This window comes from Carassius carassius, chromosome 22 (assembly GCF_963082965.1).
Source record: "Carassius carassius chromosome 22, fCarCar2.1, whole genome shotgun sequence".
Classification (NCBI taxonomy): domain Eukaryota; kingdom Metazoa; phylum Chordata; class Actinopteri; order Cypriniformes; family Cyprinidae; genus Carassius; species Carassius carassius.
The window spans coordinates 9,036,971-9,152,074 of NC_081776.1; the positions used below are offsets into that span (position 1 = coordinate 9,036,971).

Below are 115,104 nucleotides of genomic sequence, written 5' to 3' on the forward strand. Positions count from 1 at the left end.
TAAGAAGGATTTTTAGGATTCAGACAGCCAAATTGAGGCCAAAGTTATACAATGTGCACCCAGCTTACTATACTTATATATATATATATATATTTTTTTTTAACAGATCCTCAAATGATGATGTCATCAAACATGTGCATAGCTAATGTGATTGGCTACACCTGCACCTCACCTTGTGTGAATTTGAGGAGCGCTGACTTTATATATGTTATTGGTTAAAAGAAATTGTAATAATGGCTACAAAAGTTAACTTAATTCTGAGAAAACTGTAGCATCATTTGAAAAAAAAAAAAAATGAAAAGGAAGCATTTGGGGCACACAAAGAATCAGGTGTGTTGCTGCACCTAAATGCCACTTGCTCCTTTGGGAATGGGAATGGAGTAAAAATGAATTGAGGGAATGCAGATCTTCCATCAAACATACAGCTCATATATAGGTAAGTTCTGTGGAAAAACTGTTTTTTTAGTGGATCATGCTACAATCCCCCTTCTGTGTGGCTATCTGTATTTTTACTCAATTAGTTACACCTACTCAAATCCTAAACGGTCCCTCTCTTATCTAGTAAAGTGACTGTGTTTCTATGTGCCAAATTGTTGGTTCAAAAAACTGTCAAGCTATTAAATGCACCATGTAAACGATACCTGCAGCTTGGTCTAACTACATGCTAGTTCATTATTGGCCTGAGGCAAGATGAGTCCATTCATATGCTCATTTTATTATTAAATAATGTATTAAAAGCGTGTAAGTAGAGATTGTTAAATATCATTCTTATGTTTCATGACCTCAGGCTGTCATAAACCGAGGTGTCTTGTAAACTCTAAATGAGTTGTTATTGCTGTATTGAGCATTTTGATTGCCACACCACTTTCTGCTCAGTTTATTGGAGTAAATTAATTAATTAAGAAGGTTTTTTCGACCACTTTTAATGGCTACAATGACAGCCTGTAATGCACTGCAATATTACGAGGATGTGCCGTTTATTAGTGTAAACTATCATTTGAAAACAACTATTCACTCAAAACAAAACCAGAACTTCTGATGTATGAAAAGTACTTGGTTGTTTTCCAGTTCTTAAAATTTGTGTCTCATTACAGCTATTATAAATGCATAATGTAATAATGTATCTGCATGGATGTAATCTCCAGGCTTCCTCTGACCTCGATACACTGAATGTTTCTTTCTAAGAACCAGTGCGTTTGCTGGGAGTATTGCTCATAACTCGAAAGGGAGTAATTATTCAGAAAAAGTGCTGCGGAAAGCAAAACTGGTCAAATATAGCAAGACCTAGATACAGAGATTGAGAACAAGCTTAGGTGTGTGCGTTTGCATGAATGTACACTATAGCAAAGAGGCTGATCTGTGCATTAGTTTATTTTAAACCTTTTAAACCGAAACTATTCCTTAATTTTCCTTATTCCGAATGTGATGATACACTGCGACAAAACAGGGTTCAGTCTCTGCCATGTAAAAATTATTCTATCAGCATTTTGAACAAATAGACTGAATGAATGACTCACTCATAAAACATCAGAATATAATACTAGCATATTACTATTTCTGTCACATAAAGACATGTCATAAATTATAAGAGTAGTTTACTATTCTGAATTCTTTTCAGGACCTAAATATCATATAATGCCAAATATCAACCCTAATGTCAACCATGATAATTCCAATTTAGTTTAATGTGATTGCATTGAATATTTAATTAACTTCATGAATTAAAAACATGTTAGAATGCTGTTACTAATGTGCATTTCTGTGTCTGTGCAAATGTATGAAATGCCAGAATTGCACCCTACAAACAAATGTTTATCAAATCCCAAAGGAAAGCAGAACTCTTTCAACAACTTGCAAGTTGAACGGCATACTTGATTTTCCTCGTTCTATTGTCCCTAGTGTCATCTGTCATGGTTCTTTTGAAGCACTGGAGACAGAAGTGTCTAGAAATGGATCCTGAAGATGCAATCTGCACTGGTTTGAGAACTTGTTTACAGAATGTAATATGATAATGCTCTTGGCCAGTTTCCCTAGTGGTATCTTAGATGATAGGGGCTTTGATTTCAATTGACATTCTCAACCAAACATCAATCATCTAGAATGTACAAAGAAATGTTTGTGGCTGTGTAAGAAATGTAATATTATGTAAATGTACCCAATGCTAAAGGCACATTTTTTTACCTCAGCCTGGGTGTCTCATTCTTCATACACTATCATGATTGATTAATCTTGCTAGGTGTCTCGATATTCTCTAGACGGTGCATAGCATCCCCCCGAGCGTCGGGACTGTCTTGTGTTCAGCATCTGTCAGGATCTGTATTCCCCTGCCTGTACTGGTACATTCTGTGAAGGACAAATTAATTAGCTGGTGCAAATGCTAGCAGATGGCATTGAAGGACACTCGCTCTACCTCAGGTGAAAACATTTGCCCAGAATTCATGTAGATTTCCCTAAATACATTTCTCAAGATGCTGCCATGTGTCCACCCAGGAGAAGCCCCTGAAGTATGTACTCAGGAAAAACCATCTGTTGCCATTTCACAGTTAAATTTTTCAAAAAAAATCCTGTTTTGCAATAATTTTAACCCGGCGAGGAGGATAAGAGAGATTAATTCATTGCCATTACAAAGCTCACAATTTCAATTGGTTGGAACAGAAATGAGTGCTATCCGGTATAGCCCGCTTTCACTTCCAATCGCAATTACAAATAATCAGTCCAATCAGTATGCTAATCTCTCACGTTCAAACCGACGATTCATCAAAGTCGCTAATTTGTCGGCTGTCTCTGCCCTTTTTTCTGCAAATGCGATAACTGGTTAACATTATCGGTGCCTTATCAGGCCCGGGACAGAACAATGGTACCAGAAGGTACTAAAAACATGGCGGAGAACACAGCCATTGTGATTTTTGTCACTATGTGGCTGATAAAGAGAGTCTGTGAGGACAACGAACAGAGAGGCCTATCAATTATAGCTCAGTTGTTTTCTATTCATTTCTAATTTAATGAGGGGGGAGATGGTAGCATAGTAGCGCACAGTATCGAAACAAAGGCCTACACAAGCATTTCAGGCTTCGTATCCCTGCACAAACAAACACAGAAATCTCCTCAAGTCTCATGTTATTGTTTGTGTGCTTGAGTCAATGGCAATGCGAAACAAAGAATCTGAATACAAAGCTAAGCTAACGCTAGCTGCTAACTCAAGTGTTTTGCCATTTTTTATGATTCAGATTGCAGTTTTATCTGTTTTTAATCTGCCTTGTCTTAAATTTGATGAAGCCAAGGCTCCCAGTGCCAAATTATGATGAGTTTATCAGCATAAACGCATAGGAGGAGTAATTATTCTCATACAGTGATTAAGAGTTAGATTTCCCACAAGGTATGACGAATTGTCTCATGCACATTTGCACAGATTGCAACAATGAATGTAAACAAAGTCATCAAATGAATGATTGCTTGTGTCTAATTGGAGATGTTCATTTTGAGACAACATCAGCAGTGATGTGGAGGAGCATGAGAGGAGGGGGTGCTTTATTGACATGGGTCTTCGCACAACTCAAAGGTTCATAAAAGGAAATGAACCATTCAGAAGCCATCACAAGTGACAGATATTCCTTGACATTAGGGGAATGTGGTGACTGCTGCGTTTTTGAAGCACAAAAGTGACAGTTTAATTACCTTTGCCTAACGTGAAGATGGAAAGGGTCCGAGTCCCTATGAGAGCACGTGTACATTTACAGTGGGTTTTTTTCTTTTAAATGATCATATGAATCACACAAATGCCCGCAGTTTTGGCAAGCACAGCACTTTTTGAACCTTCACATGGATCCACAGCTGAAATCAAACATGATTATGCTTTGTATTCATAACACCATTCGCTTTACTGAGTTTAAATGATGGTGCTTTCACCAAAGTGCATTTAAGGTTTATTGGTTTGAAAAGCAGCTGGGTAGATGATGTTTGGGAAGGTGAGTGGGCTGCGATGCGATATGCCTTACTCACAGAAAAATGAAACAACAGCCATCACTAATATGTACTAATATGTACCATTTAGGGGTAAATAGGATACAAAAATTTACTTTTGAAAGGTTACTGCCCTAACCCTAACCCACCTTGTGTACTATTTAAATAAAAATAAAAACAGCATTTAATTAAAAGAAAATTAATAATAATTATTTTTTTTTAAATCGCTAATAATAATGGAGTGATTTTATGGAATATTTATGCATAATAAAACATTATATATCATACCAGGACACACACACACACAAAATAAAATGTCTGTTTAATTTACCAATGCTAGAATCGTGGAGTGTTTAGAAAACTGGTTTGATAACAATCAATATTTTTCCAGTTTCACATGGTGATAATTTTAAATGATTAAATGAAATTTATATTATTGTAAAGGGGCTGACAAGACGTGAGACGTGTGGATCCATGTGCAAGCTTTTATTGGACAGAGACGTGGTCATAACAGGCATGGGTCAAACATTGGCAAACAGGTATATAGAGGGCAAGACACAAGAATAATCCTAGGGCAAGCATGGGTAAAAACACGAGAAGGAGGGCAGGGCAAGGAAAAGACTAGACTATGAAAACTATAAACTGTAACAAGACTATGAAAACAAGAAAATGAAAACAAGAAACTAAAACAAGACTATAAAAACAAACACGGAATGCGTTGGTATTGCAAGGAGAGGAATATATGCAGAACAATACTCTGCATTGTGTGATGGGAAGTCCAATGCTTATAAAGCGTGTCTGATGATTGTGCTGTGTGTGATTGGAAACTTAAATTATGACCATTTATGTACCAACATATGCACTTTCCATTTTGATTTCATTCAAGGATGTAAACATTACATTTTTATTCATTATCCATTAGCATTCAGTTTCAATTTCATTTTGGATTTTTAATCATGCTGATTAGGTCAGTTTTTTTCTTTCTTTCCTCTTCCTTCCTCTCAGTCTCAACACATTGTCAGTCACGAACTATGTCACAAAAGCGAAAGTTATATAACCTGTCAGACCTAGTGCCTCTCAGCTTTAACTCAGATCAAAGTGTGTCTGTCTCCCTGAAGATGTCCTTGGTATTTTCTTCTGCTCAGGTACCGTACCAGCCACAGTACCAATGTTTACTCTTAGTATCTTGAAAGAATCGTCTTCTCCTTTTTCAACAAAAAATAATTTCAACTAGTGTAATACAACAAATGTAAAATTTGGTTTGTTTCAGACTTTTAATCTTATACCATCTCTTCATTGACTTACACTTAAATAATGATTTGAATCGCCCTATGGGCAAGGGCAGTTGACTGACATGTTTTATAACTTTGAAGCCCACAGGTTTTGCTCTCATTTCCTGAATAAGATTTCCCTGCCATTTTAACCCACAGACATCTGCATCCAGCACTGGGCCTCTTTATCAAGGAAAAGAGTTCAAATTGAATCGATACTGCACACAAAGAAGTGGACTCGAGAGTAAATTGGCTCACTTGGGAGACAGAAGGTGTCTCTTGCTCCACATACAATAAGAGAGAAGAGATGTCTATTCAGGTTACCATAAGCACATACATTCAGTAGCAAAATGATGAATACTGACATTCGTGAGATGTATTGCAGGAAATGGCTTCATTGCTAATGTATTTATTTTGGTTTCAGGGTGTTTTCTACAGTAAGTGATGCAGGGGGATTTGTCTTGTCTTATTTTGAAGTTTGCTTGTCTCCTGCTCGTTGGTTGTTTCTTGTTCCCCAATGTTGATTGTCGGCTCTCGTTTAGTCTAATTTACCAGTGTTTATGATCTTCTGTGTGTTGGCATGCAATGTTTGGTGAGTCTTTGTTCTTTGTTTTTGTTTTGAATTCTGCTAGTTTCTGGTTACAAGAAAAGTAATCTGATAATTTTTTTGAAGTAAGAAGTGAAGTTTCAGTGGTCCCACGATAATGATTTTTCAATGAAAAATCCAGATACTGTTGTCAGACCCTAACTATTTATAACTCTAGATAAAACCACTGCAAAAAAAAAAAAGAAAATACAAAATAAAAATAAATTGCTTTCTGCGGAGCCCAGCACATGACATTAAAAAATAAAAAATAAATAAATTGTGAGCACGATTTACTAATTCGTTCCCTCAATGTACTAAAACGTGCACACGATTACTGTTGCGTAAGCTCGATTTGCACGAAAATCTTTCAGGGCATCTTAAATTTTTTAATTACTTATTAACGCTTCAAAATATACTCAGCAAATAATTTTATTTAAAAAAAAATGCTAAATCCATCTTCAGTTGGTTTGCTGGTCTTCCAACCTGATCTGGGCTACATTTCACCAAAGTAAATCAATCTTTGGTGACAATGATTCTTATGATCTACGTAGGCTTATGCCACTTTTGGGAAACGCTGCCAGTGAATTTCTTCTCAGTGTTATTGTTTAATTAATATTCATGACAAGTAAGCATAATGATGGCATAATGATGTATGATTCGTATACTTTTTTTTCCTGTTTGCATTAAAAAAATTCTTAAAGGGTTAGTTCACCCCAAAATGAAAATTATCCCATAACTTACTCGCCCTCAAGTCATCCTAGGTGTATATGACTTTCTTCTCTCAGTCGAATCCAGTCACAGTTATATTAAAAAAAGGTCTTTGTTCTTTTAAGCTGTTAAATAAAACTCAGCGGGTGTTGCATGCATCCGTCCAAAAAAAAGTGTCTCATACAGCTCCGGCAAGTGAACAAAGGCCTTCTGTAGTGAATCGATGTGTTTTTGTAAAGAAAAATATCTATATTCAAAACGTAATAATCACTTTAATGTAGCTTGTGCAGTTGTACACAGAAGCAGTTCCGGGAGCATGACGCATGAGGTCAGCGTTGGGCATTGGCTCACGTAATATTTTGAAGATTGCTGGTAATCAAACAGATGGTGGTTGCCAGTGATTTCCATAGTAGGAAATATAGTAGCTTTTGAATATAGTTGCTCGCAATCAGGATCATTAGATTCAAAGGAGTTCAAAATCACTAATTTATTATCAATATTTTTGACATCGAACTAACTAAAACTTACGCCACAATGCAGTGTGTTTCTAAGCTTCACGCTGTGTTTGTGCCTTCAAATCTGAATACAAATGCATAAATAGGTGAGAAAAGCATCCCGCACATTTATTTTTCTTCCTGTGTACCTGTTTCACAGCCACCGCTCGCCCATTCATTAGAAGCCACGTTGGCTGGGTTCGCACTTCCTATAGACTTGGAACCGTCCGAGCTCCCACACAATGGGGATGGTTCACGTGCCAGTTAATTAGCGTCTGAGGGGGACAGGTGCTCCAACAATGCAGTGGGGCTTTCTGCCGAGTCTTCTTTCACATGACTGTAATTACCTAATTGAAAAGCTCACTGGGGGGAAATGGGAATGAGAGATAAGGTCTCTTTCACCACACCGCAGGTTGCTTTTCCATTGAGCAGAAAAAAACATCTATTTGTTGCCACTTGAGGTAAATATTGTCCAAGGGAGAAATGATGGAAAGGAAAGGAAAGAAAGAGGATCCATTGTAAACGAGGGGCTGAATCAGACAGGCAGTGTTTGATGGAGGACACACACATGAGGACATGGACAACAGACTCCATATTTATCGCCAGTCCATGAACTGGAGTGATAAAGAATGAACATGGATGTAAAGAGTTTAATCACACACTAATATATCATAATATATAATATCATAATCCCTTCTTACAACCTGATTTGTGTATTTTTTTGCCATGTCCCTTGCTTTCGTTGACTAATTTTCTCATTATTCTAATACTTGTTCATTTATTTTCTCTGCAATCAAAATATTGTTAAAATGTATATAATAATAATTTCATTTACACTCACACACTCTCTCTCTCTCTCTCTCTCCCTCTCTCTCTCTCTATATATATATATATATATATGTATAAGAAAAAGAGATTACTTAAATCGTCTGTCTCTTGTAATATGCGATCCTCTCTGCGAAATCCAGGCTAAAGTCTCAAAATCTAATTATGAGATAACAAGCATTAAAGTTTGATTTCAACCATTAATTTCACTATTATTTAAATCTTTGTCATGATCCTACTCAGACAATATGATGAAATCATCCTTGTTTCATCTTAAAAAAAATAAAAAAATAAAGTTAATTTAAATAAAAAAATTAAATGATAGAAAACAGTATCATATTATCAGAAGATGAGTAAATATAAAAATTCACAGACTGATATTCAAGTCAAATGCTTTCCTTTTTATTTATGTGTTTATTTATGTATTTATAGAAACACTATCTTCCATTGTGACCTGTAATATATTTTCATGAAAGAGGTTAATCGATCAAACTTTTTTAAAATTTTTCTCTTTAAATGTTGGAATATAGATTCCTAGTGTCATCATCCTGGTTGTCAGATACAAGAGGAAGACCACCTACAGGCCTTCATTGTTGTTCTGTCAAGTGTAGCCTTTGACCTGCACATCCTTGTAAATCAGCTTTTGTGCCTCAGGTGGTCCACACATGGATTATTTGCTGCTACATCGATCCATGAGATGTAACTATGAAACATGACATCAGTCCTCTCATTGTGTGTGAAGTCATCTCCACATCTCGACCAAATGGACCAAATGCAGGTCAGCTTCTATAATATAAAAGAATCAGGTCTTCTTTGTATCATTAACATCTATGGCTTTAAGGGTTGCCAAGTAATGATATTTTAATCGTTGATCTCATTATAGAATTTCCCAGGGCCATTTACTATTTTGTGAGCTGTAAGAGTTTTAACTGAATAGTGTTTTAAATTACCTCAGATTTTTACTTTGCAAAAAGTCTGTCTCTGCCTGTTATGAGATGAAAAAAAATATTGTTGGGATGTGGTTCATGATTTACTGTTGTATTATGTGATAACGAACAAAGCCATGGTCACTCTAAGACACTGCCTGTATTCATAAAGACCTGAATCAATGCTGCAACCTGGTGGAGGAAAGTTGTAACTTTTTGGTTTGGTTTGCTATAAATAAATAAATCCAGTTAATTGCCGAAACGTCACATTACATAATGCAAAATGTTCTATAAACTTTATCTAATTTTCCAAATATAACCTAAAATGTTAAAACTCCACATTTTTCGTTTTTTTTGTTTGTAGCTAAATCATTACCGTGGTTATTTGCTTCTAAAATTATTTGTTTTAACGGAATAGTTCACCCAATAAAAAACTGCTTAAAATGTACTTACCCTTCAGGCCATCCAAGATGCAAACGAAATTTGATGAGGTTTTTTTTTTCACCGGTGGGAGCGTGGTTATGGATTATGGAGTCATATTTTGGCTCGAAGCAACGGTTTGAAGTTAAAAACATAATGATGAAATGGTTTCTTGCACGCAGCTTTTTACTTCAACCACAACCACGACCACAAAAAAAAAAACAAAAAAAAATTATATATATATATATATATATATATATATATATATATATATATATATATATATATATATATATATATATATATATATATATATATATATATATATATATATATATATATATATATAGTAACCCCCACCCCCCATCTTTAAGGCATGGTCACTGCCTTGATATACATATATTATTATTATTATTATTATTGTAATGTTATTATCAGCTGTTTGGATTCTCATTCTGAAGGCATAATTTCACTGCAGTGGATCTATCAGAGAGCAAAGGAAAAAAAATTAAACAACTCATCTACATCTGCTGTAACCAGAGAATGAGTATATTTTCAGCAAATTTTAATTTTTAGGTGAACCATTCTTTTAATATTTCTCCTTATCACTCCAGTAATTCTTTCAGTGGAGAATGAAAGTGATAGTCACAAACTCCAATTAGTGCTATATATTTTTTATTTTATTTCAAATAAGCATTATGTAAAACAAATACATTATTTACATTTTCAAGTATTTACCCAAATCTTGCAGTACATTCAGTATCAGTCTTAAAGTAACAGTACATCCAAAGCATTATGAAAAGGGCTATAAATTCACAATCCATACAATTTGTGCACAAAAGTCTTTGTCTTAAGTCAACTTAAGTCATACAATAGCTATGTTTGTGTAACAAGAGTTTGACTTATTTGTTCATACAGATTTGGAATGACATTTAGGTGAATATTTGTTTTGACTGTCCTTTTAAAAAATGAACTGAAAATGGCACCTTGAGGCGTATCAGTTTAAATTTATATTTGATCATTCAACCCATTCTATATCTCTGAGGGTTCGAACATTGCACAGACTCGACTGGAAGAGCAGCGAAGTGACTATCCAGTCTCAGAGAATACATTTCTGTCATTATCAGCGACAACATCACAACTCAGCCACTTTCATAGTCCTCTGGTAAAGAAAAGAAACTTTCCCACAGTGTGTGTGTGTGTGTGGTTCCATTCAGTGCCTCCTCCAGAGCTAACAAGAATGTTTTTATGAGATCCTCTCCAAATGTGTACGGCCAGATAAAAGTAAAAACTGATTTATTAGCTTTGGATGGACATAAACTGGTTGGAAAAAAAACAAAAGGATTGTTATAAAAGTTAGGCTAATAGTAACTAACAAAACTCCCCTAATAAAAATCACATGTTTGAAAGCATCATACACAGTCATGAAAGCAGGCTGTTTGTCACTGTGAAACACTCCTCTGTTGCCATGTAGCATGAAAAATCATTCTCTTTCTCTGCCGGGATGCAGTTGCTGCTGTAGATGCAGTGACCAAGACAGGAGTTTCAGTGGCTTGAAAGAAATTAAAACTATAAGGAATGACTGACACCCAGAAAGGCTTACCTGGATTGTAAATGGAAGATCTTATACAGAAGCCAATAAATATAGAGACCTTTACCACCCTCTTCTGGACTGAAATATAATTGCAACATGTAGAAAAAATATATAATAATTAAGATGGAGTAATAAATAGATGTTTTAGTAGTGCATTATTATTTTTTTATTTGTATTTATTTAGCTAATTACTAAGTACGGTTTTCATCATTAAAAAATAGTGTGAAATCTTTCTTGAATATCAAATCAGCATATTAGAATGAGTTCTGAAGGATGATGTAACACTTAAGATTGGAGTAATGGCTGCTGAAAATGCAGCTTTTCCATCAAAGGTTATAATTAAGATTATAAAATATATTAAAATAGGAAACTATAATAATAATATAATAATATTTCACAGTAATACTGTTTTTATTGAATTTTTGATTAAAAATGTAGCCTGGATGAGCACAAGAGTCTTCTTTCAAAAATATTTTTAAAACTCCAAAAGCCCAAACTTAGAATGTATATCTTTATAATACTTAAAATAAATATTATTATTATGAATAAACAATTTTTTAATTAATTTTGATATTTTATTTGTTTTATATTTTTATATTCATTATTATATATTTTAATAATATTTTATTTTCTCTCTGTTTTTTGCTAGGTGTTTTAATATAGTAATATAGAATGTCACATGACATTTACAGCTCACATGATTGGCCAAATCATGTTTGACTATGAAACAAGAAGGTGGCATCCAGATTAAGCGCTTCTGCATCATGGGTCTACAATTGAGATGAATAGTACAAAATACATTTTCTGCTTTCAGAAAAATGATATTGCCATTTCAGAAAAGAGTTATATGACATATTTTTGGCATCTTACAAAAAGAAAACAGCACAGTATTTTCCAGTGCAATCACTAATCTTTTCAGACATTTTAAATGCCATAATCAAGGCAGCTTTTGCTTAAAATAGTTGTAGATATTTTAGATATAAATTAAACATGCTGGTTAAACTGCACCAATACTCAACGGTAAGAAGAGTCTCTCTGATGCACATGGCTTGAAAAGCTGACTCCACTCTTTATGGTTCTCATGGGGGAATGAAATGGGCTGAATAACATAGCTGTATTTCGCCTGGATGAAAGCCGGCCAGGAATCTAGCTGTACAAGTGGAAAATGGATTTGAAAAGTGTAAATCTTTCATCTCTTTAGTTTCTCAATGGTTTAGTAGCAGATTAAAGGAATAGTTCACCCCAAAATGAAAACTCGCTGAAAATGTATCTTCGGGCCATACAAGATGTAGATGAGTTTGTTTCTTCATCAAAACAAATTTGGAGAAATGTGCATTACATCAGTTGCTCAGCAATGGATCCTCTGCAGTGAATGGGTGCCATCAGAATGAGAGTCCAAACAGCTGTTAAAAACACCATTATAATCCACACGACGGTCCATCAATTAACATCTCGTTGAATCAAAAAGCAGTGTGTCGGGAAAAATAAGTGATATAATGCTAAATTTCACCAAATTTTTTTTATTTTGGATGTTGTCAGGGTGGGTAAACTTTAAGTAAATTTTCAGTTTTGGGTGTACTAATGTTTTAATGTGCAGAGAGTTTGCCGCCTTGGGGAAAATATTTGACCATTTAAAATGACATGCATCCCCTTTAACGTTGGGAAAACATGTTCATTCTTTGCAACATATATTTGCATGCATATATGTCAGAAATGACAATTGGCTAATACTGACTGCTGTTTTTATGTTGGTGTGTAACTGCTCCTCTGCAAAGATGTGAAATCTCAAGGCTCGGGTGCTGAGCACTGCTGTGGTCTTGAACATGTTGACATCTTTCCTGTGTCTCTCTCCACAGGCCATCACAGCCAGCTGCATCAACGCCTCTCGCTGTCCATGTGAATTCAGCTTGTGCGCAACATCTCTGTAAATAAACTAGTTTTAGTTTTACTGAACACCATGAGTATATAAACTAGATTACAACTTCTTTTCCAACAGACAGTCAGTGAAAGAAGGTGCTTATCCTTTAGAAAATGTAGAATTTTAAATGAGCTATTTTATTTTCTAACAATTTGCAGTCATGTTTGCAATATCAAACTATCTTATAGGTTTCACAACAAAGGAAAAAATAAAACAACATTGACGAGCTGATAAAATGGATTAGTAAATAAACAGTACCACAACTACTCCAACAAAATGAGCTGTTTCTATTCCCTAGTTATTTGCATTTATTTTCTAGTTTAACATTTTTGCAATATACTTTAAATAAACCAAATTAATGTAGATGTGATCGTTCTAAAATATATTTCATGTTGTTGTTGTTTGATTAAACATATAACAAGTCTTAAAAAATTTTAATTAAAAAAAATCAAATAATAATGTATTCATTGTGTGCTAAAAATCAACAGCCTTGAATAATTAGTTACATGCAGTGTTCTGTATGCGTATATATATATATATATATATATATATATATATATATATATATATATATATATATATATATATATAATTACCCAAGACTAAACCACCTATTTGCCTGTAATCGGAGCCTACCATCTGAAACACAGGTGTGCGTGAGAGGCGTGATTTGGCAGTTTGTGGTCTGTTGCATCACTGTTGAAAATTTCATTCTCAACCATGTTGTCAACATGCCAAGCGCTCTCCTTTGAAAATGAATCAGCACAGGTAGGTGTGAATACGTTCGTCCATAAACAGTTCTCGAGTCAGATTGGAAGGCAGGCTGTTGTCATGTGCATCATTTTCCGTTCATGTGGATTTCAAGAGTGTTGGGCGTTTCCTGTGCTTCTGACCTCTTATGTGAATAATATATTTCGCTGCAGCATAAAAATACACGGAATGATACACTGTGAGAGAAATACTATGCAAACTCAAACACCATTTTGAAACAAACTAAATTATAAAAAAATTATTTGCGTGAATTCCGCCGAACAAACATCCGCAGGTCTTAAAGGGGTAGCTGATTTCACTTTTTAAACAAGCTTCATGTTTACTGAACAAAAATACTAAAGACAGAAGACCGATGGCTAAGCACAGACTAAATGTAAAAACATATATACACGCTGATTCTACAGGACACGGACATTATTTCACTTGAAAAGTAACGTTACTCGCCCACTAATGACCAGCGATGTCCGGTTCATGAACGAATCGTTTAGCCAAATAAAGGAAATGTTATAACGAAGGCGTTAAAATTTTTTTAGAACTGTGATTTTACTACAGATTTTACAAATCTGAGGTTTTTTTATACATAAAATAATAATAATAATTATATATATATATATATATATATAATTTTTTTTTTTTTTACTGTATGAGTTGAATCTTGGCTGCTACAAACTGAAATTGATTACATTAAATTATAATTAACCCCCTTAAATAAAACGTAATATAAAGAAATATGCGCCTATGTATATTAGCATGCAAACACTATGCCAAGCCACATAATGACGTAATTATCTAAATAACTGCTGTGTCGGTTGTTTAAAATGATCTGTTCATAGGAACCGATTCGCAAATTTGAGTCAGGCTACTTATTATAGCAGAAAGACCCCTGCTATGACAAACCCTTTAAAGATTAATTCCTCAAAACTTACTAGGAACTATCAAGATATTACTAGATATTTTAGTTACAGTTACTAACTTATATTTATATTATTATTGATGATTTGATTTCTTATTAAATGCATTATTATTAACAAATAACTACTTTTCGTAGTTGGATTTTACAGAAGTATGTGACACCAAATTTAAATGATTTAATAACAAATCACAATTGTTACATGTATTTTAGATACAAGTAAGATTTTAAACTGAATTATTTAAATTAATTATTAGTATCATACCTACTGGTAAAAAAAATGAAAGCTTAATTTGTGTAATAATAGTACCTAAATTGGTAGTAGTGTCTTTAAAATAGTTACTAATGTTTAGAGGGATGCATATTAAACGAAATAGTCACACATGTAGATTTATGATTTATAATTTAAGAGTGCCTGTGTGAAGCATAGAGGAACTGGACTTGGTGTTCTTTTCTACCAAGAAAACAGGCTTTTATAAAAAAAAAATTAATCAGAGGCAATAGGAATTAAATGTTTTCTGCTGTATTAGGCAATGTCTATTGTGAAATGAGTTGTCATGTCGTGTTAAGACACTGCTGGTAGTTGTCAAGTGAGGAACAATACTCTTCCTTGTCTCTGATTCAACCCGTATGCCAAATATTTTATCACTCCTCATGGTGAGTTAAAACCACAACACTTTGAAGACCCACAGCAAATATCATCGTCATGCATTTCACAGAGAACTGAACAGACAGCTCACCACACAAACAACCCAAATTCGATAATCACTCCCTTAAGGTCTTCGTTTGCCCTGAAAATATGTTTTAGTTGACAACCAATGTTTGAGTCTAAGTCTTACATTTTATTAAGAGATATTTCCTATACTGCAATATATTTATATACCACCGTTCATCATAAAGGAGGGGATGAATTCTTACAAATACATCTGTCATTTTTAGTCATAAATGTTATGTTTCTTTTGGAATTAACAGAATTATATCAAGAGAATCTAACACAAAACAGCGCTGGTAGAGCAACTAGCCGCACAAGTGATGCAATCTATGACAAGTTTCAAATAAAACATGAACAAGAACAAATTAAACAATGAATTTCTGAGGCTTTTCTCATATAATTATACAAAAAGTACCAGCAGGTGCAACAAACAATGGAGAAAGGAAGTCCTGTTTGGGTCAGTTATTTATAGATGGCTTAACGCTCATCCTGTAATGCATTTAAGTATTTTAAAGTAACAATTTGCAACTGACATGTCATTAATGTAGAAGCAAATACTTTCACAACAATGGTCCAGTTGAAAGATTTTAAGCCCCAGGGCTAATTACCGAGATGTAATGGGTGCTGTTACAGATTACAGATTGTTATTTAAAAAAATAATGGTCTATGAGAAATGGTCACAATAGTGAAGAGAACGAGAATGGGTGTCAATGTCCAAATCCAAACAGACAACAAGACTTAACTAATTCATAATACTACCACATGCTATAGAAATTAAATTTGTCAAAATAGCAAAACTCAATCATCAAAATTGCTCACAAAGTCTACAGTTTATCTCAAGGTGACATTTCTGGGCACTGTAACAAACCAGGACGAGTGTATTGTGGTCAAAACCTATGTTTCTGAACTTATAACTGTGGTAGTAGTCAGAGATGGCTTCTATTGCTGGGTTAAGCCTGTGTCTTGGTAAGTCTTGGCATATATAAGCACGCTCCTGTGTCTGTTCGTTTAAAATGGATATATTAGGTGCGGGAGGCTGGAAGTAACATTCATAATCCAGGGGTTCCTAGTGAGATTCCCCGTTAAGTGAGGAACCCTCCCCTCGTGGGGACGAGGATCTGGAGATCCCCTTCTCTGTGTTGTCTGAGTTGGATCCGCTCTGGCTGTGGTGGTCTCCAGATGCTGCGCTGGAGGACGAACTGGAGGAGGGCTTACTTTTCTCCTTAAAGTCTGTTATGATAACCGTCAGATCTCCCACTGTCACTTCCAGATGTTGTGCACTGCTGCGGTCCACATTTTTTAATCTGGGCCTGCAGGATAGGGAGCAGAGAACAGATCAGACATGCTAGCCTTGTCTTCACTTGAGCTGAATAATGACACTATTGTCTTCTGTAGAGCTTCTCTTATAGCATTTCATAATTGATGAACTTGACTACATAGACACCATCATTGAACTAAACTAAGCTGCACTGAGATACTATTGTCTTCCGTAGATCTGCTTAACAGATGAAATTTAGTTTGATAATTGATGCATTTAGCAACATTAATACCGTAATTTACCTGTTTATTACTGAGAAGCTGCTTTGAAACATTGAATCTCTATTAAATAAAGTAAAATGGCTTGTTATATAAATACAATTGACTTGAATTGCTAGTATAATAGAGCATAAAAGTGAAAACGGCAGCCTTGGTTTTCCAAGTATTTTCTCAATTTTTCATAGGCAATTTAAATTAAATCAAGGAGGCAATGAACCAAACCAATGATCTAAAAGATGAATCAGAACATGAGAAAATTTGATTCAAAGAGTTTTGACACACGTAATCATAAATTTGAACAAATTTGTTTTCAAAATCCATAAGAAATCATTCTAATATGCTTAATCGGTGCTCAAGAAACATTTTAGAATAGTGCTGTCAAAATGAACACATTAAAGCAGGCCATAATTTTTATTTTATTTAACATGTTAAAAATATTTAATGCAATTAACACAGGTGCAGAGCTAGGGTTGGCCACACCACTCACAACTACTGCTGTTTCTATCTTTTTTTTCCTTGACTGGAATTGCGTTTATTTAGATGCTGAATGTCTTTATGACCACATCAAATGGGAAACTTCAGAAGCGCACTTCAACTTCATTTGAACTTCAGTTGACTATATGCATGGTAGGGCTGCACGATGTGTCATTTAAGCATCGATATCGCGATGTACGAATCCACGATAGTCACATCGCAGGATGTGCGATGTAGGCTGTCGTAATTGATCCGTTATTCATTAACTGTACGGGCCAGCTGCTCCCCGGCCCTTGACGAATGTGATTCGCGGATTAATTGCACAGCTTAACCATCATTAGTGTTGTCAAAAGACCCGGTACTTCGGTACCAAGTCGGTACTAAAAAAATTTAAATGTGACGGTACCAGGTTTCTTTAAGTACCGGTAGTACCGAGGTCCCGTTCAAACCCGGTTCAGTGCTATGATTTCCGCGAAGCAGAAAACGAGGACAGAATCTCAAAATCCAGTCATGAAAATTAAACTTACATTGAAATATGGACAGTCATGGAATTTGTCAAAGTTAGCATAAATTAATCAAATCAAATCTCCATATGGACCAGTATCTGTAAATGTTAAGCCGCAAAAGTTGTTTGAAATATGAATCCGTGTTCTGCACCTCTCTGTGTGAATTATTGAATGACAGAGACGTGCGGGTTTGTTTACTACTGTGGCGATTGGGGCGGGGCCGAGGGATGTGGGAACAAGGAGTGAGGCCGGCAATGATTGGGCAAATCAGTGGCACCTGCGGCCCACCGCCGGTCTCGAGTCCCACGTAGGAGATGGAAGGATATAAAACTGGTGCGACGACAGTGAAGGACGAGAGAGGACCAGGCCTGGGCTTTTAGTTGTGTTGTGGTTTTTATTTGAGCACACCAGTCGTCCGTGAGGGGCTGGTGCGCTGTTTTGTGTTTATTTTTTGAATTATTAAAATGTCCTTTGATTGTCCGCCAGTTCCCGCCTCCTTCTTCTGGATGAATAGGAAGTTTTAATTCATTACAACTACATAGACTGAAGCGCATGACGCTTGCATTAATTTCAACATCTGAGCTTCAGAGTTCTCTCTCCATCAAGCGATCTGAACTTTTCAGTTCATCTCAATGGACGCACAGCGCACCTGTAATTGATGCTCTCTAAACTCTTTGTGAAGGAGCACGACTCACCGTCGCTTTACTGATAGCGCTGTTTCTCACACATGCAAAGAGAGAGAGAGCGAGAGAGTCTTACCACGCTGAATCGACACGCTATATGTAAACTATTCTTTGTTGTCTTCTCCTGTCAAAATAATGGAGTTCATTTAGTATTATTCATATTCATTCTAGTACCGATCTAGTACCGTCCCTGTTTTGATTTCAGCAAATCAGTTTGACCGAACGCAGACAACGTGATTAATATTCATGAACCCAGCAGCTCATCAATCCATAGTGCCTTGTATATACATTAGTATGATAGTAGAATTAGTAGTAGTATTATCTTTTAATAATAATTAATATGATCTATTACTATTTTTTTACAGACACCCTCAATGACCAAAAATATCTTAAGCATCACCACCAGTTTTAAGTTCAGTTAAAATGACAAATATGCATTCATTAGGCCTAAAAGTAAATTTTTACATAAAGGCATTGTGCTAGAAATATTACTATTATTTAGTAAAATGTATGTGATACTGCTACTACTGTTTTATAAAATTTATAAAACTTTATTTTTTAAAGAAATAAAGAGTAAAGAGTTGTGAGAAAATACAAGTCAGATCCACATCATGTTCAGCAGCCGCAGCTCTTAAAGGGGTGGCTGATTATGATTTCACCTTTTGAACTCTGCTAGTGTGTAATGTTGCTGTTAGAGCACAAACAACATCTGTAAAGTTTTGACGCTCAGAGATCAATGCAAAGGGACATATAAGGGACTAGCTACAAAAAACGACTGGTAGGGACTACAACTAGAGATTAATCGATATATCGATTTACCGATATTTTACCAGATATTTAAGCATTTTATCATAATTGGATATTAGTTTTGTAATATCGGATTCACCGATAAACGCCACCATCTTGTGGGCATTTTGAAATTTGCAGAATCACCATTGCAGTGCGTCTGAGGGGAGACGAGACAACAACAACGGCGTGCAGTAGGGATGGGACGGTATGAAAATTTAATATCACGATTATAGTGACTAAAATTATCACGATTATCAATATTATCACGATTTTGTTGAAACGAGATGAAAGTGTTCAAAAATAGTTGATGCTCACACTGAAAACATTTCAGCAAGTTTTATATTTAATAATCAACAAACAACTAATAAAACAAGCAACTCTATGCACTTAATTTAAAGAAAGATTAAATTCTGTGGCATTTCCTTCCTTACAATGAAAAGTGTAGAAGCATAGAAAAGCATAGAAAAGTCACTGACTTTCGCCATTCCTTCTCGAAAAAAAAACAAAAAAAACATTGTGCGCTGCGCTTGCGTCAGACTGTTGCTGGCTGGACATGATTTAATATTGAGTTATTAAAACCGCGATAATCAAACACTGTTTTAATGATAATTCATTTTTAAACGATATTACTAACCTTCAGCACATTTTATCACGGTTATCAATAAAACCGGTTATCGTCCCATCCCTAGCGTGCAGGTACTTGATTTGCTGTAGAAACTTTATTTAACATAACAGCCAGTTATGCACAAATTAGCTGCATTTCATCAGCGGTTCTCAATTCCAGACCTTGCGCCCCCTGCTCTGCACATTTTGCACGTTTCTCTTATCGCTTCAGACATTTGTTCTATTGAACGTAAGTGCCCTGCGAAGTGGACATCACAGGATTTTCCACCATGACTCATGAAGTGAATGTATATGTTCCATTCAAAGTGCACTGAAGTGTGCGAGACGTGAATTTAAATTGAATTATTTACAGAGGTATATGATGTCACACTTGTCCTTGTGTGAAGACGTTGTGCAGCGCAAATCCGTGAATGAATGTTCCGAAGTGAGGAAAACTTCAAAAGATTTCCCCTGCTCAGGGAGTAGGTAGCATGTCAATGGGAACTCAGTTCATGCATGGAGCTCACTTCTAACGAGCTGGTTATCTGTATCAGGTGTATTAACAAAGAGAGATGTGCAAAATATGCAGAGCTGGGAGGCGTGAGGGCTGGAATTGAGAACTGCTGCATTACATAAATGCCTGATATGGAGGCTAGTTTATGCATCTTGGCTTTAAGAAATAGAGACCAACTCCAAGAGTCATGTTAAATAATCCATCAAGACGTAACTTTGCCTGAATTAATATGTAGTCATGAATGAGCGCATGTTGGAAATAAAAGCGCTGAATTTAATTCTCTCTCTGTTGTCTATGCTCATCGTTAGCCTTGTGAAGTTAGTCACGCAGATAATCCGTCAATATCCTCTCCCAATAAAGACGTAACTTTGCATGAGTTAAATAATACAGCCATGAATGAGCACATGTTGGAAAAAAAGCACTGAATTTAATTCTCTCTCTCTTGTGAAGCCACTTCCATATTGCTGTTCAATTAGCTGGTTGATGTGGTTGATGCTCAGGAATTGCTCCAGCACGGCCACTTAACGATATTCACTTGTTTAAAATACCCTAAATTGTATTAACATTTAATATATAGCCATTATTTTGCTAATAAACATCTAAATAAATACAACCCTATGGAAATTATTTATTATCGCCTTGAGCGATCACAGTTTGAGTATAGTTCTGTGTAACTGAATAGATAAACCGCACTGTCAGCAGGCATTTCATAATCTAGAAGGACAAAAGATTATTAATAATTTTGATATAAAATTCCAGTTGAGAAATGCAATAAAATACGATGTTTTGTTTGTTATATTCCAATATTCCAGAGAATATTATTCAGTGAATTAACATTATCCAGTGAATTATTCTTGACTCTGTAGCATTAAACAGCTTATAAACCTACTATAACGGTAGTTTAAAATCAAGTTGATACGACTCCTGTCCTTTATTTTCTCCATTTGAAAACATTATACATTCTAATTTTTTTTGCTTATTGTTAATATTAGTGTTGTTGCTGTTGATGTCTTTTATAAATACAATTTTTATTGTAATATACAGATTAAATTTAACATGAAAGACAAATTTTCAACACTTAAAAAAAAAAATGACTAAAAAGAGGAAAACCCAAAGTGATGTATGTTCTTTTTTCACTCAATCATTTATTTACTTTATAACGGTTAATAAATATCGGTTCTGCATATCGGTTATCGGGCACATAAACATGCAAATAATTGGTATCAGTTTTATATATATATATATATATAAATAAATAAAAAAAACATTTTCGGTCGATCACTAACTACAACAAGCTTCTTATTGGGTTTGTGGCATCACTAACCCCAAATGTTTACATTAACTTTGCCCATGGGAACACGCAATGAAGATTGATTTAAGTTTACTTAAATCAAAAGTTTTTTTTTAAAGTCTAATGTTAAAATGTATAGCTCTCAGTTATACTGTAATGTTGAATGGCTATAGTCATTGGTTAAATACTAAGAAAAAATCTATTCAGAGACATCAGTAGTATTAGTACCAGCAGAAAAAAAGATTGCCATTAAACAAATATAAAAAATATACTGTATGTTGTTTCTACATTAATTTGAAGATTGAATGTGAAATTATTGCCATATAAAATTATATTAAAAAAACTTTAAGTGGGATTAATTGCGATTAATGATACTGGCCTTAAACTCTGTAACAATAGTGTAATATATAACAGTTTGTGAGTGTATTTCACATTGCTTCATGGAAACATCAATCCCTGTTTCTCACTGGTGGAGATCTCATTAGGATGCATGTGTAGTGTAAGTATACAATTTGTTACAAATATTTGTATGAGCTTTGTCACCAAAGGGGGACAACAGGTGTTGTATGATTCTCAGTGCACTGCAGTAGGTGAAATATATTTTATTTTCACTATTTCATAATAGTTTTCAAAAGGACTGCAACAATACATGACATTTTTCAGAGTGAGCTACCTGCTATATAAAATGCAAAAGACAGCCGCTTAATTTGTTTAGGGAGTAGGAACTATGCAGTAAATGTATGAACACAGAGACTGTATCGCAACATTTCACCTCATTTTCTTGTGGCTGTTCTTTTTCAGTGTCGGTTCTTTCTCGTTCTTGTCCTTCTCAGTCTTCTCCTTTTTCTCTTTCTTGGGCTGTGTGGGTGAAGCAAACTGCTGTGTGACTTGCTGTGCTACCAGCTGGGAAACAGGACGAGGTTTCCTGTGGAGGAAAAAAGGGAAGACTGAGAGGCGAGAAAGCAAGATATTTAAATCAGGATGACATGATTCAATCTCACCAGGGCCTGATAAAAAGGCTTACGTGGGAAAGAGCAAGTTAAAACAGGCTTGAACAAACAAGTGTTGAAGCCAGTTGAGAAATCTTTCCTACAAAGAGTAATCTGAGAAAAATGTGTTTTCTCAACTGTTGAGAAACAGCCGCAATTACACTCATCTGTTTTCCTTTCTACAGCAGGAAGACAAAAACCGGTAATTTAACTTCCTAATATAAGCTAATATCCCCTAATATACTAGTTCTCCCTGTCTAACCATAACATTGCAATAGCTTAACTATTATACTAATTAACACATTGACTTTGGCAGCCCTAAAAAGATATATATATAATAAACCATTTAAAACACCAGATCCAGATTGAACCTATTGATGTAAATGGTCAGAAATTGCTAGAACAGCCCTTCTTGTTCTACTAACCTTGTCCTACTATTGTTTATTGGTAGGATACTGTTTTGCTGTTGTCATTGCAACACATCAGATGTTGCACCCCTAATTAACAACCTGACAGCTGCGGCAATTACAGATTATATCTAGCCCTATGAGTTAACCATACGGATCTCAGATCAGAGCTCAGGGTGAAGTCCCATCAGTAGCATGGCGATTCGAACGACAAGGATGCACTGTGACCGTTGCTCTAATGTCAAGAACAACAGCTGTTACACCAAAACCAGTCAACAACAGGGCAGTATGAAGGCCAGCATCGCCGCCTTCTGCTTTGCCAACACACACACATAGTGATTTTAAAAACAGCTTCTTAGTATCTGCACACTGGTGCAATGTTTACGCTTTCATCTATAACCCCCGGGTGCTTTAGGAATAGCTAACGAAGTTACACATTGTGAAATTAGGACATCTAGACCCTTAAAGCATAGCAGCCAAGAATCGGTCATTAGCATTGATCTCAAGCCCAAGGCAAGTGAAAACAGCCATTATTAGTTGTTGTTAGCTGTCTGCCTGCCTCACTCTCTGCTGCATGTCAAGACCTGGCTGCTTGCTGTGGACTCTTATCACCCTTCACACTCAGCCCTGTTAGAAGCACCATTCAAAGTAAATCAATCAATTACTTTGTGATGTATTTCCTCAGTGCCAGTCAGATTAAATTGGCATTAATGTTGCTGATCCTGCTTATTTTTGTACATTTGTCATGATGTTGAGAGAGATTTTTTGTGGAATTACTCATTTATTAGTCAGTCATTATTCACTCTCCTTCTCACGTGTGTGTTGCAACTATGCTTTTATCTGTGCTATTAGTTTACATTTATCCCAACAATAATACAAAAAGACAATGAAAGCCAGTTAATATTAGAATTGTGCAACAATGACTCGCTGACTGTATATTATCCTAGTTATTACATAAATACTATCAAATAAAAAAATTCAATGTAAAAAATGGAATAAGTTCATATTTGTGATTAAAGAAGAGACAATGCAGTGAAATGAGAGACATAAACAGCTGTCACAAATCAGTCAAAAAAAAAATCTTTGACTGTTCAATGCCACCAATCGAGAGATTTTTCTTTAAAGGGGTGTACAATGGTGTTTTGTGTATTCAGAGTTGTTCACAATGTTAAAGAGATGGATTCTCATGCTAAACATGGCCAAAGTTTTAAAAAATAATTTAGAAGAATGACTGAGAATTTCTGTGCCGAAAATCTTACTTCTGGGTTGGTACACATTTCGGATGTTTTTTTTTTCAATCATGGATCTAATGACGTAGACGAGAAAGGAAGTCCTTATATGAACATTTCTCTCGGAAAAGCGCACCTGCGCACACACATTGACCAGAGGAGAGCGAGACCGTGCACATCAACGCGCTTCAAAATCGCCAGCAGCGCTGCATAGGATTTGTTTGAGAATGTCTCCAAGTAAGTGCTTTTTTGGATGCGAGGAAAAGTTTACCATGTTCAGCTTCCCCAAGAACCCAGCGATACATGAACAGTGGATGCAGTTTGTTTTTCCAGGGCAGCAACGGAGTGTATCAAGTGCGTTTGTGTGTTCTCTTCATTTGAGTGACGAATGTTTTATAAACAAGGCCCAAGTCGACACTGGATTTGCACATCGTTTGCTATTAAAACACGGAGCCGTCCCAGTGATAAAAGACCCCATTCATGTAAGTACAAATGCACCAGATTTCTGTCTTTTGTTGGGAATCAGCACATAAGTGAATATATGTTAATGGAAACAACACGAAACATCAGTATTATAGCTCCGCTCACGGCACGCCTCCAGGAGCTCTGCTTTTTCCGGAAATAATCAGAATAATATATATTCTGTAAAACAAAAACAATTTAAATCATTTAAATGCTTAAAGTAAATTAGGCAGCACGACATAATGTGAATTATGAAAAAAAATGTATATTCATTTTCAGATTTGCAAAAGATTACAGTGATATTAAATTAGTGTTTAATGTAAAAAAATAAATTAGTATGTATTATTTAATATCCAATATTGGCAATATATGTTCAATATTTAAATAAAAATTCTATCATATCAACCAATTATGAATGTGGTACCAATATATATAACATATTCTTAACAAAAAGTCACTGAAAGCTCTCACAATATAACTTGGCCTCTCTTACCTAATTTTTTTGTCAGTTTCCTTGTTAAATAAAGCAGATGTATTGAATTTCTTCATATAATCAGATCAATGCCAGCTATTACATCAAAACAAATTTTTCCCACATTACTGTGTTATATCAGAAGGACACGAGGGCTGCTCTCCTCTGAGCCAAGAGTCTCTCAGATGTGTTCATATCTGCATGTTTATGTAATAGCGTAATAATTGTACCAGGAAGGCTTGTGTACTCATGGGCTTGAATGATGGGAGGGGACACCATGATTAATGCGCTACACTGTGTGAACATGCAGTCTCCATACTGCTCCTCCTTTCGCTCCACTGCCAAGCCCCCAGTTTGACAGATGGCACTCTGCTTCCCACCGTCCCACCTCTCCACACTCTGTTTTTTGGTTCTTTCCAATCGTCTGCATTTCCTTTTAACTGCTTTTCAAAATCCCACACTGCAGTTCCACACTGCTTATCCCTCGCTTCAGTATCCAGCTTTCTCTCCTTTCATCAAAGGCCCATAACTGTCTGAATCAAAATGAGGCCAACTCATTTGAGACAGAACGGGCATGCGCCTTTCGCAAGCTTTTGCAAACTATACGCAAAATGTATCTAATAAATGACAACAGGCGCTTGTAATTACTGAAAAATATGAATGTTTTATGTGGCTTTTTGTTTATTTGGCAGAGGCATGCTGGGAACGTTTCCTCAGACTGCATTAGTTTCGCCTTTTTGGGCAAGAGAATTCGCAGAGCAGCACTCTGGGTTTCTGCACACACGCAATTAGAGAGGATTTCACATGCTGCTCAACTCTTTCAAATGCCACACTGTAGCAATTGACTAGTCATCTAACAACTAACACCATATAGCATGTTAAAGCCTTTGTATAATTTAAATCTAATAATACATTGTACAATAACAATAATAATAATTACAATATGCATGGAGTCAGGTGAACCCAGAACCAGCCTAATTATTCAAGACTTCCTTTAGACCCACTGACTTAACGCATTCATTTAGCAACAAGAAAATATCACTGTGACAGCAGAATATGATGGTTAGATTTATGCTTTGCTCAGGAATCATTTGCAATTAGGGATGCACCAAAATGTAATTTCTAGGCCAAAACCTTAAATTCGGGATGCAGTTGGCTGAAAACTGAAACGGCTTTAAATAATTATTTATTATTTTATTAAATAATGTAAAGTAGTTTTGAAAGACTTAATATTTTTAATTATACTGAATTAAAAAAATTAAATAACCACACTTTTATTGAAATTATAAAACTGGACAGAAAATATTAATATTAAATATCAATATATTATTTTTATTCAGTTCTATCAGAATCAGATATAATTCTTTTTTTAATTATCAAAATAATATACAGCTGCATCTCAAAAAATTAGAATATCATGGAAAAGTTCTTTATTTTTTGTAATTTAATAAAAAAAAGCAAACTTATATTCTAGATTCATTGCACACAAACTGAAATGTTTCAAGAGTTTTTTGTTTTAATTCTGGATGGTTATGACTTACAGCTTAAAAAATTCAGTATCTAAAAAATGTGAATTTTTCTCAAAGATCTTAAAAAAAAAAAGATTTACAAAACAGATGTTCAAGATCTCCAAAGCAGGTTTAATTATGCACTAAATACTTGGTTGGGGCTCCTTTTGCACTAATTATTGCTTCAGTGCGGCGTGGCATGGAGGTGATCAGCCTGTGGCACTGCTGAGGTGTTATTGAAGCCCAAGTTGCTTTGATAGTGGCCTTCAGCTCCTCTGTATTGTTAGTCAGATGTTACTTATTTTCCTCTTCACAATACCCCATAGATTCTCTGTGAGGTTCAGGTCAGGTGAGTTGGCTGACCAATCAAGCACAGTAATATCATGGTCAGCAAACCACTTGGAAGTGGTTTTGGCCATGTGGGCAGGTGCTAAAGTCCTTCTGCAAAATGAAATCAGCAACTCCATAAAGCATGTCAGCAGATGGAAGCATAAAGTGCTCCAAAATCTCCTGGTTGATGGCTGCATTCACTTTGGACTTTATAAAACACAATGGATCAACAACAGCAGACGTCACAGATCCCGAAATAATCCCTAACTTCGGAAACTTCACACTGGACTTTTGATTATGTGCCTCTATAGTCTTCTTTTGGACTCCAGACCTTGATTTCCAAATGAAATGCTAAATTTACTTTCATCTGAAAAGAGGACTGTGGACCACTGAGCAACAGTTCAGTTCTTTTCCTCCTTACCCCAGGTGAAATGCTTCTGATGTTTTTTCTTGTTAAGGAGTGGCTTGGTTTTAGGAATGTGACAGCTGTAGCCCTTTTCTTGAAGACGTCTGAGTGTGGTAACTCTTGATGTGCCTACTCCGGCTTCAGTCCACTCCTTGTGAAGCTCTCCCAAGTTCTTGAATCGGCTTTTCCTGACAATCTTCCCAAGGCTGTGGTCATCCCTGTTGCTTGTGCACCTTTTCCTACCACACAATTTCCTTCCAGTCAACTTTCTATGAATATATTTTGATACAGCACTCTGTGAACAGCCAGCCCTTTCAGCAGTGACCTTCTGTGGCTTACCCTCTTTGTGGAAGGTGTTGATGATTTGTCTTTTGGACAAATGTCAAGTCAGTAGTATTTCCCATAATTGTGGTTGCATGTTCTGAACTAGCCCAAGATGTACCCTGTATTTATACTCAAATTAATCTAACTAATCAAGCCCAAAATGGAATATTCAAATTTTTTGAGGTACTGTTTTTTTTAATTTTCCTAAGCTGTAAGTCGTAATCAGAATTAAAACAAAACAAAAAAAACTCCTTGAAATATTGTAGTTTATGTGCAATGAATCTAGAATATAAACATTTATTATTATTATTATTATTACATTATGAAAAATAAAGACCTTTTACATGATATTCAAATTTTTTGAGATGCACCTGTATAGTTCTACAAAGCTATTATTAACGTTGCACGAAATCCACTGAAAATTCCATTTTGGGTGGCTGAAATTTTGGTGCATCCCTATTAGCAAACGAAATCCTCTGTTTGTCATCACCACACTGACAGTAATGAAGGATGATGGGTCCAGTTCTCTTAGTGATACGACTATAGAGCGCACAAGGTTATGTCAACAATTTATAACCGACAACCTTAAACTGGTTGTGACAGCACAAACATACATTAGTGTCAAGTCAAACAGCACTCCAACGTTCAAAAAAAAAAAAAAACATAAAAAAGCCTTCTTCCAATCTGTCATTGTAAGAGGTCTTGAGTACGAAAAAAAAAAACTGCTTGGTTTAGAGGGGACATTCTCTCCATTTGTGGTAATTGAACGATATAATACTCTCTCCTGCAGAGCAAATGCTTTCGCTGGAGGGCAAAATGTGTCGGTACACTGAAATTAGAGGTTTGCCGGCAGGTTCAGGGGGTCAACAGGGTAATGGCCTGAAATGCTCAACAATCAATTAAATGTCAGTCTGTCAGCGCAAGGTAACAACTAGGTAAACAAATCACTCTTCGAACAAGAGCAAATATAGCCAGTCGAAGTAACATAAAAAAAACATTCACTTAGGACCTTGTATTGTGTAATTTAAAAGGATAATTTACCCCCAAATAAAACTTGAAATTTTTTTTTAACCATCCCATTGTTCAAAACCTATATGACTTTCTGCGGAACACAAAATAAGATATTTAAAGCCCGTTATGCCTGTTTGTGTCCTTACAATGTAATTCAATGGGGTCCAAAACAACTCAGGCCCATATTGGCATTCATTGTATGGAAAAATAAATTTAGCATGCTACTTAAAGAAGCTCTCCTTTCTTCATAAATAAGCGACATGTGAGAATCGCATCAAGAGGACATCATCACCTATCATTTGTGGCCATCTCCGAGGCATTAAAACAGGGCAGATGTGCAATCATGGGTTTATTAATGGTGTGTGTGCATCCTGATGTGATGATTCCTCTTCTGATGATGGGATTCTTGATTAAGCCATTGAATGCAAATGAGTTCAGGCCGTCTGGACGCCAGCTGCTGTGGTGGCCTGGACAAGTGACAGCACCCCACCCCCACATAAAAATCCTCCGCCCTCTCACACGCATTTCTGCTGTGAAAATGTGTTAGCTTTAAATAACTGCTGTAATAATGCTTTGATTTAGCGTTGGTAATGGGATTTGAAACTTGAAAGATAATTAAACCTTTATAAACAATCTCCCTAAAGAAAGATGATCGTTATCTGGTGCTGTTGTTGAGAGCCGAGGTCTGTCATCATCATCATCTTCATCTACTTTTAGTGTGCGTTTATGTTCCAAAACGCAGATGAGGAATTTCTTACTTCCTGATCTCATCAGGGAAATAACTGACTGCCGACTCAGTCGCTAACTGTTCCAAAACAGGATATTTATGACAGATGAGATGAAAGTGAGAAAATACAAGCCCATTAAATGTCTTCTCTGATGATCATAAGCGCTGTCTCATGGATAGCTGCCATGGGAAAGACGCTATCTGTAAGACCAGTACAAGCAGAGTATTGGCTGACACTGACCATAAATCCTCAGAAAAAACATTCACCTCATTCTCTATGATTAATTGAAAAAATATGATTTGGTTTGTCATTCAAAGACACTTAAATCGAAGCTCAAACCAAGGAGCTTTCTGTTAGTGAGCACACCAAATTTGCATGACCACCTTGAAGCTGTTGCAAAATATTTCTCACTCATGCAAAATTTCAATTCTTATTTATATTACAATTCACCAAATGGCAGTAAATGTGACCATATTTTTAGAAACTTTAAACGATATTATGATATTAATGATATTACAATGATTTATCCTCCAATATACTACTAAATATACTTGAATTTATTACTCAAGAATATTATTTTCCATTTTTTCCCCATTTCTGTGAAATATTGCTGGCAAAAAAACATCTGTTGTCAAAAATGTAGTGAAAAAAAGCATAACTTAAACCGAAGTTTACTATAAAACCAGTTTTCTATTGGCCAGCTTGGTTAGTTTATATGACCAACTTAAAACCACTGCGTGGGGAAATCTTTCTCCCTCACGCTAATTTTCGGAATTTAAGATTCCCATTGATGTGACTCAATTTTGACTGGTAAAGTTTGAACAACGGTTAAAATTTGAATTGAAATTTGAAGGACAATGATAAATGTCACCACGCAACATTATCATCACAAAAGTATTTAAGTGCTATACCATTAATACATGTATTTATCCTCCAGCATACAAGAAAAGTAGATATTACCAGTAGTACCAGTGCACCCCTAATGCTTTTACATCAAAACAAGAGAAAAGACATTACAAAAAAATTCTATTTTTAATCCCACATTTGCCTTTTGACACACAAATTGTGAAGATTATGAAAATATTTTAGATTTAACCATTAGAATTACACTAAATATACAATTACAAGCCAATTTATTGACATTGTTTTTAGATTGCTAATAGAAAAAAAGAACAGGATTAAAGAGATTTGCTCATAGGTTGTGTTATACCCAGCTAATGTAGTATAATTACACTGAACTGAAATTAAACCCCAATTACTTCTTAAATAACCTGCTTTAATCGTGTATAATGGATGTTTTACAAACAGAGCGGTTTAGTAACGTGACACTGACTGCTCACATTTGTTCCTGAGGTTATAAACATTGTATAAACTGTGTAATTATTAATAAAGACAAGGCTGCCTCAAAACCTAATGAGCTGGCTATCTCGACAGCATTCTGGGGTATCGAATGAAGTCCAAATATGAAGAGTGGGTCAGATATGAAGCAGCAGCTCGCATTCAGACATCGTTTGGCACTCACCGCGTTGAAGTGCCCTTCCTGACATCGCACATCATGCATTTGAACGCTTCGGCGCTGTTCTTGAATGTACACACGCTGCAGTCCCAGTAGCCGTCGTCGGAGGAGGGCTTCGCTTGCCGTTTCGGCCTTCAAAAAGCAAAACAAACAGAGAGAACATCACATCTCGGACTGTAGAAATCTCCCGACACACATATCTGATCCTATCCATGCACAACGTCAGCAAGACGCCTGCGCAAGCGACGCGCTCTTTAATGAAATGACACTTTAGGTTGATAAAACAGCCAGTCCGCCATGGTGGCCACTCTGTTGCGTCTTTCTCATTCACGCGCGCTGCCTAACGGTCTGCTTCAAGCCCTGAGCCGGTCCCGAGTTTCTTGAAGCCAGTGGCTGTGGGAGTTTCTTTCTCTTTGTTTTTACCTCGTCGGACTCCTCTTGTCTCCCATGCTTCAGAAACTTTGTTCGAAGCGTCACAGGCTCAGTCGCCTCTCGCGCTCGGTCCTCTCGAGCGGCTCCCAGCTGTCGTAGAAACTCCAGCGCAGAGGCCGTCACGTGACCCTGCTCGACCAATCCAGCGCCGATTTATTTTCTCTAAAGAAGGGTCGGGGGGGGGGGGGTTTATGAGAGTCGTGCTCCCGCTTCACCCCGAATCAACTGGGGGCCGAGCGAGTGCTAAATTAAAGACACTCGTTCCTGGAACTTTGCTCTGAACTCTAAAATGTTAAGTGTTTTCTGCTTCAGCAAATGGTCAGTGAAAAGTTTTTGTAAGAGCTGTGTATATAATATAATAATATCTTGAAACTCGCCAGTTAATCCCACAAAATGACGCTTCAGCGTGAGCTCTCAACCAATGAGTCACCGGAGCTCCGAAAGGACCGCCTCCCTCTATTAAAATAAAATGAATAAATAAATCTGGAAATAAATACATGTGTGGAAAAAATAAATATTACAACATCAATACATGCACGAATAAATATATATACAAAATAAATACGCTAACCTAAAGTCCACATGAAATCAAAATTTACTTTACTAGCGCACATAAATAGTCTTAATGTGAACAATTAATATTTAATCAAAATCTGAACATTTACTTCCGCTCTGGAATGGCATTACTTTTCTGATGACGTCAGTTTGGCGGCTTGGGCAAAATATCCTTAACCAAGCCCCTCCAACAGGGAGGGGCGAAGAAATAAAACCACGCCCTCTATTCAATATATTCTGTCATTTTTAAAGTCTTTCTCAGAGAGACTGCAAACACTTTTGTACTGAACCTTTATAACTTTGTCTTATATCAGTGGGTGAAAAAATTAGAGCGGAGGACAAAGGTGACAGGAAGTTACTTTAGAACAGTTTATTTTCCATGCTTCCTGAAGCAATAACAAGAATGTAATTGTGAAATACACAAAACTAGACTATATTTACAATATTTTTTAAAAATACAATATTTGGAGGTGTAATTATCTGAATGAGCAGCATAAAATAACAACAAACATCTCAGATCAAGGTAAGCAGAGTTTTTTTCTGACTTTGTGCCACATAGTTTGACAAAATTAGAAATTTAGATCAATATGTGACCACATATACAAAATATATACAAAACAGCATATTTATTGTATTATATTATTTGAAATAAAATATACATTAAAAAAAATTAAAAAGTTTGTTGTTCTTCAGAACAGATGAAATAAAGCAATGAAATGTAACGAAATGTAGCATTACATCATTTGATCACCAACAATGCCGCATATGGGTGCCATCAGAATGAGAGTCCAAACAGCTGATAAAAACACCACAATAATCCACAAGTAATCATCACTACTCCAGTCCATCAGTTAACGTCAATAAACAAATCCATCAGTAAGGCATTTTAACTTCTGGCCAAAATATTAGTTCATAATCCATAATAATACTTCCTCCAGTGAAACAGTCCATCCCCTATTGAACTCTCACGTTAGAATTCACCAAAATATTTGTTTAGAACTGTTTTGGACTTTTGTTTGACTTGTAAGCAGTACTTGATCTATGCATATTTCTCTTCTGATTCAGACGAGACGACTTTTTCACTGGGGAAAGAATAATGGATAGAAAACTCATATTTTAGCCGGAAGTGATTGTTTGAAGTTAAAATCTACTACTACTGGATTTGTGTGGATTACTTGTGGATTATTCTTTTTATTTTTTATCAGCTGTTTGGACTCTCATTCTGATGGCACCCATTCACTGCAGAGGCTCCATTGTTGAGCAAGTGATGTAATACTAAATTTCTCCAAATCTCATTTACACAAACTCTTCTAAAAAAACAAACAAAAAAAAAAAACCCAAATCTACATCTTGGTTGGCCTGAGGGTGAGTCATTTTTCAGCCATTTTTCATTTTTGGATGATTTATTTCTTTCAATGCATTAAGTACAGCATTGGAATTATTAATGTTATTAAGAACTGCTTACAGCTCCTCAGGCTGCTGGACCTTTTTCTTTTCTTTTTTAGGATGGAGGTTCTCTCTCTCCAAGTAAATTTTTAGGACAAGTGTATTAGCAATAACACAGTGTAAAAGATTCAACACATGACCACCAACACATTTCAACATATTTTCACTGAAAACTTACCCCACATTCATAACAGTTGGATTTGTCTGTGTAGTTTCTCCTTCTGATGAATTCTGCAGCTCTCCCATTGTCAACAGTGATGCTGGCCTTCACCGTCCTCCCAAACAACAGAAAGAGTTCAAGAGCAATCAAACACTTTGGCTTCACGTGTACTTTTTGTTACCTCAGTGTTATGTCAAACCAGCATACCTGTTTGTTGTTTAGCGATCGGGCAGAATCTATCCATTGCAGACCAGAAATAAAGGATATACTTACTTCACTACCTTGCCAAATTTCGAGCATAACTGTGGGGAAAGTGCAATAAATATATAAATTAACTATAAGTATATATAAGTTAATGCAGTGTGTCTGTGTGTGTGTGTGTGTATACATTAGGCCATTATAATTTGACTAAATACAGCACCTCACCTCATAAACTCTTCATAATATGCAAAAAATAATATACACTTCTCACTCAAAGAAGTGAAACTCCCAGATATCCAACACATAAAATGGTTTAAAAAAAAAATAATAATAATAATACAGGGTACCTTCTGCAAATCGCTGTTTGTCAAAGAGATAGGGATGTTAGACATAAACAGTGCTTTTGCTGGGTGCTAAACCACCACTCATATTTATTTCTGATATCTGAAGAGGAACAAATGGCATTTATCAAAACATGCAAAGACTCATAAGCGAAATATGATAGTAAAAGAGCTTAGGGGAAACATTTATACATAAAAAAACAGACTTATTTAATCACCAGAATCTTAATGATTTAAAAATATATATATCTTTATGACGACAGCTGCATTTGTCACGTCTAAACTTACAAACAAAAAAAAAAGTACTTTTACAGCGTGTAAATCGGATTCTAATGATCGCAGCACGACCCGGAAGATAAAGAGGCGCAACTGGCACAACACAATTCCCTCTATCAGAAAACAAAGTAAAAAAATTAACTGCTACTACTATAAATCAAAGGGACTCGCGAAGAGCTCTTAATATGGACATACAGTGAATACTAGCCTCAAATTTAATTTAACCGTGATTTTGTTAAGACTCTGTGGCTTTATTTTGAAAACAACATTTGATCTGAACCCGGAAACATTGTGTTTTGGATTGTGGCGGTGGATGTTTAGCAACGGGTTGAACGTTTCACCACGTTTCGTCTAAAAATATTATTATTTAACAAAAGATAATCGGCCACAAAAGTAAAAAAAAAAAGCAATAATAATAATAATTAAAAAAAATAATAATTGACTGGTGGTATGTCAAGCAAAGAGTGTGAACGGTATGTAAACAGTTATTTTGGGGTTATATAGGCATGCACTGGTGAAAGACGGTATTACAGCGTCTGATTTAAATCAGTTTATCGTAAATAAGAGTTTGATGACTGGAGATGCACACGTATGAACTGGGGTTGATTCCTCTTTCCACCTTGAATTAAGTAAAAACAAACAAGTAAACGCATAAGAAATGTTATCGCTTCAGATGTGCGTGTACTTTTTGTTCTAGAAATAACATTGCGCTAGAAATTACATTGCGCATATAAGTATAATATTGGTACGAATGTAGGCGAAATATTGTAAGTAGATGTTATAGTAAAATAAACTAAATTTTACTTTAAAAAAATCATTTTATTTTAATTAAATTATAAAGAGCCTAATTTTAGTTCTGTCTGGTAAATAAAGCGTTCCAGTCGTCATGAGTGCGCGAGCTGTCTGCGTGGCATCACTTATATCAGGCCGTTATTTTTGGTGCAAAGCAACGTTCTGTTACGTAATTAACTTTACATAGATTGACTTGCTTACGATGTTTAATTAAGAGCAATAAGTTAAGAGCAATAAGTTTTGTAAAAGCAAAAATGAACTTATTGTAAATAAAGTCTTGAACAACGCCTTCTAGACACAATTTTAAATAGTTTTATATATATATATATATATATATATATATATATATATATATATATAATCAGAAGGACTAAATAGTGTTTTCTACTATGCAATAAAATGTTATAAAACCTGCCTTTTTTCTTTTTTTTTTTTTAAATGGGGAAAAACTGTATAGACTTATCAGCAATAATGAATGGTTATGGGCCATAAACTCTCTAGCTGAGAAGTTTGCGTTCTGCAAGTGAATAACACCTCGTGGTGCCATCCCACAGAGGCACAAAATCTCTCGCATGTACCTTTTCCTCGACTGTTCCCAGGTGGTGGATCTCAATTCGAGCTGTTTTCAAAAAAACTCTTTCGTGGGCACCTGACCATAATACTATCACTTACCAATTCTATTCTATTCGTTTTTCTAATTTATATATATATATATATATATATATAAATGCTGTGTGTACTGTGCTAGACTAACAGATTTGTCACATCACTTGTATACTGTTGTCCTCTTGCTGGTCTGATTGATTCTATTTTGGTCCTCATTTGTAAGTCCTTTTGGATAAAAGTGTCTGCTAAAGGATTCAATTTAAATACAAAATAATCTGCCAGTTTCATGTACCTCTCATTTGTTCGTAGATAACCAACCAACTGAAGACATTCATTTTCATTAAGAAACTAAAAGTAAGTTATTTAGATTTGATTGAATTTAGTTGAATATGATTAAATATGAACAATAAAATGTAAAATTTGTATTACCGGTAAATGTTTTTTTTTTCAGTTTTATGCAATATTTATAGTTATTTATTGTTTTGATGGTTGACGTATATTTAGTTTTAATTTAATTTATGTTGATGTAATCTCATGTGTAAGTACCATATTGTTACTGAGGTTTAAATCCTGTTAATATGTCATTTGTGTCTTTTTGTTTCTCAGTGGCTTTCAGGAGAGATCGAAATATTAGAGATATTTACGAGGAACGGTTTCCTCCTGAAAGAGGGGTAAATACTTATTTTTCGTAGTTGTTTTTGACCACAATCAGACATTTGGATTATGCTGTGAGACAAGCTTTTTTTGATTATACAGGGTCCATATCCAAGAGGAGCTCGAGGGGACAGGAGACCTCCCTTTGGGCGCCCAGACGAGGACTATGGCCGTGGTTTTGAATACGATGGACCTCGGTTTAATCCAAATAGTGCTCCTCGCAACTACCATGGAGAGGATCAGAGAAGTTATCATGGAGACAGCCATCACTCATTTCCAAATGAGCACAGGGGTGGGCCACCCAGTCGAAGGGTAAGAATCAGTGGTCAAATACAGTCATTTCTTTTTCTTCTGTTTTTATTTCTGCATTTTCATTTTTTATTCTTGTTAAAGGTGCATATATAAAGGTATATATATGTACATTCCTTGGAATGGTTTCAGTTAGGTTTAAATAAAAAGAAGAAAAAAATCTGATATGTAAACACTCAACAATTGCAATTGCATATCTCACTTCATCATTATATAATTCTGTTTTGGATTTTAACAGGAAGACTTCCCGTACTACAGAGGGCAGAGAGAGGAGCCTCATGGTGGACGTCAAATTGACTTCAGGTATTTCATAACTTCAAAATGCCACAAAGGAAAAGATGTATTCATATATTTTTGATGGCCATATTCTAAATAAATTGAGCCATCTTTTCTCTTTCTACTCTTTGGAAATAGTGGAAATACTTACTGTTGTATTCATGTATTCATATTAGAATTAGGTTAAATTTAACTTTGTTGTCATTGCACATGTAAGGTACAAAGCAGCAAAATGCAGTTAGCATCTAACCAGAAGTGCAATAAGCAGTAAGCACAGGATATACAGTGTCTAAAATATGTTACAAATGTGCAATAAATATACAGATAAGGCTATGGACATGGGCATGAGGCTATGGACATTTAGCAGAAGTTACATAAATTGAGCCATCTTTTCTCTTTCTACTCTTTGGAATAGTGGAAATACTCACTGTTTTATTAATGTATTCAGATTAGATATTGCAAAAGTTACTAATGCAAAGTGGTTGCGTGCATTTCAGATAACCTCCAAACATGGTTTGAGTGGCCTTACAAAACATTTTGGATCCCCTTTCTTGGATCCCCTCTTTTTTTTAGTGCTGACCATTTCGGGATCTTAATACAATGTATAGACAGAACCAAGGGAGGATATTTCCATTGAAGCATGTGTCATTTCCCCAGCAGATGGCAGAAAAGTTCCTTCTGAAAACAAGCTGCGTTCCCTCCAGCTATAATGCCTTGTTTTTATACTTTGCGTATGTGAAGAAAGGAAACCAAGAAACAAAGTGAAGTTTCTTAAGAAAGAGCATAAATCAAACTCTGAGTTGTCCTACATTCTCTGTTTTGGTTTTTGTGGTTCAGCTCCCATGGAAATACCCACAGACAGTCACTCTGCCAGCTGGATGATCAGTGTGCATCCCAGTGGTTTTCTGTATCTCAAAATCTGCCTCTTCGGTAATTAATTGCAACAGTTAACAGCAGGATGGGGTGCAGCCAAATGAACTTTGTGTTGGACACCCCCCAAAAAAAACTCTAAATGGTGACATCATTGTTTTCTGGATGAGTAAAATTGCAAGACAAAAAGTCTGTATAAGCAAGCAGTATTTTATGTAAAGTAGAAACAGAATACACTTGCATAGGATTCAAAAAACAGGAATAATTTAAATTTTCACTCAGAAATTGCTTGTCAATTTCACAATCGTGTATATATATATATATATAATATATATATATATATATATATTTAAAAAAGTGGTTTTTGGCCCAGTTTTACCACATGGTGGCGCTTTTGTATTTAGACAGTGAATCATGCTCATCTAAGCCTCTCTTCTTATTAAAGTTAGACATTCCCAAGATTCAGTTTCGAAGAATTACCTTTTATATGGTTTTATAACGCATCTTCCTTTACCTATTCAGTGCTGTAATCTGTCGGGATGGTTTGCAATTGGGAGAGAGGGGTTAACCTTATTTTTGGTTTGGGATAATATCCTGGCTTCATATCGGCATTAAAGACAGACATGTGGTAATTTGCTCTGTTAGTCCAGGGCAGACAGGGTCACCTGCACTTCAAACAGATGTGAGGGTCATTAAAGTTTTGCGAGGTCACTGTGTGCGGACACATTGTCGTGTTTGATAGAGGAGAACCTGGCTGGGGTTCAGACCAGGGTCACTCAACCAGGTGCCTTTGATTCTATTACGTCCTCCCTCTCGCCTGTTTGGCAGGCCGTATAAGTGGCACGTAATGGGCCTGCGCGACCGGAGGGTCCTGGTAGGGAGAGCGAGTGGAGGGGGAGCAGAGTAAACTGAAGGGTGTTTTACTGCCGCCAGGACAGATGTGTGTTAATGAATGTCTTGGCTGCGGGCGGACTCTGCAGAGCTGTGGTGCTGCTCTGTTAGGCAGCGCTGCAACTTTTTACAAGCCTCATTTTACCCTCCTCTTTGTGCAGTTTATATTAAGTTGCTTTTTACAAGCAGGATGTGAAGCCTCTGGCTTGGTTCTTACACAAATAGGTAAAGTCTTAAATGAAGCAGAGCTCAGTGTGGAAACTAGTTTAAGAGAATCTCCTCTGTGTCATCAGGACCGGGGGTGTCCTGCTCCATAACCAACAGGTTTTAAATCTTTTTTAAAGTCTTTAAAGACATTTAAAAGGCTTTAAGGCGCTTTACTAAATCAAAACTGACCCTGCTTTTCTGAATATATTATTGACCCCTAAAACAAAGCCTTTCAACACCTAAAGGGATAGGTCACACAAAAATGAAAATGTAAAAATCTAGTGTTGTTTTTAACCTTGCTGACTTTTATAATATAGACAAAAACAATTAAAACACCCATCAAAATATAATCTTTTGTCATCCACAGGAGAAAGACAGTCATATGTGTTAAGAAAGTATATATGATACATATGAAAAGATGATCATTTGACCTGAGGCGGTGGAAACACTTCGTCACCTCTCCCTTGACCCTTCATCTCAATACACTCCGCGTCTGACCCTACTGAGCATGGTTCATAAACTAGCATCTGAGATTAACAGATTGTCCTCCCCTTAACCCCCTTCTTAACCTGTAAGAGGACAGTGGACAACTATTTAAACCACACATACTTAGATGTTTACTTATTTTGTATATTTCTTTATCACATTTTGGCCATAAATTTGGCTTTTGTTCATTTTGATTATTTTGGATTAATTTGATCTGTTTTGGTCTAGTATTTAAACTTTTGTAGAATATTGTTACAATTTAAAATAACTCTTCTGTTTTAATATATTTTAAATTGTAGTTTATTCTTGTGATTGCAAAGAATTTGATTTTTTACTCTTTTGCTGTCATCATTTTTTTCATTCATTTAGTGTGTTTAAAAAATATTTGATGAGAAAAAAAAAATAATGCTTAATAGTTTTTATCCATAATGTGAATGCAAATATTTGTCTTATTTTCCTTTTCCTGTCTCAGACCGAGCAATCGTGCAGGTCCTGCCCCGAATAGTCGAGTCAAAGGTGCTTACCCTCCGGCCAGGTCTCTGCCTACAGTAGCCCCTGACGCAGGAGACGACACACTCATACAGGCCATAATGAACATGGACAGGGGGTTTGTATTCAAACACGTTAAAATTAAAATACCCCGTGTTATTCTACTAGTGAACAGATACTCTAGAAAACTTTGTGTATCTGTACTCATCTCTTTCACAGCGAAGAGCGAGAGAACTTGAGAAGAAAGGTGCCCTTCCCTCCAGTACGTGAACGCTCTCCAACTCGGCGGGACGTTCCCCCTTCCCCTCACAGTCGGTCGGGGTCCAGCAGAAGCAGCCGCAGCTACTCACCAGAGAAGGGCAAAGTACACCCTTTCCCTCCCCAGCAGGGGAAAAGTATGAAAAATCCTCCGTCAAAATTCTTGTTCAGTCACTTCATAGTATTTATTTGATTTTGGTTCATGTATATTACTGTCCAAAAGTTTGGCTTAGAACGGAAGTGTGTGTATATATAGAGAAATCTCATTGGTGGGATCTCTCACACACAGATGGTACAAAGGGTCAGTGCACAGCTTGAAGTGTAGTCTTTGAGCTGACGTTGATTATTTGAAACGTGTAGAAGCCTGTTGATTAAATTAAGGGTTTTCTTGACTAATTTGCACGCAAGCACATTCTAATACGCCCAGCTGCAGAGTGGAAGGACTTTCCCTGCTTGCTTTATTTCTCACATAAACTAGATAAATGTCCTGAGTGCTTCCCGGACAGGTTTGATTTGAGTCATCGTGTTTGAAAATAGACAGGTTTGGACATGACTGTACACAAGCATCCTCCACAGACCTCCGATCACAGATGATGTCACTCAAAGCCTGTCCTAATAAAGACTCCCATCTGTCTTTGTTACACTTTGCTCTGTTACTATAATGAGATTCTCATTAATAAGCTCCAGAGCAATGCTTCGAGCTGCAAATATTGGATGCACGTTTTTGGGATGATATACTCTAAACGTCTATAGATTATGCGGCTCTGAGAAGAGAAGATGGAGCAGGCTTGCATGAGATCATATGATCTGTCCTCTAATACTGATGAAGGAAATGCATCAAAAACACCTGAATTATTGCTCACAAAAAATTTCAGCTTTTGTACAGTTTTTCTCTCTTGATTTTTGGTGGTGATAAACAAAAATGCTTTCCTGTGTTTCAGGGTATGAGGAGCCACTCGTGCCAGGAAGGGGAACGGGTGAGTAAAACATTTTCATATTTATTATGCATCAGAAAGCCAGCATGAATTACATTTTGGAAAATTGTCATTTAGTCTAAAACAAAATAGTTTTTTGGTAAAAAAAATAGCAAAGCTTAATGGAACTTGTGGATCAATTTTATAATATAAATGTTTAATGTGTAATATTATTACTATATAATTTTATATATATTTTATTGTATTTTAGAATGTAATGACGTGAAGGCTTAATTTAGGCGGAACTTTTAGCAGCCATTTCTCCAGACATGTCACAAGATCCTTCAGAAATTATTCTAATATGTTGATTTGCTACTCAATCAATATTTCTTAAAATTATCAACTTTGAAAACAGTAGTGCCGCTTAATGTTTTTGTACAAACGGTGATACACTAATTCTTTGATGAATAGAAAGTTTGAAATAGAAATCTTTTGTTACATAATAAATGTCTTTACTTTCACGTTTGATGAATTGAATGCATTCTTGCTAGTTAAGAGTATTAATTTCTTTCAAAAAACAAAACAAAAAAACTGCATAAACTTTTGAGTGGTAGTGTGCATTTCCATTCCAATTTATAGGAATTTTTTGGAAATCGAAACTCCTCAAATCATACTCCTCTTAAATTCTGATAAAGACAGTGTATGGATCAGACACATGGAGATTTAGTTTCGCTTTGCTTTAGAAGTTAAAGGTCAGCCCGCAGTCACTGTAACTTGAGAGAAAGCGTTGCTAATCGCACCATAGTAGAGACTCATTTTGTTTGTCTGCTTTCCTCTCACTTCCTTTGGCCAGGGATCGTAAAAAGTCCACAGGCGTGTGTCTGATTGCTATACCTTTCCTTTTTCTCTAGCTTTCATTTGTTCCTTTTATACTTCTCTTTGCCAGATGTTTGATGTGCATGGATACATGGCAAAGAGATTTAGATTTGAATCTTAAATCTGTGTAAATCTACACATAACTTCTGGTTCTAGACTTATCTCTGTTTCAAATCAATTTAGCGAGCAGTCCTTCATCTCTCACCGAAGGAATCCATAGGTGTTGAGCCCACAGCTCACACGGAGAGGGTCACAGGGTGACACTGCAGGCACCTGGCTGCGGTTTGCCTGCAGGTCAAGCAAGGCCATATTCCGTGACTTTCTGGGGGATGTTGATCCATGTCCAAACTATAGCTGCATTGTCGGCTTGCGTCCTACAACAGATGTTTTGTTTCTTATGTTCTGATCCTGGTCTTTCATCATCTACAGACAGGGAAAGGCCCCCCGGCCCCTCCGTGAGTGCATCACGTGATGGTTCGCCCCATAGCGCCGTATCAGCCACTAAGGTGAGTTGCACAACGCACACACAGCTCCCAAACAGATGTACTTACCAGAACACTCTCTTTTATCCACTGAAATAATAAAGCGTGACATGCCAGCAATTTCAGCTGATGGTGAAAAAACACAAGTCAGTGACTGGAGTTTTTTCATTCTTTTTGAAAAGCTGTTTGCTTGTGCTTTCCTCTCTCTCATACAATGGATTTGAAAGAGTCCTGTTTGACGTATGAAAGCCAAGCGGCCCATGTCGTGTTTATTCAGACTGTAAGCACGGTTCTGACACAAAACACGGCAGGTCGCTGAAGGAGAGTCATGGACATCATTGGGCCACCCAGACTGCAGTAAGGCTGAAAAAAGAGGGAGAAATCCATTAGCTCAACTCTCGGCTTTAACACAAGATCTTATCGCCGACTCTGAGCACTCTGGACATGCTCTAGGGAGCACTGAGAGCCTAAAATAATTTTGTTTAGCTGTTACTCTCATGTATTCTCCTATTTTTCCTTTTTTGCATTTAGGTGAACTGAATCTGAGAACAATCACGATGAACATACAAAATATTTTATCTGATTTTTGTTTTTCTAAAAAGTAAATGAATGAATCTCTGTGAATATGCAGTTTTATTTGTAATGCAAACAAGTTCTTTCAGTGATTCCCGAGACGTGGGATGAAACTGCTTTACTTAAAATAATTTATTTGTAGTTTAATTTATAGGTTGTTGTTTTTTTTGTTTGTTTGTTTGTTTGTTTGTGCATATTCAGTGTCATTATGACATTATATTTATTTTAAATTGTAATATTTATATGTAAAGTATATTATATAATAAAATATTACAATTTAAAATAAATATAATGTCATAATGAGTATGTAAATATTTATTATATAAACAGATATATTTCACACATTATTTTTGTATTTGATGGTGACCCATTTTGAATGATAGGCAAGGAGAAACACATTTTGAAGAAGCATATTCGAATACATATATAAGGAATAATTTATTTATTTATTTTTTTGTTTCTTGTTTTTTTCCCATTACTCAATTCGTTTTGATTCAAGAATGCTTGAATCAAGATTCAGTTTCAAGCCAACACAACATGAAATGCCTTATTAAAGAACTTGTGTGCATTTCTTTCACCTCTGAACCATGTACAGATGAAAGTTGTTCTAGTTAGTGGACGTCTCAGTCCTTGAGCCTTTGATCTTCTTCCATAGCTCAGCTCATGGGGCATAAGCCATAACCTTGTGCCTTAGATGAAAAGTCTTTGCCAGTGTAAACTGGGCCTGATAGGTGGTCTCTTAAGTTCAACAAAGTTATGGGGATTCATTGTTTGAAGGACAAAGAATGCCTTGGGAGATCTCGTCTTAAATATATATTCCTCTCCACTAACTACAAATGATTGTTATTAGCTTGGTTTGTTTAATTAGTGTGGGACAGTTATAGTCATACAGTGACATTGTCCTGGTTTGCTTGTTTTCTGATTTGGAGAAAACAGGACTTTCTTGAATGTTAATTTCCAGCTTTTGTTGTGGTGTTTTACTCTGAATATGTTTCTGGATTAATGTGGGCTTTAAAAACGTCTTGTTCTGTGTACTGCAGGAGGACGTGACAAATGTGGAAGGGCCCCAAGATGAAGTTCCACCCACCGTTGATGAAGCTTCCTCCGTCATGGATGATGTTCAAGAACAACGAGCTCAAGCTATTTCTGCCAAGGCTCAGGAAATTGAGAAGGTTTGTGAAATGCCCCAGACACTTTTGAACTTTAATTTCAGTAGGTCTTTAGGTCTTTTTTTTAATGGCCACATACTTGTTTTAACACCTACTGTTCAGGATGCTGTATATTATTAATAGGTTTGGCAGAGATACAGAAATACCTATAACACTTTAGGTGAGTTACTGCTTTAATGCATTGAAAGATTACATTATTTATTATGTTCAACAACAACATTTAAAAAAGCATTTTGAGTACTTTTGAGCACTACCACTTGCATGTATTTTGTCTTTTTCTTTCCTTTTTGGTCACTGCATTTACTAAGGAGATACAATGGTAAAATACGCACCATCTCAACTTTCTGTACGAATTCAGAATGATCATAATAAAGTTCCTGCTCTCTTTTCCTCTTTACTGGCCCTATTAAATGAGAGATGGGATCCCGCAGGAGTGGTGCACCAGCCCTTCTGTTGAGAACCAGCCTTTGGCTCAAATGCTGCTGACGCTTCATGATTTTAACTGTTGGCTTTTGACCCAGTCTTGAGCTTTATTAGGTTATTTACATATAGAAAAAAAGTCAGATATTTCTGTATGCATGGCCAAGTTTTCCTCTCAATTCACAAGAAGCCGTTTGAATCAGTTTTAGTGTTTGAATAGCTCTCAATATCTTAAGAATCTTTTCCTGCATAAATGACTGACATATGTACATTTCTGTCATTTGTTCAGGATTTTGAAGTGGAATTCAAAGTGTGTTTTGATATATTTCTGTGACAGTGTGTGGATGCCTTTCAGGCCAAAGCCTGCTATTTCACAAACTGTGTGTGTGTGCTGTTTCTAAGTGTCCACCAGATGTTTAACTTCTCCTTCAATCTGGTCTAGCCATCTCTACACTCTGCACTTTACCTTTTTTAAGCAAGCATTGAGCTGGCATGCACTATACAGCATATATATATATATATATATATATATATATATATATATATATATATATATATATATATATATATATGTAATACTGTAGATCTAAAGGGATCTAAAGGGTCCGTGGGACATAAAAGGAGATATTCTGAATAATGTGCCAGTCGCTCTTTTCCATGCAGTATCATTGAGTGGGGTCCAAGTATTTTAAGTGTCAAAGCATCTTAAAAATGGTCTGTGCAGCACTTGAGCTAGTTTCCATGTCTTCTGAAACAATATGATGGCTTTCAAAAAAGAAATCTTGAACCCTTGATCTCCTTTTTTTTTTTTTAAAGATTTGTTTTTATTAACATATGCTCTTACAAAATGTTAATGGTGTGTAGGAAGGATCCACAGTTTGATACATTTAAGAGTCGTTTTTCACACAAGGAATATACACAAATGTATAACCTTACCTACACACCGTACAAGGATTGCAATTTTTAAACATCAAAAAAAAAAAAATCAATATGAAACAAAAAACAAAACAAATGTTATACAAACTTTTCCCGTCCCACCCCCCACCCTCTTCCCTTGTATGGTTATCAGTTTCCTATTCATTTATATATTTAAACAGTCTCTATACAGTTTATCCATATACCAATCTGTAAACATACATATCTAAATAAGTCTGCACATTACTCATAACAAATATTTCAGTGAGGAACTTATACAAGATACACCTGCGGAGGGCTAATTTGGAGTCGATCCATGAGGGTTCATAGTAGCATGGCCAGTCTAGGGAAGGCAGAATGTCTGTGAATGGGCCCCAGATTTCTCTAAAGGCTGCATGCTTCCCTCTCACATTATATAATATCTTTTCGGGTGTGGAGTAAGACACAAGCTCATCAATCCAATGTTTTACTGATGGTGAATTTTCAGATTTCCAGTTGATCAGAAAACATTTTTTTACTGCAGTGCTCGCAAGTAAGATAAAGTATTTTTTGTAATAGTTCACATTAATAGAGCTTGTGTCCCCCAGGATCCATAGTTTTGGGTCCTGTTCAATTTGACTTCCTATTACCCTTGAGGTTACTTCAATGACACATTTCCAAAATTCTTCTATCACTGGGCAACTCCATAGCATGTGTATAAGATCACCATCGGTCATTTTACATCTCTGACATTTGGAGGAAATGTTGCTGTCAATTTTATGTAACCTGTAAGGAGTGTAGTATGTCCTATGGAATATATATATATATATATATATATATATATATATATATATATATATATATATATATATATATAACCCTTGATCTCCTTGATTCAAACATGAGAGTGTATGTGATTTGACAATCAATTCTTCTTTTACGTTTGATCTTTTCTGTTTATCATTTGTTTCATCACTCAAAACTTATTCGAATGATTAATTCATGAATTGGACTGATCTGGTTCTTGAGTTCAACAGTTACTCAATGATCTGTTCACAATATTTAACGATTTACAGAGGAGAATTCAGTAAATAATGACTTCAAGTTCAGTTTGATTCTGCCATACGCTATCATATGATTTCAGAAACCTTGAAGTATAGTGCACAAGTTGTCGTGGACCACTTTTGATTCTTTATGGTGCCTTTGGATCCTTTTTAAAGCTTGAAAGCCAACATCCGCATTGGGACTAATTAAATGTTAAAGATCAACCAGTACAATTCTTCAAAATTATTACACCAAAGAAAAAGGTCCTTTTGAGGTCCATCAGGAATGTTTGATTCCTTAATAAAATAATAGACTGATGCACAGTTGCCCCCAAAGACCTTTACATGTTGTTTTGCAATGTTTTTGTGCTCCTGTTTAAGAACACAGGCATAAACGTATACCTCCTTTTGCCTTTATTAAGTTGCATATGCATCCTGGTTACTTGGGATTTTAAAATAGTGCTTTGTGACTTTTATGCCATATGTTTGAGGGCATCTATATGCTACTGTATGCACAGCAAATTTGCTTACAGAATTCAATTCACTAGAGATTTTATTGGATAAGTTCATTGCATTTAACTGATGTTTCCTGTAACTGTTAGGCCATATTGTACAACTGAATGTATTGAATTTTCAAAAAAATCGGTATACTTTTTGATATAACTTTGGTCTTACAAAACTAGATGTGAACTTTCACTGAACTACTCTGAAAGTTATTAGTGTATAGATACTTTCCCATTCTTCTCACTTGTCTCTCCCGCCCTTCCTGAATAATTCTCTGCTATCTTTACTCCGAATCAGGAATGAGCCTCCCACAGTACAAAAATGCCACTTGAAAGACTGAACAAGAATGCACACACTCTCAAGGTCCCATTCAGCTTTCCTGTTTGATTGGGTAACAGAGGTGGGGTTCACAGGAAGTGTGTGTCAAAGTAGAGCATGCTCTACGAAATCGCTTCCCAGCATTCTTGGCATTATGAATTATTTAATCTCAGTGGTATCTTTGTATGCTCAAGGTTATAAAACATCTCATAAAAGGACAGCATAGCAATATGAATTCAAATCATAATTAGTAATATTTAAAAGAATTGAATCATTACAAAGCAGTAGAAAATGGTAAGGAATAGAATATATTTGCTTGAAAAATAGTGGTCGTTCAGAATTTTTTGTTAACCTCTGCTTTAGATCAACCCTACTTTCGTTTAGTAATGGTTTATTCTGTAAATAGGAGTCTTTTCTACTGTACTCACACGACTTTCCGACAACAGTACCATGATCCCCTCTTCTCATCCAAATTGAATGTAATTCTAGGCCACACATACAGTTAATGCCCACATGGACTCTCAGTTAAGTTATTCATGGGAATCTTGTGTAATCTGACTCTCTCTTGCAGGGCCAGGATCTGTAACTCATGTTTGAGTTACGTTTTACACATGGCAAACAATAAAATAGGCAAAAACAAAAATAGACTTTAAGGACGTAAATATCAGAGAATGTAAAGGTGTGGTCACATTTACTGTTGCTTGCTTAAATTTCACAGTTAAAATCGAGTTTTAGTAGGAATCTGTGCAATTCGTGAATTTACCAAAACAGATTTCTCAATCACATTTTTCACGAAAGTTCGCCACATTAACAAACAGTAAAATTTGCAGCGCGTTTCGATATATGCATGTGTTGTGATGATTTGCAGCGCATTTCGTTATATGCATGCGTTGTGATGATTTGCAGTTCGTTTCGTTATATGCATTTGTTGTAAAGGATTTAAAGCGCGTTTCGTTATATGCATTTGTTTTGATGATTTGCAACACTTGTGTTGTCAAACTGATGAAGATGTTTTCTTCATTTGCTGATGTTTTTTCAATTTGCATGTGTTTTCTTAAGTTGCAGCGTGTTGAGCTGTCTCGGCCACCGTAGATTTTGCCTTTAGACACGGACTGTATTGACTTGGACCAGTAAACGGCCACCCAAGAAACCATTCAAAACTCCTTAGCAACCACATAATGCCCTGGAAACCGCAAATTGTGCAAAGACAAGCAGCGCTACCATTACAATATTACTACTAGGTTAAACTCTTGTTTCTATACTATATGTTGCTGATCTAAATTTATAACTAACATTATTATCATCTTTTTTTTTTTTTTTTAAATGGCACTTAGGCTACAAAGCTCCAGCAATCATTGGCTAAACAGTAATGCAATTTAAACAGTCACACAGATTGACTTTTAAACTGCAGTGTCTCTTAACCTGCAGCCTCAGGCTACTGAGAACTTCCTTTCTACATCATTTATCCGTTCTATTCTGGAATGTTCTAATTAACTATTAGAGACTTCTCATTAAACCTATTCGACTTCATGACTATTAGAGGCAGTTCTCACACAAGAACTCTGGGCTTTGTGTGTGTGGGCCTCGGTGATTCCTGGAACCAGGTGATCTCATTTTACTAGAACTTGACTCAGCCATGGGAAAGAGCCCTTATGTGAGAAGCTAATGAGGAGATCACTGCAAAAATTATTAGTCAGCACAGATATTTGGGTGGCTACATTTCTTTTCCAGACTTGTGGGGGCAGGTAGAAGGAATCACGTAAGTTATGATTTGTCTTTTTTTGTTTAATTATGCCCAAAGTTTTCAGTTCCTGTTATATTTTAAGTACTTCCAGATGTTGTTGTATGGTTATATAATGTCAGGGCCATGTCGGAAACTGCTGAGATGTTTAACCATCATTTTATTTTATTTTTTCAGTTTTGGTTGGGTGCATTATTGTGTAGCTTTACCATCGTAAAGTCATGAGACTGATTTCATCACTGTCTATATGTCTATATGATCTCCAGCTATAAGTTACATGTCCCAAGGGCTGTTTGTGAGTGAAGGTAATTGCAGAGGTTATGCAGACTCCCCTGGGTCTGAAGCATTGCTTTGATGTCCAGAAGTGTTTGATTATCCAACCACAGTAAACATAACTGAGCTCTGAGAGTTTTGGCTTGGGACTTTGTTCTATCGTCTGAATGGCAGATCAGAAAGGCAGAATGTTCCCCAAATACACAACAAAACCGCTCTCCATCCCCATGTCTTCTGTGAACAGAAAAACAGAAAGGCGCTTTCATGGCCTGTTCTATGAGATGGGTCTTGAGACTGTGTCGTTATTGTCCACACTATGTCTTTGCCATAAATGTAAAGTACAAGCACAGTATTCTGTTTCCAATTAGAGTAATGCTGCATCTTTGCTGATTAAAAAAAAATTACTTTTAAATGCAACTTTTCATTTTGAATAAATTGTCATTCATACGGGTGCTGGTCATATAATTAGAATGTCATCACTAATTCCATTCAAAAAGTGAAACTTGAATATTATATTCATTCATTACACACAGACTGATATATTTCAAATGTTTATTTCTTTTAATTTTCATGGTTATAACTGACAACTAAGGAAAATCCCAAATTCAGTATCTCAGGAAAATTAGAATATAACTTAAGACCAATACAAAGAAAGGATTTTTAAAAATCTTGGCCAACTAAAAAGTATGAAAATGTACAGCACTCAATACTTAGTTGGGGCTCCTTTTGCCTGAATTACTGCTCAGGTGTTATGAGAGCCCAGGTTGCTCTGATAGTGGCCTTCAGATCTTCTGCATTCTTGGATTTGGCGTATCGCATCTTCCTCTTCCAAATACCCCATAGATTTTCTATGGGGTTAAGGTCAGGCGAGTTTGCTGGCCAATTAATAACAGGGATACCATGGTCTTTAAACCAGGTACTGGAAGCTTTGGCACTGTGTACAGGTGCCAAGTCCTGTTGGAAAATGAAATCTGCATCTCCATAAAGTTGGTCAGCAGCAGGGAGCATGAAGTGCTCTAAAACTTCCTGGTATATGGCTGTGTTGACCTTGGACCTCAGAAAACACAGTGGACCAACACCAGCAGATGACATGGCAACGCAAACCATCACTGACTGTGGAAACTTTACACTGGACCTCAAGCAACGTGGATTGTGTGCCTCTACTTTCTTCCTCCAGACTCTGGGGCCCTGATATCCAGGGTGTGGTTATCCCTATTGCTTGTACACTTTTTTTCTACCACATCTTTTCCTTCCCTTTGCCTCTTTATTAATGTGCTTGGACACAGCTTGGACTCTGTGAACAGCCAGCCTCTTTAGCAATGACTTTTTGTGTCTTGCCCTCCTTGTGCAATGTGTCAATGGTCGTCTTTTGGACAACTGTCAAATCAGCAGTCTTCCCCATGATTGTGTAGCCTACAGAACTAGACTGAGAGACCATTTAAATACTTTGCAGGTGTTTTGGGTTAATTAGCTGATTAGAGTGTGGCACCAGGTGTCTTCAATATTGAACCTTTTCACAATATTCTAATTTTCTGAGATACTGAGTTTGGGATTTTCCTTAGATGTCAGTTATAATCATCAAAATTAAAAGAAATAAACATTTGAAATATATCAGTCTGTGTGTAATGAATGAATATAATACACAAGTTTCACTTTTTGAATGGAATTAGTGAAATAAATCAACGTTTTGATATTCTAATTATATGACCAGCACCTGTAAATGCCAACAGGGTAAGTACATATCTGAATGGTTTGCTTAGCAGAAAAAAATCTTATTGTTGATCTCCAGTATGAAATATTATCATCAAAAAAATGTTGTCTGATCTTGTCAAGGCATGGGTTTATATGTTGGTTAGAAACCCAAATGGAAAAGAAAATCAAATTTTACAGTGCCACAGTTAACATTGGAGATTGCCAATGACATTTGTATGCACAATCTTCATTTTAAGCAGCAATTGTATATCGGACAATTTTACTACTTTATAATCTTAAATATAGGACTGTGTTTTATAGGTCTTTCGTCAGGACTGTGAGACATTTGGCATGGTGGTGAAGATGCTGGTGGCCAAAGAACCCAGCTTAGAGAAGCACCTGCAGAACCCACTTAAAGAGAATCTGATTGAGATCCGTGAGCGATGCCTTGAAGACTTGAGAAACTTCATTGCTGAACTTGACGAGGTGGTACGACAGCCTGAACCTGCTGTCTGAGGTGGCCCCATTTTACTCACCCAACATTTTGGTTCTTTTTACCCCCCTGTACCTACACAAAAGTCATTATTTTTATGGTTTATGTAAAGGCCATTGTACATTGTGTACTCCGTGTCCAGCTAAAAGAAATCTTCCTGGTCTGCTACAGGGCAAGGAAAATCTCTTTATGCATTTCATTTTTGCAGTTCCATTCATCCACTGACACTAGTCGATGCTAGGTTGTATAATCTTTTTGTAACCTTTCAATATTAAGATAAAAAAAATATATGTTAGAAAGCAAACACAAGGAAAGCAATGCCAGAAGGTTTGCTTCTTTGAAGGTTATTACAGAAGTTATAGATATTTGATATTATTAACCCATTGAGGAGATTTACTAGATGATGGTGTTTGTTCTGATCAAATGTGTAAAAACTGAAAGGGTTCTATGTTGTTGCCAATCAAGTCACTTACATTCAAACTAATGAGAAAAGGTTATGAATGAACTATGGTAAGTAATCTTTATGGGTTCAGCAAATTGCTGCTGTCTGTATTAAAGAGTCTTGAACCTACTATAATGCATGTTTTTCCTTTTGATTTAAGCCTTTTTGTGATTTCATGTTTGTAATTAAATAAAGGTGCTATGTTTAGTAATCAGTTTTTTTTTTTTTTAAGCATCCTATGAACAAATGAAAAAAATCAAATAGCAATGGAATGTATTAGATCTCTCTTGAATTATTTTATTGACATCTTATTAAAAATGGATAGTATGGTTACCTGTAGGGAAATGTACATAATAGAGAAGAGATTCCCCCAACACTGTGTAAGCGCATAAGCATACTGTAGACAGAAAAATGTTTAAGGGTGCAGTGACACCTGCAGGGTAACATAGCGAGGCCATTAAGCGTATAAATAGTGCATATATATTTTGAATTTGCAAACACCTGGTCAATAAATGGCTAACTTCTATTTTATTGATCAGTAATTATAACTCCATCTGAGGCCAGGAATTTTGGTAATTAATCATTTAACATATTTGGATATAAAAATAGCAGTATTCCAATCTTAATTTAACAAATATACATTGCTTGCACTATTAAATAATTATTTTGTTAGTCTACACAATACTCAGGAAATTTTGCTTTTTTGGAAATAATGCTTTTGCTATACAATGTACAAAGAAATATTACGTTACTTTCATTGTTCATACAAAAGCAACTCAGCTGACACTGTACTTGTAAAGAAAGTTTCCAGCTTCTCTAGAATCACTCATGTTTATATCCCAGCTGCAGCAGATGCAGTCTTTCAGTCTAAAGTCTAAGAAATTATGCAGTTCTTGCCCTTATGACCTTTCTTTTTCAGTTTGGTCCGTGAGCCGAAAGGAGGTGTTAAAGCAGTGACTCGAGTCGGATAGTCCTCTGTGTAATAACGAAAACTTTGGGATCTGGGCTTAGGGATTGGCTGACCAAGAAAGAATCCCTCCTCCTCAGATTCTGAAGATGAAGAGGAACATGTCGAACACGAGTCGTCATCGTCATCATCGTCACAAATGTTTTGGAAATGGTCCATTCGGATTATGCCCTGCTGAGCAAAGTCTGTGGGGTTTTGATGATAAGGGTGCTGACTGTGTGCTGAGTGATTTAGAAGAATACCGTTCCTGGGCTCTGGTATGCTTGAGCTGATTATCTGAGGCACAACATGCAATTTACCCTGATGTTTGGAAGGCAGGTGCAAGGCATTTTCTGAACGTGTTTTCCGGCCCTGTCTGCGTTTGTGATGTCTGTTAGCAGGACGTCTCTGTGGCTCCTCCTCCATATGATAGGTTCGTCTGCGAGTCCTCTCACTCATCGGTGGTTGCCTCGAGCATAGTCCGCCATAATATCCTTTATCCATAACATCGTCAGAGAACTTCACTTGCTGAGGTCTGGATTGGGGCTGAGATTGAGACTTGGTCCTTCTCAGCACTGGAAGATGCAGTGGAGAGGGTGGTTCCTCTCCATAATAAGGTGGAATTCTGTCCTCTACTTCCTCATCTTCTCTCTCTCCTTGCCCCAGTGTCTCCTCACGGTCCAGCTCAGAGTTTAAACTCCTCAAGGAATTAGCACTTCTGTGGAGCATTGAGGAGTTTAGTGTGCCCATGTTACTAATGTTATCACACTCCTCAATCTCTCTTTCTTGGTCTTTCATGTTTTGGAGTGAGTAGATGGTCTGTCTGTCTCTGCTGTCTACATCCACTGAAGCTCCTGAGAAATTGGAAAGACATGTTATGAGTAATTAAGATTAATTTAATAAGGGCCAACAAGTGCAAGACTTTGATAGAAGATGACCTTCCTACCTGTAATATTTGAGAGAGCTAAAGAATCCATAGAATCTCCAATGTTGTGCTCTGCCTTCCGGAATTCACTTGTAATGCACTCCAGTGAGTCTTCATACCATTCCCTAGGCTTTGACCAGAATCCAGATAATCCAGATACTGCTGCTTGATCCATCTCCAGCTCTTGAATCTTTCTAGCACTAGCTGGGCCAGGGTGACTACCATAGGCAGAGTCCCCAAGTCCATCCTGAGACTGGGCCCAATACATTTCCGTGTGGTGCTTCTTACTTGCCAAATTATGGCTGCTGATCTTAATTTCTGGTTTGGTCCTGTTGGTCTCAGAGTCTTTCATCATCCATGGCTTGGCCGGCCTGGTGTCTTCCGTGTGAATGACACCACGATCTCCAAATTTCAGTAGCAGTTGAGTCATGTAGTCTTCATGCTCAGCCCAATCATCTACACAGTCCTCAGGGCCTTCCTGTTCATCCCGGTCTCTCCAGTAGCTGTCCTCTGCCAAGTTCATTCTCTCCAGCTGATGACACACGGTCTCCGTGTTGTCACCACAGAGACTAGAGGTCCTGTAATCTGTTGCTGAATAGAGTTTTGTCTGCTGGCACTGCTCTGTAGGGCGACTACTCTTGCCCATTCGTATGCTATGTCGAGATTCCCGTGATCTGGCAGACTGAAAAGCTGAGTCTGAAGAGTCAGAAGCATGGACATCCTCACCTAGGCTACAGTCCTTAGAGCAGTAGATCCGGCCCTCTTTTGGAAGGAAGGGGCAGCCCAGTAGGGAGGTTTTGCATTGGGCACAACAGAAGCATTTGTCAGTAGCATGCCAGTGTACGCCCTCATACGTCATTTGAGCATGGTCGACTCCTGAATAAAGGTAAATCAACAAGTAAGAAATGCTGTACTTTTTCAACCATATATTCATACAGGTGTAATAGAGATGTCCAGTTCTGTTCCTGAAGGCCCCACTTCCTGTAGGGGTTTGCTTTAACCCTAATTATATGAATCTAAACCAACCAATTAAGGTCTTCAGGATTACTCAATATATTCTAGCAGGTATGTTGGAGCTAAAGTCTGCAAGAAGGTGGCCCTCCAGAAGCAGGAATAGACATCCCTGCATACAATTTCAGTTGTTCCAGAGGTAACTCACCAATATTCTCCCCACAGGCCTCACAGTACTCTGCATATAGTGACTCAAAGCATCCACAACAGAAAGGTCGGCCATCCTTCATGATGTACCTCTGTCCTCCCAGAATAGTCTCACACTCAAAGCAAGAGAAGTGTTTCATGTGCCAGTGACGACCCTCAGCTTCAGTACACTCATCAGCAAAGATTATCTGTGAAGAGACGTGAGATTAGATTTTTTTTTTCTTGGCCACGTACATTTAGTTTCTTTGTATACTGGCTCTTTAGAAAAATATAAATATCCTCACCTCATCACAAGCTGAACACCGTGGCTTCAGAAGCTCTGCATGATGTCTCCCGCAGTAGATTTTGCCATTGTGATAGAAATAGATGAGATCTACCAGAAGTTCATGACAGGTGGAGCAGGAAAAGCATGCTGGATGCCAGCACGGTCCAGGGCCTGCTCGTGAAGCAAACACTACCATCTCGCCACCCTTGATGTTCTCTTTACACTGCAATTAAGAGTAAGATTTTATGAGAATCAAAGGCTGGCATATGGTTGCTTTGGTCATACAAAGTCACCCTACAGTTTATTAGGTTTTACTTTGCATTCTTTTAAGTTTTAATTAAAATGGGCCCCTATCTCTGTTGAAATGACCAACTGAGCATGACCAAATGCATGATCATGGTCTTTTTATAAGTACTTTTGCCAAAGTATTCATTTCACAGCTGCTTCCCATTATTACTACATAGCTGTTGGCCTTGGAAACAGGGGTGTTGAGTGTCTCGCAAATTTTTTTTTTTAAGCAACGGAAACCAGAGACCCAAGATTAGCACTGAAGGGATACATCTGTTTTTCAGAGGTACTATGATGCTAGACTTTTTTTGTTAGTGTTTATAGGTCTTCTCAACAGGAAACAACCCTCTAAACTGGCTCTCGTGCTAACTTCAGCCCCCCAAGGAGATAGTCTTCAGCCAAAGATTGTGTGTTGTAATACTTAATCCTTTCCATGAATTTTCTCTGTGCTTTGGTTGTCTTTAGGCCATAATTGGACCGTTTGGCTGATTCCAAGTTGTCTGATTTGCCATGACAAGTCAACGCTGTTTCCAAGTGAATGTAGCATGAAGCAGAAACTGCATTTTCATGGCCGTAAGTAGATTTGATATTGCCAGAATTAACTGTCACAGAAATGACTACACTTCATGTCTAGCAGTTGATCAAATGAGTATAGATTAAAGACATTCACAAAATCACATTTAGGAGTTTGAAAATGGTCTCTTTTGTGCCCTGTCTTTAACTTTGATATGTGCAAGTTAAAATTTCTACAGATGTGAGGAAAAATACCAGGATCATTTATGCATACATGCTCGCAAATGTGCTGCAGGGCTCTGGCAAGCAGTTTTGGGGTTCCCCTCCCGAGTGCCTCTTTCTTCCTCTGAATGCTGAACATGTGGAGTTCTCGTCTCTCCTCGTCACTGAGGGACTGGCAGTATCGGATCTGTGTTGAAGCAAAGGTAGATATTTATCTGCTTAAATGAAGAACAAATGAATGACTGATATAAGTTTTATCAAAAGCTTCATCCTCTTTTTAAGGGGTAGGAAAAGTTTATTTTTCTCGCTTTTCTGGGGCAAAGTTGAAAAGTACACAAATCGACCTTAACGTTTACAACAGACTTGTGGAACTCTAACAAAAGACAAACAATTTGCTCTGTTTGGCCCTGCAGGTGGGTAAACAATGATGCCACATGTGAAGAGCCTTTTAGATCTGTAACCCACAGTTATGCCAGGAATTTGTTAAAGTACACAGATCTAGGACTTACAGCAAGCACCATAAAAATCACAGACGTTTTATTGCTGCTAGAGGAAAGGAGAAAGATACCCCTGTGTAATAATACTAACACATCTTTGCATGCACTTCTATCTGTGAGATCATAAAGTCCTCTAGTAGAACCATTGTGTATTCTAGCAGCATGGATTTAATCTCTGTCACTTTAATTGTTGAGTTTTTTTTCTGCATACCTCATTGTCATGTGGTGGCAGCTGATAGAGTAGTTGTCTGATCCTGTGTTTCTCTCCAGGGCTGTTGACATATGGCACCTTCTCCTCGGGCAGGCACGAAAAGTAGATCTGAACCTGTTGGGGAAAGAAGGTAAACAGAGTGAGAGGATTAGGGTTTGCTTTCAACAGCTGAAAGTTGAAATGAGACACTGGCCTCAATTGGTGCAACATCATTCAACCTGTCATACAGATTTCTCCCGATCATCTCCCCCATCAAGTGGGAAGTGGGTATATCATTGACCTGGAAAAGTATTTAAACAGCGGCCTGTCAGTGGTGACCCTGAAGAATATTTATGGTGTGGTACGCCATTAAAGACACTAAGATAGATGCCTGCTGGAATGTTCCTTGTGTTTAAGTGTTACTATCCAGATGAAGGCAGATTGTTATTTCTGTAGCAGTTGGGGTTGGGATGTGAGTGGGATTCAATACCCAGAGCTGTCATACAAATTGCCCTAAATTCTCTCTTAAGTCTCAGGAATTGTGTTTTTGCCTTCAAGTTACAGTTTTTTCCTCACTCAAAGCTGCTTGCAGTGCATTTCACAGAATTGAGAGAAGAGCTTTCATGAGGATGTCAGGTCTCCCACTCCACGTTTTGAAAAATGCGGAGAAGGTGGGGGTTAGAAAAACACATTCAGCTTCACTCCAGACTCTCTTTCAACTCCAGAGTAGACCAACACCCACCCCGTTGGTTCTGCATGTATGTTTGTGTATTGCCTTGTTTCAAGGAAGTGCCAACTAGCCCCTAGACACAGTCTCAGTTCTGTTTGCCTACTACGCACAGCAAGGCAAGAAAACAGGTTTTCTAAATGGCTGTTTTGTTGGGACTAGTGCTCGAACCACACAAGAACAATTCAAGCAGTTTAAGCCAATGCACTGAGGAACACCAGTTTTGACAGTGGTAATATTTTTGAGACGGTAACACTTTACAATAATGTTCTATATGATAACTTAATCGAATTCAATAGCTAATTTGTACTGCTCTAATTCTAATAGATAACTTAAAATATATTATTGGATATTATAATTTATGATCTTACATTTTTAACCTATATTAATAAATGCTGTTTAAATGTTTATCATACAGAAATATTTATCATGCATAAATTAAAACTTATTGTAAAGTGTTACCTTAAGAAACCATGGGGATAGTTATATGGTTTTAATATAGTGGTGTAATATGGTTATTTAGTGAACAGTGGATTTGGGAAAAAATTACCAGACAATACAAGTTCTAGCAAACATTTTTGATTAATTGGCATGCAAACTAAAAAACCTAACAAGTCATTTGATTATATTTTTTTAAAAACAATGCTATTAATTTTACTGCCAGACTGTGGCAGTAGTTTGTTTAAGCATTTTGCCATTAATGACTTCCCTAGCTGAGACTCATCTCTGTGGGGAAATAAAATGCCTGCAACAGTTTACCGTAGGGAGGATTCAAAGCAATTACCAATAATTCCTGTTTCTCACCATGGTATTTCTTTTCTAAGAAAAATGGTTGACTTTTCAACATGCAAATATTTTCTCTCCCTGATTTTCTATCTCTCTGTAGTTCTTTACTAGTTGTTCTGCTCTTTAAAATTTTTCTGCTACTTTCAGCTATCAACACCCTGTCGGTCAGATATAGGTCACATGTTTGCACAATGTCAATGTTGAGAGGGTCCCGTCTCCACTCAGTAAGCTTGCCAGACTTTGCCCATGTCAAAGTGTGTATTCATTAAGAGCTGTTGGCCTCCGTGCAAGGTCATGTGCAGCTGTGTTTCAGGGTAAATGAGATTCCAGCAATGCATGCATTGCATAAACCTCACATTCGGAAGCTCAGAAAATCTCATGCCCAAGTGTGAAGGCAGCCATCAAAATTCAAAAGCTTGACTGGCTGGTTTTATATCACTAACCAAAATTGGCTGAGAATCAGACTTGAAGTAAAACCACAAGGAAAATGAGTTTTGTAGGGAATACTTTGAATCAGGTGCTTCTGTTTGGCGTGAAATCTGTCTAAAATTGTGGAGTCAGAAAGGGAAAGACAGTTTCTGCCTGAATTTTTGGATGTCTGCAGATAATTAGAAGTATCAAAACCATGAGTAATGCTTTATACTTCTACTTATGGCTGTCTGCCCTCGAGTATGGTGAGAAATCTGTGCATATAATGAGAAATGAGGCTCAAGGTTTACCTGCTCAGGTCGTAGTCCAGGAGGAACCCATGTGTACTCTTCCAGAGCACATCCAGAGTCATCATCAGAGGTTGAGCTCCTCTGAAAACCTGTTGTCATTTTGGCTCCTCTCAAGTCCATGTCCGGTGCCCGAGTAATGGGCCAGATCCCAGATGTAGTCTCAAGACTCATCAGATGGGGCCACTGTTAACATAAAAACAAGAGAGGATTTAGAAGTTTGATACCCAAGTTTTACAGCTGCATTTGTTTTGTGAAATATGCATTATCCTTAGGGGAATAATGTTCTCAAAACATCTCAAAAAGGAGATGGAGAGCAACTCCCAGTGCTAAAATACAGTGTGGGGTTTCCTTTATATATCTTGAGACTTGAGAATTGTCAGATTTTTAAAATTAAGGGAAATTGTGCTTTGAAATGTCAGCCTAGTCTTGCCTTTCAGGCCAAGCTTTAAGCTTGCAGATAAGATGTCAATGTGTACACGAAGCAGGATTAAACACTCGTGGCTCTTTCTCCAGACCTGATTTATCTTGATGCTTAAGCACTTCAGAGTACTCTCTGTCAGATAAAATGCCTTTGGTCCCAAGGTGTTGAAAAGAATGCTACTGCTTCAAGTGTTTTGAATTGCAAATGAGCCCGATATAGTGTGTGGACGCCCTTGTTTGGGTTTAGGTTGGTGCTTCACAAGCCCCCTCTCGGCTTGCCCCCGAGTCACAATGAAAGTCCTATAATCTCTTAGACCATTATGTGATAGATTACAGATTGAATGTTTTATCATAGATCTTGATTGTCCACTATAGATAGATTTAGATGTTATGAGTATTTCAGTTAGCCAGAGATAATAGATTTGCAATACAAAGAGGCATCGATAAGTAGGGATACCTTGAGGCATATAGCATTTTCCCTGTTCTCTTAATGGAAAATGTCATTTGGATTGCCTCAGTTACAATACAGCTCATGACCCTGGTAAACTGAAAATGTGAATTAATTTCTCACATGAGTGCCCAGTAACATCTTAACACCTTTGGTACTTTCTTTAAAAACTGTCTCTGAGGGTAGGATATGCATGCTGTGGCTTCCAGAGCCAACATACACAAGCTCTCACATTACACCTTCTCACTCTCTGGCACGGACACAATGTGTTGCTTTGTGGCAAAAAACAAAAACATTACGGATCAACCCTGCCCTGTTTTCAAAGGAACATACGTAGTAGGAAAGGAACATTTGAAGAGAGGCCATTTTTTTTAAGTCACAACAGCAGAGAAATGTAAACCCTCGCCACTGATCTGACTGGCACCTCAGACAGGAAAGTGTGTGTTCAGTGTTGGCCAGGAGTTACTATGTCAAATATGAAATGCTTATGAAATAAACACAGACTGGTGAATGGATTAACTGAGGCTTGGATTACAACCATTTCACCTGAGGCTGAGGTTCAACAAGCCTGAGCTTCACAGAGCCACTGTTGTCAAATCTAGGATATAAAAGTATCTCTAATGTAACGTGTCAGGTAAGCTAAGTGAGTTTGACAAGCTACAAGCAATGCTTTTGCCAAGCACTTATACATGCATATAGAGACCAAAGATAGAGCTAAAAGAAACCTGTAGCTCTTCATAAAGGCATAATGAAATTCATCCCATGACAAGTGCACTAACCAGTTTTGTGATTTCTAATAGACGTTAGTTGCCTTTACACAGAGAGTTAAGGCTGCTCTGTCCCTGCTCAAAATTCAGTGTAAAGGCCCATTGCCACAAAAAAGCCAGACTAAATTATGCTTGCTCAGACATTAGTCTCAAATTCTACAGTTGTAATTGCTGTGTAAATACATTTATGCCACCTCTGAGCAGAATTAAACAATTTAAAGAAACCTAAAAGCCTATTTTGCGATGTACATCTGGCACTAGATAGTAAAGTTAAACACAAGATAATGCGTCACATTTATTTAGTCCTTCAAATATTAAATTATGCATTGTGTCATGTAAACTTGGACAGAGAAGGAGATAAATACCAGCTGAAGCGCGGTTATACCTGCACATGCAATCTTACTAAACCAATGGGAAATGTCCTTCTATATTAAGATTTATACATGATAAATGATCATTGATCATCATTTGATTATTTTTATTAGAATGGTTACTAGATACTGCATGTTGATAAAATGTATTTAAAAAAAAAAAATCTCAAAATTGTCCAAAAAAGGAGTCTTAACATTAGGTGTATATGGTGCCCTAGAAATTCCATGTGTACATGTTGTGCCCCCTTATATCTCTTTTTTGTGACCGATTTTCATCTCCGCTACCTAATGCCAAACCTTATATGGTCATAACATGTTATTTCAATTGCTACTTTCTGTACGTCATTAAATACTTATAATTCAATCAGTCTGACTGTATGCACTGCATAGTCTAAAATTTCATATTTAAAGAGTAAGACTAGTTTAGACTTGATTTGCATTTCGAGAAGCATCTTACCTGTGTGTAATGCATCCTGCAGCATTCAGGAAAAGCCTCCAATTAGTGCAAGTTATGAAAGAAGGGTCTAGCAAGCATGACCACATCAAAATCATGTAAATTTTGTCTAAATTCCCCTGAGGCTTTGAAGCTTGTATAGTCAGTGAGAATGCAGTTGTTTCCTGTGTTTCTGAACACGTTGAAATGAATGCATCAATGTATGTGCCAAGTAGCATGTCTCCTTGTAATCAGACCCCCCTGGGCCAGCCCCCTTCACACTCAAGCCCTCCCCCTACACTTCAAACTGAAATCCACCCCCATCCCAAAACAACCTTCGTCCACATTCCTGCTATGAGAGAGCTGTCCACATCCCACAGCAAACGCTCTCTAATCCACAGAGCCATTTGTTTTGTTCCTAATCATTCAAAGTCAAGTACATCCTGGACAAGTTCATTCACCATTGAATGTTGCATAAGTTGCATCAAGGGCTTGTTGGTTTCCACCAATGTCCAAGAGTTCTGTATTTTTTCTTTCTTAAGCTACATTTGTCACGTCAATGAAGAACAGGGAGTGCTCAGGAAATATATGTTAACAAAATCAGATGGGGGATTGGAATAATGAATAATGTAATCTTACTGTACCTTTATTTCAAGTTGACAGCTGTTGCAATACTTTATATCTGTGCATTTGTTTCCAAAATTGCCTTCAGGGAAAGTTTCCAAGTAGTGTAAGTTATGGAGGAAGTGTCTGTTCTTCCAGACCTGAAACCCTTCTGTGTAACACAAAAGAAGTTGTAAAAAAGAAAAAAAGAAAAAAAAAAGTTGTGTACAATTTTGTTTTGGGCCCCAATGACTTTCCTATTAAGGAGAGAAACAATCTTCAAAATCATATTTTGTGTTGTGCAGAAGAAAGTAGGACAGGTTTGAAACAACATGAGGGTGAGTGAATAATCCAAGAAATGATGGCGTGATCGATTCTCGTTCCTTCATTTATAAGGAGTAAATATTTGTAGAAAAAAAATATTTGGTAAAGTTTTTCTCATTTTATACAATGCAACTAGAAAACCGCAAAAATATGTTATCTGTTTTTAGTTAGTTAGTGTGTTTGATTCAATAAAAAGAACCGACTCATTAGAGTCATTCTGTAAGGAGTCAGACTACATTGGTTGTGCTGTATGTTGTTGAGTCACTAAAAAGAAACGGCTCATTAGAGTCATTCGTTGTCTTATCAGACTACAATGGTCATACGGTTTGGTTCCCAACCCTACTTGTGAGTCACTTTTCACAAGTTTTAAGGCATTTCCATAAGCTCAATATCCTCCTCCTCTTCTTTCCTTCAAACTGAACTCGGTGTGTTGACAGCGACAATGCCCCCCCCCCCCCATTGGCCATCTTTCACCTCCACACTTCAATTCGGTTACAATGACCTTATTGTGTTGATTCCTTTCCAATTCTGGAATCTCACAAAGGAAACACCCCTGAGAAGACGTCATCTCAAGAAGCTGATTCAAGAAGCTTTAAGAATAACAGTCAAACAGCATAATACGTTTTAGGGTTGTATTTAATCTCATAATGATACATTTTGTTTTGAGTTTCAAGATGCCCCCTAAGTGTCTAATGATAAATGTGGTGTTTTGTGTCTTTTGCATATAATGACAAAAAGCTGGACCCTCCTCACATGCATCTCTGTTTGGTCATAGCTACTTCATCACGATCCAGTCAAAATGTAACATTAAGCCTATGTGAAACTGCTGGACTGAACACTTGCTAAATCATCCTGGTTAAATTTCAAGTCACCGTGAAGAACTTGAGCGACTTCCAGATCTGAGAGGTTGTTTTAGAAAGCAAGATAAGATAGCAACGTGAGTACAAGCAAACAAAGATGGATACCTCTTCGGGTTTTGGCAGAAGCTGTAAAGAACCACTTAACCACCATGATGACCTTTGTTAGAAACCCCTTTCTCTTCTTAAGATGTTTATCAGGAACGCCATCGAAATGGCAGAAAATGCCACAGTGATTCTTAGTAAGAGAGAAATATGAAACCAACAGTATAACTCAAAGACGAACCTTATTTCTAGAGAAATGACACGTTATTGTGAATGTTTGTCTAGATATAGACAAACAAACCACCGTCAGCAGACCTTGTTCCCATCATTTCCTGGAGCGGGTTCACAACCCTTCCTGCTTCCTTAGAAAGTTTAAGTTGTAGTTTATTACTTCAAAACCCTGCACAGTTACCTCTGCACTTAAAGGAAAGGGAAGCTACGTGCGAAACACCTAAGGTTCACATCCTCCTCTTTCCATTGTAAAACAGTCCGACCTTCCCCTGGCAAGCCATTATATGCGATAACGCATATTTCACCTCATTGCCACGCCAATTGACAAGTGTTTAAGAATGGATGCTGCTCCGCTGCATTCACATGTCAGTGCTACCTAACTAATGACACTTTTTTCAGTGACCCCTGACCCCTGCGCACACCCTGCTCCCTCTGCTCATCTCTCTAAGTATTTGGATTTGCTCTTTCCTTCCCGTGTTAATGACAAGGCATCAAACTAATGGATCATGGCACAATTGGTTGCACGCAGCTGCTCCAATTACAGCAAAGCCAACAATTGTAAGCAAATACGGTCATGTTGGTGTAAAAGCAAAGTGTTGGACGCCTAGCTAGGTTTTTTGGGGGGATTTCAGCATTACCTCTTTTCCCTGCATTCAGGCTTTGATAACTCTTTTTGTTTTCTTTTTGCTTTTTGATAACCCATTTTTTTTTATCTCAGGCTGTGCAGGATGGTGTGCTCTTGATTTAATAACGACTGAATTGTAGAGTCTCACGCCGTATGTGTTTTAATACACACTGCCAGAACAACACATCAGAGTTTCTCTCACCTGACAACCGCAGTCAGTCTCTCGAATGCCATTTCTTTAGATCAGTCATTCTGATTTGAATAACACTGAGGAATGCGGAGGAGGAAGTGATGATACATTAAGTACTCTTTCAGGGCATAACTGTGAATTGACACAGACTCGCTCTAACATATTTTCCCTGTATGAGTGTTTTTGTAATGTAATTGCATAATGACAAACAGAAATGTTGTCAGCCGTGTAAAATGATGACTTTAAGATCAAGCGGAGGCCTCTGCCAAACGGTTAATTTAGTAGTGGGATGAACACCTACTAACGCCTGCTTTTAAACTAATCATTTAGGGCTCACGTCACATAATGTCATTGATGTTTTTTTTGCACAAGCCGCTAGACACTGCATGCTTAGACACTGACAAAAAAAGTATAAAATAAAAAGGTTTTACTTTAGCTGAAAATATACATTTTTATATTCTTAGTTGGTTCAACAACGTTTTAGGCCTTATTATTATGGTTGCAAAATCTTAAATCCAAGATTTCTCCCAAGAATTCCAAAAATATTTTTTTAGATAGAAACTTTGGAAAGTTTTTATGTTTTCAAATGGTTTCTCATATGAGCGTTAAGAAGAGCACAATAGCTTGACAGTAAAGGAAGTTCAAATAATTTCCTAACAATTTACACAAGAAACAGCCAGAACGTTCTGCGATAATCCCGAGTAAAGCTACTGCTATTGTCACAAAACTTAATCCTAAACATCCATAGTTCAAATACACAAACTAAACATTAAAGGTTATTGAAATCTCAAATAGTCGTCCTTGAAATTTTCCATACAGTGCAGATCAATTTCCCTTCAATCACAAAGTCCTTATTCACACCCATTATCAGTCCATTCACAATTCAGTCCACTAAAACTACTGAACTCACTACTGAAGTCTGAATTTGAATTGAAGTGACTATTCACACCCAGAAACTGCCTTACAGACATTGAAGCCTGATTTGAGTGATTATATTCTCACCCATTCCTGCCAGCCAAGACACCGCATCCATCATGAATGTTTTAGCAAGTGCTTTTCTCACTGCTGTGTTAATATTCATAGTCACGGAAGCGTAAAAAGACACAAGCTGGTGTGAGATATCGGGTCATAAAAGAAAACGTTAAACTTGTGTGTGCCAAAACTTTATAGCCAGCCAATTAATGTTAGCAAGACACCTTTACAGGGTTGTAAAGCCTAATAAAAGCCAATAGTCATGTTCCTGAATTGAATGCAAGAGGAACGAAGGTCAGATTAGTCAGCATTATTGTCACACTGTAATGTGTAGAGACACGTTGTGTGATAAAGAGCTTTTTTAAAGGTTTTCACACAAGATAATTTAAAACCTTTTGACACTATCCACCATTTCAAAAGGCCAGCAATTTAATTCAGTCCCTGAATTAAAAAAAAAAAAAAACTGTCTTCCTATGTTAATCCCATGGGGATTTATGGATTTTGTGTTACATAAGCCACTATTGATAGTTCTCATAACTTAGTACAGTAAAACCAACATTATTCAATACGATTGCCACACAAATGATATGTATTGCACTAGACTGAAAAGAATCCTGTGGGTTAAAAAGATATTTGTATTTTGTCCTTTTTTGGATGGATGAATATCTCCATTCAGTTTGGAAACCTGACCTGAACCCGTGTTGACTGTAAAATACTGTAATTAAGACTTTAAAATACTGTCATTGCATTTAGGTGTGACTGTATTATAAAAGTATATGGTATAATGTGGAGATAATTATAGTAATGATCTATGAGTATGATATATGCGGTGCGTGTCTGGCCTCTCATCTGCAGGGATCCAGCTGCGTGTGTGCATGCATTTAGTTCATAATGGGCTCTGTTTTATTACTGGCCTCCATGCCCTCTTCTGCTTGCCTAATTTGATATTGTTAACTGATACATTCCACTTTAAAAAAGGAGAGGTCACACTCACCTCTCTAGACACAGGTGGGCTTACATGCAGAGGATATACACTTTCAGGAGTTTAACAATGGCATAAAAGACATGCACAAACCCATCAGTTGTATTTGTATTGTTTGCTACAATAATGCCCACGTCTAATTTCACACCAAAATATAGTTTATTTTAAAGTTATACACTCTCAGGAAAAAACTTGTCCCTGGGGCAGTACCCTTTTAAAAGGTACAAATATGTACCATTAATGCACAAACATGTACACTTTAGTGCTAATATGTACTTTTAATGGACTTATATGTACCCTTTAGGAGTAAATAAGGTACAAATATGTACATTTTCAAAAGTTACCGCCCCAGTGACAGGTTTTGCACCTATTTTCTGAGACTGTACAAGAAATTATAATTTTTTTTTTTTTTTGCATTAAGAAAATAAAGACTGGCCATTTGTCTCACAGCAAGCAATTTTTTATGTTTAAATTAAAGTGTTGTACATGTGTGCATTCATTACTTGTAATGAGCACAAAATTTAAAGTCCTGCAACCACAAAATCATGTGTAATTACAGGTTGTCTGAAAAATGTCTTCATGTAGAGAGCTGAAGACCACCTAACCCAACAGCAACCTTCGTCAAACTGCACTGGGCTTCCACTGAGAGGAATGGGCCCTTACCTCTACATCTCCTAATTAAAATAATTTGGCTCATACCAAAAAAACACCAAACATCTGCTCCTAATGCTGCTGAGTGTGTTTTAATTATTAAGGCGATTTTACTCCCAGGTCGACACACAGAGGAAGTGCAACAGACAGGAATAACAAGGAGAGGTACAAGTCCATGCGATTAGTTTTTATTAGCAAGGATACACTCTAACATGTTGAAGCAATGCACCTGATAAGTTTTGGTAGTTCGTTAGTTAGTTTTTCCTGGCTCTGGATCCTGGCATGCAGTTTAACTAGGTGCTGATGAGGAGATCACTGACTTAATGTAGTTGACGACCCTCACTGTCTAATGTCAGTTTACACTCATGTAGCTGTAACAAAAACAGCAAAGCATGGCTAGCAGCGTATGTGGTGATAGGAAAGCTCTAAGTAAACAACTTTTGTTAATGAGCTTTAAATGATCAGTTTTAACACTCAATCTTTTGGCTAATTGTATAGTACAGAAATGGATGTGAAACACAGACGCCTTTCACATGCGCAATTGTGAAAATGTTTTTATATAAATAATAACGCTCAGATATAGTACTGGTTTACTGTTAAAAGGACCAATCATATTTCTAATAGCAGAATGGAAGTCTCACCCCATTTATAAAGAAGCCAGTCATCTTTTTTTTTTTTTTAAAGAGGTGCCGTCTGTTTGTTTACTTTTAAATGTATGTTAGCTTGACTAGCCTGAAAAATGCTATTTTTATTTACAGTTTTGTGCTAAAGAAGTAAAAACTTTTAATACATGGACAATTGTTACCTACCAGCAATGTTTTAAAGTCAGCATGGAATGGAAATTTATCTTATCTCCTTTAAATGCAAGATATTTATCATATTCTAAACAATTGATCCATGTATATTTATTTATTTTCTTTGAGGTCATAATTTTTATTCAAAATATCACAACTCAGTTGGCTGTTGAAGTGGCAGACTTCTCTGTAGTGACGTATGCAAGACTTCTCTGATCTTTTTATCTGCTAATTAAAGACAGTAATGAGGGGTTAGGTTGATTGTTTGGGCTAAAAACATACATAGGTTGTTATACAATTCAGTCTGTTTCATATAATTCATAAGCTTGTAACATGACAAGCCTGGTGCTAATCACCAACCCTACTTTTGACAAACAAAACTGTACTTTCACTGCGAGGCTATTTATACCTTTTAGGATAGTGCTGCTTTGGAGTGGCAGTGATGATGTGTAATTCAACACCATGGGATGATATAGTAATCCTGGCATAATGCCTGTCTGTGTCAGGGGCCCCTCTGTCAAAATAATGCTATTCTGTTCCTTAGACCTGGGCTTAAGCTTTACTTCCTCTGTAGCTTAATCTTTTTGTGGGCATGTGGTTATTGTAAAGTGATACTGCACATCCTTGGTGCTCCAAAGACACTGATAACATAATTTATTCTTCTTTGGTCTGTTAATTGTCATCTATTTATGACACACTGTGGGATGTGTTTAAATGAATCTGTTTATCTTCTGCAGATACTCAAGTGAGAAAAAGACAATTTCGGCTCATTAAGGATGGAAGAATTGGGTCGTGGGAATGTAATGGATAATCCTCTTCCTCAAGTTTCTCTGAGGAGCAACAAGTATTATTGAAATGTAAAGCCCTTTGTACATGAAGAGGGGCCTTTTGAGATTTCCTGGGTTTCTAATGTAAACTGCATGCATGCACACACACACACACACACACACACACACACACACATATAGCCATAGAGGCTATTTAAAGTAAGTGCAAATAACAATAGATGCTATTTACACTAAAATGATGCTATTTTCACTTAGTGTAAATACCATGTAATTGCTATTTACACTAAGTGAAAATATATTTTCTTAGCATGCAGAAGCGTTTTTTAGAGATATGCTATTTACACTAAGTGCAAAAAGCTATATATTCTATTTGCCATTTATACTACTTATTGCAAATATTGGCAATTATCTGCACCTCAGTATTGTAGTACATTATAAAACCATACGCAATAAGTTAGTGAGTGTAAATTTACATTTTAATTCAAATGATTAAATGAATTGCCAACTTATTGGGACAATAAAGCCCTCCCTACACTAACCCCCCAACCCAATACTTTATTTTCAACTTTTTGATTATTTAATTTGTTTTCATTTAAAGTAAATGTATTTCTGAAAAAAAAAGTTTGCCAAAAGGCCGATTCGAACCTGGGTCAATCTGCCAACAAGGCTTTTTGCACTTAGTGTAAAAAGACACTCGGTATATGCATATATATATATACAGTGTGAATTTCAGCAGCGTCATGGCATGAAAACCATAGAAGCAGAAAGGATGAGACTCCAAAACAAGCCTTTGCATGTTGCATTTCACAGCTGAATGTGTTAAGATAAGGAAATCGGTCCGGGGTTTTTTCCTCTTTTGTTTTTCGTTTTTTTTTTCTAGCAAAGCAAATTGTCTTGTTTCCGGGGGTTCATTCATATTAACACGCAGGATGAATCTATGTTACTAATGCTAGCTATTTAACCCCCCATACCTTTACAAGCTAAACAAGCATACAATAAAATCTTTGTTTGGTTGCAGTGTGCTGGAAAGCCCCGAGCATTCATTAGTAAGCCACATAAAATTTATAAGCACATCTTCCATCCCATGCTATGCGGAAGAAGCCATTACAGTATCTTAAAGGTGAAATGTTATGTGATGTTAAAATACTTAATACCCAAATCCAACCATTATAAAATTGTTTGTACAGGATTCTCACACCTTTTAACCAATGAAATGACATGACTTTTCCAATTGCTTGTAATTCCTTTGAATTATTGGATTTTTTTTTTTTTAATACATATTGTGCTCACAAAGAACTAATTTGAGCAAAGAAAATATTTTGGAGCTGGGCATAACTAGAATAATGTCCTATATGTTATGCATTTCTCATTACAGTTACTCTTAAAACAATGTTTCACCCAAAAATCTATATTTGAATATCCATTTGAAGTTTTTTCTGCACCTGGTTTGACGTCCAAATTTTATCTAATGACTGTTTGTGATCCAATTTGAATGTGTGCAAACTTAATTTGCACAGATTTGAGAACTTATATTCACTGAATAAACACTTAAACTTTTATATTTTCCAAAGAAATCTATTTTATAGGGCTAGAAGCCCTAGAATATATAGTGCATGATTTTTCTGACTACTTTTCCTTTAACAGTTCTCCTCATTTTAGCCAGCATATTAGCGCAATGGCTTAATGTGTTTGAGCACATGCATTAACCTCTAGGCCACAGTTCTAATAGAATATTTGAGACTCATATGCCTGGTGAGTAGTTCGTGAGTACATGTACTTAAATAGTGATATCCTGATTGAATTTGTGACTTGGCTCAACGAGCAAATCAGCATTTTTAAGCTTTTTAAGGCCTGGGAATGTGACGCATGACATTCACATGAGAGTAATCTGAGGAGGAAGTAGGAAATCCATTTGCGCACAAACCAAGAAACATTTATCTGAAATATCACACCTGCTCTTATAAAACAGTTACAGGTGTAATGTAAATGTGTAATTTATCTCAATGCCAATCAGATCATGTCAGCGCAAGCACTGATCTCCACTCCTTCACAATCCAAAGAGCCGTAATTCAAGCAGCATGTCACCTTTCAGCTGTCAGGAGGAGTGTATGATCACCTCCACAGCAGCTGAGATGCCCTTATCTCCACGCTGTCGGAAGTCTGCTGCATGTGTTTACCTTGTCTCATCCTCACACTCTGATAAAAAGGCAGCTGCTCAGAGCCGTCTGTCTGACTGAGCCAAATCATTACCTGCCTTTAATCTTCTGCTCTGATACTGCCTGTTGTGGGTAATTACTACAGTGCCAAATCAACTTGTTCTCACTTGCATTTACAAAAAATTAAACAAGAAGAAAAAAAATCACATCAACTGCTCTGATCCCTTGGCTTTGCAAAGATTGACTCATTTTTACCTCATACTTATAATTAAAATTTTCTCTACTCCCTTATGTTCTTTCAACTCAGATTATGGGATATGACGTGTTTTAATATCGACCCGCTGTTCCACAACATGTCCGTGGATATGATTTGGTTCCATGACCGAGCCAAGGCCAGACATTAGTGTTTCATTTTTCAAGAACAGAGTAATTAGAAACAACTCAAGCATCTCCCACATCAAGCCAGGGGAGCGCATTGACCTATACAAGCTGTCAGTCATGGCAGCTTATTTCCATTTTCTTCGTTTTTCTGTGCTCACATTCAATCGACTTTCCTAAGGTTTCAATAGGAGTTTGTGTTGCTTGTTACACTATTGTTCAAAAGTTTGGTGTCAATACATTTTATTTAATTTTTTTGTTTCTGAGCAAAATCTTTTAAGACTGAATTTATTTGATTAATATTGTTTTATGTAATTTATTCTTGTGATGGAAAAGCTGAATTTCCAGCAGCCAACTCTCCAGTCTTCAGTGTAACATGAAATAATTTGAATATGCTAATTTTGTACTAGAACATTTCTTATTATTATCAAAGTTGAAAACAGTTATGCTGCTTAATATTTCTGCTGAAACAGCAAACTTTTTCCCCAGGATTTTTGGATAAATATAACATTCAAAAGAACAGCATTTACTTGAACTATAAATCATTTGTAACGTTATAAAAGTCTTTACTGTCAATTTTGACCAATTTTTGTGTCCTAACTAAATAAAAGTATTCATTTCTCTCAAAAAGAAAATCTTACAGAGGCCAAACATTTCAGTGGAATAAATATATAAGAAAACATGTCATTTTGACCCAAGGTGCAAATATGGCTGATCGTGCTCCTATTCCTTTCTGTCATTATGATTAAACTGGCACTAGAGACTACAATGACATCATGAACTTCAAACAGCTACTAGCATTGACTTGCATTGCTTTAGACAATTTTGCTTTGATGATGTTGTTCTCGTTGCTATCTGAGGAAATATGGGTTGCCTAAGAAGAGGTTTGAAGGGTTTTCTAGTTTAAATTCCAGCTGGCCTGTATCCGAATCTGACTGTTTGACTAAAAGAGCAGCTTGTCTCTGACCCCCTCTCCATGCTTGGCAACATTCACAGGCCGGGCAGATAGAAAGCTGCCAAATGTGTTTGAGGTGTGGGGTGATTTGCATAGGTGAGCACACGTCAGGGCCTCCCAGTACAAATGGGCCACTGTGAACCTCCTCCGCTCGCCACTAGTAAATCAACACAGATACACATACAAGCAGTCCTCAGAGCATATCCTCTAGACTAGGATCTGGTGTTTGAATTGCTCTTACTGTCATTTGCGTAGCTACACATATCCCTTTGTTTCACACATTCTAGAGACAAATATATTTATCATATAATTTCTGAACACTGCTCTAGCTTAACCAACTCAAAAAAAAAAACCTTAAACAATGCTCATTTTATTGTTTTGTTTATGTCCAAGACGGGCAAATTTGATTTCCCCATCTTTACCAACACTTTGTCTTTATCTTAAAATCCTGATTTCTTTTTTTTGAAACCATTTCCATAATAGTCAGTTGCACAACCAAACGGCAACTTAAAACACGCCTAAGAGATTTTTAGACCAAACAAGGGGACAAGACTACAATCACTGTCTGGTACCGTCAGCTGAAACCGAGCTTCACATGTGGTCGTAATAGGTCATCTATTAACCGAGTCTTTACATAACAACCTCAGATCTCTGGTACCACATTTGGAAATCTGCCAGTGCTTCCACCCAATTCACCTGAGAAGCCCCAGGGGTCTAGTTAACTGGTTTGTCATTCACTCCCACATGGAGTGTCTTTTAAAATAGCAGGCATTGCTTAAAGGAGAAGTTCACCCAAAAATATCAATTCTGACTTAATTTAATTGTCCTTATGTTTAATTACTATTGTTTTTTTTTTCATGTAACAAATTTCACTTTAGTCATTCATTTTCGCCGATGTAATGCTGTCATTCTGGCCTAATGCAAGCAATACAAACATGAGGTTGAGTAAATTATGACGTTTTATTTTTGGGTTAAATATTCCGGTAAATATGAGTATAAAACTGATTTTGGGAGGACTAGATTATGAAATCAATAAGTAATGTATTAAGTTAGTCAGTTGCTCAGACGTTTTCTTCTTATCTGTTGCTGAGCAACGGACACGACGACATCGTCAGGCCAAATCTTCACTAGCAGAACAACCGCTAGAGGACACCAACACCTAATTTACAGAGAACTCACTCGATATTCTCGCTCAAAATAAGAAACAGCTCGATATTATGCAGTTCAAAGTGTAAATACATACATATACTACTCTCACGAAAGATATAGTAAGACAGTGTGCGTCAATCAGGCATTGTGCAATTCGCGCGCATACAAACGTTTCACAGAGAACCGACAAGGTTGAGTCTCTTCTATTCTACCTTATATGGAAATAGTCACCAACGGCTAGTATTTAAGAACTAACAGTATTCTTTTGTTTTTATTATGGAAAAGGTGAGTCTTTGGGTCATGGATCGGTGAGCTACATGTCAGGAGACCAAACGGCCCCCTGATTGACAGGAAAGAGAGACTTTAATGCCGGTAGTGACCTGAGTGACAAGAAACAGCTGAGTGTGTGTGCACACACATCTGGAGACCCGCGGGGCTTCACACTAGACGGCCATATGCTGTAACTCACCGTGAGTCTAAAGTTGTTAGGTAAAGTGTGGTGTTTCTATAGTTCAAAAATGCAATTACCTCCTGAATCATTTCTGTTCATTCAGGCAGTTTTTTCATTAGTCAAGTTATTCAATTCAATAACGTACATTAAAAGGTCACGCACACTCAAATGTTATCAATGCTTTGGATTTCTGAACTTCTAATTGTGGAAAGTAAAAAGTCTAGGCGGTTTAACCGGAGACTTGCAATGTCTGTCGGAAATCTATTAAAAAAAAATCTTTCTTTTTTTGTTAGCATTAATTTTGTCTGGCAAACCAAAGTCAGTATGGTGCCGAAAACATATCTGTTTACTTGTGAAAAGAAAAACAGGGAGGACCACTTCAAATCCCCCATAATTGTTATTTAAAAAATATCTGATGTTTTGACAGCACGTATTTTCGTACTTTTTTTCTTCATGGTTAGACCTTTTGACATTTTGTAGTCATCAAATAATTTTGTTATAACGACTTTCAAAACATATAAAAAACGATATGAGTATGAACTATTCATTTTTTTTTTTTTTTGCATTTCTCATTTAAAAATATTTTTATTTGTCATTGACCTACACGCGCATAGAAAGTTCACGCACTTTCTTTGCTTTCTATTATGGAAGACTACATTTAATTCATGCGTACGCAGCTGAAAAAAGATTTTTTCTGAATTCCCCGTGTTTTGCACATCACAATACTAGAAATCGACATTTTATGAGTCTATACCAATTAAAACAAATCCGCGTACTTTAAGGGCATACGGAAATGCGCAAACATACTTACGGGGACGATATGAGTTGATTTATTTCCGTTGCTGTTAGAGAATATTCACAAGTTGTGTCATTTGCTCGAGTCCAGATGACAGAAGGTAAACCAGCGATCTTTGTAGAGGACGTGGAGCTGTTCAGTATCCAAATAGCGTGAGCCAATGGGTCAGCATAGCGGAGACGCAGAAAGCGAGTCTGAATCCCAGCTGTGATGAGTAAACATGCAGTCTGCATTCAGTTAAAGAGCCTGTGTGTTCAGTGCGCTGACATGACATGAGCGATACTCTCCGCTGATTGGCTCAGACGCGTGGCCCCAACCAGTCCCTCCACACACTCACATTCTTGCTCCTGCTCTCTCACTTTCCGAGGGGTCCAAAGTAAATTAAACATCAGCGGACGATGTTGTGATGAAATCAGTCTTAACCCGTTCACATTCGAATTATGTTCTGGGGACAAATGGTCCTGCTTTACTTCTACTGTAAATGCAGCCATAATTGATAATCACTAAAGAACATTCATGAATATATTTTTTTAGTTATTTCCCATTTTCATTATCATACATTTTTCTGAACAGTAGCAATGTCTAGATAACTATACATATGGATTTAAAAAAAAATCTCTGTGGCAATTGTTCAGTTCAAAATTATTTCTGCAATAGAATTGCAAGGGAAAAAGTCAGAATTGTGAGATGAACTCAGATATAAACTCATAATTGTGAGAAAGTCAGAATTATAATTTCTGAAATATAAACAGAATTTTTACTTAGATTTTTTACTTTGATTTTTTGAGTTTATATATTCTTTATGTGAAATAAATTGGGGGAAAAAAGTGAAATATAAACAGAATTGAGAGGAAAAAGGTCAGAATTGTGTGATAAAGTCACAATTATGTTATTTTTATTTTTAATTGGATTTCTTTCTTTTTTTTGCCTATGGCGGAAACAAGCTTTAATAATAATGTTATTCCGTATTGTTAAAAATAAAGTATATAAGAAGTCCTGCACACTGATGTACTTCTGCACATTTCTTTATTTATTGAGAATAATATAATCTTATATCATGCACACTTGTGTATATTTAAATATAAAATGTCAACATGCACCACACCAGACTTGATGTCAATGACAAGACATACGCAAACCAATAACACTTTATGTTATTGACATCAAACCTGATTCAACAAGTCTTGACGCATCATATTTTCAGGGCAAACAGCACCCCAGTTGTCTGGAACTGTGAAAGACTGGCAAGACAAGGGAGGCAGGGAGATTTACAGCACTGTTGAGGCTCCCCAAAGTGAAGTAGCTTGCTTAAGGGCACTTAGACTCCATCCTTGCCATGTTTAATTGATTATTTAAAATTAAAGGCAGAACTTTGATTCATATTAATCAAATAGTTATTGCATGTCTAGAATTCCCATCTTAGATTACTCAAAGTGCAATTATTTACTCAAAGTGCAATGCATTAACTGGAACGTTGACAGGTTAATGCTACCCAGCTGAGTTTCTTCAGCCAACAGTCTCGTCTGTCCTGTCCGTCAGTACCTAGTTACTGTGTGTTTGCGTTGAGACGTTCACTTTACAGCTTTAGAGTACAGAAACATCAATTTTCTGACACCTTGACAGAACCGGCTCCGCAGCTCTCGACAGCAGACGGCCTGGGCCCCTGATCTAATTCGCAGGGCTGCCCCTAACGCACATACACAGTGACAAAATGTTTTCGACCATACATTTTAATCTCAGGGGCTTATCTCCCTATTCATCATTAGTCTGCACACACATTGACACACATACATACACACACCTACCACAACTGAAAACCTATAGTCAGCTTGTAGATTGTTTTCTCTCCCTATCTCTGATTACTCTCTCCACCTGCTCTTCTCAGACAAGGACCCCTAACTGTGCTTTAGGCCCACAGACAAATGAAACACTAATCCTGTTTACAATTAATTTCAATTTGTGGTTTAAAAAACATGCTCATCAAAGAATTTGACTATCAAAGACACTCTGTGCATGAATTAGATTTTTTAATTTTAAATATATTAATAGACAAGACAAAAAAGCAATGTCACATCATTGGCCCTTTGTAGTAGAACACTGTCAACATCAACATCCTTTTTTTTTACATACTGCAGGTCAGGAGCTGCTGTCCAAACTGCAATTGATTTCTTTGTCCTTGTTGCTTCAGAAATGGTGTAAGATGGCTTAAAATCCAATGAACTACACTTATGTTTCACAGTGAAGTCTTAATCAATCTAGCTAAGAACCCTGCCAAAAGTAGCGAGTGATTCAATTTCATTCAGGGTGTAAGAATTTCAGAAACAGATCCACTCAAATAGCCATGACGTATCATGTAGCACATGAGTTATATGTTGTATGCGTGTTGATTCAGGGTAAATCACTCCTTCACACTGTAGCCAAATCGATAGTCTGTGGTTTGGGTTGTGACCCAGTAATCCATTTTGTAGCATGTGAGAGTGTCAGTAGGTTTCCAGACATTTCAGATGACTCCTGTCTGTGTAAAACTAAACCTAATGGATTCTTTTCATTTCTTCCCTGCATTTTCAACCTCTGGCAAGAATGCATGGCAAAAAGTCATTAATTTTTCATTAAGAAGTAGGAGGGGATGTTAACTTGTAAGTCAGACCAGCACCAGTTATGCACCCTGGTTTCTGTGTCCCACACACTTAAACTCTGCCCTTTGACAAAAACAAAGTGCCTGTTGATGTGCAGAGATGAGGGTCTCTTATTATTCTGGGTGAACCATATACATGCAGCCTGAGTCAGATAAAATATCCTACTTTCTATTACACACACACATATACATATATATATATATATATATATATATATATATATATATATATATATATATATATATATAATATAGCGTTTGCTTTTGTGTTTTACCAAAAATATGACTGCATCTTAAGTCTGTTGGAAAAGTCTGATCTCCTTGAGAAGCCATACAAATTGTTGTATGCCGTACAGGATGAGTTGTGCACCTAAGTGTAATAATTATGTTTAGGAGTCTTGAAACACACACACACACACACACACACACACACACACACACATGGACTCGACTGCCCCTGCCATTTGTTATTTTTGTCAGACCTGTGATGGAAATTCAGTGTATTCTTGTTCCTCCTTAATCCCTTTCATAAGTATTGTTGCTTCAGTTCATTCCTACCGAGTTCACTTCCAATCTATCCTTAATTAGACTCTTGGTGCAGGATCCAGACTTTCTCTCAAAACAGGTCAAGCACACTTAAGTTCTTCACTGCCTGGCCTGCCCATCACATAAAGTCAGTCTGGTCCCTTCTGTGCCTTATTAGTGAGGCTTTAATTAGCATTGTTCTCTGGACATAATTGACAGAACGGAAGTTTGCTGCACATACTGAAGTCAGCTGCTCTTTTGGGGTCCAGATACAGATGATTTCAGGGGACTTAATGTCAAGGACTAAATACTGAGCCAAGGGTTTGAAAACCTTCCTCAATTAGGTCAGATTATCCTTGTATATGTATGTATGTATATATATACATATATACACACACACACACACACACACACACACAGAGCCTTGCGAAAGTATTGATATCCCTTAATTTAATTTTGTTATGTTACTGCCTGATGTTAAACTGCTTTAAATAAAAAAAAAATTCCACATCAATCTACACTCCATACACCATAATGGTAAAGCAAAAAACAGGTTTAAACATCTTTGCAAATGTATTTAAAACAGTTGAAATTTAGCTCAGGAGCATTCATTTTGCTTATAGATGTAACTACAGTTCAAGTGAAGTTAACCTGTGGCAAAATCAACTGAATAGGTATGCTTTGGAAAGGCACACATCTTAATAATAGGTCTAACAGCTAATAATGCATATCAGAGCAAAAACCAAGCCCTGACGTCAAAAGAACTGCCTGTAGAGCTTAGAAACAGGTTTGCATCAAGCCACACATCTGGAGAAGAATTCAGAAAAGCATTCTGCTTCATTGAAGATTCACAGAAGCATGTAGTCTCTGTTAACCTAATGGGAGAAATTTGAAACAACCAGGACTCTTCATAGAGCTGGCCAAACTGAGCAACTGATGGAGAAGGGCTTTGGCTTGAGTGGTGACCAAGAACCTGATGGTCACTCTATTTGAGCTCCATGATCATATTTGGAGAAATCTACAAAAGAACAAACATCTCTGCAACACTCTCTTCAGTTGAGACCATAGACTGTATAAAAACAGGTGGAGACGCATGAAAACATACGTTGCATAATTTGCAAGAAAGCACCCAAAAGACCCCCAGACTGTGAGAAACAAGATTCTCTGGTCTGATGAACCTCAATTTCAAGCATCAAGTTTGAAGGAAACCAGGCACTGCTCATCACCTGCAGAGTACCATCCCAAATGTAAAGTGTGCTGGTAGTTTCTCAGCAGCAGGGACTGAGGGACTCATCAGAGTAGAAGAAAAGCTCAGTGAACCAAAATACTGATAGTCTTAATGAAAACCTAGTCCAGAGCATTCAGAACCTCAGATTGGGCAGAAGGTTCACCTTCCAATAGGACAATGAACCTAAGCAAGAGTGGCTTACAGACAACTCTGTGAATGTCCTTGACTGGCCCATCCACAGCCTGGGCTTGAACCCAATCAAATATTTCTGGAGAAACCTGAAAATTTGTGTCCGCACCCATCCAACCCTGAAAGAGCTTGAGAGGTGAAGAGGTGAGTAGAAGAAAGGCAGATAATTGCCAAATGCTGATGAGCAAAGCTTGTTGCATCAAACAAAAAAAAGACTTGAGGCTGTAAAGGTGCTTCAGCAAAATATTTAGCTAAGGGTTAGTGTTTAACTTCTTTTTTTTTTTTTTTTTTTTTTTTTTTTTATATACATTTACAAAGTGACAATTCTGTTTTTGCTTTGTCAATATGGTGTATGGAGTGTAGATTGATGTGGGAAAAAAGTAATTTAAAACGGTAAAAAAGGCAGCAACATAAAACGTGAAAAAAATTAAGGTGAATACTTTCGCAATGCATTGTGTGTGTGTGTGTGTGTATATATGTATATATATATATATATATATATATATATATATATATAATTGTGTCATATTATTGTTTTACTGTATTTGTTATCAAATATTTTTACATGACTACCACTAAAATTATGCTTTATGAGAAAACTGCATATTTAAACAATCAGCATCATGATAGAGTTGCAGAAATCAGTGTGCAGGACCAGGCTTGCTCTGTTTCTTTGGTTCCAGTTGAGTACAACTGAACTGCTGTGGAGTTTTTCATATAATGAGTTTAAATTGAGTTTTCCTTTCCAGTGAACTCAGAGGCCAAGTGCTGCTGGAGATGTTGTTTTAGAGTTGTGGGACTCATGGTCACACTTTATTTCCAGTCTTTCATTGGCAGTTAGGAATTCTGACAAGTGGTTTTTCACCTGATTTGTGTTCTTTATCATCATTGACACTGCTAAATTTCTTTACATTTCATCATGCTGCTGACTAAAACCACAGCATCAACTCTGGCTGTAAATGCCAGATTAACACCATTATGTCTCTTGACACTCTTTAAACCAATATTAACCCAATGGATTTCAGTTCAGTACTTATGAAAGCACCTAAACCAACAAAACCTAGGGTGAGAATATCACTTATACTTGGAAGAGTAACCGGAACTGTGCAAGATCATTGATTGGAATGTAAAACATATTTTGGGTGGTTGTGGACAGGACCAAGCAAATATCTAAATTATTTCCTGCTTGGCCTTGGGTGGTAGAATAGCATGTTTGGGTAGGATGGGGGGTAGGGCAGGGTCTCATCTTCTGGGCTGATGTTTACAGAGAAACAAACAGTGACAAAGAAGGGGACAAAATGAAAGAAAACACCATACCACCCCAAGGACTGTCTCAAACATATCTCCTCTAACTACATGTGCACTTGATCACGTGCTTCTCTAAATTTTATGGACAGTTGTTTTCTTTTAAAACCACTAAACGGCACATTAAATACCTTTGTTTTACCACAATACATTTTTCATGTTTCTGGAAATAGCTGCTAATCTCCAGCATGTGTCGGTTGATCTTGATTTTCTCGTTTTAGACGCTGAAGCCAAAGGCTTCTTGGAGTGAAGGTTGTTTTCCCATCTTGGCAGAGAGGAAGTGGAGGGCGTCACAGAGCTCCAGGTTGTCTTGAGGAATGTCACAGACATATAATAGAGCCAAGGGCCAAATAGAGGCCAGTGAGTCGAGATAGGAAGGAGAGAAAGTGGAAATGGAAATGTGGAGAAGAAAATTTAGAGAAACTGAGATTTTGAACATCAAACTGAGATTCTCTTAGCGTTAATAAGGGCTGAAGGACTTTTGGTTGTGTTGTTTTGTTTGTGCTCTTTTTTTGTTTTGTTTTACGTTTTCTTTTTTCTTTTTTGTGTGCTCTTTTGTTTTCTTTTGAGTTGTTTTTGTTTTGTGTGTGTGTGTGTGTGTGTGTGTGTGTGTGTGTGTTTTATATTGATTCGTTTGATCTGTGAACAAGGACCCAGAAATACAGTTTAAGCCAAATCTTCATTTTCATCCTCTTTCGTTTTCTTTTTTTTCTTAAATGTCTGAACTTTAGTGATTAAAAAGTTATTTATATACAATTTCGATATAAAAATTTGTTTTAATATACTGGTGAATTTAGAAAAAAAAAAACCCTGTTACTCTCATCAGATCATGCAAAGCACATTTCAATTATGTGTAGCCTCTGCAAGTACTCAGATTTAAAATGAACCAAAGGATCCGAATCCAAAGCAGATTTTGGGAAGAATAGCACCCCTCTCCCCTGACAAATGGCTTTTCTCATGTTTCTGAGATAAGCCGGCCTGTGAGACCTTGAGCGTCTCTAAAAGGCTGTCTGCTCCAGGCTGAGGTGAAGATCAGGAGGAAGTCTAGCTCTCCCCATCAGTCTCTCTGGGTCTGAACTTCTGCCCCTCTCCTGATCCCTCTCTGACCCAGCGGTCACAGGACGCTCTTATGGGAGGGCTTTGCTTTTGCCGTGAAAGCTGGCAGCCGTGAAACCCTGAACCTCTATCCTCCTCTACCTGTGACCACCCACAATCACTGGATCTAAAGCCGTGTTCCCACCGCTGGAACTTTCCCCAGGAACTAGGGACTTTGGCCTGGTACTCAATGTGTTTCCACCACAGGAACCAGGATCTAAATAAAGTTCTGGGTAAACAATTGACCCTCAGAAAGTCCCTGCATGCGAGATAGTAATTTTTAATTTTTCAAAGGTCCGGAACTTTCGGGAGTGGGACTTGGGTGCTTAACATGCTGATTGGTTAAGTTCACCCAGCGTTGTGATTTCAACCACCATTTATTCGGATAATTTTCTAAATATTACTGTTATTGTGTCATGAAATGTTTTTAAAGTATTTCAGGCGAGAATGTAATTGTTTAAAAGTCAAATCTGTGGTTTATTTATAAAGACAGCGCCTATTTAAAAATGTGTTTCGACGATTTTGGAGACTATCAGCTCCAAGCGATCATGTTTACTGACAAGAGCCGCCTCAACTCAGCTAGTCCTTCTGACATTTGCTGCTGGCTCTGATGTCTCTTAAGTGGTGAAACATAAAATATAATTTGGGTAAATCTAACAGGTAATCTTTGGTCTTTATTCAATTGATCTATTAATATGTTACAATAAAAATAAGAGGCAATTGATATAATATTTTCTTTCATTGTAATGTAGGCTGTATATGTTACACATTTCCCTGAACTACATTTCTGCACCTATTAATATGTTTAAATGAAAACGAAAGAGACAGTGGTGTTTGATATCATATTTCGTCTTATTGTAAATATACAGTGAGGAAAATTGTAGTAGCCAAGGCGAGCTGACTAATGTTATCAAGTATGCTGCTGTTTGCAGAATAACCGGATTTACGTCGTCCCGTCCGTGGTAGTTCACACTCCAGAGTCGAATTTGCAAAGTCTGAACTACCGAGAATTCAAGTCTGAAAATTTGCTATCTGCCTAATCTTCACGGTACTTTAGATTACGGTGGAAACGCAGAAAGCAACAGGTCTGGGGGGAAAATATTTCCTGGGAAAAAAAAGTTCCTGGTAGAATAGTTCCGGGTAATTTCAGTGGAAACACGTCATTAAAGAGAAATAGTTCATTGATGTTCTCATGGTGTTTTCTTTCTTGCATTCTTGATTTCTTGCCTTTTTTGTGTGTCACTAACTAGTTAGTTAGTTACAATTCCGCTTTTATTTCCCAATCCCATTATGCCAGTATGGGCAATTTCGATTGGTTAAAAGGATAATTGTTTAATTCGACTGTTTGGAGTTTGTTTGTTTCTTTGCTCTCTCTGGAGTAAGTTCACCTCTCTAGAGGAGTCATGTCTCATTTGAGGTCAATTGCATTTGCCACGCCATATGATTTGTTGCTTTTTGGGTTAATTAACCCCTAGACGTCTTGTTTTTTTTGGATTGCAGGTATATTTGTCATAAAACATTATTGTAACTACTTTTCGGGTTTTTGCAAAACATGATTATAAATCATATTTTAGGGTTGAATGTTTCCTTTAAGGATTGTGTGACAACACAGCAGAGGCTACATTCATGCACATGCCTGAGCCTGACGTTGAACCCTGTGTTTTATAGTTCAGTCGGTTAAAATGAGTGCATTACAGGGCTTAATGATAGATCCTGCAGTAAGAAGAATTGTCATTGTCTGTGAACCCAATAATGCAAGCCTGGAGCAATGAACACCTTTTTTCAAAGTAATCAGGGTTATACATTAAGTTAAGCCTCAAATGACAGGTAAAAGAAAACAGACTCTTAAAACTTGTTTATTTTCTTTACTTTTATCAGTTATTACTATATCTGAAATTAATCTTTGATCCACTGATTGATTTTCCAGGGTAATTACTCTAATCTATAGGAGTTTCCAGGCTGGCAATACAGTTTTTGTCCCTGTAGTTAAAAGACAGTTCCTGGAGAGACATCTGTTGAACATGTGCCAGACGGCCTCTGTCCTCACCTCTAGGAGAAGCTTTGAGAAATGGGTGCTCAGGGAAAACCCTCTACATGAGGCCTTACTAAGACCAGCCCTTTCCCTATGTCCCTGAAGCAGATCCAGTCACAGAGGTTTTCTTCTCTCTCTCTCTGTTTTGGTCTATCCCTCATTGTAACTGCGTGATAACCATACTTTAATCTTTCTCACTCATTATGTCAGCCTTTCTGTGGAATTTGGGTGCTTTATCTTTTCTCCTCCTCTTTTTCTTTTCAAACACATCTATCATTCTTTTGTTACTTCTTTTTTCCAGATTCAAGTTGTTCTCATTTCTTTCTTGCTTAAATGTTTGCTCATTATTTATCACACACACGCATGCATGCACACACTTACACACACACAAACAGACACATACACACATATACATTCAAACAAGTCAAAGTTTGGAATAATTAAGGTTTAAATAAATATTTTGCTGTTTCACAATTCCAAGAATGCAAAGAACGGACTTGTGTTCCTCGTGGAGAACGGTCATGCTAAGCTTCCTTGGAAGAACGAACTTGGAAGGACGTGAGAACACAGAACGCACCATTATGAGTATTGCGATGTGCTGCGTTCTTGCTTAACTGATCGCATAGTCACAGCATAAGCAGCAGTCAATGAACCATAAATATAACATAACATTACAAACAAAAGTCATAATTTATTAAAACATTTTCTACTATTATAGATATTATTTACATATAATTGTACTGTATATTATTTTATTTTACAGCGTTATATGTTTAACTATTACCATGTTAAGATTCATTTTAATATGCCAATAAAAATACTGCAGACTTTCTCCGGGTCTTATAACTATTAAAATTAAGCAAAACAAAATGATAAATGTTTACCTTCAAGAGCCGTCAAGTATTTGCGAGAGCGAGTTTAAAGCTTGCAGGCTTCCATACACTGTCCGCCCGCAGCATCTTCTGGGATTTCTTATGGCTCGATTCTCTCAAGTCTGCACTCAATGCATCCTTGATATCAAGAACACATCCGTGCACTTTCATGAGTCCTCTGTACTTGCGTTCTTGAGAATTGGAATTGAACTTCGATGGTTAATGATGACGTAAAGCAAGAACACAAGGATGCAAGATCGCTGAAGAACACATATTGAGAAACAGCCTTTATCTATATCTTTGTTCTGTTCTTCTGTCTGGCCCTCTTTCCAAGATTTCCCAAACCATTTTCACTTTTCAGTTCATTCTCCATCTACCATTCCAAATAGCGTGCACGATCCTCTGTAAAACTTGATGTTTATCTACATGCATCAGTCTGTTCAGACGTGTACTTATTCTTATCTGTCTTATGTGTCATCTCCCTGCCACACACATACACAAACAAGAAATGACACTGAACAAACCTGTAGGAACTCCAATGCATGCTCAGCACTGTAACTGTTGACTGAAGTGTAGCCAGGCCAGAGGCATTTAGAAACACACAGTAGTGTGACATGAAGCATTAAGCATCACCGTTCTAAACATGATCCTTGAGCAGAACACCTGTGCTGTTCTCACTAATAAGTTACACAAAAACAAACAAAAACTATTTCTTCATTGATTGCTGAATAATTCAGCATTCTTTCACCTGCAAAAATATCTGCTTTAATGTGCTGTGCTGACACAATTTTAACATGCATTTCGAAATATGTCCAAATATTACATGATAAAGTAAGCTTGGTTAAACACATTTTGAATGTTGGAATGACATAAGACACTAAACAATACTAAACTAAACAAAACACTAAATAAAACTAAACAAAAGACATAAAACAAAACTAAAAACTAGACAAAACTGAACAAAACACTACACAAACACTAAGCAAGCCACAAACAAAACTAAATGAAACACCAAACTCTAAAGCAAAGCGCTAAACAAAAATAAACTAAACAAAACACTAAGTAAAACTAAACAAAATAACTAAACAAACACCAGAGAAGACACTAAACTAAACTAAACTAAACCAAATAAAACAAAACGATATGATAGATAGATAGATAGATAGATAGATAGATAGATAGATAGATAGATAGATAGATAGATAGATAGATAGATAGATAGATAGTTTAGAAAACACACCCCTCTTGCAGCTGAATAACTGAATGATATTTCCTATCTTAACTCATTGCAAAAGTGTCACAGACATAGACTGATATATTTTTCCCCAGTGAAACGTTTTCCTATAGCAGAGAATAGCAGTGAAAACATAATGGCATTATGATAAATGGGTGTCTATGTGTATCTAAAAGTGTTAGTGCTTAAAGTGAGGTGGCCTTTCTAAGTGCTCAGATAGAATGTTGTCTGTGTGAGTGCTGGTGTGTGTGAGAGTGTTTTGTTCCCAAAGGACTGTTCACCAGTCTCTCTCTTTTTCTCTAGGCTACACCTGTCCTTGCCATCAGGATCTCTAATTAATCACAGAGGACCTTCTCCCCACTTTCTCCAACCAAGTATACTTTCTCATTGCCATATTTGGCCTGACAGATGGCTTCATAGCGACTACTTACAAACAGACAAGTAGATTCTCAACTTAACACAGCACTATGAATATAAATGGCATCGTTGCTGCTTATATCAATCATATTCTCCAGACAAGGCACTTGGTCATATTCAATGGTCTGATCTCAGAGATTAAGTGGAAACTAACCACACTGAAATGGCAGTTACTTTAAACAGTGAAAATGCCAGAGGCACATCTGTGTTTAAAAGCTTTTAAACTCTGTTAACCAGATTGGAAGTGGCTTGTCACCTCAGGCCTGAGGTAGGCAGCTTTTCGGTTTCCAAAAGCATAGTGGATTTCCACAACCGAGCATGGCATCTCTCACCATCCCCACAACTATGTAAACACAGACCTGTGCCAGTGTAAACAGATGAACATGTGTAGAATATAATCTCTACTCCTTCATAGCGATTTGCACGGCTCGCAAAGTATCCTGTTGGATAGGTGCACACTGTAAAATCATTACAGTAATTCGCCCTCTCAGTGTGCTTTATTTCAGTAATTGAGGTTCTATGAGAAGATAAAAAAAAATCTGCAAACCTTTTACAGTTATGTATCTCCAGTGAAGAACTAACTTTGCAAATTTATAGCAAATTGGTGTCATGAAATTCAGTGCATCCCATTTCTTGAGTTGCTTTTTATTAATAATAATTTTGGAATAACAATTGTTTTTGGAAAAGTGTGCTTTTGTCAGTAATTGCATTTAGTAGTGTCAGAATTTACAATGGTCGTAGGAAACACTATAAAATGCTCCAGAACTTCACTATATGTTATCTGGGAATCTTCCTTCTATAATTCATAGATATTGATCCACTAGCAACCTCAATGTAGATACCAAGCTGTACAAAATACCATGCAGCCACATTTCCTTCCTTTCCTGATGAAGAATAAAAAAATCAACAAACAAATCACCAAATAACATAGTGGATTTCCAGCTCCCAAGGGGTTCAGATATTGAATCTGTTTAGTATTTTTAATGTGAAAATTAGCAGTTGTATTATGCCTTTTTTTTATTTCATTTAATTTCATTATTTAATTTCATTTAATTGCAGTATAGTATAGTATAGTAGTAAGTATTCTTGGCATTCAGCTTTTATTAAGCAATGGCCAGACCTAATAAGTTTTACTTTATAATAGTATATAATAATATATTATAATATTATAGTGCATTGAATATAGTTTGCTGTAATTTTATTTTTCATGAACCGTAGCTAAAATTTCAGCAGAACTTGACAGCCTGTGATCATCATTTCACTGTATGGAAAAGAATTTAGTTTTCACAGGAAAACATGCAATTTGTCTCTCATGTCACTCCAAATATTTTATCTACAAAAATCATGCTAATTAATTATTAAAGATATTATCAAAGGAAAAAAAAAGTTAAACATCTAAGTGGGGAAGGTGCCAAATTAAAATGGCATGACGTGACTTGTGACAGTGAAATTCACTATGATCTCATTTTGTGTACAGTGTTGACCTGCACTTGACCTGCTCTGGGTTCTTCTGATCAAGCTTAAAGTGTCAGACTTGACTCTTGGCATGTCTCCTGTCTGATTCATCACTGACACAAAATGTCACTTCACGTTAGCTTGATTTAAAGACTCTACCGCTTCTTCAGAGCTCGTCTGGTTTGGATTGATGACCAGATGATGTTCTCAAGGCTTTGCAGCAGTTCTTTCTAAATGATGTGTGGGGTTAATAATACACTATTTGGGAGCTCTGAGGATAGAGTGGTATGTAGCTTTGTCATATGTTCTCCTCGTGGTGTAGATAAACATTTTGACACTGCTGTCCAGGACACCACGTTCTCTCATTCTCATTCCAGTCTCTGACTGCACATGTCCTTGCAAATCATCTGTCACGATGCCCCTATGAAAGAATTCCCACCAGTCTGGGTCTCGCCAAATGGACTAGCAGCCATGAGAATGGGTGAGACCTCTGGCGCCTTTCAGATACACTTCATGCCGGCATGCTATCTGAAATGGCGCCACCAACACACCTGATGTGTGACATTTGGATATGAAGAAGTGACTGTTGTTTTAAAAACATATTTGAACATCCAAATATCACAAGCCGCTCTGGATGCAGTCGTCATTAGCTGATAATAATGATAAGAATAATAATATTTCTTCAGCACCAAATCAGCATATAAGAATGATGACATTGAAGACTGGAGTAATGGCTTCTGAAAATTCAGCTTTGCATAAAATTACATTTTAAAATCAAATCAAATAGAAAAACACTATTTTAAATTGTAATGATGTTCCAGAATATTACAGTTTTTGTTTTAATTTTCATCAAGCAATTGCAGACATGGGGAGCATGTGCAATATATATACACACAAACATTTAATAAATATTGTTTTGTGTTGTTTTAGTATATATAATAACATACTTGTGTGATGGTAAAGTAAGACTATATAGTAAGATTGAGCTGCTTTGCATTGTCACAGCATTAGCTGTTTTTAAAACTTTATTTGATGCAGACTTGATCACATAGACACTAACATTACTAGTTTCTGGCTTGAGACCAGTTGGTTTTAGGCACCCTTGGTGGAAAAGGGGCGTCTCTGGCCTGCATCAGTTTAATGTACTTCTACAAGTCTCTGCTGGGAGCAAGAAAAATTGCCCGGGGAAGAGAGAGTAAACCCTTAAGGGTTTTTTGAGGACACATGTTATATGAGTGGATAAATGGAATGGTGTGTTTCTAATCCACGAGTCAAACATCAGTCTGCTGAATAATGCATTTAGATACACCATAAGAATGAGAAAAAAGAAAGAGGCTGACCAGAAGAGAAGAGCAACAACAAATGAGACCCACAAAGATGCTTATCCTTTGTCAACAAGCTTCAAATGATCTAGCCTGATGAATACTACATAAACAACTCTTATCATATGAACAGAAGAGCCCTTATTTTCATTGTTTATTTAGCCTTAATGACTACAGTCATGTCCAACACCCCCTTCCATTCCATGAATCACAAACTAGATGCCCTTGAAACAAAGAGATACACATTCCACAGAGACTAATATACCCGTGAGTAACCACAAAAATGTTGCCGTGGGCTCATGGACTCCCTGATGTTTCAGTGCATTATGGGAGGTTGAACAGCATCAGAGATTGTAATGAGAGTCGGAGCAGAACAAATAGGCTTTCTAATGCTAAAGTTAGAACTACAGTGTGTTTTTCACATTATAAATATATGTATTTTCCCCTCATCTCTTTTTGGCAAAGTGGAGACCATCGATGGAGCCAAGAGAGGACCTGGGTGAGGGGGAATTGGATTTTGCAGTTGCCGGGTCCTCATGCTTTTTGAAGCCAAGAAAAGCAACCCAGCTGAACAAATGTGAGCGAGGGTTTTAAACAAAGCATAAACAGATCTCAGGGCCTCCAGACTGCTCCTACCAGTTTGAAATGAAAGTCTTTATCATGGCTGCCATATATAACATTGCTGTATGTTTCTCCTGCACTTAGCTTGACAGCTAAGGAATACACCATAAATCACTTGTTACTTATTACTAAAATTAATATTGTTTTGACAAGACTCTCCAATTGCTAAAAACGCTTGTGTTGGATGATGAGAAGGTAGTGGCAAATATGAAATCAAAAAAGTTTTTTTTTTCTTTTTTTTTTATGGCACAGAAGCTACATTGTGTTATCAGCCATCTTTTCTCAGATTTCCATATTAACACTTAACATTAAATACAAAGTATTTATAAAAGTTTATAAATTAACAGCTAGTCAGTTGATCAAAAGTGACAGTAAAGACATTTGTAATATTAGAAAATTTTTAAATAAGGACTTCCTATTCATCAAAAAATTATTAGCAAGAAAGTATCATGCAAAGGAAACTTAGCTTTTTTCAATGTTGACAATAATAATAAATATTTCTTAAGCATATCAGTTACTGACAATTCAAATATATTAAAATAAACACACACACATCTTATGTGTTATTGACAAAAAATGACAATTTTAAGGGGGAATATGGAAGTTTAATGTTTTTAAAACTAGCAAATTTTAAATCAGGATTATGGAAGCAACGTTGATGGTGTAAGAAATAATCCTGCAATACTTCATGACAGATTAATCATACAACAAAACAACTGGTGGATGTGTATTGGATGGGACTGGCTCTTGATTAGAATGAACACTAATCGTTTAATTTGACTGTTTTCTTTCAGAGGTCGTCCGCTCCAGAGGGAAATAGTGGCGACACCCCAGTGGCTGAGGAGACAGAGGCGTTCAGTAGACTAATGGGACTGACTTCATCATTAAGAAGGTGGACAAATCATTATATACACCCACACATTCATTAGAGAGACACAAATCTGCAGGTCTGCCTACATTTGTCTGAAAGAAAAAATGCATTTCAGATACAATTTGTTTAAAAGATCATTAGCTTTGTTTATTCATTATCATTTTCACATTAATGTAGTAAAGTTTTACATTTCTAAATGAAGTTCATTAAAATTTTCCGTAAAGAAGGTCCAAGCAGAACCACTGTTCCCCCTAATAAGAGTCACCCCATCACCCTAAACTTGTCCCTTTAGTGTGAGCAATTGGATTAGGCCGTTGGTTCGTGAAGTGTCAGAGGCTAAATGGATGGCTAGGCACCATGATGGATGAACATTGCCAACAAGGCATCTTTCCATCTGACAGACCAACATACATCATCTATTAGCCTCATTTTTGGCAACTCAGTGGCCACATCATGGCCAGAGTAATCAAATGTGTGACCAGAGGGACGGCAGTATCACAAGTCTGCATCTTTAAACCTTTATTGGAGCTCTTCAGCATAAACCATTTAAAATAATTGCATTAAAGATTTTAATCACATTTCATGTGTAGGAAACCCCACATGTGAAATCAAGAGCAAAATGTTTTGAGTCGTAAACACATGGAAGTTTTGATTTAACATAGAAAGATGTTCCATTGTGAATTACTTCTGATGAATGATTAGAACGTCTTTGAAAAAAGACAATCATCTGGCTAATGGATAAAAAAGCAAATGGTTAATGATTACAAATCAGCTGGCAAATGTTTTGTTTAAAATTCACCTTTAAAATGATATGTTATTTTTCTGATGGATACATTGTAGAATACATATTTTAAATATATATAAAAGTTATATATGAATGTATCATTTTATTGTTACATTTTTAAAGATTATTAAAAATACTTTAAATACATTTGCACTTTAAACATATTAATCTGTTATTTTACTGTTATATTTTTAAACATTAATAGAAATAAAAAATATTCACACTTAAAATCATGTGTTAATGAAATATTTTGTTGTTTTTAAAAATTAGAACAAATAAATTTATCTAAATATGTTTACACTTTTGTTCATTTATTTATTTATTAGTGTTTTATTGTATTTAAAAAAAAATCCAAGTGTATTATTTTGTTACATCATTTATTTTTTTATATATTAGCAAATAAACATCATATATTAATGTTTTATTTTTACATTCTTAAGATTAAAATATACTTTAAATTTATTTGAAACGTTTAAAATATTTATTAGTCTATTGCTTTATTGTTGTATTTTTAAACACACATTTTTTAACAGATTTGCACAGATACATAAACTACATCTGTCTATTTATTTATCAGTTAATATTAACCAAATATTTACCAGCGATTTATTTAATACAAATAATTTTCAAATTAATGACTTATCCTCAATTTAGAGACATTTATCATCCTCAATATAGAGTTTAACTCACTGATTATGATTATGATAATGAATGATTAAACTAGCTCACCTGAATTTAATGAAAGCCCTGAATCTACAGAACTGAATTTAGTAGTTTAAACCTGATTAAACATCTCTCATTCTTATTGCATACAAACAAGTATTGTTCTTCCGTCCTCCATATGTAGACATAGACTTATATTAAAGCTATCATATTTATTTAGAAAACTTGGAATATAGCTCACAGATGTTATGGACTTTGTTTATGATGTCTTTTGTTGTGCTTAACAGGCGCTCTTCACATGTCAAGTCAAGTCACCTTTATTTGTATAGCGCTTTATACAATACTGATTGTGTCACAGCAGCTTTACATTGTCAAACAGGAAAATAACATCTTCTTTTGTTTTCCACATAAGAAAGAATGTTATACTGGTTTTGAACGACTTGAAGGTGAGTAAATGATGAAAGAATGTTAATTTTTGTGTGATCTCTCCCTTTAATCATTATTAAACATGTGTGAATGATTCTCCACATTCATTTCAGAAGAGTAATATTGCAAAGGCAGTGGGTTTTGTGACATTTGAGAGGTGACTCCAGCTCAAACTCTCACCGCAGAACATCTGTGGCACTACAGATCAATACAGCTGTGAAACCATCATGATGAGGCATTATTGAACCTCTTGCTGCATTGATTCACAGCTGGAGTTGTGGCAGACCCCCAGTATGGAAGACTGAATGTTGTGTGTGCACGTGCCAATTAATGACTAACTGCAGGCTAGCCAAATACCGCAAGCACAACACAGGATACTAAAGTTACTGAACATAGAATAAAAACAAACACAAGAGGTTTTTGAATGGTCACATGAGCCTTATTCGATATGTCTATTTCTCTCTCACTCTTTTTCTATTTTTCTTCTATGGCACATGGGCCTTGATCATTCTAGGTTGGTTATCATGTTTCTTCTGGACTGTATCCAAACCGAAGTGTTTCAGTTTTCTAAATATTCTCTCCTTTTTAACACTTTCTTAAAAGCATGAAATTGCACTAGAAATCACATATTCATATACAGTGGGGTCCAAAAGTTTGACACTAATTGAAAATCTGAGGTGGTGGTTGGGGAAAGGGGGACAGAGTGCATACGGCCTAGAGGATGACAGAGGCCCAACTTTAATTTTGAGGGGGCCCCAAAATTATTATTTTTTATTTTTTTATTCTGATGATAAAATGAGTAATAACAGCCATTCATCATTACAGTATTTTTTTTTTTTACATTTAATAGGCTTTAACCATTACAGAACATTAAAATATATAACTTTCAATTTTAACTTAAAACAATGCTCAGATAAACCCATTATAATAAATGTCACATTTAACTGTGCTTTTATGTATATATAAACTCAAACCTTTGCACTGTTTCCAAAATAGCAGCATTTGGTCAGTGTCATTCAGACTTTAAAGAGAGATTTCACTTTTTGTGAACTTTCTGGGACTTTACAGTATATCACTGCAGACACCTGCAATGCAGCCCACTCTTGTCAAGATCTCTAAATCTGTGTTTTACAAAATTGCATTTTTTCATGTAGCCCCAAAGCTCTTTGCCCCTAAAATCATGCACAACATTTCCATTTCCGAGTTATTTTGGGATATGGATCTCACCTGCACCTGTCTGAACAACAAATAGCCAGCACTATTTACCATGACAACAGATTTGGTCACAGCCATTGGTGAGAAGCATACATGCTTTAACCTCTTCTATATTTCAGTCAAAAACCAAACAAAAACAGACACCAAGAATGCTGCCGTTTTTTATTTAAATATATACTAGGCAACTTAAACACAAATACATGTGGTTTCATGGGCTCAAAGGTTGCTCATGTCAAGTCACTTTAACTGGGGCGTCACTTGAAATTGTGCTATTATTGTGGATTTTAATGGTAAAATAATGACACAAACTCATGTGGACACATCTTTATTAGTCTGACAGAATGAATCACCTTTCATTGTTAATTTTCATTTTGTCCTTTATAGGCAAGTTTACCAGAGATGACTTAAGTTCAGCCAAGCCTAAAGGGGAACAAGTTTTTCTAAGATGATTGACAGCAACTCCGTTGATGTGTAGGAGGAAATGAATGAGGCCCTTGTAAAGAAAAGGTTAGTAATGAAATGGATGGATGCATGTGTTGATATCTGATGAATCCTGTAACTTTGCCATATCTGTTTTCTGACACAACCTCTGCTGGAAAGGGTTAAGGAGACTTTGTTTTCTCTAAGATTGATTTGACTGATTAATGGACAGATGCTGCTTGTGTTTGTAAGGCATGCATCTGGCTACACATACCATAGACTTTAAAGATGCTTCTGCATTTAGCAGGCTTGCACAGGCTTTGGAAAATGATACACAGATTAAACACACTTTTATAGCAATAAAAACACTCTCAAACCCCTATAGTTGGTTATGGAATCAAAACTAACATAACAGTGAGTGCGTTTAAAAAAAAAGGCCTGTTGTCCTTCGAACTTTGGAGAATGCAAGTGAAAAATGAATTGAACTCAGTTTGCTTTGTGCTGTTTTATTCATGGAGCAGGAATAATTGGGTGTGTGGGGAACTTTGCCAAGACTAGACAAACACAGATTCATATCCTTCATGCCTCTCTATGGCTTTATGCTCATGGAAGAGAACAAAATGAGGATCAAACGTGTAAAAACAAAAAATAAGTAGGCGTAAAGGAATAGAGCAAAATTTTTGTACTGCTGTAAGATGAAGGAAACTGCAATGATACACTTTTTAAAAAACTTGAAACAGTATTTGACAGTATTTAAAAAAACAAAACATGTTTCCACTTGTATTCATTTTGCATTTACAAACTGTGGTCTCATCAGACTGTATTGCAGTCTTATTAGCAAATATTCAGTGAATTTGTGTGGTCATTAATAGTGTAGTGAAGAATCAATTCACTTTAATCAAAGCAGCTTTCTTTTAGTCAATGCAACAAATATGTCTAAACATATGTTGCAGTGCAGTTGCTGTACGGTTGCTAGGGTATTCTGAGTGGTCGCTAGGTGGTGGCTTAAGTCTAAAGAGCCCTCCTCCACGTCAAGAAATTGCTCACATCCCTTCATTGGTGTCTATAGGATCCCACCCCCCAAGTTTTTCATTGTTTTTCCAATTTTAGTTTCATTTCAGTCTATTTTAAGTCTGATTGCTTAATGTTAAGTGTGAGCAGTAGTGAGGCTTGCATTAACAAGCACCACTTTTGTATACGCTCTTTCTTGACTGAACCAAGACTGTAGGGTCTATGTCTCTCTTTGTTTAGCTGTATAAATCTTTCAGAGAAATAAAGGTCTTGTCTCTGTGAGTCTCCACCTCTGATTTACGTGCAACAACATCGACTTGCACTTCATTCAGTGTTTTTGATGTAAGTGTGGCAGACAGTCACTCTCCGTTTCCCTCTGCTCGTGTTTTACGAGCTTTGAGTATAAAACCACAGGCTGGACTGCTCAATAGGAAACAGTCTCCCAGTGGGATCATAGATGGACTTGAATGAAAGGAGGGAAGAGACTCATTCTTTTTCTGACATGGTATACATGACACTTAAGTATGACTTTCGGTCATGATGTGTTTCTGTACATTTTTTTGTGCTCTAAAAGGAATAGCATTTTGAAAATCCAATTTTTTCCTCTTTACATTTATTTTTGTTTATTTGTTCGTTTATTCATTTATCTAGCATTTTCTTTGCTGGTTCTGGGAGCAAATCTATGGAAGTCAATTTCTGCCACAGAGTTAAAAAAAAAAGAATTGTGAAATAAAAAGTTGCAATTACTTAATCGTAATTTTTTAATCCCTTGGTGGAAACATACTTTCATATAAATCTGTAGAAATGAGGAATGGATTTAGACATGGTAAAATGTGCTATTTTTATCTATTTATTTATTTTAACAAGAAACATGATAATGCATTCATCTCCCACCACCACTGAAAAACTAAAATGTTTGCTTCCAAATAATTTACAACCACATCTTTGGCTCATTGATGTGACAATCATAATTAGAGCGTGACATGGGAGGTCGTGACCCCTGGCAGTGCAGCCTATAACAAACGTTGAGCCCTGAGGCTGAAGGCAGGTCAGGTTTTAGATCAGGAGCTTCAGGCCCCCCAGTTTGGCAGGTCTACCAATAAACAAGGATGTGAACTGAAGGAAAGACCTAGACAACACTGAAGGTTTCGATTTCTGTATACCATAATTGTACACTGACCAGTGATCAAGCATGGTGTGAACCAAATGTAGAATCTGATCTTTGCTAGTGAAAGCTTTATTTTATTTGCATGCTACACTATCATTCACAGATGTTGTCATTTACTGATATAAACAAGTCTGTTGTTAAAATATCTCCAGATTGCATCTATTGTATGCTAACAACCACAGCAAAACTGTTATAAATTGTATTTCTATATATAGCCCTGTAGTTAATAATACATCTCACTCCATAGACATCAGCAAATATGACACAATCCATATTTTACTGTTTACTACTGATTGTGTTTCTTTATATGTGTTTATGTTTTCTGTTTAATTTCTAAAAGAGGCCTGTCATTCATTTATCCTTTCAGAATTCCTCAAAATCGATCCCATGCCCTCATGAGCCATTTCTTTGTGGCAATGTAAGTTTCTAGGCAGGGAACAAAATATCTAACACAGCAGATTTTCATCCAATTGAAAAAACAGAACAACATGGAAAAGAACTGAAGTCTAATAATAAACAGAGGAGAGCAGGGAGAGATGAAGAGATAAAGAGATGGATGAAGACAGAACCCCTGACAATGTAAAGCACTTTGAGTGCCTAGAAAAACGCATTTATAAATGTAATTAATTATTTTTATTATTGTTGTTGTAACACTTTTTGCTTATTTATTCTGAAAATTTTAAGTCAAAATTGTAGAAATTAATCCTAAGTCATCTCCGACATGTCTACAGTCATTACCCATGTTAATTAAATTTATAAATTTATAGGAATGGCAATGTTAGCAATCTGATCTCTAAACAAACAAGTATATATTTAGCAGTGTGTATATGAAAATAATTAATTTAATTTAATCTATCTATCTATCTATCTATCTATCTATCTATCTATCTATCTATCTATCTATCTATCTATCTATCTATCTATCTATCTATCTATCTATCTATCTATCTATCTATCTATCTATACATACAGTATTATAGTATTTGATGAACCATATTTCATTAGACTTGTACAGTTGCCCAGTCTCTGTGTTTGTTTATTAAAACAATGCAAAAAATGTGAAAAACAAAAAAAACCTGGTAGATTCCTTCTGGGCCTGCTGATAGGATGTAATCTGTGACCTCTGGGTTACCCATAGAGCCATGTGAGATACGGGTACTTTGGTTAAAGACATCACACGTGTCCTCTATCTGTCTATCTGTAGCCCACATACTATTATCTTATTGGACAGAGATTCTACCTCTCATTGCAGCAGTCTGCACATCTCTGCAATGACTCATTACATGCAAAGGCCTGTGGGAAGATGGAAAAAGACTTTGTCAAATTACATTAATATTATACTCATATATGCAGACATTGGCTATGCCTTTGTAGAAGCAAAGCCCGACATAAATGTATGGGTGTTTCTTCGGCTATTGGCACTTTTTATGTCCTAAGGGTTGATTTATTGTTATTAAAACAGATGTCTTTTCTTTTCATTATTCTTTTATTTGCATTTTCGTTTCCCCCCATGCCTATAAATGCATAAAAAAGTGAAATTAGGCATTATATTCTATATTTAGTTTTTTATTATTTTATTTTATTCTTATGTAATATAAATGTCATATAATTTCCATAACATCATTTCCACAACGTAAGTCTATAACAACACAGTGCATAATTTGATGTGTTAAAAAAAGACTAATTTCTTCCGCGATGCAAATATATTAACTGTTAGTGGACAAATCAAATAAACTCGTGTTTTTCCAAAAGTCCAAAGAGCCAAAAGTCCCTATTGTTGAAGAAGTCACAAATCCTTATGATGACATATAATAAATGATAGAGTCAGATTATCCATTGCTAAAAAAAAAAAAAAAAAAAAAACACCAACTGCAGAATGGAATGCCTGCCTCTCTTTTTCATTCACTCTTTCTCTTAATAAGAGCCATGTGTTTCTTTCTACATCTTCATGTTCTCATAACACAGAGCGCTGTTCGCTAACCTTCCCAACAGTGACCGTCAGTGTCTCTCTGACTCATGGGTCTTAAACTTAAAACACACGTGTTTCTGACTGTAATGTGTTCTATATAACTGTTCATCAGTACATAATGAGAATGCAATTGTAAAAGTGTCTCCCACAGGACAGAGGGCATCCATTTGCACGGAGCGCCTGGATTTAAACAGGCTGTTTGATCCTTCTCTGCTACACCACAGACATTGTCAAGGTTACTAGACTAAAATTCTAAAATGCACAAACACCATAAAGTAGAGAGTGGTGTGAATATAATTTTTACAATCAGCTAAATTTCCGTCCCCCTGGAGCTTTTTTTGGCAGAGCGAGAGCGTACAGGGACACAAGTGAGCCTGGTTTGTTCAAAGCTCTCGGTCATTTTCCAGCATGCCCAGACCTCCATACTGGGCTTATCAGGCCTCTGCGCACATTCCACACAATGTTAGCTGGAGACAATGCTGTTACAATGAATGATAATGTATTTTTCCTTTCACACTCTCCCTTCCCAACATTCTTTCACATTTTCCACCCTAAAGGTGCAATCACATTTGGCTTCAAACATTATTTTGGGGCCTACGGTGTCTGTGAAAATGGGCAATAGGATATGTCATACTAGAGCTTTTGTATTATATTATATTGTATTATATTATATTATGTTATATTACGGGCTGTTGAATGCTTGAATCTGATTGGCTGACGTACATTCTTATTATTTTCATGAAATGCACAGCGAACGTTGTTCGAGTCAATTCTGGACCGCATTACAATGTCCATATCATTTCGCCAAATGATTTAATGATTTGTAAAGGTCTTAAATCAGCACAATAACCAACACTAACAATAACACTGACCAGACAAATAAATATAGTGAGCAATATGATAAAAACGAAAGATCATTTCCATGTTTTTCCACATAATTCCATTTTATTGCGTAGGTAAAGCATATACTCTATCTCTCCCGCTCTGTCTCCCTTACAGACACACATGTATAACTTACAGTACAGAAACATACACCCGCTAACATTGTTATCACTACTCTGATGATTTTATTTTAAAAGCTACATGATATTTCTCACAAGGGAGGTAACAACAGTGGTGTTCGTGAAGAAAATTAACTTAAAATTTCAATGTTATTAGAGACGCTACTGCCAAACGATTTTGAGAGAGTCAATATACTCTCTCTCTCTCTCTCTCTCTCTCTCTCTCTCTTTCTGTCTAGTTCATCCTTATAGAGAAGATAGGCCATTTATATGGGATAGTTTTAGTCATCTTTTTCTTTTTGTGCCCACACACACACACAAATAGAAGTCAGGCATGGGTCGACATTAGCCATCATCCCTCATTTCCTTGGCTTTTTGCACTTTTTGCTTGTGGGAAAGACATGATAATATGGCTCCATTACTCTTTTTGCCGATCATACAACAACTATGAAGCTCACCCTCTTTCCCTATTATCTCTTTCCTCATTCAAGTGTTCCCAGTTGTTCACCTTCAGAGAGTCTTTATGTATGAGGACCTGCATGACGATGGCTCGAATAGAATCCATCTGTGGAGTCGGCCAGGACTATAAAGAGCTCTAATAAGATCAGCCTCGGGATGAGACTGTTGTTATCTCAATGCAGACACCTTCATCAGTCGTTAAGGAGGAGCTGTGTTTTCTTATGTTGCTTGTTCTGTAGCTTTCTAATGCTACTTTTGATTCTCGCTTTCTCTCACAAACTCATTTATCTGCTCTTTTCTCTATTTCTTTGCATGTATTTGAGTGGTTCCCTATCTTGTAAAAATGCCTCCAAATGTTTCTAATAAAACTAGTGTCAGGGTGGAGTATTGCTGGCAGATCTGCGCTTTTGTGAGCCGTTGTTCGACATTTAGGGGAAAACGCTTTAAGAGGACTGCAGGGCAGTAACTCTGCGCTCTTTGGGGAGGGGTGGACAGTTTGGCATGGCTTTGAAAGGGGCCCAAAGAAAGGCACTGGTGCATTTGTCTTTTTTCATCACACTCCATGTTTCTGGTTTCTGTGGTCAAGATACGAATGATTGTTCAGGAAATGAGAAGGACCCAAATCTTTTTCAAACTTGTCATCGCCGTTAGAGATTTACTCAGGCAGGTCATGCTTCCAGACGGCTCAAATGATTACGTTTAAGAGAAAATAAGGAACAGGATGTCTGCAAAGCACTTACCTTTGTTTCAGCTACAAAACTACAAAGACACATGACAAAAAATATATAAATGAAGTCTGAGTTAAAGGTGAAGTGTGTCATTTTTCAGGAAAATACCTTTTCCTCTGTTTAATGTGCTGTGACAACTATGAGTGCGCTATAAGTAACACTGACCTCTCATGTACAGTGTAAACACTTAAAATTAACATTGGGCTAACGTAATTGACGTAATAACGTATTGGGTTAAATTTATATTTTACTTAAAGGTCGTAATTTAAAAATCTGCATATTTTTGCAGAATACACAACTTTTGTAAACCCTGGGTTAATGTTGTAATTTAAATATTTATTATTCACTGTATTAGGTTTTGTAGGTTTTATTATATGCTATATATAAAATTAGCAAGAAGTTATATTATGTTATGTTGTGTTTTTTAATAACAGATTAAAAAATGTAAAATGTCTGGCTTTCATTTTTCTCTTAGATGGTGGAACTAAACGTGAACTGTACAAAGCTTATAAATATTTAATGAGGTAAGCTGGTTTAGTTTGTGATTGGCTGTTTGCTGCTTAAAAAAAAACAAAAAAACAAATGCAATGCAATTTTTCAGTGAAACGCTAAGGTCATGGGTTCAATTCCCAGGGAGTTAATAAACTAAACGAATGTAGATGTCATAATGTTTTTCTCAATAAAAGCATCGGCAAATTACATAAATATGAAAATATCAAAAGTAAAGGCACTTTAAATTTCTGTTTTCAGTTTTACATTTGTGTTTTCAGTTCTTCATTTTTCTCCTATGAAGTGCAGTGTGACTTCGAGAAACCATCTCATACAGAAAAATCACTTTTACCACTTCAATTTTACCACGTCGTGGAACATTTTAATTTTCACGGTGAACAAACAAATTGCTTGTTGCTTGAAACTCATTGCATCTGTTTGGCACGCAGTGTAGGACGACTTCAAAGTATCACCACCAAATATTACCCAGTGGGTCATTTTTTGCAAGATTTTTTACATTTTGTGTGTGTTTGTGTCACAGAAATATGCACCATCATTAGTCCCCATGAAATATGAGTAAGCATAAATCTCTCTGCAGTACCTCAAGTGAAATGAAGTGCACTGTTTGATCACAAGCACATGAGACGTTTCTGCTTTGTGTTATTTTTATAGATTTGTATTTTGGGATTGTTTCAAGGCTGGTTGCACTGTCAATAGCTCTTGGTTGTTTCCTTTGCTCTGTGACACATCTTTCTGGAAATGTTTTGGTGTGGTAATTGTTTTAAGATGCAGAGCTTGCTTCAGACAGAAGGGGAAATCAACTTTGATATTTTCTGTGGTTCAGGGATAGTAGGCATTTGCTTTGCTTTGATGTACTTCATCATGGGACTGGTCAGCAAACGGTTTATGACATCCACTGAAGTCATTTAATGGAATGAGATGTAAAGTTTGTCTAATTAATATAGTTGTTTTATGCAACATTGGTTTTTGAGACTGGGATATTGGCTAAAGATACATTTTTGGTAAGATCCACTTGGTCGTACCTAGCCCAGAGGCCCTGGCCTTGTTTCTGAGGTCATCTTGTGATCCTTGTCTCATGTCTGCTCGACTGTTTGGCATTCTTGGAATGGAATGTGAAACAGAGTGGACGCCACCACTGTAGTTGTCGTGGCAATGCAATTTACAGCCTGTTAACCCTGGAATTAGCATTGAGCCTGGAGAGACGGCATTCAAATGTTGTCCTTCATCACTGCGGATCCTCAGATTTTAACAGATTTTAACCTTTGCGTAGGTCAAGGAAAACCTTATCCTGGGCCTCTCATGTTTGCAGATACAACCTTGTGCATGACTGGACTGGAAGACAGGTTCTGTAATGACTGGCTAGAAGCTAGATAGCAGGAAATGCAATTGCACATTAAAGAAACTGCATTTACAGACCCTATTGACATGAGTTCAATGTGCAAATCATACTATGAATGTCAGGTGATTGACTCAAAAAAAAAAAAATCTTTAAAGGATATTTTTGAAGTGTAATCTGTTGAGATTTGTCTCATGCAAGCATTATTAAACCAAAATGACCTTTCTGTGAAATCCTTCGCAAAAAAATGTTCGAAACAATTTAAACTAAATTTTATGGAGGACATAATAGAGGACAGAGTGGCCTACGCGATTCCAACTTTGCAAGGATAGCCTAGATTCTGACTCACAGCCTATATGTACGTTTTCATATTTAAAGAATTTGCAACTGATGATTCAAGCGTGAGTTTTGAGCAGAGTCGCGCTTGTTGTTTCTCCGATCCATACAGACATGGTTTTATGTTTATTCTGCACGATACACAACGCAATGCGTAAAAAGATAGTATAAGTATCTTTATAATCTTTATGATCAGTAATTGCATTACACCAAATAAACCAAATAATGTTCTTTTTCGCAACATCATGTGACCCCCTTAAGTATTGTGTTCTGAAAAAAAAAGTATTAAGATAAAGTGAGTTTAAATAAATAATAATAATAAAAAAAACATTTTTTAAAAATCTGCCAATGGGGTGGAAAAAAATTATTTAAAGGGCAAAAATAAAAAGTCTTGTTTTAGGCAAAACACACAATTTTGTTAATTATTTCAGAAAACAAGGTTTAATATCTTATGTCATTTTGCTTCTGAAGCAAATTAATCTTATTTAAGAGTTTTTAGATATTTCATTCATTTAGTGCAGTCTATTAAAGTAAAGTGATAAACAGTACATTATTTTTGATTTGTTGATGCATCATTTGATAAGTGATGAATTTGCTGCCAGTTAAAAATACGCATTTTGACTAATGTCTAATCTAACTTTTTGGTTTCTGTTATTTGTAAATACTAGTGAATGTTTCTACTGTAATATTTAGAATTGTAGTATATGTAATTTTCAGACCCTCAGCCTTTTATTTTAACTTTCTTTATGGGACTCCAGCCTTAATTAGAGGTCTCTAATGTCTCAGTTGATGGAAGCTTCATTCTACTTCAACAGAACATCTCTTCAGTGCCCATATTACTGTCAAATATCGTTTAAGAACCATAAATAAATGCATTTGGCCAGGCTTTACAGCACAGCAAGCTAATGTTGGAAAAGCCACTTTAGTGGATCCATCAGTTTAAGGATATAGACTACAGATAATATCAGGCAGGAAGAGAAACTTGAGTCTTTCATTTATGGATGAGCTTGAATCTGGCAAATGGTTTTAAAATCTACTAGATGTACTGCATTTATTTCTTGGGATGTTTTCGTACAGCCTGCAGGCTACAAGACTTTGTTGACCTGAGGATCTGAACTGTGAGGGCAGCAGAGCTAAAGAAGAACTGGGACACGCTGGCAGACTTCAGACGCCATCATCTACTTCTTGCCCAAATAGACAGACATTAAATGCTTAGACCTGTGTCGCAATAGCTTTGGAGCCAGCAGAGTCAGATGAGGTGTGTGCTTTAGCTTAATGCAAATTCAAGAGTTTATCCTGACATGGGAAAGCAGTGACTAAGACTAATTTAGGATCAGTAACATTTAAGGAAACCTTTTGCAGTGAATACTCAGTATAGCAGTGTAGGTTTGAGGAGATGCAGGTTAGATAATGTTTAGAAGTAAATAGACAAATACTTAAAATTCAATCAAGTAACTTATCAATGTTCAATAATGTAACTTAATAAATAATGTAACTTACTTATCAAAGATTATCAATAGGATTTTGAATACAACTTATAATGTATAAATACGTAAATAAATCTTATTTATGCATTTATTTATTTACTTGCTGTGTTCAAAATCCTTTTGATAATCTTTGATTAAGTTACATGATTATTGAATGGAAGGTATTAATTAACTTTGAGTTTAACTTTTATTTAATTATGAATGGAGCTTAATAACTAAAATGTTATTTATTTATGACTGTTAGCCTATTTAGTTTGTATGGATCTTGATTAAATAAAATGCTATTTATTTATTCATCCATTCGTTCACTCTTATCATTCCAGATGTCTGAATTGGGTTCATACTTTTAGTTCCATATACATATATTCTTCATCTACTTTTTTATTATCATTAAATATAATTTCTCATTCCAGTGTGTGTTTGTTATAGTCGCTTCCATAAAAGATTTGCTTGATGTGCTTGTTTGTTTGTGCTAGAATGGTTATGGGGCAGTTACACTTGTGATTTTGCCCTGATCTGGGTTCAAGCTAAGGTAAACTGGGACAAACACCGCCAGCAGCTGAATCATCACAGACCATCAGTGCTTTAGACACAGTTCAATCATACACTTTTGCTGTCACTTTAATATGCAGCGAGTTAATACACGAAAGGAGGCGGTGTGAGTGTTGGTGTGTGCATAGGCATTAATTCATGTTAGCAAGTAATCAGCATAATTATTTCAGATGCATTGCGAGATCAACTTGATAATGCACAAACACAATCTTTAACTCTTAGAAAACCACAGATTGTGATCATTTATACTGTTAAGGCTGGAAGGAAATTAAAATTATCTGAAAAAAAGTCAAATAAATGTTGGGATGGAGGTTTGACCAAATAATAGTCAGCAGGAATGAGGTAAGCGGCTGTTTAAGTGATCATGGCCCTCACGTCTGGCAGCTGAACAGACAACATGACTGATTACACGAGGGGGGATTTTTTCAGCCTCTCCATGGAGAATAGTTTTAGTGAAGAGGGAATGACAGAGAGAAGGCATGAAAGCACTGGCTCATATGATAATAGAGTCCAAGGATGCCATACAACTGACACAAGTAAAGAGAGAGAGAGAGAGAAAAAAGAAAAGAGTTGTTGCTCCAATTCCATGTTTTTCCAATAAGGATGATTTTACTGTTTACTATCAAAAGCATGGTGGTCATGTTTAATAGTCTTTTATTGTATTAATATTATATTACCTTCAAGTAATATATTTGAAGTACACTAAGTGCACATTCAATACGATTAAGTGCACTTCTTTATTTCTTTAGTTACAGTATAGCATCTCAACACAACGTATCATTTTGTGGGAGAATGTGCAAATAAAAATCATGCTAATATAGTGGCATTTTTAAAATGCTTATTAAGTATGATTAGTGTCAAGTCATTTGAATTTTGGGACCAAATGTGCATTAAACCAGTACAGATGTGTCTAAATGTCCGTGTTGGCAACATCGGTTGTTTGTACTATTTAAGTGGAAGTGTCCGTACGGAACCCTTAAGATTCATCCTCTGTGTTTCCCTCTTCTGTCTGTCTAATCCTTTTAAGGAAGTCCATTTATAATGAATTCATCATCTCAGATGTCCTGTAGTAAGGCAGGGGACGGTATTGATTATTACTGTGTAGGACACTCAGAAAGGTCAGCCTCCAATTGCACCTATGTTGCCCTTAAATCTGAAGATGCCCCTCTTAATTCAGAGCCGCCCCGGTATGCTGGGAAGCTGCCTGCTTAACGGGTCCTGGGACAGATTAACTTCCCACTGCAATCAATCAATCTCCTTCTGTCAGCCATTTTTTCCAAATCCGCATCCTCAACAAAAGTGGCCTACCCACAATCCCTTGCTCTGCGAGTTCAAGGGCAAGGCTTACTGGGCCTCTCAGAGGTCTGACCTGCTCTGGTTTTCCATTCTGATGAGTGGGTTTGCCTCAGAAACTCTAATTGGCAAACAAATTAAACATAATGGCGCTTTTTCTTGCATCAACTTTGAATGTTAATCCAAAACATATGGGCTCCTTTTTCACTGGCCCATAGTGTTTGGACTTAAAACATAGATGGGGAAGTCTTTTATGCTATTGTAGATTGTCATGCTTTGCTACTAACTGACTTGTATTTTAATATTATGACGTTCTGTCCTTGTCAACTACATATAAAAATATTACAGTGAAATAGTGCTCCTTTCAGATCCTTGTATTTTAATGATTTAAAAATCATCTTTCTGAGTTTCATGACGGGACACTGTGTGCATTTGTGGCTTTAATTTACAGTATTTGGTGAGTTTGGTTGTTCTTTGGTTGTTGTTTTTGAAACGAGCCCTTCTCCATGTTAGGGTCCTGTATCTTCGCCCGGAGGGCAAGAGAGTGAAGTGGAAGTTGAGGGGGTGCTCTGGGTCTGTTATTATTGTCCGGGCAAGGCGGGCTATTGCTCTGTCATTGAGTTCTGAGATGTTGGGTGTAGGGGAGTGTATTATTTTTGAAGCTATGTGTGTGATTTTATTCAGTTTGTTTTTGTTGGTGACTGACAGCATGGTGTAAAAACTGGTGGAGCAGTATAACAGAATGGGCTGGATAATACTTGTGTACAGTAGTAACAGAAGATGAGGGGCAATGTAAAGGGAACTTAGTTTTCGTAGAATATGCAGACGCTGTTGGGAGTGTTTATGGATGTCCTTTATGTGATAGTCAAAAGTGAGCTTGTTATCCAGGGTGAGTCCAAGATATTTGAATTTCTCAACCTGTTCTATCATGTTGCCATGAATGGAGATCCGACTGAGACGGGGTGCATTAAAGACCAGTTCTTTTGTTTTCTCAACATTGAGATGGAGAAAATTGTCTGTGCACCAGTGTGTAAAGTGTGATATCGTGTCGTGATAAGCAGCAATGCTAGTGTGATCGTTGAGGAGAGCCAGGATTGCAGTATCGTCTGAGTATTTGTAGTATGTTGTGATGGATGAAGGACTAATACAGTCATTAGTGTAGAGTGTGTAAAGAAAGGGAGAGAGGACACAGCCTTGAGGAGCTCCAGTGTTGGTTATGGTGGTGTCCGATGTGACAGACCCTATCCTCACAGCCTGTGGCCTGTGGCTCAAGAAACTGTGAAACAGATGGATGTAATGAGGTGCAACGTTGAGTTTACGTAGTTTTTTAATCATCTGATGACGTTGAATTGTATTAAAAGCTGAGCTTAAGTCCACAAAAAGAACTGCAGCAGAGTTACCAGATACTTCCAGATGTTGAAGGAGTGAATGAAGGAGACATACAACAGCATCCTCCGTCCCTCGCCTGGCTTTATAGGCAAACTGATGTTTGTCCAGCTGTGGATTGACAGTTGACAAGATGGTGCGCAGAATCAGTTTTTCATAACATTTGCTTGCTATGGGTGTGAGAGCAACAGGTCTGTAATGGTTGAGCTCTGATGGACGGGGTTTCTTTGGTAGAGGAATGATGGTGGACTTTTTCCATAGGGTGGGCCACCGTGCTGTACTGTATGACTCATGCATTATGGAATACAGAACCGGGGAGAGTTCCATTGCACAATGCCTGAGCACCCTGGCAGGGATGCCGTCCGGCCCCATGGCCTTGCCGATTTTACACCTACTCAGCTCCTGTCGAACATCCACCTCTGTAAAGGGAGGAGTTGTCGGTAGATCTGAAGGGAGAGCGTTAAGTAGCTCATTGCAGACAGCTGAATAATCAGTGATGTCAAATCTGGAGTAGAAGGTATTAAGGCTATTTGCAAATGTTGTGGGATTAGAAATAGTGCAATGATCTTGTTTCACATTCTGTCCCGTCAATATTTTTATTTTCTTGAAGGCTTGTTTTGTGTTCATTGTAGAAAACTCATGTTCTATTTTCTCTTTGTATTTAAGTTTTTCTTTAATAATGTCATTTTTTATCTGTCTGTCCAGTATTTTGAGTGAAAGCCAATCCTTACATTGAAATATTTTTTGTTTCTCAGCCAGTTTTTGTTTAATCTGTGGAGTAATCCAAGGCCTGGAGTTAGGGGAAGTTTTGTATGTTTTTGTTGATATACAGTTACTTATGCAAAACTTTATGTAGTCTGTTATAACTGACAGTCTCGCATCCAAAGTACCGTTAAAAACGGTCCAGTCAGTGCATGCAAGGGAACCTTGCAGACATGCAATTGCATCCGCCGACCACTGTGGAGCGCTGTGGACTTGTGGCTTGATGCGCTTCAGTTCCTGTCTGTAACCAGGAAGAAAGACCAAAACATTATGGTCCGAGGAGCCCAGAGGAGGATGAGCCCGAACAGTAAATGCATCCAAAACATTCCCGTAACACAGATCCAAGACATTTCCCTTCCTTGTGGGACAATGCACATACTGATGGAAGGAAGGCAGTACGCTGTCAAGACTGCAGTTGTTGTAATTGCCCATATAAAACACCGGGGCTCGGGGGTATTTACTTAGCATTGAGTTAGCATTCTCCGCTATTAGCTCTGCTGCTGCTTGTATGTTCGCGTCAGGTGGACAGTAAACACACCCAAAAACCACCGTGGGGAATTCTCTTGGAAGATAGAAGGGGCGTAGCGATAGTGTTAATATCTCTACGTCCGGTGTGCATATGATGCTGTGTATTTTTATGTTGCTGCACCAGCGCTTGTTTATAAAGACACATAGTCCTCCACCCCTCTCCTTACCTGACTGACGGGTCCTGTCAGCCCGGACGGTCAAGAAGTTGTCCAAGTTGATCTCAGAATCCGAGATGGATTCATCGAGCCAGGATTCAGTTAATGCGATGATACACGCGTCCCTGAAAAGTCTCTCCCCCTGACACTTGGCATGAAGTTGATCCATCTTATTCCGGAGGGAACGTACATTGGCCAATATGATAGAAGGTAATGGAGGTCTAAAAGGACGCCTTCTTAACCGGGCACGGACACCGCCACGGCTGCCCCTTTTCCTCGGTCGGATCTCTGGAGGGATGTCAGCCGTTTTTTCGTTGCATAGAATAGATGACCGGAGTCGCAGAAGCTCATCCCACTCAGATGGCCTGTTATCTACAAACACTACAGAATATGTATCTCTTCTATGATAATATGCTGATTTGAGTGAAATCTACAATGTTCAGGTACACCGCCTGCAGTTATTATGGAAAATTTTGCCTCATGAGTAGTTTTGCAACCTTCCAAGAGCATCGGATCACATAATCTTTGGAATAATCATAACTGAAAAGGAATATTTCAGCATTCAATTATAAGTAGGTCGTTACAAAAGATCAGTGTCCATAATTGGTGTTAAAATCAGGAATTTTAAGAAAATCATTTGGAAGGTTTGAATTAGAATATGTACTGTATATATTTTATAATAAAATAGGAAATTAATGAAAAAACAAAAAGATTCATTATGATAAAGTATTTTATCTATGACAGTAAATAATGAAATATGTTGTATCTTGTTTCTTTCATTAATAGGAAAGAAAATCAATTACTTAAACCAGTTATTAAATATTATTTTCACAACATTTTTTAAATTTTTGACACGTTGTATTGTGTTTTTAAAATACATATTTATTATGAATAAATACATTTAAATAATTATTTATGAGGAAATTACCATTAATTTAAGTTTTGAACGTTTATTTTAAATTATGATGCATAAACTCCTATATAAATGCATTTTGTGTCGTATTGGAATCTTAGCCTTTTGTCTCCAATTATAATATCAGGCTTTGTCATTTTTTTTCTTTCTATTTGCTGTATATTAGAAGTCTTTCCTCCATGAGTTATAAGGCATATGTTGTAACCTTAGTATGGATACTCCGCTTAAGCTCATTATGGGCAGCTGCCTGATCATATGCTGTATCTGTAGGTACATGTTCGCATCAATCAGCTAAATTCAAGTTAAATTAATTCAGATTCATGAATGCCTTTGTTGGGTGTAAGCATGTTCAAAGAGCTGACAACCTTTTACAAGGTTAGAGCAGATAAGACAGACACCCACACGGGGGAATTTGCAGCACATTATGCAAATAGATGCATTAAAGTGAATGACTTACACTGTACAGACTTGATATGGAGCCAGTTAATGTCATTTAGTTCCTTTAGGACAGACGCATTACCTTATCTACTTTAATTGGCATTAATCACATTTAGAGTTTGCGTGCAAAGCCGATAGTTTCTGAATTGAAGGTTTTTTTTGAGTTGAGGAACCAGAGCATTTTGTTCATGCTTGAAGATTTAGAAACAGACATGTTAGATGACAGAATGTTAAATATAGCTGTTAATAAGATATTTAAATCAGTAATTATTAATTTAAGACAGGGTTCCTCAAATCTTGCCCTGGAGAGTCAATACAAAAAAGTATTCCTAATCTTAGTGATATTTGTCATGTACCCATCCTCAATTTGAGCACAGCTTTTCAGCTCAATGGTGACCGCCCAAAAACCTTAACAAATGCTTTTCTTAATCCTGACATATCAGAGCATTAAACACTAACAAGTCTCCTTTTCTTATCATTGTCAAAAACATAAAATAACACCTAATTTAAATTAGTCCCATGCAAAGCATGCTGGGTATTTTGGTAATGCTGATGTAGATTCACACCTCTACAAGAGTAATGAACATCCAGTAATGTAATCAATTTAATATTCATCAAAACTTAAAAGGGATATGACATGATGGGAAAGCATGATGGGAACTAGAAACCCACTCCCCAATTTCAGTTAAAGCCGTTTATGTAATCTCAACACAAATGAATTAATTATACTTTTATTTCATGGATTTAATGGAATGTAATCAACTTGGGATAAAATTTTCAAGAATTCTGTTGCATTTGCTAATTTTAAAGAAGTAAATTGCAAAAGTAATGTTCTGTAATAAAGATGGCATTTGAGAGTAGAAATATTCAGGTCTACAGTCAACTAATGTAATCTGACAAAAAGAAAACTGTGTCGAAAGAAAGATGAGTATCAGTTGCAATTATAAGTTTTTCCACAGTGCAGGCAAGATGTCATTTTATGTCTCTGTCATGTGAACACAGACATAATAGCACCATCTTTTCTTCCTTTTGTCTGCAAGAGATAAAAATAAGATATTGCCACAGGGATTCGAAGCAGCTTTCGCCTCCTGATGCAGTCAAGTGACCAACCACTCTGTGTTTAATTAGTCTATACTTGGATCTCTGAGACATTAAACCACTCTGTGACTGGAGGCCAGTGCAGCGTCTGCAATGCTAACTGAAATAATAAATACACATAACATGCCAGAGTGCATTCTGGAAACAAAACCCAGGTACTCCACCTCAAAGCTTTGATGGGTATATTTAATTAAAGACAGATCCTCTTTATTATGTCTCTAAATAACTGACCCTTGATTCACATCTGACTCCGAATGAATTCCTGGAGCCAAAGCGGATCGTGTGAGTGGAGCTCAGATCGCAGATGTAGCTGCATGTTCTGAGAGGCCTGAAATAAAAAACATGCTGCCATTATCATTTGGCTCTGCAGTGGACAGATTGCTGTTCTGTTGTGGCATGTGCTTCCTCCATTTGCTGATATATGTCTATGATGTTGCAAGAATGGAAACGTGAAGTCATCCGGAATTTTGGGTAGACCATCTGAGAATATCCATGAATACTTGCAGTAAAGTGAAAGAGGGTTTATTGGCTCACATAGTGGAGGATGTGCAGTGGATCCAAACAGCTTGAGATCGATGGTAAAAATGCTTTGATTTTGCATTCTTTTTGTAAATGAAATGCAAAAATGTTGAGCATAATTTAAATTTTGTTTTAATGACAGCAGCATCCACATTTTATGTTGCATCCACTGTATGCATTAACGGTGGCACTTTTTCATAAAGCTTTAAAAACACAAATGTTTTATTTGAACCATTGTTTCAAAACGTATTAAACCAGCCAAGTTAATGTATTAAACTACTAATTTCGAATCTATTTTTTTTTTTACAGATTTTGTGTGATCTTTTGAAAAACATGTTTTTTCTAAACTAATTCGTGAAGCTTAAAAAAACATTTACAAATATTTTGTTTCAAATCTGTGTTTTAGAGCATGTATCAAACTGACCAAGTCATGTGATTTCAGCAAAAAAAAAAAAAAAAAAAAGCTTTGTTACATCATACTGTTTTGAAATTTTGATGGAGGGCATTGATATCACAAACCTATAAACCAATGTCTTAAGGTTTTAAATGAACTCAACATGGTTTTATAGTTTGGTTTTAATGGTAAACGTGTGTTTAATAGAAAAATGTGTTATCTCTAAGTAGCCTAATTAGCCAAGCTTTCTTAATAAACACACAAAACAAAAACATGATTAATGAAGGAGCACAAATTATTTATGCACTTCATATTTAATGATATTTAACTCCAACGTGTCTTACCAAAACTTACACTTAAAATATTACTTAGTGGAACAAATATGAGTTTACAAATAATAACATTTTATAAGTGTATTAAAAATAACTATATAATATGAGATCATGTTAAGATGATGTAAACCAAACATTTGATTTTGAAAAAACTAATCATTCCATGCAAAACAAATGATGAATATACTAGATTTTTAAGCATATTGTGGTGTCTGAGTTTTTTTTTTACTGTTCAGTAGAAATCTTTTTTTAACACCACTAGTATGGAATGTAGACAAACAACAAACAGTTTTAACAACCCAGGACTACACTTCCTGTGCTATAGACCTATATGATGGTAACCACATAAATGCAACATGCATCATTCAAGCAAATTCTTCCCAAACTCGTTTTACAGAAGCTGTCCTGCTGCAGGGCATGATGGGTAACCAGCTTCACTACAAAGCATTACTCATTTCTTCAGGTGAAAAACTTTTTGTTTTTTTTTAAAGCTCCAAAAGTTAATTCATTCTTTATTTTCTTTTAAAAAAAGTAATAATTTTTTCAGAAGCTATTTTTTTTCCCCCACAAACTAGTTTTACACAATTTAAGATGGTAATGTGAGAATTCAGTCTGAACTCAGTCTCTTCGGAGCCTGCTGCAAGGCATGCTGGGTAACTGGCTGCACCAAAACATAATTCAAAAGTATAAATTTTGGTTGATTTACAGTCTCTTCTCAGACTGTTAGATTCTCAGAATGGATGCCATTGTATTTCTGTGACAATATGGAATAGAAAGAGTTTCTCTGTGAATATGGACTAACATTCAGATTAAGCTTTTAACTTGCAGCTCTTTCTGGACACACTGATAAATGTCTGCTTTGATTAAGGAAAAAGCGTTTTCCTTCTTAGATTGATTTCTCCTTTCACTTCAGCTCATAATGGGGACTGGCTGACAGCGCCCATAAAAGCAACCATAATGGTATACTAATGACTGATCCATGAAGCTGCTTTTGTGCAAGTCCACTAAGCCATTGCACACACTCTGGGAAAGTGTTGAGCATTAAATCACTATCACATGTTAATTTAGGCGCATTACACAAAATCTGCTAGAGGCATGCACAATCTGGCTCATTGTTTAGCAGTTTCAAGGCACTTGAGCTGAGCTTGACGGTAAGTTGCTATGACGGTAATACACAAGTCCACCGCAACAGGGGGTTTCCCATTGTTTTCCCCCATAGAAGTTAACCTTTAATAACTTGTGTAAGCATTTTTTAATCACCCCGTCTATGCACTTCTTAATGGCAGTCATCAAAAATCATTTACCCACATTTGTTTAATCTACTTCAGTCAACATAGTGAAACGATCTTCCTGGGCTGAATTAAACATGGGACTCGATTGCTGGATAAACTGTGATCTAATTAAGCAAATCTTCCAATGCAGAATTTAAAATCATAGTGAAAATCACTTAAATAAAAAGATACTGATATAGAAAACTCAGTTAGGTAAGTCTTATTTTTGAACTAGTCTTTTCTTTGATGCATATGCTGTATCACCTGGTTTCTTGTGGTTCGTAAACGAATTTGAAAGGCATGGCTTTAATTGTGGGTTTTGCGTCTTTGCTGTAATGGATTCAAACTTGAGTCCAGCCACAGATCATAAACAAGAGAGGCAAACTCATTAGCTTGTGGAGAGCTTTTATGAGAATGTTGCAATGAAGTACTTAGTTTTCAAGCCTCTGTCTATTTGCATCTGTCTGAGGAAATTTTGTGATGCAATATGTGGTTTTATTCTCTAACATTACATTCATTTTGTATATGCCATTGACACTGACTAATGAACCTTATTTCCAGTGTTGTGCCTGAACGCGTTCATTGAACGATAGTTCATGAACTCGTTCATATTTTGGGCGAACGTGAACTGAACGTGATGTATTAATGCCTGATGAACGTTACTGTGAACTCGTTCATTCTGGTGTCTGTGAACGGCACGCTCTCTCAGGTTAACTTCGTTCAATAGGGTACCAGATTTCTATAGAGCCTTCCAGGCGAAAACCTGGCTAAAACACACCGTAAACGGGTCTTAATATGTAGCGGAAAAACACCAATCTGGCAACACCAGCCACCAGTGTCGCCCGCCGTCCGCCACATGCGTGACGCGTCATCAAAAAAAAAAAACAGCAAACGACTGTCAGGAGAAAGCAGGCTGGATTCAGATGCGGGTAAACTCAAGGCTTTATTCGAAACAGGAGAAGAGTCACGGTTCACAGGTTACACTCGCAGTGACAGGATGAGTAGCAGATGAGTCACGTTTCACAGGTTTCACTCGCAGTGACAGGATAAGTAGCAGATGAGTCACGTTTCACTCGCAGTGACAGGATGAGTAGCAGATGAGTCACGTTTCACAGAAGTACGTATAACCGCCGGACCGGAGGGATGAACAGCTGGAAGCAACTAGGAGCTCAAGGCTTGTAAGAACAAGGGCAGAGGAATCAACTAAACACACTGGAGCCTGAGGACAAGACACGACAAGGTGAGTACAAAGAGCTGCTAGATGATCGGAGCTATTGGTATGAATAACAACAGTCTGACAATAGACAGAGAAACACAGGGAATAATAAAGGGGAAAAAATTAGAAGGACATAGAGAACAGGTGGCGAGCAATTAAGGTTAACAACGGGGAAACAAGGGAGGCGGGGAAAACAAACAGGCAGACGTGGTGAGCTGTCAAACCATCCCAACACACACACACCCACACCAAAAAGACAGGTGATTAGCCCCGAGACCCGACAGTACCCCCCCTCCCAGGAGCGTCACCTGGCGCTCTAGGAAGGGGCCTACCTCGATGCCGCCGGAAGTCCTCA

General features: G+C 36.7%; 3 protein-coding genes and 1 long non-coding RNA gene across 6 annotated transcripts; 2 read left to right on the plus strand and 2 right to left on the minus strand.

The window, feature by feature from the left end:
* Positions 1 to 15,210: 15,210 nt before the first annotated feature.
* On the minus strand, positions 15,211 to 31,455 carry LOC132098878 (YY1-associated factor 2). Its single transcript, XM_059505144.1, has 4 exons — positions 31,297 to 31,455; positions 30,880 to 31,005; positions 22,264 to 22,416; positions 15,211 to 16,405 (listed from the first exon to the last, which is right to left on the minus strand). The coding sequence occupies exons 1-4, from the start codon at positions 31,320 to 31,322 to the stop codon at positions 16,162 to 16,164; spliced, it is 549 nt and encodes a 182-aa protein (XP_059361127.1). The 5' UTR covers positions 31,323 to 31,455; the 3' UTR covers positions 15,211 to 16,161.
* Positions 31,456 to 35,989: 4,534 nt separating this feature from the next.
* Positions 35,990 to 52,167, plus strand: LOC132098880 (periphilin-1-like). Its single transcript, XM_059505148.1, has 10 exons — positions 35,990 to 36,036; positions 36,289 to 36,353; positions 36,439 to 36,648; positions 36,884 to 36,948; positions 39,848 to 39,982; positions 40,084 to 40,259; positions 41,064 to 41,099; positions 42,342 to 42,418; positions 44,008 to 44,139; positions 51,343 to 52,167. Coding segments are annotated over exons 1-10 (1,092 nt in total). The 5' UTR covers positions 35,990 to 36,035; the 3' UTR covers positions 51,538 to 52,167.
* A 61-nt stretch (positions 52,168 to 52,228) lies between these two features.
* LOC132098879 (prickle-like protein 1) lies at positions 52,229 to 74,818 on the minus strand. Of its 3 annotated transcripts, none has more exons than XM_059505146.1 (8): positions 74,594 to 74,818; positions 59,193 to 59,375; positions 56,982 to 57,095; positions 56,326 to 56,460; positions 55,270 to 55,473; positions 54,987 to 55,173; positions 53,849 to 54,703; positions 52,229 to 53,756 (listed from the first exon to the last, which is right to left on the minus strand). In XM_059505146.1, exons 2-8 carry the CDS (start codon positions 59,361 to 59,363, stop codon positions 52,831 to 52,833), a joined length of 2,592 nt encoding a protein of 863 aa, XP_059361129.1. In that variant the 5' UTR covers positions 59,364 to 59,375; positions 74,594 to 74,818; the 3' UTR covers positions 52,229 to 52,830. The 3 variants fall into 3 exon arrangements, with proteins under 3 accessions (XP_059361129.1, XP_059361130.1, XP_059361128.1); XM_059505147.1 differs by having other exon boundaries at positions 74,590 to 74,818; XM_059505145.1 differs by lacking the exon at positions 74,594 to 74,818 and adding an exon at positions 61,656 to 61,857.
* LOC132098881 (uncharacterized) lies at positions 73,130 to 89,464 on the plus strand. The gene is made up of 3 exons (XR_009422990.1): positions 73,130 to 73,522; positions 73,617 to 73,703; positions 89,353 to 89,464. It is a non-coding gene; the product is annotated as an uncharacterized LOC132098881 (long non-coding RNA).
* The last annotated feature ends 25,640 nt before the right edge of the window (positions 89,465 to 115,104 follow it).

What these genes read in the sequence shown, in the direction of transcription:
- LOC132098879 (XM_059505145.1), bottom strand. An exon ending in TGCAGCACATTTGCGAGCAT is followed by an intron (nt 55,474 to 56,325) that starts GTATGCATAAAT and finishes TCTTAATTGCAG; the next exon opens with TGTAAAGAGAACATCAAGGG. An exon ending in AGCTCTCTCAAATATTACAG is followed by an intron (nt 53,757 to 53,848) that starts GTAGGAAGGTCA and finishes CCAATTTCTCAG; the next exon opens with GAGCTTCAGTGGATGTAGAC.
- LOC132098878 (XM_059505144.1), bottom strand. Translation starts at nt 31,322, where the DNA reads ATGGGAGACAAGAGGAGTCCGACGAG. An exon ending in GACAAGAGGAGTCCGACGAG is followed by an intron (nt 31,006 to 31,296) that starts GTAAAAACAAAG and finishes TGCTTTTTGAAG; the next exon opens with GCCGAAACGGCAAGCGAAGC. An exon ending in AACAGCCACAAGAAAATGAG is followed by an intron (nt 16,406 to 22,263) that starts GTGAAATGTTGC and finishes CCTATCCTGCAG; the next exon opens with GCCCAGATTAAAAAATGTGG.
- LOC132098880 (XM_059505148.1), top strand. An exon ending in GGTTTCCTCCTGAAAGAGGG is followed by an intron (nt 36,354 to 36,438) that starts GTAAATACTTAT and finishes TTGATTATACAG; the next exon opens with GGTCCATATCCAAGAGGAGC. An exon ending in CCCTCCCCAGCAGGGGAAAA is followed by an intron (nt 40,260 to 41,063) that starts GTATGAAAAATC and finishes CCTGTGTTTCAG; the next exon opens with GGTATGAGGAGCCACTCGTG.